The sequence below is a fragment of the Eleutherodactylus coqui genome, chromosome 1 (assembly GCF_035609145.1).
Source record: "Eleutherodactylus coqui strain aEleCoq1 chromosome 1, aEleCoq1.hap1, whole genome shotgun sequence".
NCBI classification, from domain to species: Eukaryota; Metazoa; Chordata; class Amphibia; order Anura; family Eleutherodactylidae; genus Eleutherodactylus; species Eleutherodactylus coqui.
The window spans coordinates 152,196,708-152,340,886 of NC_089837.1; the positions used below are offsets into that span (position 1 = coordinate 152,196,708).

At 44.7% G+C, this 144,179-nt stretch overlaps 1 protein-coding gene across 1 annotated transcript; it reads left to right on the forward strand.

Annotated features, from left to right (window-relative positions):
• The first annotated feature begins 41,968 nt into the window (after positions 1-41,968).
• On the forward strand, positions 41,969-116,309 carry LOC136626942 (probable cation-transporting ATPase 13A4). Its single transcript, XM_066601903.1, has 31 exons — positions 41,969-42,099; positions 47,134-47,290; positions 52,404-52,577; positions 52,696-52,842; positions 58,106-58,176; positions 59,716-59,796; positions 61,761-61,830; positions 63,058-63,192; positions 64,995-65,067; positions 68,760-68,891; positions 71,170-71,340; positions 73,482-73,639; positions 77,423-77,611; positions 81,289-81,350; positions 81,772-81,922; positions 82,008-82,094; positions 82,246-82,402; positions 83,126-83,243; positions 93,745-93,869; positions 97,829-97,989; positions 98,425-98,544; positions 99,566-99,645; positions 101,069-101,111; positions 103,398-103,507; positions 107,111-107,207; positions 108,875-108,947; positions 109,050-109,224; positions 110,123-110,310; positions 111,300-111,388; positions 111,481-111,561; positions 114,906-116,309. The coding sequence occupies exons 2-31, from the start codon at positions 47,228-47,230 to the stop codon at positions 115,155-115,157; spliced, it is 3,633 nt and encodes a 1,210-aa protein (XP_066458000.1). The 5' UTR covers positions 41,969-42,099; positions 47,134-47,227; the 3' UTR covers positions 115,158-116,309.
• Positions 116,310-144,179: the final 27,870 nt, after the last annotated feature.

Below are 144,179 nucleotides of genomic sequence, written 5' to 3' on the forward strand. Positions count from 1 at the left end.
ATACTAGTATTTGTCCATGTTATTTCAAGGTGAAAAATTGACACAAATTCTTGCAGAGGCATGTTGGTTTTTAGCCAGAAGAGATGTTACCCTTGGTAACATGCTTTTGCCTACTATGTTTATGGAACAAAGTGGGGTTTGAGCTTCCCCTTGGTTCAGTGGATAGGGGACCTACCTTTTGTGCTTCTGGTGTCAGCTGCTAGGTACCCCAATCCTGGGTGGATAGCCTTGAGCAAACTCTGACGAGGAGGCAGACCGGAGCCCGGACACTTCTGAGTTTTCTAGCAGTCGCTCACTGGAGTGTTAGATGCTGTCTGTCTGTAAGCCGCTCACTGGAGGTCGTGGACCGTTCCTCAGTACTTCTTAAACCAGGGCATTAATCCATGTGTGTAGATACGCAAGAGAAATATATCGCAACATGCTCTATTTCTGTGCGTACTACGCACTGTGAGCCCTATACATTTGTATAGACTGTGTATGATACGCTGTCCATACACAATACATTGCATATGGGCAGCATTTTCATAAGCATCTCCGTTCTGAAACGGGGAATTAAAAAACAGTCACACTGTGCATCTCCGTGTGTGTGTGTGTGTTACGCAGGCATGTGCAGAGCTATATGCAGCCGTACGCGGTCTCTGCCAGCAGAGTGCAGGGTTACAAAATGGTAGACCTGCAGTGTTTTATGCATGAATCCTTACTAGGGATGAGCGAGTATACTCACTAAGGCACTACTTGCTCGAGTAATGTGCCTTAGACGAGTATCTCCCTGCTCGTCCCTAAAGATTCGGGAGCCGCCGCAGCTGACAGGTGAGTTGCGGCGGGGAGCAGGGGAGAGAGGCGGGAGAGAGGGAGAGAGAGATCTCCCCTACGTTCCTCCCTGCTCTCCCCCGCAGCTCCCCGCCCCGCGCTGGCCCCCGAATCTTTCGGGACGAGCGGGGAGATACTCGGCTAAAGCACATTACTCGAGCGAGTAGTGCCTTAGCGAGTATACTCGCTCATCCCTAATCCTTACCTAAATGAATTTGTAACAGCAGAACTATTACACTCTTTGGCCACAAGGTGGGGGTCAAATCCCATGAAACAAGGAACTGCATGAACTATTATAAAACAGTATAAGGGCTCATTCACGTGAGCATAAAATTCACGCCGAAGTTAGACGCGCATAAAAAATGGTGGCTAACTGTGTGAAAAATTGCGCGAATGCACAATTTCCCATTATTAAGCCACAAGCTTAATTGGTGGTGAAATTGCCCATTCACACTATTGGCAGCTGCGTGGTGCTTTAAAAAAGCTCTGCTGCTTAGGGAGGAGAGAGATAGGTAAAGGAAAGCCCCAGGGGAATCTCCTCTGCAGGGCTTCCCTTTATTTCAGTGGGGCTGAAGGGATGTTCCCAGCAGCTGCAAGCCCGGGGTTCACCCACAGGGGAGAATAAAGGGTACCCTGGCTGCTGGGAATTCCTTATTCTCCCCTGCAGGTGAACACCTGTCTCACCTCTACAGTGGATATCCTTCCAGCCCTCTGAAATGAAGGGCAACCCAGCTGAGAAGGAGGTTCCCCCAGGGCTTTTCTTCATCTCTCTTTCTCCCCCCCCCCCCCCCCGTGGTGTGATTCCCCTGTAGGGGGGATAAAGAGGGGGAGTGGCTATAGGGCTTACTCGAGGGTGGGGAAAGAGAGGGCGGTGCTAGAGGGAACCGCCCTCTGGCCACACCCTCTCTATCTTTGCTATGGGAGAATCCCTGGGGGAGCCCCTCTAGCCCTGCCCTCTCTTTGTAGCCATGCTCCTCTCTCTCTGCTACAAGGCAATTCCTCTGTAGTGGGGAGAAGGAGAGGGCAGGACTACAAAGAGAGGGCAGGGCTAGAGGGGCTCTCCCTAGGGATTCCTCCATAGCAGAGAGAGAGGGCGGGGCGAGAGGGCAATTCTCATCCAGTTATTCAGTTTAAGCATGCTTTTGCATGGGACAATTATCGTTCAAAACCCAACAGGAGCGTGGGGTTTTAAGCGATCAGAACGATAATCGTCTCATATAAATGGACCTTTACTCTGCATACAACACTGGGAGATGAAGACAGCTGGCCATAATTAGGCATTTATTTACCATTCTACTCCAAGGGAAGGATGTAACACATGAGCGTGTGAACTGGCATTTTGATCGCCAACAAAACGATCGATCAGATAGCATGACAGATCAGCTTGCTTCTTGCCATCTCCTCACTTCATTCATGTGAAAATACGCTCCATATCGGATAACATATTTACGCATATGTTTGTATGAATAAAGCCTCAGGCCGGGCTCATGTGCGGAATTTCATTGTGTACTACGCACACAATGTATGCCGTGAATGTAGTCAATAAAAGTGCATTGATTTTCATTGATCCATTCACACTTGTGTATATTTATAGCATATCATACACGCATAAAAAAGAATGCAGCATATTTTATTGCGGATTACACATTATAGACGCCTATTGTTCTCTATGGGTGCGTTTGAAAACGTGGTACATGCAGAATTACATTGTGTATGTGTGACATTTTATAAGTAGGTTGCTAGGAAAAAATACAAGCAAAGTAAAAAAAAAAAAAAAAAGAAACAAGAAAGCCAGCGCAGAACAGCGTGCACAAGATATGCTATAATGCGCAAGGATACGTGATCGCAATCGCGATGATACACAGTTCCGCATGCTGGTAAAACGCTGCATTTCATAAGTAGTGTTTTACTACACGCTCATGTGAGCCCAGGCTAAGAGGGGATTCAGAAGAGTGTGGCCCTATACAGCCGCTATAATCACAGCTGTATGATGGGACAAAACGAAACCGCTTATCTTTATGGGATTCTAGTAATTTTGGTTTCACCACTAGAGATGAGCGAACGTACTCGTCCGAGCTTGATACTCGTTCGAGTATTAGCGTGTTCGAGATGCTTGTTACTAGAGGCGAGTACCACGCGATATTCGAGTTACTTTCACTTTCATCTCTGAGACGTTAGCGCGCTTTTCTGGCCAATAGAAAGACAGGGAAGGCATTACAACTTCCCCCTGCGACATTCAAGCCCTATACCACCCCCCTGCAGTGAGTGGCTGGCGAGATCAGGTGTCACCCGAGTATATAAATCGGCCCCTCCCGCGGCTCGCCACAGATGCATTCTGACAGAGATCAGGGAAAGTGCTGCTGATGCCGGAGCTGCTATAGGGAGAGCGTTAGTACTGTTGAGGCTGCTTTTAGCAGTGCTGCACATTTTTAATTTTTTTTTGCATATCGGCCGTGCAGAGCATTGCGTCCTCAGTCTGCAGTCATTGTACAGAGTATAGGGCCAGTACTGGTGAGGCAGGGAAAGAGATATTCAGGCTATATAGGCAGTGGGCTTTTTCCACAAAATTGGGGAAAAATATCATATTTGGGCTGCCTGTGACCGTCTTCAGTTTACTGCATGTCTGCTGGCTGTAGTCCTAATTAATACGCAGCTAAGCATTACAGCAGGCTTGCGCAAAATTGCGCAAAATTGTTTCCTGGATCTGCTGTCTCTGTTACATCAGTGCCATCATCCCGCCAGAGGGAAACAGTATACATAATATTATACGCTGCCTACAGTATCTATCTGCTGGGGGTAGTAGTCCTAATTAATACGCAGCTAAGCGTTACAGCAGGCTTGCGCAAAATTGTTTCCTGGATCTGCTGTCTCTGTTACATCAGCGCCGTCATCCCGCCAGAAATAAACAGTATACATAATATTAAACGCTGCCTACAGTATCTATCTGCTGGGGGTAGTAGTCCTAATTAATACGCAGCTAAGCGTTACAGCAGGCTGGCGCAAAATTGTTTCCTGGATCTGCTGTCTCTGTTACATCAGCGCCATCATCCCGCCAGAGGGAAACAGTATACATAATATTATACGCTGCCTACAGTATCTATCTGCTGGGGGTAGTTGTCCTAATTAATACGCAGCTAAGCGTTACAGCAGGCTTGCGCAAAATTGTTTCCTGGATCTGCTGTCTCTGTTACATCAGCGCCATCATCCTGCCAGAGGGAAACAGTATACATAATATTATACGCTGCCTACAGTATCTATCTGCTGGGGGGTAGTAGTCCTAATTAATACGCAGCTAAGCGTTACAGCAGGCTGGCGCAAAATTGTTTCCTGGATCTGCTGTCTCTGTTACATCAGCGCCGTCATCCCGCCAGAGGGAAACAGTATACATAATATTATGCGCTGCCTACAGTATCTATCTGCTGGGGGTAGTAGTCCTAATTAATACGCAGCTAAGCATTACAGCAGGCTGGCGCAAAATTGTTTCCTGGATCTGCTGTCTCTGTTACATCAGCGCCGTCATCCCGCCAGAGGGAAACAGTATACATAATATTATACGCTGCCTACAGTATCTATCTGCTGGGGGTAGTAGTCCTAATTAATACGCAGATAAGCGTTACAGCAGGCTGGCGCAAAATTGTTTCCCGGATCTGCTGTGCGTTCCGTAAGGGAAGTCAGTCTCCAACCACAGGCCAATAAGCGGCACATTTAATTACAGCGTTCTGTTTCTGCACTACTGGTAATACAGCATGCTGAGGGGTAGGGGTAGGCCTAGAGGACGTGGACGCGGGCGAGGACGCGGAGGCCCAAGTCAGGGTGTGGGCACAGGCCGAGCTCCTGAACCTGGTGTATCGCAGCCGACTGCTGCGGGATTAGGAGAGAGACACGTTTCTGGCGTCCCCACATTCATCTCACAATTAATGGGTCCACGTGGTAGACCTTTATTAGAAAATGAGAAGTGTGAGCAGGTCCTGTCGTTGGGGTGGCAGAAAGTGCATCCAGCAATCTATCGACCACCCAGAATTCTGCGCCGTCCACTGCTGCAACTCTGAATCCTCTGGCTGCTGCTCCTCCTTCCTCCCAGCCTCCTCACTCCATTACAATGACACATTCTGAGGAGCAGGCAGACTCCCAGGAACTGTTCCCGGGCCCCTGCCCAAAATGGGCAGCAATGGTTCCGAAACCCCTCCCACTGGAGGAGTTTGTCGTGACCGATGCCCAACCTTTGGAAAGTTCCCGGGGTCCGGGGGATGAGGCTGGGGACTTCCGGCAACTGTCTCAAGAGCTTTCAGTGGGTGAGGAGGACGATGACGATGAGACACAGTTGTCTATCACTCAGTTAGTAGTAATTGGAGTAAGTCCGAGGGAGGAGCGCACAGAGGATTCGGAGAAAGAGCAGCAGGACGATGAGGTGACTGACCCCACCTGGTTTGCTACGCCTACTGAGGACAGGTCTTCAGAGGGGGAGGCAAGTGCAGCAGCAGGGCAGGTTGGAAGAGGCAGTGCGGTGGCCAGGGGTAGAGGCAGGGCCAGACCGAATAATCCACCAACTGTTTCCCAAAGCGCCCCCTCACGCCATGCCACCCTGCAGAGGCCAAGGTGCTCAAAGGTTTGGCAGTTTTTCACTGAGAGTGCAGATGACCGACGAACAGTGGTGTGCAACCTTTGTCACGCCAAGATCAGCCGGGGAGCCACCACCACCAGCATGCGCAGACATATGATGGCCAAACACCCCACAAGGTGGGACGAAGGCCGTTCACCGCCTTCCGGTTTGCACCGCTGCCTCTCCCCCTGTGCCCCAACCTGCCACTGAGATCCAACCCCCCTCTCAGGACACAGGCACTACCGTCTCCTGGCCTGCACCCACACCCTCACCTCCGCTGTGCACGACCCCATCCACTAATGTCTCTCAGCGCACCGTCCAGCCGTCGCTAGCGCAAGTGTTGGAGCGCAAGCGCAAGTATGCCGCCACGCACCCGCACGCTCAAGCGTTAAACGTGCACATAGCCAAATTTATCAGCCTGGAGATGCTGCCGTATAGGGTTGTGGAAACGGAGGCTTTCAAAAGTATGATGGCGGCGGCGGCCCCGCGCTACTCAGTTCCCAGTCGCCACTACTTTTCCCGATGTGCCGTCCCAGCCCTGCATGACCACGTCTCCCGCAACATTGTACGCGCCCTCACCAACGCGGTTACTGCCAAGGTCCACTTAACAACGGACACGTGGACAAGCACAGGCGGGCAGGGCCACTTTATCTCCCTGACGGCACATTGGGTGAGTTTAGTGGAGGCTGGGACCGAGTCAGAGCCTGGGACCACTCACGTCCTACCCACCCCCAGAATTGCGGGCCCCAGCTCGGTGGTGGTATCTGCGGCGGTGTATGCTTCCTCCACTACACCACCCTCCTCCTCCTCCTCCTCCTCCTCCTCCTACGCAACCTCTGTCTCGCAATCAAGATGTGTCAGCAGCAGCACGTCGCCAGCAGTCGGTGTCGCGCGTCGTGGCAGCACAGCGGTGGGCAAGCGTCAGCAGGCCGTGCTGAAACTACTCAGCTTAGGAGAGAAGAGGCACACGGCCCACGAACTGCTGCAGGGTCTGACAGAGCAGACCGACCGCTGGCTTGCGCCGCTGAGCCTTCAACCGGGCATGGTCGTGTGTGACAACGGCCATAACCTGGTGGCGGCTCTGCAGCTCGGCAGCCTCACGCACGTGCCATGCCTGGCCCACGTCTTTAATTTGGTGGTTCAGCGCTTTCTGAAAAGCTACCTACGCTTGTCAAACCTGCTCGGAAAGGTGCGCTGGCTCTGCGCACATTTCCGCAAGTCCCACACGGACACTGCCACCCTGCGCACCCTGCAACATCGGTTTAATCTGCCAGTGCACCGACTGCTGTGCGACGTGCCCACACGGTGGAACTCTACGCTCCACATGTTGGCCAGGCTCTATGAGCAGCGTAGAGCTATAGTGGAATACCAACTCTAACATGGGCGGCGTAGTGGGAGTCAGCCTCCTCAATTCTTTACAGAAGAGTGGGCCTGGTTGGCAGACATCTGCCAGGTCCTTGGAAACTTTGAGGAGTCTACCCAGATGGTGAGCGGCGAGGCTGCAATCATTAGCGTCACCATTCCTCTGCTATGCCTCTTGAGAAGTTCCCTGCAAAGCATAAAGGCAGACGCTTTGCGCTCGGAAACAGAGGCGGGGGAAGACAGTATGTTGCTGGACAGTCAGAGCACCCTCCTGTCTATATCTCAGCGTGTTGAGGAGGAGGAGGAGGAGCATGAGGAGGATGAGGAGGAGGGGGAAGAGACAGCTTGGCCCACTGCTGACGGTACCCATGCTGCTTGCCTGTCATGCTTTCAGAGTGTATGGCCTGAGGAGGAGGATCCTGAAAGTGATCTTCCTAGTGAGGACAGCCATGTGTTGCGTACAGGTACCCTGGCACACATGGCTGACTTCATGTTAGGATGCCTTTCTTGTGAACCTCGCGTTACACGCATTCTGGCCACTACGGATTACTGGGTGTACACACTGCTCGACCCACGGTATAAGGAGAACCTTTCCACTCTCATACCCGAAGAGGAAAGGGGTTCGAGAGTGATGCTATACCACAGGACCCTGGCGGACAAACTGATGGTAAAATTCCCATCCGACAGCGCTAGTGGCCGAAGGCGCAGTTCCGAGGGCCAGGTAGCAGGGGAGGCGCAGAGATCAGGCAGCATGTACAGCACAGGCAGGGGAACTTTCTCTAAGGCCTTTGACAGCTTTCTGGCTCCCCAGCAAGACTGTGTCACCACTCCCCAGTCAAGGCTGAGTCGACGGGAGCACTGTAAAAGGATGGTGAGGGAGTACGTAGCCGATCGCACGACCATCCTCCGTGACGCCTCTGCCTCCTACAACTACTGGGTGTCGAAGCTGGACACGTGGCCTGAACCCGCGCTGTATGCCCTGGAGGTGCTTGCTAGTCCTGCGGCTAGCGTCTTCTCAGAGAGGGTGTTTAGTGCGGCTGGGGGAATCATCACAGATAAGCGTACCCGCCTGTCAACCGACAGTTCCGACAGGCTTACACTCATCAAGATGAACAAAGCCTGGATTTCCCCAGACTTCTCTTCTCCACCAGCGGACAGCAGCGATACCTAAACAATACGTAGGCTGCACCCGCGGATGGAAGCATTGTTCTCTATCACCATCAAAAACGTGGACCTTTTAGCTTCATCAATCTGTGTATAATATTCATCCTCCTCCTCCTGCTCCTCCTCCTGAAACCTCACATAATCACGCCGAACGGGCAATTTTTCTTAGGCCCACAAGGCTCAGTCATATAATTTTTGTAAACAATTTTTATATGTTTCAATGCTCATTAAAGTGTTGAAACTTGCACCTGAACCAATTTTTATTTTAACTGGGCTGCCTCCAGGCCTAGTTACAAATTAAGCCACATTAACCAAAGCGATTAATGGGTTTCACCTGCCCTCTTGGTTGGGCATGGGCAATTTTTCTGACGTACATTAGTACTGTTGGTACACCAATTTTTTGGGGCCCTCGCCTACAGTGTAATCCAATTAATTTTTTGCCCACCTGCATTAAAGCTGACGTTACATCAGTTGTGATGGGCACTGCAATGGGATACATTTATGTACAACCGGTGGGTTCCAGGGAGCCACCCATGCTGTGGGTCCACAGGGAGTTGTAACTGCATGTGTCCACTTCTAAAGAACCCCAGTCTGACTGGGGCATGCAGTGTGGGCCGAAGCCCACCTGCATTTAATCGGACGTTACCTCAGCTGTGATGGGCACTGCAATGGGATACATTTATGTACAGCCGGTGGGTTCCAGGGAGCCACCCATGCTGTGGGTGAACACGGAATTCCCATTGCGGAGTTGTACCTGCCTGTGACTATTTATAAAAAACCGCGGTCTGACTGGGGCATGCAGACACCTTGACAGAATGAATAGTGTGTGGCACATAGGTTCCCCATTGCTATGCCCACGTGTGCAGCTCCTGATGGCGGTGGCACAGGATTCTATTTCTCATTGCTTCTGTACAGCATTGTGGGCTACCGCCCCGCCCCTTTTAAAGAGGGTCGCTGCCTAGCCGTGCCAACCCTCTGCAGTGTGTGCCTGCGGTTCCTCCTCATGGCAGACGCACTTATAAATAGACATGAGGGTGGTGTGGCATGAGGGCAGCTGAAGGCTGCGCAGGGACAATTTGGTGTGCGCTGTGGACACTGGGTCGTGCAGGGGGGGGGGGGGGGGTTGGGCAGCATGTAACCCAGGAGAAGTGGCAGCGGAGTGTCATGCAGGCAGTTATTGTGCTTTGTTGGAGGTAGTGTGGTGCTTAGCTAAGGTATGCATTGCTAATGAGGGCTTTTCAGAAGTAAAAGTTGTTGGGAGGGGGGGGGGCCCACTCTTGCCGCTATTGTGGCTTAATAGTGGGACCTGGGAACTTGATATGCAGCCCAACATGTAGCCCCTCGCCTGCCCTATCCGTTGCTGTGTCGTTCCCATCACTTTCTTGTATTGCCCAGATTTTCACAAATGGAAACCTTAGCGAGCATCGGCGATATACAAAAATGCTCGGGTCGCCCATTGACTTCAATGGGGTTCGTTACTCGAAACGAACCCTTGAGCATCGCGAAAATTTCGTCCCGAGTAACGAGCACCCGAGCATTTTGGTGCTCGCTCATCTCTAGCCCTAACTCTTAAAATCAATGTTTTTTATTCAGCACGTCATACATGGTGTATTTGCACCTGTGTGAATGAGCCCAAAGTGTCATTTTTGTAAAGCAAGCCTTGTATACAATTTTGTGACTTTTTTAAAGCCAGAAACTGACGTAAAATATTTTATAAATGCTCCCTAAAGTGTCCAGGCAGCTAAACATGGGATAAATCTTAGGCCTCTTTCACACGGGTGATGTGATTTTCGGCCACCGACATAGCGGACAAAAATCACATGAACATGAGAAATCTGCAACCAAGTCATGGCTAAATCTCGCATTTTCTCGCTCATTCACACAGCTGGGTGTGGCGTATATACCCCACAGCCTAAAGTCTGTCGGCCTGGGGGAGAGAGTTTAGTGATGCTAAACTCTCTCCCCCTCAATCCCCCTCCGTTTGCCAGCTGTTCAGTGAGTGGAACAGGTTACCATGGGAGGCGGTGAGTTCTCCTTCAATGGAAGTTTCCAAACAAAGGCTGGACAAATATCTGTCTGGGATGATTTAGTGAATCCTGCACTGAGCAGATGACGGTGGGGGTCCCTTTCAACTCTACCATTCTATGATTCTATGATTGCGTCAGTAGAAGCTCCCATAGAAGCCTATGGGAGCTGCTGGCAAAGAGAGGGGGAGGGAGGTGGAAGGAAGTTTAGCAACGCGAGCTGTTGCTAAAGTTCCTCGCTCTCCCCTTGCCTGTAGCTCCCATAGGCTTCCATGGGATCCGCCGGCTGATTGCGACCAAAAGATAGGCAAGACCTACACACAACACACCTTTTTTTTTTTTTTACTAGAGCAGCTTAAAGAATAATAATTGGTTGCTATGTTCAACAAACACAGTTTTTTTTTTTTTTACAGAGTTTCTATAAATGTGGCCTACTATAATCTATGGTAAAATAAGATGCTTTGTGATTCAGTGTGGTAAGTAATTTAGACGTGCGGTTGATCCAGAATGCTTTAAAAAAAATAGAAACCCATCGGACAAGTCCAGCTGAAAGCAAAGAAAGTAAAATTACTGCAAGTGAGAGAAGTGAAGAATGTGATCAATAACATAATGAGTGGAAAAAAGCCAAGATATCAAGGCATGGAGAGACCTTGGAATGTTGTCAGTGCTATATCCTTCCAGTGCTCTACAGTGGCAATCATGTATTGATGACCTATCCTGAAGAAAAATAGAAAAAACTCCCAAAGTCCTGGACAATCCCTTTCAACATTGAATGACTATAACATTCATCCCTCTTCCTTTTATGCAGGTATATAATAAATTCAGTTACTGCTTTATTAATTCCAAAATACAGAACAGAACATTATCTTCATTTGGTTAGTAAATAGTATTTGCCCCGGTTTCATTTAAAGTTTCTCAGGTGATCAGGCTGACCGCAAGTCAAATGGCTTAAATAACAACAACTAAGGAGCAAAGACAGCTCCTTAAAAACACTTCTTTTATTCCAAAAACTTACAAATGGTAGGTACCATGTAACACCATGTCTACGCTCAGACACCTTTTGAAGGACACTTCTTTCTTGATCACAGCTAAGATCAAGAAAGAAGTGTCTTTCGAAAGGCGTCTGAGCGTAGACATGGTGTTACACGGTACCTAACATTTGTAGTTTTGTGGGTTTTTTGGATTAAAAGAAGAATCAAAAAAGTATTTTTAAGGAGCTGCCTTATCTCTGTGCTGAGCCTCCATTTTAATTGATACAAGTTAAACTTGTTGTACATAATACCGTATTCTTAAGATCTGAGGTTATGTCTATAACCTTTGTTTACCTCTCTGATCCTCATTAGATTTGATAATGCAGGTATTATGTCTAGCTGATTATTTACTTAAGTACTGTAGCTAAAATAGCCCTATATCTAAGCATTATACTTTGCTAAGAAATTGCCTAAGGGGGAGGTATAAGTGCTAGGGCGGCAGGACGTCAACTCTGTCCTAAGTGTCATTTTTGCCATTTTTCTGGCAGTAAGACATTGCAGCTAGACAAGGCAGGTGACGGCTATGCTGCATGAATTATTCAAACACAACTTAATTACTCTTCAAAATTGACTCACCAGGTTTATGTCCTCTGCCTTCAGTTTAACTACATTTTCAAACTAAATAACTAATTTATGCCTATGGTGCATTCTGTCCACGTCAGTCACTCTCTTCCTCCGTCAGCCATGTACTGTACAGCTCACATACACTGTTTGCTTTTTTTCAATCATACTAAACTATCTGATTCCACTGTGTAACACAAAAAATGCTCTGATGAATCACTGAACCATCTGCTGAACCTCTCTATGTTCCTGCAAGGAACTCTAAGGCCTCAAGCACTCATGTTTCGTGCGGACGATCCGCAATGCATCTGCGTACATCCTTGCGGGGAAAAAAATAAAATAAAATCACATTCCGCGATCGCCGGCAAGAATTTAAAAATCATTTTCACACTGACTCGATGGTCTCCCACTACAGAAATCCACGTGCGGAATCCGCGCATGCCGTGGACATGAGGCCTAAGTGTGCTGAAGCTCTGTGGAGAAAATCACATGTCAGCAGATTTTATCCATTAAGTATAGTGACAAGCAAACTTTTCAAGAGTTTGGTTCTGCTGCTTTGACGAATTTGGGCAAAAAGTTTGGTTTGGTCCAAAATAAGTTTGAACTGAACCTGAACCTCACCAATACCCCTAAACCTGGGAGAAGATGAGGAGGAAGAGGGAGAAGAAGAAATGCCCTTTTTTGTGGGTTCGGACGAGAAACAGCTCTGAGCTTCGGGTTTGTGCTGAGCCAAAATTTTAGTAAAGTTCAACTCAAAACTCTGCGCATCACCATGCCAAACAAGCATATACACTATACACTATGCCACACTAAATATGCCCATTCTGCTGCTTCAACAGTAAAAAATATACCCGCTATGCGGACCCCACAATTGTAACTATGCCCCCTGTGCTGCCCCCACAATGAAAAAAATTCTCCCCCCTCTTGCTCCCATGCTATACTTCACCCCCCGCCTTGCCCTCTTCTGGCCAAGATCTGCAGAAAAATCATGTTCAATTGCAGATACAATTCAGGACAGCGAAGGAGAACTGGATCACCATCCCGACTCTTCTTGGTTCTGTAAACTGGTTAGAATTTTAACAACCAGCTGCTTTGGGTGAAGTGGCTGAATCTCACCACTGCAAACACCATCCTCATCTCCTCACTATCCAACTCTTTGATCCTTGTTAGTTCCTCCTTAGCACTACACTGCAGGTGTCTGACAGATCCTACCACTTACTTCAAAGATAAAATTGCCAACATCCAGCAGGAAGTAATCTCCCACTCCTCAGGTAGCATTGCTTCTCCACCACCACCGCTGCACTTCATCTTGTTCAGTATCATCATTTGACCCAGTGACAGAAGAAGATTCCAGTAATTGATAGGACGTGATACATGGTTCAGAAATGGTTCCCTTTTACTTATTCATTTCTGAACCATGTATCATGTCCTATCAATTACTGTTTATGTCATCTTCTATTCTAATTTGGCTCTATACCATGTATGCGTGTTTTGTATAGTGGGACCCTAGCCAGTGCTGGGATAGGGGTTCCCATATCTCAAAACGTGTATAGAAGCTGGTTTTAATAAAAAGCTGAGATCTTTTAGTCAAAATACATAATCTCAAGAATTTATACCGCATCTGAAGGTAGCGCCACATTCACCCTTCCATAAGACACTTTTTCTTTTTCGTCATTCATTAGATTTGATGATCCATGCAGGTCAGAACATTTGCTCGTTTACTGCTGCTTGTTATTTTCACCCCATGTCTTATGTCTAGCTAATTAATTACTTAAGTACTGTAGCTAAATTAGCCCTATATCTAAGCATTATGCTTCCCTAAAAATTGCCTAAGGGGGAGGTATGAGTGCTAGGATGGCAGGACTTCAGACGTCAGCTCTCTCCTAAGTGTGATTTCTGTCATTTTTCTGGCAGCAAGACATTGCAGTTAGACAGGGCAGGTGACAGCTATGCATCATTCCCACACAACTTAATTACTCTTCAAAATTGACTCACCAGGTTTATGACCTGTTTTCAAAGAACAGTAGCTTTTTAAAGGGTTGAGCTTAAATAACCTTCTGCACTGTGCTATCACCGTCAAGGTAAAATTCAAGGTAAAATTTGTCCTATCAGTACACACACACACACACACACACACATATATATATATATATATATTAGTCAGAAGCTCACAATACAGTATAAGGGCACTTTTGCAAAAGCTCTACTGATTGACGATTATTATTATTTTTAGCATTGCTCTCTCTTTATCTAACACTGAGTATTTCAAAAACGTTGTTCTTTGTGTTTCTGCCATCTACTATTTAAACCCAATAGTTCCATTACAGTGTGTGCTATCCCCATAACTCCTAGGTAGTACATCCGCCGACTTGGGAATATATCTGACTCTAATCTTTACTTCACTCACTATACTCAATCAGTTGCACAGTTATGGATCCATTTATACGCGTAAGTGATGCCCGACACTCGTTCCTGTATGTCCGTGCTCCCATGCTGTCACACAGTAGCTAGTAGTGCTGACGCCCCAGGGGGCGGGCCAGTGCAGGAGATTTCTCTTCTCGCGCTCCCCCGCCCATCTCCATTCACATAACACAGCGGTCATTCAGTATTGAACTGCCGCTATTTACACTAAACGATTAGCGATGAGCTGATCATCCATCGTTTATGCAGCATAAGTAAGTCTGCATGGTGCACTACATATACCCATGTGACTGGTACTCCATAGAAGCTTTATCTATGTGCAAATATAATACTAAGCAGCCACAAAGCTCTACTGATTGCTGATTATTATTTAATTTTTAGTAATGCTCTCTCCCTCTATCTACGGAATATTTCAAAAACTTTGTTCTTTGTGTTTCTGCCATCTACTAATCTACCTAAACTTGAATGGTTGTGATTGGTTCATCGAGCGCTGCAGTGATTGGCTGAGCCACGACCCTTCAGAACCAATCTGAACCAGCGCTGAGCAGGAGGTGGTGGCTGAAGACTACAAACAAGTGCCACTGAACTGCCGAAGGAGAAGGCACTGACAGTCCACCATCAGGGTTGTTGGCTATTTATTATTTTTGTCATTTGATTTATCTTTTGATTGTTTTCACATTATCTGACATTTTATCTTTTAACAACCTTGTGAGCAACTATTTTGCTGATGCCAGGATACCAAGTTTATTTTCGATAAAATTGCACTAAAAGCTCCTGAAAAAGAGTATGGGCTTTGTTCAGATGGTAAGTAGTCCACCTACTATTTAAGTGGTGGTTTCTAAGTGTTACCATCTTTCCTGATCGTGGGGTATGATACCCATATAAATCTAGGACATACCATGATAGGGTTATTACTCTAACCCTGTATGAGGGTATTTAGGTCCCTGAAGATTATACCTTTATTGAAACACATTGGACCGTTCGTGTTAATAGCCAAGTTGGGACCTCAGCCCAAAATATAGCGGGCATGAATAGTGAACCTAATTTGTGCAAAGATTGCAGGAAACACTAGTGCCTGGATTTTCTGGTCCAATACATTGTTGGCTGGAACCGCAGACCCCACCAGCACACTAAAGTTTGTTTTGATTATTTAACTGAAAGAGAATCTATCCATTTCCTCTCTTCTCTTAGGCATATTGGCTCTATTGCTGAATTATGCATAAGGACCATTGTTATTAATAATAATAATCTTTATTTGTATAGCAATGCAAACAATACAACAATTACAATGTGAGATACAATCAGTTTAAAGCAAATGGGGTGGGGGTAGTACAGGAGGTACAAGAGGGGGGGAGCGAGGCATGGGGAACACAGGCAGTAGGGGATTTCATGTAGAAATCAGTTATTAAAAAAAAAAAAACGGGGTGGGGCGGTAAGAAGGTGCAGGGGAAGAGGTCATATGTTATAGGCAGGGTGGAAGGTGTGGGGAGCCATAGGGAGGGTTGGAGGACTAGGTCAGGGGATTTGGTATGCCTACCTGAAGAGGTGCATTTTTAAGGCGCGTCTAAAATTTCGTACATCGGAAATTGTCCAGATGCCTTGGGGTAGAGCATTCTAGAGGATGGGTGCTGCTCGGGTTAAGTCCTGGAGGCGAGCATGTGAAGTTCGTATTAGAGGGGTGTTTAGTCTGAGTGTGTTAGCGGATCAGAGTGTGCGGGCTGGGTGGTGTACGGGTAGGAGGGAAGCAATGTATGGTGGCACAGCACCATGCAGAGCTTTGTGGGTGAGGTTGAGGAGTCTAAATTTAGTTCTGCAGTGGATGGGCAGCCAATGCAGCGACTGGCATAATGCAGAGGCATCTGAATAACGGCTGGATAGAAAAATGAGAAGAGGTGTATAGTTGGGTGTCGTCAGCATAGAGATGGTATTGGAGGCCGAATTTCTGGATGGTTTGTTCAATTGGGGCTGTATAGATAGAGAAGAGAAGGGGACCAAGGACCGAACCCTAGGGTACCCCAACAGTGAGAGGGAGTGGAGAGGAGATAGAGCTAGCAAAGGAGACACTGAAAGAGCGATCAGAGAGGTAGGAGGAGAACTAAAAGAGAGCAGTGTCCTTTAGACCAATAGAGTGGAGCATAGTGAGAAGGTCATGGTCGATAGTGTCAAATGCAGCAGACGGGTCAAGGAGGATTAATAGGGAGTAGTCACCTCTTGACTTTGGTCATTTGATACTTTTGTGAGGGCAGTTTCAGTCGAGTGTAGAGAGCGGAAACCAGACTGGGGGAGGGGGGGTCGGGGAGTGAGTTGTCGAAGAAAGAAAGTGTGTGAGGTGGGAGTAGACCAGGCATTGTAGTAATTTGGAGATGAAGGGAAGGTTTGAGATGGGTGGGTAGTTGGCGGCATCGCTCGGGTCAAGGGTTGTTTTTTTTTAAGCAGAGGGGATATGATTCGGTGTTTAAATGAGGAGAGGAAAGTGCCAGAGGTTAGGGAGAGGTTGCAGATTGTGGAGAGGTGAGTAATGAGAGCTTGGGAAAGGGACCGGAGGAGGTGAGACGGAAGAGGGTTGCTAGCGCAGGTGGTGGGGCGGGCAGCAGAAAGCAGCCAGGAGACTTCCTCCTCTGTCGCTGGGATCGGGGCTAGCTGTGCAGTTTTTGGAGATTTCTTTTTGGATGTTGTCAATTTTTTCTTTGAAATAGACAGCTTCATAACATTGGTCTTTTTTCTGGTTGCTTTATATGTTTGTTGGATGGGTGATTCTTCAACTATCCCCATTTTTTTAGCTAGTATCTAATAAAATTCATTTTTTTAGGCGTCCAGTCATTTAAAAAGTCGGAGGAGAAGTGCAGCTGAGCATACAGCGCCTGTTAGGTAATGTATTGTTTGGGATTTTTTAAAATGTATCTAGGGCTTATTTTGGGGGTAGGGATTATATTTCAAGCCCCCCCCCCAAAAAAAAATCTTGGCTAAAGAGTGCTACAAAGTTATGCGACTTTGTAGTGCCACTAAACCACGATATTGTCGCAAGAAAACGCAGCAATATCACACAGAACACAGCTGCAATATTGCTGTGATTTTCTTGTGTCCCTGTCGCCTGTGTGAAAGACGCCTAAGTCTGCATGGTACACTAAATATACACTTGATACCTGGTGCCCTGTAGAAGCTTTATCTATGTGCAAATATAATACTAGGCAGCCGTATGCCCAATCTATAGTAAATGCCTGAGTTGGCTGTTCATCAGTATTTTATATCTCTGCAACTTCAATCATATAGCATTTTACCTTGTCTGTATGCTGCAGGGAATTAGTGTTTGTATCTGCCCTTGGACCCTTTTATAAGTAGATATGGCTTTTTCTGTGATTTTAGTCAAGACATTAATATATACAGAGTGAAAAGCAGAATCATTGCATGCAGCTTTTATGCATGCAAGTGCTCTTAGTCACAGCATCAATTACTAATTTTATCATACTGATTGAATTTCATTCCAAACCCTGTTTCTTAGTTTGCATTGCTTTTAAATATTTACGTAAGTAATAGGTTTAAATTCTGTCCCACGCCTTTGTATTTTAATCCTTTTATGAAGGCCTCTTTCACACGGCCTACAAAATTGTGGGATTTTAGTGATGCGACATCGCTACAAAATGCATACAGTATGTGTGAAGCCCATGGTTTTCCAATGGGTTCTTTCAGGCTACAAAACATCTCATGTTAAAGAACTCATAGGAAACCGTGGGCTTCACATACATGCGTTTTGTAGTGATGTTGCATCGCTACAAAATTTTGCGATTTTGTAGCCCGTGTGAAAGAGGCCTAAAGCATATTCATGTGAGATAGTATAAAGTCAGAGGTTTAAATAGGTTTTTCCCACTGCACAAAATTGCTTCCCAACTACTCTATGTTCTGGTTGCTGCTGACCGGAAAGGGGACTGCTTCAGCCAATCACTGACCACGGCAGTGATTGGCTCCAGCAGTCACATGTCCCAATCAGCAACAATCAGGAAGAACAAAGTGACTGTGAAGCAGTTTTAGAGCTCTTTCACATGAGCTTAGGCAATTTTCGTTTGGCTCTGTCATGGCCACAGTGCGACCCAAAATCGTGTGAACGGCACAAGCATAAACGCCAAGCCTGGATTGCCATCGGGCAGGGGAAAGACAGTTTAACTCTACTAAACTGCCTCCCCATTTCCGCCCCCTCGCCGGCTCTCAGCAAGTGAAGGGGGTGGGATGGGGCTGGAGCTAGTGTGCTAAGCTCCCATCCCCTCCCCACCCCTTGTCAGCTGCCAGCAGTGGGAGGGAGCTAGAGCTTAGCAACTAACTCTGGCCCTATCCAGTCCCATCCCATTGCAAACAGCCGGTAAGGGGCAGAGAGAAGGAGGAAAGGGGGTGGGTGTTTTTCTGTCAGCTCCCATTTTCTCCAATCTACACTTCGATACAGTACAGTGTGTGTGATCTGCCCTAACTGCAGACTTGGATGCTCTGCCCCACTCTCCACACTGTGCCGTGTTCAATCTCCGCGCTCTATTCTGCTTCTGTTGAGAGCTGGAAGAGAGAGCCAACACAACCATGAGAAGTAAAAAATGTTGGTACAAAGATGTCCATATCCTTTATGGGCTCTTACAAATGGCAGAGATGTCTGAACAGTAGGGCAGAAGACTGAGCAGTTTCTTTAGATGGGTCATGCCATTTTTTTTTTTTGCTTCAAGTTGGTGCACTCCTATATTTTTGAGAATAAAAGCATTTGATGTGCTTTACGTTTAAAGTGTGGTTGTTCTCAGTGAGAGAAACTACGTAATCATGTAGATATGATACCTTTCAATGGCTAAGAAAAATACAAGATGTTACAGCAAGCTTTTGGATCCTCTATTGATCCTTCCTCAGGCTAAAATGGAACTGGTTTGGATGGGGCACATATATAATACACAAATGCAGAGAGGACACCCCTCTTGATTGAAATACAAATGTTCACACCCAGAAATTTGAGACTGTTTTGCACTCAAAACTTAAAACAACAGACAAACTGAACTGAAACACTAATTGATCAGTCCATTGAGCTCAGGAATGTGACAGTTTTATGATGTGTCTTATCTCTCCTTCAACCTGCACATGGAAGGAGATGCAGCACCACCTATTACATGGCAACATTATTACAAGTCAAGTTCTTAATTTATATGAAGTTTAAAAGTTTTTATGTTTAAAGGCATGTATTTCTCCAGTTCTCCTCTGTTTATTATCATTGTGGCTCTTCCATTCTTTTAGGTTAGTGGGCATATCAGAAGGACAGAATTTGGGTGTAGTTTATAACCTTAAAGGACCTTTTACAAGGGACGGAATTAGGATGTGCAGACATTTCTGTCTCACATCCTATGTTATCTCACAAGTTATCCCTATGTGGCTTGAAATCCACAGCTGTTAAAATCTGTGCATCTTTACTTTAAAACTGCAAGATTAAAATCTGCAGTTGAAAAGCTTTCTGCTGTGGAATTAGAGAAGTCTTGCAGAATTGCTGTTGCAGATTTCTAACATAAAGGTGATGTAATTCCACAATTAAAGTCTGCTTAAAAAATGCAATAAATTTTGCCAGATGGTCCACAGAAAGCATTCTGCAGTTACAAATACAACAACATCCACACTAATTGACATTTTCATCCTATGTGCAAGGTCACTAGATCATGACCCCTCTCAAGGATGGCCTCAGCAAGGAGTCAGACACAAGCTTGTACAACTGAAGTCATTTCACTCCCTATAGTGAAAAGTCACTCTTCATGGCATTTACAGTAATACACGAACCAGTTCTAGAGGGTACGCAACACAGTTATAAAACAACTGAATGTTCATGGTGTGGCACTTGCCACTAACAACAGAATCCCAGAACAAGCTCTATAAAGCGCATAGTGGGCAGCAGTAATCTCAGCTGGGCACACAGTATGGCAGTTACAGTGTCTGATGGGCCCACTCAGTTTAGGAGTTACAGTCTCTGATGCACTCAGTTTAGTGGTTACAGACTCACTTAAACCCAGAGGGCAACTCACAGCACACATTCAGGGCCTAGCAGGCTGGCGGGGTCACTTAGTATGATTAGTCCAGATAGTACTCTGGGAGTGGCCTGCGACCACTTGATGAATCAGGGCCAAATTCTCTTCTCAGAGATCTTGCTCCAACAGCCCCAAACAGCAACAGCAGTTCAAATCAAGTCCAGAGAGGGGCAGGGTATATCGGTCGGACATGAAAACCTGACCGATACCCGTCTGAATAAGCCCTCACTCTGTCAGTAGCCCTTGATATTCTTCATAGTTTGGTATATATTGTTAGCACACTGATGTTATATTTCATTAGCTGTATGGTTTCACATTCTTATGTATATATTTTTGTCCTTTTATTTTGGTTTTATATCAAGGCAGAAAACAAGAGACAACAACTTATTATGGTCTGTATTCTCTTGTATCTATTATGTACTGTTGTATCTAAATCCTTTTATCTATATTGTTGTCTGTGTCCTTGTTACTAAAAATATATATTATTGATATTTCATATTTGAGTGCATAAAGTCTTTCATATACCTATTTATCTGCATAAATATACAGTATCATACACTAATGTACAATTAAAACTTTCTTCAAGATTTAGCAGATGACAGAAAAAGATATGGAGCCTTTGCAGGATCAATATAAAACTCCACGCAGCTGATTTGCTGCAGGGTCCCCAAGCCGTTAGTTGTCCAGATAGTCCCGGTAGTGAGGCTTCTGACACTGCACAGAACTGAGGTGCAGTACCTGATGGTATAAACTGTAACATAGTGGTCAAACAGGTGATTGTCAGAGCTGGCAGCACAGACGAACTTCAGGTAGAAGGTTGTGGCCGGCAGCGAGCAATTGCTTACTCCAATAAGAGCTGAGGTCAGGTAGCACAGGTAGCACAGAGGTCAGAGTAGTCAAAAATCATGTAGGAGTCAAAAAACAGAAGCAACCTAGGGCTTTGTCACAAAAAGACTACGTTGACACAGGGCGGATTTACTGTGGATGTTCCTTAAGGACCCTTTATATATGCAAATCGTTAAAGTTGTGCTGTGATTAGATGAAGGGTCTTGTCACCTGAGGCCCTAAAAGTGGTTCCACCCTTGGCCTATAAAAATGCTCTCAGAGGCTACTTGTGTGTAGTGTCCTCTTTTTCTGTTTATGTAGAGCTTGTTGACCACTAGATGCCTCTACGATGCAGTTTACAGAGTTTGAGAGGATGCACATTATTGAAATGTGAGAAGTTGTATGGTCATATCGTCAAATTGCCCGCCACCTGAGCCATTCTGACCAGATTGTTAGGAGATGTTAAGACCAATGGATGCGTGAGGGCATGCACTAAAGACGACTGGCCTCAGGATGCCCTTGATAGACTATCTGTAGAGAGGATTTTCTGATCATCCGGCAAGCACAAGCAGCTACAACTGTTTCATTGTCCACCATCCAGAGACAGGCTGCATCATCGTTACAGGCCCATGTCTGTCAGAATCATTTCTGGGTGCTTGGCTGAAGGACATTTTGTCCTCATGACGCTCTTAACATTTACAGCCTTTAACACCCACCCACCATGTGTTCTGTTTGCAGTGGTGTTGTAAACAATGAAACTGGACTGCTATGGAGTGAAACTAGGTAGTTTTCAGTGATGAATCCAGGTTTAGTTTGGGCACTTGGGGTGTGTGCCTTAATCTTGCCTTTGCTTAATCCCACTGCTGGTGTGATGTCTGGGGGCCATTGCATACAACAGTTGTGGTAGAGTGACAATAACAGCTCAGCGATATGTTCAGGACATCCTGCAGCCACATGTGTCCCTCTCATGGCGGCTTCCAAGAGACATTTATATGTACATAATGGTTTACATGTAAGTAATAAGCAATAGGTATAGAGGCTTGTTCATGCGTGTTTTGAAACATGCATGGACATGTGGTATTGCACGTCCGTATGTACTTGCAAATCCACGCTAGTGTGAATGAGGTTAGAGGCCGCATTCCCACAAGTGCAAAAAAATCACAGTTAGTGCTGCAAAAAATTGTCTGCACAGATGATTTACTGCAGTACTAGTTGTGCGGGTCAGGGCCGTTCACATGGTTGGGACTGACTGAAATGATGTATTGCTGGAGAGAAAGAGAGAGATGGAGGGAGTCCCCCGGGGAACCCCTTTCATCTCTTTATTTTCAGTAAAGGGAAGCTCAGCTGTGGTGATGAAGGGGGTTCTCCCAGGGCTTCCCTTCATTGCTGGAGACTCCCTTCATCTCAGCGTGGTGCTGGGGATCCCCTGCAGAAGAGAATAAGGAAATCCCCAGCAGCAGGGGAATTCCTTATTCTTCCCTGCAGGGGAACACTGGCGTCATGCTGCTAGTCATTTCCTTATTCTTCCCTGCAGGAGAACCCGGCATCGCACTGTTGAGGAATTATTCTCCCTTTGCCCACTGCCTCACATAGTCCCCCATAGGAGTCTATGGAGGCATCTGTGCCACCAAAGATAGGTCAGGTCCTATCTTTTTACAAAGCAGGGAATTCCAGTTGCTGAATTTCAGTCATGCATGTCCTATCTTTTTAGGTGCAATTTTCTTTGAACAGCTAAAATTCTTTCGTCTGAATATTTCCATAGTAAACTATTGGTTCTAATAGTGGCGTTTTTTTACACATGTAAGTTAGCTGCGTGAATTCCCCGGTGTGAATGAGACCTAGAAGAAATCCTTAGCAACCAAAGTGTAGCTTCTTCAGTAGCAGAATATTAATTGAAAGCTGCTCTTTGATTGGTTGTTATGGGTAACAATGACAGTTTCCTGAAGTTGTAGACAGTTTCACAAATCTAACCCATGTCTTTTGGATGAATGGCTAATATCAGCAGCACACAGGATAGTTCTGGGAGCTGTGAGGAGAAGCAAGGTGCTTATGGAATATGTAGCATCTAATAAGAAAATAGCAGTCACATGGGCAGAAGAGACACACACAGGAACCAGGAGGCCCAGGAACCAGAAGGAGTACCTGCAAAGCAGCTTGGGAGTGTCTGAAGGCATGGTAGGGTTACTTTATATAGGTTTGGGGGACACTGCGTTTTTGGAAACAATATTAGATTCTGCGATAACCCCTTTAATGTACTTAAAGCCCTCAGTTTTAATTTGTACAGTGTCCTGGAATTAACAGCATTGTAAAATAAATATTAGAAGTAATAATAATGTTCATGAAATGGGTTAGGCTGGGTTCACACAGGGCGGATTTGCTATGGAAATTCCACGCGGAATTTCGCCGCCGCGAATCCGCCTGCGGCCGCTAATCTCGGGGTAAGCCAGCCATGTGGACGAGGTTTCAGAAGATGCAGCATGTCTATTTATCTTTTCTTTCCACCGCGGCCGCGCTCTCCTCTATGGGTTTTTCCGCGGCGGTTCTCCCGGCGGAAATCTCGCGGTTTTTGCTGCAGCCAAACCGCGGGATTTCCGGCGGGAATACGCCCAGTGTGAACCCAGCCATAACGTTTAAAATAACTATATTTGAAAATAATATTTACTGGATCCAGTAATGAAAAGTCTCTTAGAATGCAGCAATTTACTTAATTTCATACTTAGGAGGACAAAGTGCAATAAGACGATAGCTGTTTCACATCTATTGATGCTTTCTCAAGCCTTATTACTGGTTTAACCCTTTCCAATCCAGTGTCTGACCTGTGAAGACATTATGATTTAAGGCTGTACAGCTCTGATGTTGGTAGACATCTGTCAGGGTTCTCTTACTGTATATTGCCAGCCTCTCTGCTGTCAGAGCCTATTCAACATGTCACCTCATGCAGTACTGGCTTTAGCCAGCATATAGCGCCGTTGTATAACGTCAGAAAAAGAGTAAGCCCCCTAGGAAAAGCAGAATACAAATTGGATTGGAATGGGTTAATATTCGTATTGCTTTGTGTAATTATTGTGTGTTAAATAGAAAATCTATACTGTCAACACATTAATGATTTCTTTATTATGCTTATACGTATTAGTATTCATACCCAACTTTATGGTTACATTTTTGCATGTGTATTTATTTTTACTGGAAATGCTTCAAAGCATTTGGAAAACGGAAACCAGTGGGCTTGACAAGGATTCAGATATTGAGCAGTCTGTAGATAAGTCAAGTTCTTGAGGTCAGGGTAAATTGATACCCGGTAAACAGCTCCTTCAAACAGATGCCTCCACTCCTCACGTGCCAACTTGATCAACAGTAGTTCTCTGTCCCTGATGGAGAAGCTGTTCTCTGTGAGAAAAAAAACTCCGGGAAAGAAATTACATATCACGTTCTTACCCCTGGAGTCCATTCTGATAAAGAACTACTCAGTCAATGAGAGAAGCATGACATTTAGATGAAAATGTGAAAGTATTAAATTATATTTTATGCACTAGTGTTGTGTGCATAACATTTGCGCCGTGTGCATAGCAAGAAGTACATGTACAAGAGATATGTATTGTAGTTTTACTAACATGGTTTCAGATACTGAGTATGCAGCTTTGTTATAATCAACCTTTGTAATCACACATGCTGTAGAATTTGAATTCTTCAACCTTATGTGTGGCGGGGTGAGGAGGGGAAGGTTGTCACACTATGCAAGCTCTTGCATTTACACGATTAAGCAGAAGAATGAATAGAAACACAGCACTATGTTGACTTCTCTGGTGTACCGCCCATAATTTGGATTCACTGACTGATGAGGCTTTCATACTCCTTGAGTATCACCTAAAACCAGCTGAAAACTCAAATAAAACCATTTTGTGACACGTGGCCAATGGAAAAGAGCCTTCCTTGCTGCTTTCTAGGGGACGATGTTTGGCTATTCTCCAAGAACATCTAACTGAAGATGCCTTTATTCATATTTTCCCACTTTCTGGACAAATTATTAATTCATTCCATGTGTTTTTCTTGAAACCATTAATTCTATATCTTTTCTCCAGGTCCCCTCCTTTGGTTCCTACAGCTGCTGCTCTAGAAGAGGATTTTGAGGTTAAGGGAATCCTGGATGTCAAGAAAGACTACTTCTGGGGCAACAGCTTGGGGGCTCTTGCAGCAAAGATTAGATCCTGATTAGTGGGGTTAAAGATATTATATCATCAAAATGTTTTGTTTATTAATTAAAACCAGATAGTGAAACATTTTTCATTTTTCTAATCTGTTTTAATTTTATGATTATATAATTTTTTATTCTGTTGTCTATACATGACTATGGGGGCAGCCATCTTGCCTGTGCTTCATTTAGCAGCATTTAGAACATTTAGAGGATATGTTTTATAGTGCCACCATATATCATCTCAGAGTGGACGGAAGGGGACACATTGACTTGTGTGGGTGGTTGTTCCAGGCATATTCTGTAACCTGTGCATAGGTCATTTTGCAGGAGGGGGGAGGGGGGAGGAGAAAGTCACAGTCTATCACCTATTGTGAATGATAGATCCTGAGTTATCTATGTATAGGTGTTACCTTTCAGTCTAAACCTGTCTGTGATGTTAGGGTGCTATAAGACAAAACAATTTATTGCTCACACAAGCAAACAATGTCAGAGCTCGCTCATGCAGTCTGTTTATACAGGCAAATAATTTGTTCGCTCGCTAAATTCATGTATTGTGAATGAGAATAAGCGAACATTCAGTATTTAAACTGAATGCTTCGGAATCGAGCCAACGATGATTTTCATGCTTGCATGAATCGAATCATGGATGATCAGCAAACAAAGTATTGTTAATCGTTCACTCATTTGCTGTGTTTACACAGAATGATTATTGTTCAAATTAGAAAGATCCAGTGATTTTTTTATAACGATCCAGTGATTTTCTTTTAACGATATGTGGTTGTTCTCAGTAAGAGAAACCACGTAATCTTGTAGATATGATACTTTTAATGGCTAACAAAAATACATGATGTTATAGCAAGCTTTCGGACCTTTCAGGGTCCTTCCTCAGGTCGTTTCTGAGGAAGGCCCCTGTGAGGTCTGAAAGTTTGCTATAACATAATGTATTTTTGTTAGACATTAAAAGGTATCATAACTACAAGATTACTTAATTTCTCTTACTGAGAACAATCACATTTTGCTCTATTGGCTAACACGGTACCAAATCCTTTTTTTTGTTTTAACGATAGGCACACCTTTAAGTTTTATTCACATGACAGTACTTGTCATTGTATTTTGTGTGCCAAAACCAGAAGTGGAGAGAAAGTTTAATGGAAAGATTCACATTTGTTGCATATTTTGAAACCGCTTCTGGTTTTGGCTTACAAACTGTAATTTATATAATAGATCTTCTGATGACATATTCTCTTTCAACACTTTCCAATCCACTGTCTGACCTCTGAAGACATTATGATTTAGGGCTGTACAGCTCCGTTGTTGGAAGATGTCCGTCGGGGTTCTCTTACTGTATATTGCCAGCCTCTCTGCTGTTAGAGCCTATCCAACGTGTCACCTAATGCAGTACTGGCTTTATCCAGCAGATAGCGCCATTGTATAACGGCAGAAAAAGAGTAAGCCCCCTAGGAAAACCAGGATGCAAATTGGATTATAAAGGGTTAAAGGGTGAATATCAGGAGACCCCCAGGTACTGCCCTCAGAAGTAGTATAAAGTCAAATTGGTTTGTAGCACAGTGGGTCTACACCAAACTATCAGAAAAAAACTAGTATGGCCAACATAAGACAAACTGTTGATTTTTCTTCCATTTATATATTTTAGGGCAATCCATCGATAGAGATATTAGCAAAAAATTCTGCATGAATAGGGGATCAGCCGTTATGGGTTATAGGCCAGAGTATGTAACTTGAAGCCCCACTCGAGGATGGCACAAAGAGTGACATAACAGTGTTACCTAGAAAAGGGTCTGTACTTAGTATCAGGCAACGGACAAAGTGGTTACATTCTCTCAATGAAGGCAACAGACTTAGTGGTTACTCGGATTTACAGATGCAATAACCGGTGGTTTTAAGGCATTAAACTATTGATAACCTATTGTCAAAATAGGTCATGAATAGTTGATCAGTGGGGGTCTGCCGCTCAAGTTCTCGCATATCAGCAGATTGAAGCGATAGTGGTGTTTGGATGAGCGTCGCGGCCACTTCAGTCCATACTTGCTGCAGCACCGTACATTGTACCCAATGACAGTCATGTCACATGCCAGAGAAGAGGCTGCAGCACTTACCTAAGTGCTGTGGCCTATTCAATCAGCTGATTGGCAAGGAACCCTAGTAGCGGACCACTACCAATATGATATTGATGAACTATCCTGAGGATAGGTCACCAATGGTTTAGCCTTGGGAAACCTCTTTAACACTTTAACTGGTGATCACTGATAGCAACAGCAACAAGTCTCCACTATACAGTCCCTTGCTTACATTCCAGTACGGTTGTGCGTCAATGAACAGTGTCTGTCACAGGCATATCAAGCAGTTCTCCACTTAGTAGGATTTGCCTCCAGATCTGCAGTGCAGCTCATCGCATACCAGCACACTTCAGTGCACAACTCTCAAAACATCTCTTATTCTGTGCGGTGCAGCCATAGAGGTATTTACAGGGTAGCAAACTGTCCGTGGCATCACACTTACAGGGTATGCTTTGTATACCATCTAAATATTCTGTCGGCAGTAGTCTATAATCACTTGCAGTTTTCCTTCCACGCATAGTTCGCTACCACTATTTCTTTCCAAAGACCTGGCCTCTCACCTATTTCAATTTTAGGGCTGCTCCTCAGATAATACAGCATGCCAAATTTCCTCCAGTCTGAGAAACTTCCCTGGGGTTGGGTGACTTAATAGCAAGTGCTATTCTCCACCTTTCACTCTAACTACTGCCATGTGTTGTAAGAAACCTCCTTACATAACATGAAAATGGCCACTTGGCCGTGTGGCCAAAATACTCACCCAACATCCACATCAGTTGCCAACTGTCTTATATACAGCTAGGTAAGTATTTATAGAACAGTTGGCACACAATACCTGTCACCCAATACCAAGTCGGTGCCAGCAGCAACAGGAAGCAATCTACACCATTATGTAAATCTGACGTTAAGAATAATCACGTGTTAGAGATGTTATTATTGTTCTGTTAATAAGGTGTTATCTGGATAGGCGATGCCTCCACCCAATATAATTTACCATGTGTTATAAAGAGCTTTACCATTTAATTACAGGGATCTGATCTAGATATATGAGAGTCAACATAATTAACTATATTTCCAAGAAATTCTATATTTTGCAAACTAAATATATTACAAGGGTGCGTACACATTGCAGAGCTGGGTATACAGAGCCAGTACTATGTTAATTGGAGTCACTGCTACTTCCTACAATGGAGGAAGTCATCTCTACAAATAGTGCTTCTAGGGTAGAATTCTTCCCTAATATAGCATTTGATGGAACATAACAGTTTTCTGCAGAATGCAAGGGTTGTAGGTAGAGATGAGCGAACGTACTCGTATGAGCTTGATACTCGTTCGAGTATTAGCGTGTTCGAGATGCTCGTTACTAGAGCCGAGTACCACGCGATGTTCAAGTTACTTTCACTTTCATCTCTGAGACGTTAGCGCGCTTTTCTGGCCAATAGAAAGACAGGGAAGTCATTACAACTTCCCCCTGCGACATTCAAGCCCTATACCACCCACCTGCAGTGAGTGGCTGGCGAGATCAGGTGTCACCCGAGTATATAAATCGGCCCCTCCCGCGGCTCGCCACAGATGCATTCTGACAGAGATCAGGGAAAGTGCTGCTGGTGCCGGAGCTGCTATAGGGAGAGCGTTAGGAGTTATTTTAGGCTTCAAGAACCCCAACGGTCCTTCTTAGGGCCACATCTGACCGTGTGCAGTACTGTTGAGGCTGCTTTTAGTAGTGTTGCACATTTTTTTTTCATGTATATCGGGCGTGCAGAGCATTGCGTCCTCAGTCTGCAGTCATTGTACAGAGTATAGGGCCAGTACTGGTGAGGCAGGGAAAGAAATATTCAGGCTATATAGGCAGTGGGCTTTTTCCCAAAAATTGGGGAAAAATACTATATTTGGGCTGCCTGTGACTGTCTTCAGTTTACTGCGTGTCTGCTGGGGGTACTAGTCCTAATTAATACGCAGCTAAACGCTACGGCAGGCTTGCGCAAAATTGTTTCCTGGATCTGCTGTCTCTGTTACATGAGCGCTGTCATCCCGCCAGTGGGGAAAGAGTATACATAATATTATAAGCTGCCTACAGTATCTACCTGCTGGGGGTAGTAGTCCTAATTAATACACAGCTAAGCGCTACAGCAGGCTGGCGCAAAATTGTTTCCTGGATCTGCTGTCTCTGTTACATCAGCGCCGTCATCCCGCCAGAGGGAAAGAGTATACATAATATTATACGCTGCCTACAGTATCTATCTGCTGGGGGTAGTAGTCCTAATTAATACGCAGCTAAGCGTTACAGCAGGCTTGCCAAAATTGTTTCCTGGATCTGCTGTCTCTGTTACATCAGCGCCGTCATCCCGCCAGAGGGAAAGAGTATACATAATATTATACGCTGCCTACAGTATCTATCTGCTGGGGGTAGTAGTCTTAATTAATACGCAGGTAAGCGTTACAGCAGGCTTGCGCAAAATTGTTTCCTGGATCTGCTGTCTCTGTTACATCAGCGCTGTCATCCCGCCAGAGGGAAAGAGTATACATAATATTATACGCTGCCTACAGTATCTATCTGCTGGTGGTAGTAGTCCTGATTAATACGCAGCTAAGCATTAAAGCAGGCTTGCGCAAAATTGTTTCCTGGATATGCTGTCTCTGTTACATGATCGCCGTCATCCCGCCAGAGGGAAACAGTATGCATAATGTTATACGCTGCCTACAGTATCTATCTGCTAGGGGTAGTAGTCCTAATTAATACGCAGCTAAGCGTTACAGCAGGCTTGCACAAAATTGTTTCCTGGATCTGCTGTCTCTGTTACATCAGCGCTGTCATCCCGCCAGAGGGAAAAAGTATACATAATATTATACGCTGCCTACAGTATCTGTCTGCTGTATCAGCTCAGCATTTAAAAAAAATAGAAGCAAAATACTTAAGGCCTACTACTGGCCTTTGGCCACTTGACTGCTTCTGCGCTGTGAATTCCACTAGCTCAGTCATACGCACCTACGTCTCACTACAGGCGTGCGCAAAATTGTTTCCGGGCTCTGCTGTGCGTTCCGTAAGGGAAGTCAGCCTCCAACCACAGGCCAATAAGCGGCACATTTAATTACAGCGTTCTGTTTCTGCACTACTGGTAATACAGCATGCTGAGGGGTAGGGGTAGGCCTAGAGGACATGGACGCGGGCGAGGACGCGGAGGCCCAAGTCAGGGTGTGGATACAGGCTGAGCTCCTGATCCAGGTGTATCGCAGCCGACTGCTGCGGGATTAGGAGAGAGGCACGTTTCTGGTGTCCCCACATTCATCTCACTATTAATGGGTCCACGCGGTAGACCTTTATTAGAAAATGAGCAGTGTGAGCTGGTCCTGTCGTGGATGGCAGAAAGTGCATCCAGCAATCTATCGACCACCCAGAATTCTGCGCCGTCCACTGCTGCAACTCTGAATCCTCTGGCTGCTGCTCCTCCTTCCTCCCAGCCTCCTCACTCCATTACAATGACACATTCTGAGGAGCAGGCAGACTCCCAGGAACTGTTCTCAAGCCCCTGCCCAGAATGGGCAGCAATGGTTCCAAATCCTCTCCCACTGGAGGAGTTTGTCGTTACCGATGCCCAACCTTTGGAAAGTTCCCGCGGTCCAGGGGATGAGGCTGGGGACTTCCGGCAACTGTCTCAAGAGCTTTCAGTGGGTGAGGAGGACGATGACGATGAGACACAGTTGTCTATCACTCAGGTAGTAGTAATTGGAGTAAGTACGAGGGAGGAGCGCACAGAGGATTACGGAGGAAGAGCAGCAGGACGATGAGGTGACTGACCCCACCTGGTTTGCTACGCCTACTGAGGACAGGTCTTCAGAGGGGGAGGCAAGTGCAGCAGCAGGGAAGGTTGGAAGAGGCAGTGCGGTGGCCAGGGGTAGAGGCAGGGCCAGACCGAATAATCCACTTTCAAAAGTATGATGGCGGCGGCGGCCCCGCGCTACTCAGTTCCCAGTCGCCACTACTTTTCCCGATGTGCCGTCCCAGCCCTGCACGACCATGTCTCCCACAACATTGCACGCGCTCCCTCACCAACGCGGTTACTCCCAAGGTCCACTTAACAACAGACACGTGGACAAGCACAGGCGGGCAGGGTCACTATATCTCCCTGACGGCACATTGGGTGAATTTAGTGGAGGCTGGGACAGAGTCAGAGCCTGGGACCGCTCATGTCCTACCCACCCCCAGAATTGCGGGCCCCAGCTCAGTGGTGGTATCTGCGGCGGTGTATGCTTCCTCCACTAAACCACCCTCCTCCTCCTACGCAACCTCTGTCTCGCAATCAAGATGTGCCAGCAGCAGCACGTCGCCAGCAGTCGGTGTCGCGCGGCGTGGCAGCACAGCGGTGGGCAAGCGTCAGCAGGCCGTGCTGAAACTACTCAGCTTAGGAGAGAAGAGGCACACGGCCCACGAACTGCTGCTGGGTCTGACAGAGCAGACCGACCGCTGGCTTGCGCCGCTGAGCCTCCAACTGGGCATGGTCGTGTGTGACAACGGCCGTAACCTGGTGGCGGCTCTGCAGCTCGGCATCCTCACGCACGTGCCATGCCTGGCCCACGTCTTTAATTTGGTGGTTCAGCGCTTTCTGAAAAGCTACTCACGCTTGTCAGACCTGCTCGGAAAGGTGCGCCGGCTCTGCGCACATTTCCGCAAGTCCCACACGGACGCTGCCACCCTGCGCACCCTGCAACATCGGTTTCATCTGCCAGTGCACCGACTGCTGTGCGACGTACCCACACGGTGGAACTCTACGCTCCACATGTTGGCCAGGCTCTATGAGCAGCGTAGAGCTATAGTGGAATACCAACTCCAACATGGGCGGCGCAGTGGGAGTCAGCCTCCTCAATTCTTTACAGAAGAGTGGGCCTGGTTGGCAGACATCTGCCAGGTCCTTGGAAACTTTGAGGAGTCTACCCAGATGGTGAGCGGCGATGCTGCAATCATTAGCGTCACCATTCCTCTGCTATGCCTCTTGAGAAGTTCCCTGCAAAGCATAAAGGCAGACGCTTTGCGCTCGGAAACAGAGTCGGGGGAAGACAGTATGTTGCTGGATAGTCAGAGCACCCTCCTGTCTATATCTCAGCGCGTTGAGAAGGAGGAGGAGGAGCATGAGGAGGATGACGAGAAGGGGGAAGAGACAGCTTGGCCCAATGCTGAGGGTACCCATGCTGCTTGCCTGTCATCCTTTCAGCGTGTATGGCCTGAGGAGGAGGATCCTGAAAGTGATCTTCCTAGTGAGGACAGCCATGTGTTGCGTACAGGTACCCTGGCACACATGGCTGACTTCACGTTAGGATGCCTTTCTCGTGACCCTCGCGTTACACGCATTCTGGCCATTACGGATTACTGGGTGTACACACTGCTCGACCCACGGTATAAGGAGAATCTTTCCACTCTCATACCCGAAGAGGAAAGGGGTTCGAGAGTGATGCTATACCACAGGACCCTGGCGGACAAACTGATGGTAAAATTCCCATCCGACAGCGCTAGCGGCCGAAGGCGCAGTTCCGAGGGCCAGGTAGCAGGGGAGGCGCAGAGATCAGGCAGCATGTACAGCACAGACAGGGGAACACTCTCTAAGGCCTTTGACAGCTTTTTGGCTCCCCAGCAAGACTGTGTCACCGCTCCCCAGTCAAGGCTGAGTCGGCGGGAGCACTGTAAAAGGATGGTGAGGGAGTACGTAGCCGATCGCACGACTGTCCTCCGTGACGCCTCTGCCCCCTACAACTACTGGGTGTCGAAGCTGGACACGTGGCCTGAACTCGCGCTGTATGCCCTGGAGGTGCTTGCTTGTCCTGCGGCTAGCGTCTTGTCAGAGAGGGTGTTTAGTGCGGCTGGGGGAATCATCACAGATAAGCGTACCCGCCTGTCAACCGACAGTGCCGACAGGCTTACACTCATCAAGATGAATAAAGCCTGGATTTCCCCAGACTTCTCTTCTCCACCAGCGGACAGCAGCGATACCTAAACAATACGTAGGCTGCACCCGCGGATGGAAGCATTGTTCTCTATCACCATCAAAAACGTGGACCTTTTAGCTTCATCAATCTGTGTATAATATTCATCCTCCTCCGCCTGCTCCTCCTCCTGAAACCTGACGTAATCACGCCGAACGGGCAGTGTTTCTTAGGCCCACAAGGCTCAGTCATATAATTTTTGTAAACAATTATTATACGTTTCAATGCTCATTAAAGCGTTGAAACTTTTACCTGAACCAATTTTTATTTTAACTGGGCTGCCTCCTGGCCTAGTTACAAATTAAGCCACATTAACCAAAGCGATTAATGGGTTTCACCTGCCCTCTTGGTTGGGCATGGGCAATTTTTCTGACGTACATTAGTACTGTTGGTACTGTTGGCCGAAGCCCACCTGCATTTAATCGGACGTTACCTCAGCTGTGATGGGCACTGCAATGGGATATATTTATGTACCGCCGGTGGCTTCCTGGCACCCACCCATGCTGTCGGTCCACACGGAGTTGTAACTGCATCTGTCCACTTCTAAAGAACCCCAGTCTGACTGGGGCATGCAGTGTGGGCCGAAGCCCACCTGCATTTAATCGGATGTTACCTCAGCTGTGATGGGCACTGCAATGGGATACATTAATGTACAGCCGGTGGGTTCCTGGGAGCCACCCATGCTGTGGGTGCACACGGAATTCCCATTGCGGAGTTGTACCTGCCTGTGACTATTTATAAAAAACCGCGGTCTGACTGGGGAATGCAGACACCTTGACAGAATGAATAGTGTGTGGCACATAGGTTCCCCATTGCTATGCCCATGTGTGCAGCTCCTGATGGCGGTGGCACAGCATTATATTTCTCATTGCTTCTGTACAGCATTGTGGGCTATCGCCCCGCCCATTTTAAAGAAGGTCGCTGCCTAGCCGTGCCAACCCTCTGCAGTGTGTGCCTGCGGTTTCTCCTCATGGCAGACGCACTTATAAATAGACATGAGGGTGGTGTGGCATGAGTGCAGCTGAAGGCTGCGCAGGGACACTTTGGTGTGCGCTGTGGACACTGGGTCGTGCGGGGGGGGGGGGGGGGAGGTTGGCAGCATGTAACCCAGGAGAAGTGGCAGCGGAGTGTCATGCAGGCAGTGATTGTGCTTTGTTGGAGGTAGTGTGGTGCTTAGCTAAGTTATGCATTGCTAATGAAGGCTTTTCAGAAGTAAAAGTTGTCGGGAGGGGGGGGGGGGCCTCTCTTGCCGCTATTGTGGCTTAATAGTGGGACCTGGGAACTTGAGATGCAGCCCAACATGTAGCCCCTCGCCTGCCCTATCCGTTGCTGTGTCGTTCCCATCACTTTTTTGAATTGCCCAGATTTTCACAAATGGAAACCTTAGCGAGCATCGGCGATATACAAAAATGCTCGAGTCGCCCATTGACTTCAATGGGGTTCGTTACTCGAAACGAACCCTCGAGCATCGCGATTATTTCGTCCCGAGTAATGAGCACCCGAGCATTTTGGTGCTCGCTCATCTCTAGTCGTAGGTAACTGGATCTGCAAGACTGACGGTTTCACTTATAAAGATAGGTATGTCTCGGAGCTCCACCTTACTAAGTATTAAAAATTTGGTCCCTGCAGTCAGATTTTACAGATAATAGTAAGTATTAAAATTTATCTTTTATGCATGCCTCCTAGGCGTGATTGGTTGCTGAGCTCTGTTACTGGCTACAGCCCATTTGATGTTCTGTAAACTGGGTGGGACTACAGCTCTAAACATAGATCAGAGAGGGGGACCAAGCACCAAGCACTTCCATAGCTCTGTACTCTTGTGACTTGTGACACTGACAGTGGGCGCCCGATTAACTGGTTGGCAGGAGTCCAGAGTGGTGGACCCCTGTTGATCAAGTATTGATGACCTATCCTGAGGATAGGTCAGCAATAGTTTTTTGCTCGAAAAAACCCTTTAAGGAGGAGCTGGCAGTCATATTGGGGGTAGGACATTATATAGGCTGAACTAGCACCATTTTAGAGAGACTGCAGCAGAACATGTAAAGCAGTGGAGGCTATCATCACTGTAGAGCGCAGCCTAAGCCACAGGCCTGCTGCATGGCAGGCTTAGCACCCAGGCTGGAGAGCAGCCATCACAAAGGGAAAATCGGTTGTCACACAGACACATACCTACACCAGACCAGTGGTCTGGTCGATAAGCGAACTTCAGAGGCATGTAGAACTAATGTCCAAACCTTGCGTTGACCAGCAATACAGCAGTGACTTAGGTCTGGCTGAGAATAATCCCTTGATGCCAAAGTGCGGCTACAACATCTACAGAACAGCGAGTTAACTACAGAAAAGGTGGTAATGTAAGGGCATTTTTTAGGGTTAAATTGCTATGGAGACAAACTGAGAAAACTGAACCCAAATTGAGCGTGTGCCAAGATTTGATGCCACAGAACTGAGCATGTTCACTTGGCATCTGGCTGCACAGTGACCAAGGGAAGGCTGGAGGGGATGACCTGAGCTACTGGTACTAGTGGAGAGCAATCTGGGGAATGTTTGGATACCAGCAGGGAACTGGAAGTGCCACTGGCTAGGTTGCCTAAAGAAAGAGAGGATCGAGGCAATGTATGAGATCACTGGGGTCAGTAGAAACTGCTCCCCCTGCACAACAAACTGTAAGTGAGATCAGCCTCAAAAGGACACTGGGTGTGCACATCAGCAAAGAATTACAAATAATCAGCAGTCCTGCTGCTGGGAGAGACAGAAACCACATGGGGAAATCAGACTGACGCTAAAGTTCCTGGGCTTGAACCCCTGAGATATTTGTTTACGAGGTGGAAAGTAAGATGGCAGCTGGGGTAACTGATGAGGCTTGAGCAAAGAGACATAACATTTGTATTCTGAAACCAACATTTATAATAGGTTGTGTTGATAGTAGTGGAGTGTTAACTCCTAAAGAGGAAATTGCTAGATATTCTGTGATCTGTGTTTATGTGAAATGACATAGATGGTAACCGAGTGTTATTAATCTTGTTTAAAAGGGATTAGTTATACAGATTGCTCACAATGTATTGCTACCTTTACATTTCAGTTAGTAATAGATAGTACTTAGATACTTAAAGGTAAAAGTTTAATTGCCTAATCACTATTATTACTATTGCTCATTTCTATTTTTTGTGTTTTAAATACATTTTTGGTTACTCCATCTGCTGCACGGTATCCTGAATTCTGAGTCGCTATTCCTCCGCCCACAACAGCAAGTGCAGTGCTCTATACAGCCATAGGGAATGCAAAGTAATGACAGGACTAAGACTCTCCTTAGTCCAAGAGCCACTATTAGAAAGGTGTGCTGCCATTTATTAGTGACCTGAGCATTATATGAATGCTACGTTTTGTATTGAGGACGGGAAAGTAAGTGGTGAGGTGAAAATCAAAGTTGGAGAGCTTGTTCAGAACACTTTAAGGGACAGTGCATCGATGCAGTGTATCTTGGCCACAACAATCGATTCCACCCAGGGGTGAACAGAATGTGGTTGTTCATGGTCACTATAAGGGATCGCAAGAGTTAGTTTATAGGCATTTAGAATTGCTACTTGCAGAAATATCGCAATATACTGTATATATAGTATACTCGCTTCTATTTTGTGGAACCTGGGTATGTGATTCGGATTTGTGAGCTGAGACGCTGAGGATAGATTCGCCGCCTCGTGGACAGGGGGCTGCACTTTCCATAGCAACACTATGGAAAGCGTGCACTGCGTAACTCGCGCCTGGAATATCGCAGCGAGTATTTCAATGCAATATCATCCACGGACAGGAGCCCTTAGTGGGTTTCAGTCTATTTTTGGATAGTTCATGCGGCTGGCGGGTTTCCCTGCCTTTGACATCCTTGGCTTAAAATATGACAGTTGTGCAAGTGATGAATGTGTATCTCAAATGTGTTCTTTATTTTAGTATTAAAGTATTTAAGTTATTTGGTTGAGCAAATATGGTATTAGTATACGTAAAGGTCCTGCAAGCTGCAGGAATGTGTGAGTGCCTGAAGCAGCGTTCTGTATACCTGAGGCGACCTGCCTATGGATGATACCCGGCGCTCGTCCTTACGGGATCTGCGGTGCATTTTCAAGTGCCCCGGACATTGGGTTTCTTGTGTGCACCACTGGGATCCCTGCTGTGCTCCTGGACTCAGCGGCCGCTGCCACTGACTGTCTCATTAAAAAATGACATCGGCTACCGTGGGGGAGTGAATGGGTCGGCGCTTCAGGACCAGGGCCACTGTGTGCTCCAGGAGTCTGCGTGCAGCGGCTGTCAGCATGTCTCTCGGCGGTCATATGCCCTCCCTGCAGCGGCGCCGATTTCAAAGGTGCAAGGGTAGAGTGGTGGTTGTTTATCGACTGGGCCCTGTGTGTCTTCTTCCAGTGTTCCGCCGCCGGCTCCCACTGTGTCTGCCGGTGGGCCTCTGGCCTCCCTGAATGTCACTGAAAGTGACATCGTTTGGGAGAGGGGGGCTCTTGTGGGGCAGCAGCGGTGGCCCAGGATCACTCACTTAATAGTCAGGGGGGTTGCAACTTCAGGGTCCCTACGCAGGAAGCCCATTGCACCTACTCCAAAGGGGCCTGCTCTATGCGCTTTTGTAAAACTTTTTATGGCCTTCCAGGACCTACTGCCCAGCCTGTTCTCCATCCAATCATGTACAGGGGGGCGTCACTCCCCTGTCAATATTCTCTCCACCAGGACTTCCTGGTGGCGTCAAGATATACTAATACCAGCAAACACTATCCCTGCCTCTGTCTGTCAGCTACTGCGTCATTCCATTCCATCCACTTGCTTAACAAAGACCAAGCAGCAACTGGGAAACCAGCTGCTATGTTTCTTGAACCTTATTTAAACTTACATTTTGACACATGCTAGCTTCTATACATGTACCGTAGCAGTCAAAAGTTTGGACATGCCTTTTCATTCTATGGTTTTTCTTATTTTTTATTTTCTACATTATAGATTCATATTGAAGACATGAAAACTTTGAAGGAACAGATATGGAATTAAGTGATAAATAAAAAGTGTTAAACCAGAATGTTTTATATTTTAGATTCTTCAAAGTAGCCCCTTTTATCATTGATGACTGCTTTGCACACTCTTGGCATTCTCTCAATCAGCTTCAAGAATTCCACCTCAAATGGTTTTCAGCTCATAGGTATGCCTTGTCAAGAGTTAATTTGTCTAATTGCTTGCCTCTTTAATGTGTTTGAGACCATCAGTTGTGTTGTGCAGAGATTGGATTGGTATACAGTTCCATACTATATTTAGCACTATTCAACTACTGTTCCAATCTATATTATGGCAAGAACCACTGAATTAAAGGGGTTGTCCCGCGGCGAAATGCAATTTTTTTTCCAGCCTACCCCCGCATTCTGCCCCGTTAAAATTAATACCGTTTGTAATTTAAAAAAATAAATAAATCGCTTACCTCCTTCCCAGTTCGCGCAGCATCTTCTTTTCTTCTTTTAAAGATGGCCACCGATCCTTTCCCAATGATGCACCGCGGTTTTCTCCCATGGTGCACCGCGGGTCTTCTCCCATGGTGCACCATGGGCTCTGTGCGGTCCATTGCCGATTCCAGCCTCCTGATTGGCTGGAATCGGCACACGTGATGGGGCGGAGCTACGCGATGAAGTGTAGAAGGGGGCGGAGCCAGAACGCCGCTCGTGCCAGACCGAAGAGAAGCCAGAAGACCCCTCTGTGCAAGAGCGTCTAAAAACGCCAGAAGACATCAGAATTAGACGGATCCACGGAGACGGGAACGCCAGCAACGGAGCAGGTAAGTGAATAACTTCTGTATGGCTCATATTTAATACACGATGTATATTACAAAGTGCATTAATATGGCCATACAGAAGTGTATAACCTCACTTGCTTTCGCGGGACAACCCCTTTAACTAAAGAGAAAGAATTATCCATCATTAATTTAAGACATGGTCCTAAATTAGGTCAGTCAATCTGAAAAAGTTCAAGAACGTTGAAGGCATAGCAAGTGCAGTCATGAAAACCATCAAACGCCATGATGAAATTGGCTCTCATGAGAACGGCCCCAGGAATGGAAGACCAAGAGTTACTTCTGCTGCAAAAGATACATTCATTAGAGTTATCAGTGCCAGAAACCGTAAATTAACAGTAACTCAGATTAAATCCAAATAGAAGAAAGATCTCTGCAGCACACCAGAAAACCACAATTGTGGGGGAGGAGGAAGCTGTATTGCAGTGATGCAAGCCCACCAACAGATCCGGACTCCAAAGATTCAAATAGCAAACATCCAAAAGACAGGAATGAGCAGCACCTCTTAGGAATCTTCAAGAAGTTGTAGCATGAGTTAATCCAAAACTTCAACTTTATTGGTTAAAACTCTATCAGCGTAAATACTTGCGATGTTTCGTAACTCAGATTAGAGACCACACACATCTCAACATTACCTGTTGACGGGGGGCAGTGAGAATTAGATCTTTATGGTGGTATGCTGCAAAGATGCCACTAATGAGGAACATCAACAAGAAGAAAAGAAATGTTTGATTTCAACTGCCATGTGAGATGCAGAAAAGCTGAGTGGATGGCTCCTGCCTGTGTGGGTCTCACCATGAAGCATGTAGGAGGTGGTATGTTGCTCTGGGGATGATTCACTAGTGACAATGTTGGTGATTTATTCAAAATTCAAAGCACACATAAGTAGCATAGCTACCAGAAGTATTCTGCAGCGACATGACATCCAATCTGGTTTGCACATAGTGGGGCCATGATTTTTTGAACAGAGCAATGACCCCAAACAGACTTCTAGGCTATGTAGGGCTATTTGTCCAAAAAAGGGAGTGATTGAGTGCTGCATCAGATGACATGGCCTCCACAACCATATGACCTAAATCCAAATAATATTATTTGGGGTGAGTTGGACCACAGAGTGAAAGAAAAGCAGCCAAAAAGCACTCAACACCTCTGGGAACTCCTTTGGGATTGTTGGAAAACCATTCCAGGTGACTGCCTCATGAAGCTGATTGAGAGAATGCCAATAGTGTGCAAAGCTGTCATCAAGGCAAAAGTGGGCTACATTGTAGAATTCAATTTTTTGTTTACTATTTAATTATATATGTATTCCTTTATTGTTTTCATGCCTTCAGTATGCTTTCAATGCAGAAGATAAAAAACAAACCAGAAAACCATGGAATGAAAAGGTGTATCTAAGGGCTTATTCACACGTTCGTATATCGGCCGGGTTTTCATGCCTGGCCGATATACGGTGTCCCTTTCTGCAGAAGGAGGAGGTGGGCCGGGCCAGGAGCAGTGCACAGAGCTCCGGCCCCCTCTCCCCCCTCACCACTGTTTGCAATGGGAGGGAGGGACAGGGGCAGAGCTACATTCCGCCCCTCCCATTGCAAATAGTGGCGAGGGGCGATGAGGGGGGCGAGAGCTCAGTGCACTGCTCCCGGCCTGGCCCGCCTCCTCCCCCTGCAGAAAGGGACACCGTATATCGGCCGGGCGTGAAAAGCAAGCCAATATGCGGACGTATGAATAAGCCCTAAACTTTTGACTACTTTTGACTAGTACTGAATATGACTTTTTCCTTTTTTTATAAAGGAAAATCATTTTTCTTTAGTATGAGCCATTTTCACTATTTTTGCTCCTGTATAATATGGAACATCTGGTAAAATGAAGTAGGAAAGTAATTTGTTAATCCAAGCTGCTTATTTTATGTCGATATTGCAGGGAGTAGGAATAATGGGCAATCTACAAGCTGCACTGAAACTGCCCAGTTCCTGCACTCTCTGCACCAAACAGTCTAAAATAGCAAATATGCTCCGGAGTTTTTATCCTATAGTCACACCTTCACCACTTGAATAAAATGATGACATGCAGCGGTAGGTATTAACAATGATCTGTAATAAGCCACTTCTGACCACAGAGTTCTTCCTGTCTTCCTCAAGCAGTATGCTTTCCAATCAAAATCCTTCCTTCATTAAGACGCTATTAGACGCAGGTGAACGTTTATCTGAGGTCCTCTGCAGTGTTTTCCATGGTGATGGGGATATGCTTATATAACTGCAATATTCTCCTAAATGCACTTATTAATACTGTCTTCTTTCTGGAGGAGTTAAGGCTTTATTTATTGCGTGCAGTCCACTTTTGGAATATATATTCCTGATGGCCGAGCTGGTGGGAATCGGTGTTGGGGGCCTCTTTTAGCCTGCCAGAGATTTTTTTCCAGTGCGACAATAAAGATGCTAGCTGTGTATTCAGGGAATTGGCAAATATGAAACAGTTGTGATGTACATCACTAAATAAAATAATGAACATAGTCCATACTCAGTGTAACAATGATTGTATAAGCCAGCCACATAATCCTCTGTGGTACAATAGGGTTCTGGTTTCATTTGCACAGGTGAAGAGTCCTTATGCAGCAGAAATTTGGCTGAGAATAAAAGATGCTAGGCAACGAGGTTGAATACAGTTAAGGTAGGAAGGTAAAGTAAAGCTCTTTGTGCATGGTGCATACAATAGCACACAGTCCAGCTGCGGAAGGCAGAGTGGATTCAGCAATAATTCAGGTATGGTGTACAACAAATTCACTCTGGCAGAAAAAGTCTCGTCTGACTTGAAACACTATCTATGAGCTATGGTAGGATGAGTAAATATACAGGATCTTTGGTGACATTTGCAAATTGTGCATACCACAAACAGGGACAAGTGCCAGAATTGCACTGTGGATCATTATCGAATTTCAGTAAGGCGTGTCACAGATTTCTAGATCATTTCTTTGTCATCATGGGTCTTCTATGAAATATCGGCATGCTCCTGCGGCTACTGGGCATGCTGGTTACCAAATAATAGTGATATGGTTCTCTAAAGTCACATAAAACTCACTAGAAAGTCCTTGACTGACCAGGAATGGGCTCAGCCCCCAGTGTGTGGTTAGCTGGGAAACCATTAGCTGGATATATAACATCTGAGTGTAGGAACTGAGAATCACAATGCCAAGAGACTACTCATTGCAACACCTCAGGTGAGTTAATAACAGTGGAACTTTACTTATTGTCTGTGTATTACTGTATGGTTGACAATGCTTCTTCTCTGATTGCTATTAAATATGCACTAGCTGTCTGTGTGCTATTGTATATGTACCAAGAGCTTTACCATGCAGGTCCAACCTTAACGCTATGTAATCTGATTGCCTCACGCGTCACTTATTCTCAGTGTAGTTACTGCAGCACATACTGTTCATCTACAGCAGTGTTCCCCAACTCCAGTCCTCAAGGCACCCCAACAGGTCATGTTTTCAGGATTTCCTCAGTATTGCACAGGTGATGTAATTATTGTCGGTGCCTCAGACATTGCCACAGGTGTTCTTACTATAGGATATCCTGAAAACATGACCTGTTGGGGGTCCCTGAGGACTGGAGTTGGGAAACACTGACCTACACATATGTTACTGAAACTCTTTATGTACAGCAGAGGATTAAGTGGCTGGCTTATACAATCATTGTTACAGTTACAGTAAAGACTTCATATCTGCCAGTTCCCTGAATACTCAGTTAGCACCTGTTATAGCACCATATTTGCCACTTATGTTAAATCTCCATAGCTTACAATGGTATGTATTACATGCCAAAATAGGGCATACTGCGTTTTTTTCACACATGTAAAAAGAACGCAGGTGTAAGTGGCCCAATAGAAATCAATGGACTTTTACCACCGTGTATTACGTGTTTAAAAAAACATGTACCCGTGTGCGTGAGCACTTGCTGTGTATTAGCAGATGCTTGATTGCATGTTTATATGTAATTTCACCTTGAGAAATTGCTTAAACTTGAAAACTTGTTGCTACCTTGTAAAATGATACTAATGGCTTGCCAGTGTCTTGTTTGTAGAGTGCATCAAGATATGTGTATTGGATGTCTGCAGGCATGAAAGAGTTTATGTCTGGGTCATGTCTGGAAAATGTAGCATTATTTGTGTATCGTTTGTGGTTGCGTGATAGTGTTATATATATATATATATATATATATATATATATATATATATATAAATTTGCAAGAATGCAAAAGGGGAGTTGAATGGAGAAGTCTGGCAGATAGTGATTGAGCCACACGGACACCAGACAGATCGGTCCGTGTGGAGCATGGAGGAGGTCAAGTGACTTCCTTGTGCTCATCCTGGGCCCCTTCAACCCAGGAGTCCTCAGAACGTCTGCTGAGTGCTGAGAGAGAGAGGTCACTTCATAGCGAAACAAAGAGAAAATGTGAGTGGTTGCTGGTGGAGAGAGAGAGAAATTGAGTACCGGGAGTAATGGAACTTACAGATAACTTGGACTGTGGATTGTACAATTGCCACATGAGCTCCACCAACTCTTCTGCCATTGTTAGTGACTTTATGCAAACGTCTAAGTAAATGGACAAGATTGATCATTCCTGGTTTTGTTCCAAAATATACTTTTCTGGTGTTGGATTACTTTATTTATTTGCAAGATCTAGCACTAGAGAATGGTGGCATTACGATCATTCAAGCCATTTACAAATGCAATGAATGATTATTACCAAACCAGATGACCAAGACATTACAAATAAAGTGGGCCCAAAGACCAACCTGATCAATGCCAGAACAAGATGGGTCACCAAACATCACAATCTCCTCCCACCAACCTAAGAGCAAGTTGGCTTATAATTGGAAACAAGGGATCCGCATTACATTTATGTGTGCTGGTTAGGGATGAGCGAGTATACTCGCTAAAGCACTACTCGCTCGAGTAATGTGCTTTAGACGAGTATCTCCCTGCTCGTCCCTGAAGATTCGGGAGCCGTCGCAGCTGACAGGTGAGTTGCGGCGGGGAGCAGGGGAGAGCAGGCGGGAGAGAGGGAGAGAGAGATCTCCCCTCCGTTCCTCCCCGCTCTCCCCTGCAGCTCCCAGCTCCGCTGCGGCTCCCGAATCTTCAGGGACCAGCAGGGAGATACTCGTCTAAAGCACATTACTCGAACGAGTAGTGCTTTAGCGAGTATACTCGCTCATACTTAGTGCTGGTGAAAAAATTTCCCATTAAAAAGCAAAGCATTTATCGTCCTAACCCATCTCTATTTCTTTCAAAACATCTCATGCCTCCTGTCAATGTTATCTAAACGCATCATTTCGTCATGATTAAAGTTTTATATGATAATCCTGACTGATGCTGCATCTTCTTACTTTACTGTTAAATACATAAATCGTGGACATTATTTGGGCGTATTTGCTTTGCGGAATCCAGAGCGGGCGTCCGTCTCCGGGTTCCTCGGTAAATACCTTCCATATCATGCTATGGAAAAGCACTTTTTCTTGCACATGAGCAGAAATCAATTGTATTTTTCCACTCACAGAGAAAAATTGCAGTATGCTCAATTTTAGTGCAGTGTCTGCAAGGACGGCTTCTAGAGATGCTTGATGCTCACTCAAGCATTAGCATACTCGAAGTAGTCGTTACTCGAGCCGAGCACCACGCGGTACTCGGGTGCTCGAGAAAATGTTGTCCCTCTTCTCCCCACCTGTTTCCAATGGAGCCGCGGCTGCTGGCAGCTCCATTGAAAACAATGGTCTGCCGGCACCCCTGAATTGTTTTTCATGGAAGGGCTGCAGGGATGAAGAACACGCATGCGGCAGATGTTTCCTTCATTCCCGCGAGGAAAAATAATTCCTTGCTGCTGCACCTGCCACATCTGTAACAGATGCAGCAAAGGAATTCTTCATCCTTGCGGGGAATGAAGAAAAACTTACCCTCCGCCACTGCCGTGTCCCCCGCGGGGATGAAGAACACATCTTCCGCATTTGGCAGATGTTTCCTTCATCCCCGCTAGTAAAAAGAATTCCCTGCTGCTACATCTGTCACATCTGTGACAGATGCAGCAGAGGAATTCTTCAATTCCCTACCGCAGCTGTCACACATGACAGCTGTGGTAGAGGATCCTGCTGCCGGCACCCAGTCATTGATTTTCAGGGAAGGGCTGTAAACATAAGCCCTTCCCTGAAAAACCAGTAAAAGTACAGTAAAAAAAAAACAAACATACTCACTGCCGTTCAGCTGCCGTGGCTCAGCAGCATCTTCTCTGCTCTGTCCCCGGCTCTGCAGTCTTGATCTATCAGCTGGCGGGGATTTAAAATCCCTGCCTTCTGAAAGAGCTGATTGTGATTGGCTGAGCGCCTCAGCCAATCACAATCAGCTCTTTCAGCAGTGCAGAGCTGGGGACAGCGCGAGAAACAATTCAGGGGTGCCAGCAGACCATTGTTTTCAATGGAGCCGCCAGCAGCAGCCGCGGCTCCATTGAAAACAGGTGGGGAGGAGAGGGACAAAATTTTCTCGAGCACCTGAGTACTGCATGGTGCTCGGCTCGAGTAACGAGTACTTCGAGTATGCTTATGCTCAAACGAGCATCAAGCTCGGATGAGCATGCTTGCTTATCTCTAGAAGCCGTCCATGCAGACACTGCACTAAAATTGAGCAGGCTGCAATTTTTCTCCGTGAGCAGAAAAACGCACTTGATTTCTCCTCATATGCAGGAAAAAGTGCTTTTTCATAGTATGCTATGAAAGGTATTTGCTGAGGAACCCGGTGGCGGACACCTGCTCTGGATTTCGCAATGCAAATATGCCCAAATAATGCCTGTTCTTCATCCCCGCGGGGGACACGGTAGTAGAGGAGGGTACGTTTTTTTTTTACACTAAAATTATTGTTTTTCATGGAAGGGCTAATATGTAAAGCCCTTCCATGAAAAACAATTCAGGGGTGCTGTCAGACCATTGTTTTCAATGGATCCGCCGCGGCTCCATTGAAAACAATTCAAGCAGCTACCGAGCATGGGTGAGCATGAAAAATGCTCGGGTCTCCCATTGACTTCAATGGGGTTCGCTAGTCGAAACGAGCTCTCGAGCATTACAAAAAGCTTGGCTCAAGTAACGAGCACCCGAGCATTTTGATGCTCGCTCATCTCTAATGGCTTCCATTGAAGTAAATGAAAGCCTTCTGACAATTAACATTGCGGACAGATCACAGATTGAAGTCAGTAAAAGCCGGCCAACAATTAACTTTGCGGACAGATCACGGATTCCGTGTCATCGCCTAGCAACAGCAAAGGTAAACATGTACTGCGTATGTCTAATAGCGAGCTGCCTGGATCACATGCATCACAGATAATGAGGAACGACTGACAGGTATGTGGGGTCACCGGCCAGGCACCGGTTCCACTGCAGGATGCCAAATCCTGAAAAACTACCTAGTCATGGGTACCCGGCCTAAGGGAAATAAAGACCAGGGTATTTCCCCCCCCCCCCCTTTTCTTTTTCCTTCTGCTTTTCTCTTTCTCTTATTTTTTTGCTTCCTCACTTAATGTAATACATTTTTGGTAGGCTTTGGAATGATTTAGTATATGAAAGGGGATAGGGTTGGGCCTCACCGCTCTGTGGCTGTGGGGGGGGGGGGGGGGTCGCTGGGTGTGCGGGTGCTCATTGGGCACAGGATAGGAAACTGGCAAAACGTTTATTGTTTATTTTTATGTATACATATACAGCAAAGTGAAACATTTTCCACGGAGGAAGAAGACAACAAATCCAGTTCTTCTGTTGATGCACACTGTTTAATTTAATTCAATATCATGTACTTCAATTCAGACTGTAATTTCTCTATCAAACTAAATAAAATCCCTTTGAACATAAGGAAAAGAAAGATAACTAAATAGCAAATTCATCTTATAAAAAAAGCTTTAGTGGCGGCGCTTGGGGTAACATTTCACTTGTTCCTGGAGATTCTTTATACTTGCAAATTAGTTTCAGATCATTTCAGCTTTTAAACTTGAATATATGGATACTTATTTCTTAATCTTGAATATATAATTATTTGGCACCTATTCAGACTCTCTGATGTCAGATTAAAGAATATGGGCGTGGTTTACCTTACAGAACCCAGAGAGCGGCTAATTGGTGTACAATGCATTGCAGTATAAAACAATACATGCTGATTCCTTAAATAGGAAGTTACAGAGGTGTGTGTGTTATTAACTGGTAGTACAATTTGGTTTCTCAGATTCTGTGCTGCCTGGTGATGACAAAGTGCTCTGATCTCTTCTTCCCACATTCTGTGAAAGGCAACTACTGGCTGAGTTGTCAAAACGTGAAACATGAAATCAAAAGAACAGGAAAACCACCGCGCCATAATTAACGAAGGGCAAGAAAATGAGATGGTAAGTATTTCCTACAGCACTGATAGTCTAACTGAAAATTGTTGCCTGACTATTAACTTTGTAATCACAAAAATGACACATAGATTTTAAAATACAAGTACATCAAGCAGAATATTCAGTCTTGGGCACTGTACATTCGGTAATGGTTCAGGATGTAGGATTTGTGCATAAGATGTTTATTTCAATTAGAAAACACTGGTGTTTAAAATAACATGGCTTCCCACCGTTGAGTGATATGAATTGTACCATCTCCTGTGTTAGGTTACAAAAAAAAAGACTTAAAGGGGTATTCCGGGCATTTATCCCCTAACAGTATCTATCCCCGGTGATCAGCTGATCTCAGCCTCTGCACTCGCTGCAGCAGGCCAGATGGTGACAGCTCCATCTGCATGGAGGTTAAAGCTGGAATAGGAAGTATAACTCATATACCCTTCTAACTCCTCAGGAACACAGCCTGTTTTTTTATTTTATTTGCTTTGTTTTGTTTTCAAGGACCATAATTTTTTTTTCCAATTTTTTACCTTGACATGGTGCATGAGGAATTGTTTTTTTCGTGGAATGAGCTGTACTTTTCAATGTACTATATAGTACATTGAAAAACCTGTAAAAAAATATTTGTGAGGTGGAATGGAAAAAACATAATTTTGCCATTATTTTATGGGGTTCATGTTTACGATTAGAGATGAGCGAGCATACTCGCTAAGGGCAATTGCTTGATCGAGCATTGCCCTTAGCGAGTACCTGCCCGCTCGGGAGCAAAGATTCGGCTGCCGGCGGCGGGCGGGGAGCGGCGGGGGAGAACAGGGAGGAACGGAGGGGAGATCGCTCTCTCCCCCCGCCCTCCCCTGCTCACTGCTGCAACTCACCACTTCTCCGCGCCGGCACCCGAACCTTTTTTCCCGAGCGGGGAGATACTCGCTAAGGACAATGCTCAATCGAGTAATTGTCCTTAGCGAGTATGCTCGCTTATCTCTATTTACACTGTTTACTATATGCCAAAAAATACATGTTGGCCTGAGCTCACACAACCGTAAGCATAAAACACTGCGTGCATCCCTTTTAGCGGTTTACCACTGTGTAGCAGGTGGTGAGGCGAACCTATCGCTGTGCATGTCAGAGTATCTCACACAGGGTTTCATATGCAGTCTTCCGTTTTTTTTTCTTAATTTCCTATTTTGTCGCTTCACAACAGGGCATATAAATGCCGCTCAAATGCAATGTAATTGGATATATTGCTGCGCTGATTAAGCGCTTATAGTTAGATATGAGAGAGCATACTCAGTAAGGCCATTTACTCGAGAGAGCATCACCTTTTTCGAGTAATTGCTGGCTCGTCTCTGAAGATTCGGGGAGGCCGCGAGAGGCGGCACGAGGGAGCAGGGGGAAGAGTGAGAGAGATCTCTCTCTCCCTCCCGATCCCCTACACATTTTTATTGTGGGGTGGGGTGTAGTTTTGGCTGGTACTAGTTTTGGATACATATTTTTTCATTTATATATATATTCATACATAACACAGCGGCAAAACCGTTTGCAGTGCAATGCAGTACAAATGTGTTTGGGCAAAAAGCTGTTCTTACAGGACGTTTTTTTTCTGCTCCATATTCCGCAATGCAAATCCAGCCGTGTGCAGCCGGCCTTAGGCTAATTTCACACGAGTGAGTCTGATATTGGGCCGTGAAACTCAGCCCCCTATCACACTCGCCAACTTATGCCGTCCCCGCGGATGTGAGCGGTTGTTGTGTTAAATCCAGCTCGCATCACATCATCATATTCTCGTGCGATGCAGAGAAAGACAAAAAAAAGCATCGCTCCTGTGTATGATTGTATTCAAAAGAATGGGGTTCATATTCATGTGCGATTTGTGCGTCTTGCAACGCACAAATCTCACGCAATTTGTGCGGCCGTGTGAAAGCGGCCTAAGACATTACCAACAGGTTTTTACGTAGTCAAGGAAAGGAGTCCTGATGAGAAGGCTTACACCAAGGGGCTAGATCATGTTTGTAAATTAGCACGGTTTAGGTATAGGTACGGGTACAGATGGAGAGGGGGCCCAGCTGAACTTTTGCACCCGGGCCCCTTAGGCTTTAGGTACGCCCCTGACTGTCACTGTGACAAATCTGTGAAGAGGGTAATATTCTTAAATCTGTCTGGTAAAGCAGGATTGTTTCTCGCCACCGACAGGAATGTGGCAGAATGTTGGTGGCAAGCAAGTAGATCTCTGGGAATATCTGCTCCTAAAATTCTCGGCTTAGGAAGGCATGGCGGAGCGGGGGGTAGCAGCGGGGAACAGGGGGGAGCCCTCTCTCTCTCCCTCCCCCCCCACTCCCCGCTGCAACCCCCCACTCACCCACGGCGCCCCCCGAATCTTTTCACCCGAGTACGGAAGTACTCGAAAATCGCGGCGCTCGGGCGAAAAAGGCGCGTGGCCGAGTAGGTTCGCTCATCTCTAGACAGTATACAACTTTGGTACTATTTATGTCTGATCTTTAAAAGTTCTAAAGTTATTTTTTATACTGCAGCTGTTATAATAGCTGGAAAAAATAAGATGTTTCCTAGTACTACATTTTCTTTTTTCAAGTCATTATTTAAGTGGGCGATATAATTAACTTTCTGTTTATTTGTAGGAGAAGAGAAGGTTCTAGCCATAAAAATATGTGATGATCAGTTGTCACGCCAGGCTCTCATGAACATGTGTGTTGGCATGCCGCGTGCAATGACATGCATACTTGCTGTGTGCCCCTAATCCCCATACACTATCTTGGCATGCATGCACATGTAATATGCGCTAAGATGATGCATTCCACTATTTTTTTCACACCAGTGATACGCATGCAAAAAAAGAAAATTACAGGTGTGAGTGGCCCAATACAAATCAATGAGATATTGGCATCACATGTTGCGTGCTGCCAATGATAATATGCTCATGTGACACTGGCCTTTAGGGAATAGATTTTAATTAATTAATACTCCAATTAATTAAATTTGAATTGTGACACAATGTGTTATCTAAGTACATCACATACAGACAAGTACTTTTAGCAGTGCAATCCTCAGGATAAGGATAAGGTAACTATGTAACAATTCTTATTGACAAATAAAGAAAATGAGCCACTATTATAAGTACAGTACAAGATTTTGGTGGAAGGTGGGAGTTTAAGGAAGGTAAAGTGGTAGCATCAAAGGCCATCTTGATAGCACTTGAATTGATATAGTATTGACTCATATATGCTTCTAAGGCTTTATTCACCCGAGTGTTTTATCAACAAAACGCTGGCCAAAAGTCGCGACAATGCGCATTCCGGCTGGCTGCTTTTACGCTGATCGGAAAAGATAGGTCTGGACCTATCTTTTGCTGGAATACGTCGGCCGATCTCATAGACTCCTATGGGAGCCTATGTGAGCTGCCAGAAAGGGGGGTGAGTGGAAGATAAGCAGCAGCTCTGCTAAACTACCTCCCCCTTCCCCTCTCCTTTCCGCCTCTTGCCACCCCCTCCCCTTGTTAGCTGCCGGCAAGGGGCAGGAGCCAGCATGGTAAACTCCTGCCCAATTCTGCCCCCTCCCTTTGCCAGCAGCCAGCAAGGGGTGGAAAGGGGGAGGGATTTTAGCAGAGCTAAACTCTGTCCCCCGCCCGATGGTATTCCGGGCTGCGATGTTTATGCGCCACAGCCCTGGCCTCTGTACGGGCAACAAAACGAGAGATGCAGACTTAGTCGCGGCTGCATGTGCAGCGGAAAATCAGGTTTCCCCTATTGCCCAATTTTTTTTGGTGCACATATAAAAACTACGTGTGACAAAGATAGGGCAATGCCTATCTTTTCTCACGCATAGTAATATTGCACGAAAATCCCGCTAGTCAAGACGAAAGCATTGAAATCATGTTCGTCTATTTAAGCTCTTACTTATATAGCTAGTTCAGTGGGAAGATAGATGAAGGCTGAAAGGTTCTATTATAAACAGGTTTGTGTGATGCAAGGCCTTGTTACTGCTATTTGAAGAAACTAGAACTCCCAAAGGGCTTGCCAGCATTAGCCCTGTATGTACATTAGCAAGGTTGGGTCCTCAGTAAGTGTCCTCATAAGGCAATGATTCTTCAAAAAGATGAACTCCATCTCTGAGAAACACAGAGGCACTCAGGCTCAGCCTGTATAATGCATTTGGATGCCAAGAATTTTTTTTGCAGTTTTTAAAGCCAAAGCCAGAAGAGGATTCAAGAAGGAGAAGTGGTGCATACTTTCTTACCCTTTATAATCCACACCTGGTTTAGGCTTCAAAATCTTCATTAAAAACCTGATGAAAACTGGCACGTGCAGATGCACCCGAAAGGCTTCTTCACATGGGCCCTTTTTCCATCTGTGTACTGCCCATGTGTTTCATGGGCAGTTCCCGGATCTTTAATAGTCAATAGGTCCATTTGCATATGCATTTTTTCACATGCACTGATGATCCTTGTAAGAAAATCAAAGTATACTATTGTCTATTTACACAGACTAGTATAGCACATGCACTATTGGACACCCGTGAACATCAGATAGAACACAGACGATGTCCTTGTGCTCTCTGATGTTTCTTGCACCCAATTTTTAAGGCGGCGCTTCAGACCCGACTGTGTGAATAAGTCCTGTAGCTTTAATTTTTATAGTATTTCTTAGTATATTAATACTGAGTTCTTATTCAAGATTAATCCTTATATACAAAGAGAGAACAAGCCCTAAATCTATATAATCCCTTATTATGTAACACTTTGATATTGTAATGATACAATTTCCTCAAGGCCTAAAACTTACTAATTGAAAAGGCCAACAATCAATGCATCTTACATACATATATACTGTATATTGTAACTGTGTATCTGAACTGGATTACTTTAACAGTTTAATGTCAAGCCTATTTTATTTTGTTGTTTATCTCAGAGAGAATCCTCCATATGGAATTTAAAGCATAAAGTTGTACAGCACGGTCCAAAAAACTTTTATGGGTGCCGTATTACTGCTGTGTAGAACTACAGACTTGTACAGATCTATAGTATATTACTGCTCTGTGCACCTAGCCTTACAGTAATGACTATTGGCAATATTGCAATGTTTGCTTACAGTTCTAATTATTTTGTTTTTAGGAAATTTTTGGTTACAGGATAAGTGCTCTATGGATTATCTTGTGTGTGATTGGCTACTGCATATCAGGTGGGATTCTTCTGCTCCTCTTTTTTTGGAAGCCTGAATGGAGTGTCTGGGCAAACTGTGTCCCTTCCTCTTTGGAGAAAGCCAATGTGATTTTACTAAGGTCAACTGTAAGTTATCTTGTTATCATCTTATCATTTCCAACAAATACAATTATTTACAACATACTGTCTACGTTTTAGAGTGTATTATTGTGTATTTTTAGTAATTTTATACTATTGTATATAGGATGAAAGAAAAAAATACACCAGGAAGAAAGTGCGATGGTTAACCCTCGATGCATTTGCACATTCATTTAAGAGTGGATCAGATTGTTCTGTCGTCGGCGACCAAAATTTCATCTTGAATAGAGCTATAAGAAGACCTGATCTCAAAGTAAGTTTGGAATTTTCGTTCTGCATGTGCAGAGATTATTTTTATCTTATTTTGTTTGCAAAGTATGTAAAGATTTTCAAAAGAAAAAGACAGATATTCATGAAGAAGCTCCTTTTCAAATCCTTATTGGTGCATGTGGATGTTATATACACAGGTCACTCATTTAGGAACATCCTCTTTGAACCATAGAATTAAATTGCTGTTATCTCAGACTTGATCAATCATTTAAATATCTGGCATATAATACTGATCGCTAAAGGTTAAAAGAGGCAGACCCACAGTGATCTGCTGGTCACTGAGTTAATCTTTCAACCAATATTTTTATTGCTTTAATGCATTTAATGTAGCAAATAAACTTGATTAAAGATATTACTGAATATTGTGCAGCGTCCGAGGAGCGGGCCCAAAGCCGAGGAGATGGAGGGGTAAATAAGGATTTCTGTCACGGTGGCGCTATCATCTCCTCCCATGGGGGTATCTCGGAACCCATCCAAGTTACTGCTGGGGAAGGTCACAGGGAAAATGTAACCGGAGGTTATCTGCAATCTTCTTGTCACTTGTGACACCACTGTTTCATCCTCTGCGGTGAATCTCAGTGAAGTAAGTAACTTGGCCCACACACAGGGATACTTTCTGAACAAACCGGAAGCGGTCGGTAATATCTGTTTACTGTAAATTCAGCGTATAACAGTAGTTAGGCACCAATTATACTTCTAGAAGGTGTTGTGACAGGGACTTCTCGGGGTAATCCAGACAATCCACAGTCCCGGTTATCTGTGTCATCCCACACCCGGCAACTCTTTATCCCTCCAACACACCGGTCAACACTCACGCTTCTGGTGCCTTCCTCTCTTTCAAGCAGCAGTCCTTCTTTCTCTCTCTTTCTCAGTGCTTAGTGGTAGCACCAGCACATCCTAGGTAGAGTAGGCCCAGGCCAAGCAGAAGGGTATCATTCAACTTCTTTCATTCTCCACACACAGACCAATCAATGTCTGTGGGGTTCACTCACTTGCAGACTTGATAACTGACTCCCACTCTTTGCAAGCACTCCTTCCTACTTTTGAAAGAAGACCCATTCTCTGCACTTTGCAGACACATTTATAAAGCAAAGTCACATGACACACAACAAGATACATTTTCCAGACATTAACCCATTCAGTGTTGCAGAGATGCAATACCAAATGCACACCACAATTAAGACACTGACAGGTCAATGTCATGAGACAAACATAACATTATGGTGGGGCTCCACTAGTTCTGGGCAGCTACAATTGTCTTTACATCTAAAAAATGGTTGCAAAACTTGACCCAGGTATAACGGAGTCACTCCAACTGCAGGCAATGCCACCTTATAGACTCCCCCCCCCCCTGTCTTCCTTTTAATGCATTAACAACATATTTGGATAATTTAGCCACAGCAGCCCTTTTATAACAAATTTAAAATTACATAAATTACCATTTCTTTTTTAACCCCATTTTCTAACCCTATCTGAATGAGGGGAGGTGCTGGAGCCCCACAGTCTGTCACCTCACCATTTTAGGGAAAAACAACCGTAATGCCTCACGCCAAAACAGACTGACTCGGGAGAGCCAAATTTTCCGATTGCCTCCTGACGCAAGTAAACAGCAACATGCAGGTGTGGAATAGTGAGAGAATGGCAGACAGACATTGAGTTCAAATTTCAGCAATAAAATACCCAGTATCATACACAGTCTCCAAAGCATGTTTTTTTTTATTCATAGCATATATGGTGTTCACAATCTTAGTGGTTGCAGTCTCTCAATATGAAGGCACTTACACTTGATGGTTTTCCAAGAATATAGCAGTCAGACTTTTTAATACTTCAATAGTCTCTAGTGGGACAAGCCTGCTACAGGGGCGATATCCTTTCATTTGGCTACCTCTCTGATTTTCTTTCACTGGATCCTCACTATATCCTCAGCAGTTCTATGTTTTATAGAGCATCCTATCTGACTATCGAATGCCCTCTCGTACTTCAAAGTCCTCTCCTCATACCTACAGAGAGGTACCAGGTTTATCACAAGCATGCTTGAATTAATTTATTGTTTTTCCACCCGCATCTACAGGAAGTTTTTTCCAAGCATCTACGGTACTACTTTTTCAGTAAATATTTTCAGACATTCCTTCTGATCTTCTCCCCCAACTAATCTCAAATTGTGTCCCCTTGTTCTAGTTTTTAAATTCCTAAAAAGAACACTTTCCTGATCCTCATGTATACCTTTTAACATATGTAAAGGTTTCAGTCATCCCTTCTCTCCTCCAGGCTATACAAATTAAAGGAGATGTCCCGCGCCGAAACGGGTTTTTTTTTTTTTTTAAACCCCCCCCCCCCCGTTCGGCGCGAGACAACCCCGATGCAGGGGTTAAAAAAACCACCCGCACAGCGCTTACCTGAATCCCGGCGGTCCGGCGTCTTCATACTCACCTGCTGAAGATGGCCGCCGGGATCCTCTGTCTTCATGGACCGCAGGGCTTCTGTGCGGTCCATTGCCGATTCCAGCCTCCTGATTGGCTGGAATCGGCACGTGACGGGGCGGAGCTACACGGAGCCCCATAGAGAAGAGGAGAAGACCCGGACTGCGCAAGCGCGGCTAATTTGGCCATCGGAGGGCGAAAATTAGTCGGCACCATGGAGACGAGGACGCCAGCAACGGAGCAGGTAAGTATAAAACTTTTTATAACTTCTGTATGGCTCATAATTAATGCACAATGTACATTACAAAGTGCATTATTATGGCCATGCAGAAGTGTATAGACCCACTTGCTGCCTCGGGACAACCCCTTTAAGTTTTTCAAGTCTTTCCTGATAAGATTGCTCCAGCATTTTTGTAGCCAGTCTTTGGACTTGCACTATTTTATCAATGTCTTTTTGAAGATGAGGTTTCCAGAACTGAGCACAATATTCCAGATGAGGTCTGGGCAGTGCTGTAATCAGTAGGATCACAATCTCCCTCTTTCTACTGGTTATACTGCAGCATCCGAGGAGTGGGCCCCAGCCTAGGAGACAGCGAGGAAGAGTTTGGGCCTTGTCACGGGGCTCTACCGTCTCCCACCCAGAGGGTAACCAGGGAAACGTCCAAGAGGCCGAGGGCAGGCTATTACATTGGGAAACCCAACAGTGGTTTACCTGTAGTCCTTTTGTCATGTGTGACACCACCGCTCTGTCCTCCACGGTGAATTCTAGATGATGTAATAAAGAGTCCACTAGAGATGAGCGAACACGTTCGGCTCCGCCCCTTTTTCGCCCGAACACCGAACTTTGCGAACACTTCAGTGTTCGGGCGAAAAAGTTCGGGGGCCGCTGTGGCAGCGCGGGGGGGTGCGGCGGGGAGTGGGGGGGAGAGGGAGAGAGAGAGGGCTCCCCCCTGTTCCCCGCTACTGCCGCCCGCGCCGCCGCGCATCTCCCCGCCCCCCGGCGGCACCCGGACACTTACGCGCGAACACTGCAGTGTTCGGCAAAGCCGGTGTCCGGGTGCGGATGTGTCCGTAACGGACACGTTCGCTCATCCCTAGAGTCCACACATGCAGAGTTGACTTTTTAAAGGCAGAACTGGGAATGGTTGGTAAAGCTAATTACTTGTAGCATAACTTAAAGAAATTGAATACAGTCTAAAACAGTTTTACATCTACTGGCAAAAGACATTGGTGCAGGAGAACACGTGGAGTGACAAGGAGGAAACACGGGAGGACAGAGGGACTTTTACAGGTCAAGTTATCTGTGGTTTCTGTTCCCAGACACACTCCTACTTCCACTCGCCAACTCTCTACCGGTACACACTCATGGTTCAGGAATTGCACTCGGCACTACCTGGTGGACTCACACAGTCTTGCGGTTTCTCTTGTTTTTCAGCATAGGGGCCTATAGGGACCTTGGACACACTCTGCTTCTTCCATCTTCTGGGCCCACAGACTGAAGGTGTCTCTGTGCCAACAGGCTCCCAGAAAGAACAAGGAAGAAGAAGATGGCTGGAAAGACTAAAAGACCTCACTCATGCTCCTTGCAACCACATATATATGACAAGGTCACATGACATACAAAAGATACATTTCCAGACATAGCCCAGACAGTAACCCATTCAGTGCTGCAGCTATGCAATACACATAATATTCTCTCACATGAAAGACACTAACAACACATAAGCACAAGACATACATGGACCGTTCAGACATGTCTAGAAAGTTTGTGTACATTGACTTCTGTACACTACAATACCTTTAATTATGCAACTGAGCATCTGATTGCTTATCCTACAGCCTGACTCCACTGTTGCTTCATTTTGAAGCTGTCAGAAATCTTAAATCCTTCTCTTCTGAAGTCCTGGATAATACAGAACAGCCAGTATGATACTCAGTTCAAGGATTCCTTCTCCCCAAGTGCATTATTTAACACATTTGAAAACATTGAGTTGCAGTTTCCATTGTTTTTCCCATTTATGCAATAAGGCTAAATCTTTCTTAATGCTCAAGACTCCAGCAGGAGTATCAATCCTATCACACACATTTGTATCATGAATAGCCAATGATTAAGTCCAATTTTCAATAATTTATCTATAAACTCTTTATGTGGAACTGTATCAAAGGCTTTACTGAAATTTAGATAGGTGATATCGATGGCACCAGCTTCATCTACCTATTTTGTGACATAGTAAAAGAAATCCATGAGATTAGTTTGACATGATTTTCCCTTGGTAAAGCCAAGCTGTTTTGAGCCCAACAGGTTGCTAGTTTTGAAGTGGTCAAATATCATCTTTTTCAGAAGAGTTGCCATTAATTTAACTACTACAGATGTTAAACTAACTGGCCTGTAGTTCCCGGCTTCTTCTCTATCACCCTTCTTATGGATGGGTGCAACATTGACCATTCTCCAGTCATCAGGAGCACTTCCCACTGGTGGCTGCACCCATCACTCTATTGTATGCATTCTGTATGTGCCTACACTATCTCTCAAGATGGTGCTGTCTGATGTTGTTGACGGGGCCCCTCCTGCTCCTCCAGGGGCAGGTGATATACTAGTAATGCCTCCACTTGCAGCAAATAGGGACTGGCACTATGTGCTAACCTCCTAGAGAAATGAAGCAGTGCCATCCAGCAGACCGTCCACACCGCCACTCTAGTATATCACCACACTACTGACTAGATGGAGAAAAAGGTCCTTTCCTCCCCTTACAAAAAGATGCCTAGTAAAAGAAAGTCATGTTCAAATAATCAAATTACTGCATGATATCCTATTTATTTTTATAGGTTAAATTCATTAGAGTGCAGAAAATTCGATATGTGTGGGATTACAGTCTAAAGAAGTTCCAAAACATTGGGTGAGTGCCACAGTTTTGCATTAAGTGTGAAGATACAGTCATGATAGCAATTCAAAAAAAATTTTTTTATCATCCAATAAAATATATGCATATACAATTCTTTAAATGTGAGCTAATGAGTAATAGATGGCATCCATCAGCGGGATCTGTCAAGCCATCTAGTAGAAAAACATATGTTAACCATATATCCTTTTTTTTAACATGAGAGTCTACTATATGAGTGATGGATAGTTGATGAATGGCATCCACGAGACACCTCTTGGATATATATTTTTGCTTTTTTTGTTGTCTGTTTAACATTTTGCACAATACATATTGGGAAAATGTTTGTGTCAAATGTTGGTCTAAAATCAATTAGAGAAATATGAGACATACTACAAACAAGGCATTTTGTGGCATTTTTCTTCTCTTTTTGTGCATTCTTTTGCCTGCTTTTTCTTTAAATGCAGGCTACTCTAGGTATGATGTTTTTTTCATGTGTTTGCTAATTAATTTTTTTCAATAGGAAAATATGGCAAAAAAAGTATGTAAAAATTGTTTGTATTGTGAAAAAAAAGAGGCCAAAAATGTTTGTAAATAAACGCGTGAAATCCATGCTGCTTTTGGCCGCCTGCAGACGGGCGAGTCGGATCCGGCGGCGAGGATGCTCGCCGCGGGACCCGACCCCAGCGCCTGCAGGGAGAAGCGCGTACTCACCCGCGCCCGGCGACCCCGGCTCTTTCATGTGACGGCTGCCGGGCAGCCGGCGGCCGGGTGAGTGACGTTTCTGTGCGAGGCTCTGCGAGCCCCGCACGGAAATAGGACATGCCGGGGTTTGTTTTCCGCGCGACATTTCGCGCGGCCAAACCGCGGCCATCTGCATAGGAGTGCGTATTGTAATGTACTCCTATGCAGGCTTTCAGTGGCGGAAATCCCGCCGCAGGATTTCCGCCCGTGTTCAGGCGGCCTTTTGCAAGTCACAAAAAAGTATGGATTTGAGATGCTAACACCAAAGGTCCTTTTACACAGAACGATTATTGTTCAAAAAAATCGTTCAAACATATAAAAAATAATCATTCTGTGTAAACGCAGCCAACAACTGAATGCTGATCGATAAATCCTTTGTTTTTCATTCATCGATCATTTTATGGAGGCATAAAAATCTTCATTGTCTCGTTCACTAATCGTTCGGTTTAAATACTGATCGTTCAGCTGTTCTCACTTATACAGTGAATGTCAACGACTGAACGGTTTCTCGCTTGAACAAGTCAACGATGTATCTGCTGTATAAACAGGCTGCCTTAGCGAAATCTGACATCGTTCACTCGTTCAAACGAGAAATCGGCGGGTCTAAACGGACCATAATGAAAGCCATGAAAAACATTCTATACTGAATCCATTAAAATCTTTCGCTTTACCTGTTCAAGTCAAAATCTGACCGAAAAAATGCAAAAATACAGGATAGTACATTTTTTAAATTTTGAACTCAGAACTTCTAGTTATACCATTACTTACCTGGATAGCTATAGCAATAGTTTAATCTTGCTTCTCTTATTCCAGCACTTTGGAGGATGAGCATTCTTGCTATAGCATACATTCTAATTATGCTTCTGGCTTAATAGAAGAGGAACAAGTTATAAGGTAATCTTGTAATAAGTCGTCATAAATTCCTGCATTGTATCTAGAGTTTTGACTGACTTGTGTATAAATTGAAAGAAACTCGTAATTAGGGAAATAACTTGAATTCAGCTATAAATCCCACATACAGTAAGTACACTGCTAAATAGAACAAAACTGATGATACGAGAAGGAAAGCAACATCTAACATACAAACTTAGATACAAAACATCCCACAAGGGTTGGGGGCATACTGTATCTATAAGAGATGCAGGAGTGCAACTAAAAAAGTCTGGGTCTAATGCACACTTTTGAATGAGGGTCCCCCTCGAACATGAATATTTGCCAGCCCCATGTAGAATTTATGTCAAAGTTCAGCTAAGGATACAACTTCCTGCTCATTCATGCTTTAAAAAAAATACAAATAGGTCGTTAAGTGTCCTCACTAGAGATGAGCAAGTATACACGCTAAAGGCAATAGCTCGAGCGAGCATTGCCTTTAGCCAGTACCTGCCCGCTCGAGACTGCAGGTTCGGTTGCCGGCGCGGGGGAGCGGTGAGTAGCGGCAGTCAGCAGGAGGGAGTGGGGGGGAGAGAGGGAGAGAGAGATTTCCCCTCCGTTCCGCCCCGCTCTCCACCACAGCTCCCTGCCCGCCGCCAGCACCCGAACCTTTCATCTCTAGCGGGCAGGTACTCGCTAAAGGCAATGCTCGCTCGAGCTATTGCCTTTAGCGAGTATACTCGCTCATCTCTAGTCCTCACCCTTAGAGGCTTGAGAATACTGTTACAAACAGCTAAGCGCTGTTCTGTTTCCCCAGACCAGATCTGTCAATCAGGCAATATTGCATACTGTATTTACTAGGTGAAAATATTATCACCATTCATATTACCTCCATACTGTTACTGAACAAGCCCACTATACAAAAACCAATATTACCAAAAATAACACTATAAGGGCCAAATAATACTGCCACGCCATAATCACATTTTACCACCATATTGTGACTGAATAATACCACCATATTGATACTGAAGAAAACACTATACAAAGACCAATATTACCATCATACAGTTACCATGCAGTGGTATGATTGTCTCTAGCTCTACACAGGTGTGTATAAGCTATTACAGTAGCATTGTATCCAGTGAGCTCATGTGACTTCCCCTCTGACTGGAGACATTCACTTTTCCTTTGCTTCTCTATGTGGCTCAGACCATCATGATATCTTCTTTCAGCCTTAACTTGTCTCTGCACAATTTCACATACAAATGTCTTATGTTTGTATCAAACATAGATCTATCATATCTATGTTTTCCACACCTCTACACAATCTCTCCATCCATAATGCCTTAGATAGTAATTAGGGTCCACACAGTGAGTATCACATTTTACCTCTTTTATACCCCAATCAATTTTGCTTAGCTTTATGTCCTCATTAATAATAATGCCCAGTTATGCTGTAACAGTTGTAAGAGTTGTATGCTGTATGCTATATAGTTATCTCTTTCACCCCTGCCTCCTTTTCATCTCTGTGAACAATCACTGGCTTCAAACACTGATGCCTAGGACTTTTGCAGCAGTCACGTGCTCTCTAGTACATAATACCACTACCAAGAAGGAAGGACCAGAATGGCATATTGGAGGGATCAAAAAAGGTGGATATTTTATTGAATTACACTTTCCCATTTGCTATCTGCATTGTAAGGCGGTCCCAAAACCCAGATCCCCTGGAAAGCAGGCCCATTAGTAGCTGCTGTTGCTACTCCAAAAATAGTTGTACCCTTGTGCATAGGAAAAAGTCAAACCTAGGCTCTGGAGCTTGAGAGGACCGAAGTCGCCTATGGCACATGGGGTGGAAGGCCCTTTCATGGATTTTGCATTCAAGCCTAATACAGTTTCAATATACAAACCTTATAAAGATTATTATAGTTGTACCAATGATCCTCATTTTTTATAACAAGACTGTTATTTTCCCCATACCATTTTAGGAGGTTAGTTTGCGGACATAACATCATTGAAGTTGAAGTTGCACCACTTTGGAGACTTTTCATTTTTAAGGTACCTTTTATTGTGTTCTTCTTACCTAACTATAATTTAACATACTCACTCACGGTTGACCAACAACGTTGAGTAACTTTCTAAAACATTTCAGCAATCCGGACCTGCAGCTTTTATTATAATCCTGAGCTGCATTCAGAGCTGAACATCCCATCCTGGTTCAATGTGTGAATAGGAATTATTTGGGTGATTTGAATTCTGGAATGTTTAGTCAATGTTGAGTAACTTAATGGAAAACAAAATGTCTCACTGCATTATAAAAGCTAATGAGATGTGTTTACTGATCAGCTTCTTGACAGTTTCTAGAATTGTGAAAGTACTGTGAATCTGGAGTATAAAGAAGGCTGTATAGCTATATACTAGTATAACTCAGGATCAGTAGAATTTTGAGGTCCTTTTGTACCTTGTGAGCCTCGTTTAACTTTGAGTGAAGGTCAATAGCCACACTGAACTCAAAAATGAAGGAGAGACATATTTAATAAGAAGAAATAAGAGACAAATTTGCAGATATTTGTGGATAAATAATTGGGTGTAAATTTGACACTAGTAATATACCATTCATATTGGCACTGTTCAGTGGTCAGGAAATGACTAATAATGTCAGTTGAGCATAAATATGGCCATAAATCAGAAATCCTATGGCAGGCCACACAGTGAGAGGCAGCGAGGCCCTTGCTCCTGCGCCACTGGTTGGAGATTGCTGAGATAAGCCAAGCAATACTTTGTCAAAGTTACTTTTTTGGTACAGTATATTTATATTACATTGTATATTAGCATACAATTGTCTCACAAAGATCAGCCCTGTAAGTATGCCATGTTAGGGCATATGGATGTCATATAGGGGGTCCCCAGCTTAAGATAACCCTCTATAAGCCCAAACAGAGAACCGCTAACAAACAGTGCTTACTATGGCAGACCCAAGCTGCCCATCTATATATTACATGGTCGGCCATTTATTTGAATGGCTGGTACATATTGTAAAAAATATATTTTTTCTGCAATTTTACTGCACGGGATTTGTCTAGCCAACAGTTATTCATCTTAGAAAATTAGTTATTTGCTAGAGGAGTGAAAAACATTGACCCAAAGTGATCAGCTGATTACTGGGGTATCTTCATGAGACAATTCTTTAAAGTCAGTAAATCTATATGTGTGCGCACTAGTCAAAGATACAAGATGATTGCTCACCTTTATTCCCAGTAATTCAAATGTTCTTTCTGTACACAGGTGTTAAATTATATATACATCTACCAGTTTGCTGCTATCACCCTTATGTTCGTTGAATTATATTTGGGTTATGGAATTGCCATTCTTGTATTGTGTACGGTTAGCATAATATTATCAATGGTTGAACTTCGAAAGGTAATATAACCAATTAAAAGTGTTTTTATCTATCCAATTTAAAGATCATGGCCATCTTTTGTTTCTCTGCAATGATTTTGTTTCACTTTTCATTTGCTTCCTAATGCAAAATTAAAGGGGTCAAATTATCTCTTCTCCACATTATATCCTGGCCCCAGGTGTAGCTATGGGGGGCAGGCAGTGCACAGTGTCTGCATAGAGGTAGATGCTGAAAAACAGCTGTTGATTTTTAAGCTTTCTGACGCCCTCTAGCCTGTCTTAATGAAATGATGGGTGCTGTGCCGCCCGCCTCCTACACTCATAAATAGCTTATTGCGGTGGGCCACGACTCAGCCTCAGCGCTCCTAACGAGACTGCAGCCGGCAGCTTCGTAGACAGGATTGCTTAGTGTGCTATTATATGACATCATCCCATCCCTGCAGGTAGAGTATCGCTGAGTGCGGTCAGCTCATGGACTTGTCATAGTGAACTGACAATTCGAGGTGCCAGCCGCAACCAGCGTAGCTCCATGTGCATTTCTCAAGGGAAAATCGATCATGTAACGGCACCCTAAAAGTAGGGATACTGTTGATAACTGTTTAAATTGTTGCTAGCTAAGTGTAATATCAGTGTTAGGATATGTCCAGATGGCAGAATTGTGCGGGAATGTTCCATGGCAAATTCCGCTTTAAAAAATGGTGTCAAAATCTGCGTCTTTTTGCCAAAAGGCAAAATCCACATGCAGAATTTCAATATGGAAATGCTCAATTCTGTATTAGGGCTTAGTCACATGGGCTCATCGGTGCCCTTGTGTGACTGAGCCCTTACTGCAGGAAGAAGACGGCCATACTTCAGGACAGACGACTTCCCGCAGCGCAGAAGAAAGAACACATGACCAGCAATGAAGCCGGTCACATGTTCTTTCTTCTGGCGCTGCAGAGAGACGTCCGTCCTGAAGTGTGGCCATCACCTTCCTGCAGTAACACGGGCGCCGATGCACCCGTGTGACTAAGCCCTTAGAATTTTGCATGTGGATTTTGCCATTGAGAAGAGAAAATCTGTGCGTGGATTCATGCAAAAAGCCACGGATTTGATGCTTTTTTGAGACTGAATTCACTGTGGGAAATTTTGACACAATTCTGCCTCCTGAGCATACCCTTATTGAATATTCAAGGGCTACTTCGCTAAAAATATATTTTTCCATCTCTACCCTCCTCATCTGATTGCCTGTCACACTCTGCAGGTATCCTACGTATATTGGAGTCAGTTCTGTGCATTGCAACCTCCTGTCCTGCTTATCAGGCCCTAATTCCATAATGAATCAGCAGAGCATCACGTGATCAGCTAGAGTCTGTACCATCACTGCAACACTGCCATTACCATTTGTATTCTATGTTCACCTTAATAAGAGCATAAGTATCCAGGCAGGAGGATGAGCTGTGTTCTTCTGTATTATAACTGTATGACAGGAGCCTCCAATCAGTAACTGTGATAGTAGGGTCTGTGTCCCCTTCTAAGCAGTTTCTGTAATAATGTCCATGTAACAGCATCACACTGACTGAGCAAATGACTAGTTTGAGAATACATAATCCCAAGTAGATCTGAATTGGTTAAAATTGAGATCACATGACCATCTGAGGAGAAGGAGGCCAGGAGTTTCAGATAGAGAGAAATAACTAACCAAGGTAACACTAGGGCACTTACATATTTTGAGGGGCTAGCTATGTAATGAATGAAAAAAAATGTAATATTATCTTTCTACTTATTTGTACTTACTACATACTGTACTTTAGGTATCATATTACATTTGCCCATTTTTATAGCAATCTTCAAGGCTTCACAAGTTGGTCAAAGCACATAATAACATGAAAGTGACTGTGCATAACAGAAATGGTGGTATGTATATTCATTTTTGCTTAATAAGATATGTTCGTTAAGGTGCCACCTGTTTATTATTAGCATATTACAAATGAATGCAGAGTTTTGTTGTGTTCTAGAAGATCAAAGGCTTGAAATTCAAGGGCTCAGGTCATGAAATTAAAAGGGGATTATGTAGTTGGCAGAATTATAGCACACACCCCTTGAAACATGAGAAGCATTTATCTCTCCTTTTTTGGCAGTTAATATGCTGTATGCATTTGCTGCATATCCTTTTTAGATTAAGCATGGCAGATAATGTTTTGATTGACTTTTGATTAAAAGTTAATTCAAAAACACACTTAAAACACTTACAATCCGCCATACATTTCAAGTATTTGTTTTTTTTTTTGCTTTTTTTAAATTTTGTGACATTTTGTACATTCATTTTCTTCCAGCATTTAAATCCTATAGAGAAAATTATGGAAAGTGCACTATACTGTTTCTACAGCATGCTGCATTTTGTAGATTTTTCCAAACTCTGCTATTGACTTTAAATTAACATCTGGCCATAGTACCGTATTTTGAATTGAAATAATACTGTGAAAACACTGTTGTTTATTTTTACTTACATAACTAAGATATACAGGGTATTAAAATTATGGTATGTTGTATATTTGTGTCAGCTACGGTGGCCTATGAGGTCTATAAGGCTCAGCTATACTGAAGTATTGCAGTGTATTATAGTAATGCTAAAAGACTGTGATGTTCAAGTCCTTTAGAGCTCTCACACACTTGCGTTTTTTTAACGCTGCGTTCTTTGTTAACTCGATTGTCAATGGGACTTTCTAATGTTGAAAACGTAACGCAACATTAGAAAGTCCCATTGACAATCACGCTAATAAAAAACGCAGCGTTAAAAAAACGCAAGTGTGTGGGAGCCCTTTAGTGGGACAAAAATAAAAATTTGAAAGAGTGTAAAAAAAAAATAGTAAAAATATTAAAACAAAAACATCAAAACCCTACATGTACAGTTAAATAGACAACTGGGTTGTACCATTCCTATGAAAAAATAATAAAAAAGGCCCCTACTATCAGAGCTGAGACTCCCAGACTATAGTTTAAAAAAAAAATCCTATGGACACTAAGGATGGTAATGCCCAGCTGTCAATGCAAGCATTTCCAGGTGGAGTAACAGAGGTTCACAACAAAGAATTCTTAGAAAATGTAATTGTATGTTATTTTATATGGAATACAACTGACATGTCAGGAGAGCTTCTACATCCTCTTTAACCACTTCCCGCCCCACGGGTTCCTGCAAATGGGCTACACGTATGTCCTATGGTTGGTGCAGGTAACTGACAGCTAAACCTCTGCAGTAACAGCAGGAATTGGAGAGAACACCGATCCCTGCTGTTAATACCTTACATGCTGCAATCAATACTGTGACATCATCAACCTTCCACCTTGCAATTGCGGAGGGGCAATGGGTTGCCATGACAACCAGACGCCAGTGAATGGCGTCCAGGTCTGCTATAGGCTTCATTTACATGAGCGTATATTGGCCCTGTTTTCACGGCTGGCCTATATGCGCTACCCATCTGAGGAATTAGTTTCCAATGCATCAGTTCAGATGGGCATTTTTCCACTGCGTAAAAACACCGCATACGGTGTGCATTCCAGTTGGTAGTTTTTACCCCGGCCGGGAAAGATAGTTCCACAACTATCTTTCAGCCAGAATATGGCAGCGGGTCTCATAGGCTCCTATTGGAGCCTATGTAAGCTGCCAGAGAAGGGAGGTGGAAGGGAGTTTAGTAGCGTGTCTGCTAAACTCCCGCCCTATTTCCTCCTCCTCTCCGCCCCTTGCCGGCTGTCTACAATGGGAGGGGATGAATGGGGGCAGGATCTAGTGTGCTAAGCTCCCGCCCTGTCCCGCCCCCTCCCATTACTGGCACCCGACAAGAGGCAGAGAGGGGGCGGGAGTTTAGCAAGTACTGCAATGTATTATCAGAGTGATCATAGCATTGCAGGTTCAAGTTCCCTCCAGTAACATAAAAAATGCTAAATGATAGAAATAGCATTAAAAAAAACTAAGAAATGTAAACCTTTTTTATGCATTTTTCCCTCTTTTGTTTAAATTGAAGATACAAAAAAAAGGGGTGTTTGGTATTGTCACATGCATAACAACCCATACAACAAATTAAACACTCTTTTTATCCTGCATGGCAAATGCAGTAAAAAACAAAAAAGAAATGCCAGAATTCTTTATTTTCAATTTTTGTTCCATTTTATCTCCCCCCCCCAAAAATGCAATAAAAGTGATCAAAATGGTACCAATAAAGACTACAGCTGGTCACACAAAAACAAGCCCTCACAAAAGTTATGGGACTTTGAATGCAGCAATGCAAAAAAAAAAAAAGTTATTTTCCTAAAGGGGTTTTATTGTCCATAAGTGGAAAAACCTAAAAAAAACATATAATTTTGCTATTGTCATAACCATTCCAATACACATAAACAATTATATCATGTAATTTATTCTGTAGGATTAACTCTTTAACAAAAAAAACCCTCCAACAACAATGGCAGCAAAAATGTATGTTCTTTTTTTTAAGTGTCAGCGCTTAAACAGATGGGAGTGATTTTGTCGCGTTATGCAGCTAACGGGACAAAACAAAATCATTGATTTCAATGCTTTCATTTCTTCTATCGGGATTCTCGGGCGTTAATACTATGCATGAGAAAGATATGACAAGTCTACAGATGAGCGAACGTACTCGTTTAGGGCTATTTCGCAATCGAGCATCGCTTTTTTCGAGTAACTGTCTACTTGGGTGAAAAGATTTGTGGGCGCCGGGGGTGAGTGGGGGGTTGCAGAGGGGAGTGGGGGGGGGGGAAGAGAGAGAGAGAGCTCCCCCCTGTTTCCCACTGCTACCCCCCGCTCCACCACGCCACCCCCCGGCGCCCCCCGAATCTTTTCACCCGAGTAGGCAGTTACTCGAAAAAAGCAATGCTCGATTGCGAAATAGCCCTAAACGAGTATGTTTGCTCATCTCTAGACAAGTCCTATCTTTTCTTACTAGGTGCGAGAATGATAGGGCAGGACCTGTCTTCCTTTTTTTTTCTTCTCAAATTCGCACGGAATAGCGCAGAGTTTGGAAGGTAAAAAAAACCATTTTTACATTTGTTCTTGTGCAACTACGCTCCATAGCGGCAAGTGTAGTTGCGCATACACCTGTGTGAACACGATAAACTTGGCACCATGTTCCCTGATATCGTCTCTATTTGGCAACTACATGGCAAATCAACTTTCCTTCATATTTACATTTGTTGAATAATCTGTGTTTCAAGTCAGAATATCGTGTAGCTTAAGAAACTAACACTTGACTATCAGATTCACTACAGTTGACCATGAAAACCATCAATAAGCTATAAACCCGTTTCTGAAGGTCTATAGTTTATCTACCGAGTGAAGACATCCAACAGTCGCAAATAGTCTGTATCCTATTGATAACCTGCATGAAGGCCTCTTGTTCTTTAGGACTGATACAAAAACCAATAAGACAAAAGCTGAGTTTAATTGTAGCATATAATATTTGTAATAACACTGATTCCTTAATAAACAATTTAGGCTATTAGGAGTTTTCTTCTGCAGACGACTTTGCTAAACTTGTTTTTCGAGTAAGGAATAAAAAGCTTATTCTTACATCTACCATGTGCACATTTTTTTGCAGATGACATCCAGGTTGAGTCTCGCTTCTTAGTTCCAGGAGACGTTATTGTTTTAACTGGCAAAGACTTTTTTATGTCTTGCGATGCCATTTTAATCAATGGGACATGTGTTGTGAATGAAGGCATGTTAACAGGTGAGACTTATCTGTGCGGGAAATCTTTGCTAGACAAACGTCACCTCAACCTCATTTATTCAGTCCATGTCCAAGTATAGAAAACCTGTGAGAAAAAGAACAAACAACATGAAATCCTATAAACCTGGAGAATCCCCTTTGTTGTATCTGATTTCAAAAATATGACTAAATTGACAGTAAGTGATCCAGCGATTAAGAGCGTATGAATCCCTAGCACAGCTGCATGGCCACCATCAGGTGACATATGTAAAATGATTCTGGGTAGATGTGAAATACCTGATGACATCCAGTAGAGCATACCACAAAAAAGCTTTGTATACCTCCATATAACATAGGAGGCTTAGATAGGAACAGTAGAGACCCTTTGTATCTATGGAAGAGCAGATGGAAGGAGATGTGACTTAAAGAGCTTATTGTGGTGCAGAAACTCTTTTCATCCATATTTTAACGTTAAAAGGTGCAGTGGTATCATATTGGATAGTATTCTGTAGAACATGTTGGAGAAGACACCAAGATGCTGGAGCAGTGTGGGAACAAAAGTGACACAAGAGCATTGCATCTCTCACGTCACTGAAGAATAGTTGATATCAAGAATCGTGTTCCTCCTCTCGGAGTTGGAACACAGCAGTTTAACATGATGAGGAAGCTTGCTAAGACAGTCTGATAAAAGTGTGGGGAAGTGGTAGTCTGTGGGCTGGGCATCAAGTACCAGTCCTGATAAAGCTACCACATGGGTGGAGCTGGGGAGTGGGTTTAGGAACCTTAGGTTGTGTAGGTCAGAGGGAGGCAGTGACAATAAGGCATCAAACAGCATTTTATCCGATTTGCCAGAGTCAGACACATGACCATGTGCAGTCATTTCCAACACTGATACTACTGCTGCCCAGTTTAGCGAAATGTTAGACTTTGCCATACCATGTGTCCAGTTACCATATCCAGTTGTACAAGTTAACAGGCCTTTGTTGTCCTTCATATGATAACAGTGTCTGGCCTGTCCAATGGCTTATATATACTCAGAGATCTTACGGATCTGTAATATGACCATGTATGTGAGCTCTTGATCTGATTACCATAATTTTGGCTTTGTTCACATGAGGGAATTTGCACAGCAAAGTTAGCCGCGCAAAAGAACACAACTATTAAAACCAATGGTTTCCTACGGAAACATTCAGGTGAAGGAATTTTACGTGCGCAAAAAAATGACACCTTAGGGTGCCTACCCACTTGCGATTTTTTTTTTTCCTGTGATGTTTTGCGTTTTTTCTCAAGAGCAATTAGTATAGAATGTGTTCTTGTCCATCTGGGGTTTTTTTTCCGTTTCGTGGGGTTTTTTCACATAAGAACTGTCAGTTGCATATGTCTCCTTATTTTTCTTTTAATGCACCCATGATTGTCAATGGAGGGCTGCAAAAAATGCCGCGGAAAACGCGCAAAAAACACGCGAAAACGCCGCGTTTTTCACGTGCGAAAATCGGCAACGCAAGTGGGTAGGCGCCCCAAAAGAATAGGACTTTAGAGACTGAAATTCAACAACTGAAATTCCCTGCTGCACGAAAATATAGGTCTTGACTTATCTTTGGTGCGCAAAGCCCATGAGTGTCCATAGACTCCTATGGGAGCAGGAAAAAAGGAGGGAGAATAGCAACATTAAACTAAACATTCCCATTGTTTAGCTTAAACTGCTAAACAATGGGAATGGGAGGGTGGAGGAAGATCAGCAGTGTTAAGCTAAACATTCCATTGAATGTATGTAGTGTAGTGAAGTGTGCTGGCCAGAGGAAATAAAATTTTTTCTCTCAGCAGCGCATTTTTCCCGCAGCACGCCACTCCTGGCTGGATGAGCAATTTTAATGCTAATGAGGCTTGGGGAAAATAATCCATTCATGTGATTTCTGGGCGAGTTTGCAGCAATTTTTTCTTTCGTTTTTGCGTACAGCTAACTTCTGAGTGATTTTGACACCCATATGAAGGAACCCTTAGAGTTAGGAAGAAAATTTTCTTCCCGTAAAATAAGGATAATTGGCAACCAAGGTATTTGGTTGAGTTTTTGAGTTTTTTTGTCTTCTAGACTAATAACGGGTCAAAAATATATTGGCTAATGAGTTGAGTAGATTGCAATTTTTAGTTCAAGTAATTAGGATACACCTTTTCCATGTGCACTGCACCCTGGAATTAATGATGCCTTAATAATACCTCCTTACTAGAGCAGAGCTGAACAGATTCTCAAATACTACTTATTAGGAATACTGATATTATATTGTTTCATTTTCTTTTTCAGGAGAATCAATCCCAGTGACAAAAACACAGCTGCCACAGTTAGATAACACAATGCCATGGAAACAGTACAGTGGAGATGATTATAAGCGCCATGTCTTATTTTGTGGTACTAAAGTGATACGGACTGAATCCACGGCACAAGGTCCAGCCAGAGCTGTAGTCTTAAGGACTGGTGAGCTTTTTATTGCTTAGACGAAAACAGACCATAAAACTTTCACATCCCTTATCAGTGGACTAAATAAGTATTTTTTCCTCTACTCATCCTGTTCTGGTATTGCAAATTAATCACACCATGTCTGTGCCTTTTCATGCCTCTTCAAATCTATTTAATTACGGGCTCTTTCACACAAACGTGTGCATGCTGGCGCTGTAAAATCATGTGAACGGCGCATATACGCTGAGCCCTAGATACCGTTGGACGGGGGACACGGTGTAGCTCTGCTAAACTACCTTCCCCCTTTCCAACGCCTCGCCGACTCTCGTCAAGGTAAGGGGTGGGACGGGGCGGGAGCTAGTGTGCTAAACTCCCACCCCTTGTCTGTAGCCAGCAATGGGAGCGAGCGGGACAGGCAAGAGCTTAGCAACTAGCTCCTGCCCCATCACGCCCCCTCCCATTGCAAACAGCTGGCAAGGAATTGGAGAGAAGGGGTAGGGAGTGTAGCAGTCACGCTGCTAAACTCCCTTTCACCTCCCTTTTCCGGCAGCTGTCATTGGCTTTCATAGGAGTCTATGCAGCGGCCGATGTATTCCGGCCAGAAAGATAGTTTCAGGACTATCTTCCCCGGCTGGCATAAAAGCGCTTTTACACAGCGGACAAATCGCCCATCTGATCTGATACAATGGAATCCAATGCATCAGATAGTAGGGTATATAGGCTGGACGTGAAAACGGTGGCTGATATACGCTTGTGTGAAAGAGCCCTAAGCCTGAAGAAGAACCCAAAGTAGGTTTGAAAGCTCGCTATAACATCATGTATTTTTGTTAGTGATTAAAAGGTATCAGATCTACAAGATTACTTGGTTTCTCTTGCTGAGAACAATCACACATGTCAAACATATGGTCCACGGGCTAAATCTGGCCTGCCACCTCATTTTATGGGGCACACTGGTCGTCCATTAAACCATAGCTAATAATATTCTTTATTTGTGTAGCGCCAACTTATTCCGCAGCGCCAAGGCTTATCCAGGCAGCGCCAGAATAGACCAGGGTCGAAGTACTGCTCCGACCCCTGTGTAGTTGCCAGTGCTTGTAATTGCAAGTGCAGTTCTCATTGCAATCAATGGGAGCTGCACTTATTATTTCAGGCTCGGGTCCCACTGATTTCAATGAGAACTGCACCTGCAATTACAAGCACAGGCTTCTTCATGGTTCAGAGCAGTGGCTTCTGCTTGCACCCTAGTGTTTACCAGTGGGCGCTACCTGGAAAATCCTTTAAAAGAATTTGACTCCCCTTGCCTGCAACTGCGGACCGGCATTGCAGTGCAGAGTTTGTGACCACTAACCTCCGCTGGAACCAGAGCTGCAGGCAGGGTGAGTGTAAAAAAAGTCTGTAGGGATGCTGTCCAGTCAGAAGCCAATAGGGGGCTACTATCGGGGCACTATTGCTACTGAGGCTAATATAGGGGATACAGTTACTACTGGGGCCACTATGGGGGTCACTGTTACTACTGGGGCCAATATAGGGGACACTGTTAGTACTGAGGCCACTATGGGGATTATTGTTACTGGGGCTTCTATGGAGGTCACTGTTACTACTGATGCCACTATTACTACTGGAGCCATAATGGGGTGTCATAATTACTACTGGGGCCACTATGGGGACACTGTTACTACTGGGGCCGCTTTGGGGACACTGTTATTAGTGGGGCCACTATGGGGGTTCTGTTACTACTGGAATCACAATGGGGGTACTGTTACTACTGCAGCCACTATAGGGGTCACTATTACTACTGGGACCATTATGCAGGCACTAATACTTGGACTCCTATGGAAGCGCTGTTACTACTGCAGCCACTATGGGGGTCACAACGTGAAAAATACGTTGCATATTTGTGCACCCAAAAATCTCTTATGCCTGCATTTTTCAGATGCTTCAGTGTGCTTTTGTGTGCACAAATACACTACATATTTGCAGGCGCAAAAAAGAACGCAGACAGGCTCATTGAAGTGGTGCGCTAATACGCAGGTTTCTTAATAACTCTGATTTTCACAATATACAATAACATTTTCAAACGTCAAGTCTCCATTTGAAATATACAAGAAAACCTTTCAGAATACATATTACTAATACGCCAGCCTCTGCTTTTATTATAGGTTTCAACACCATTAAAGGTGACATGGTGAGATCTATATTGTATCCCAAACCTTTAAACTTCAAGCTGCATAGAGATGTACAGTGGTTTTATATATTTTTGGCATTCCTCGCCGTCATTGGCCTTATCTATGCAATCACCATATATGTGCAAAGAAAGGTAATGTATTCTTTGACTTTTGGATTATTATCCACTGAAAATTGTTAATGTCCAAGTAGTAGTGTTCTTCCTCCATCCAGAAAAAGTAACTGCTTCTCATGATACTATTTCACTACATTATTGTACATGCTAGCAAAACCCTCGACAGTCTGCACATCCCAACCACCAGTTGGCACAGCAAACACATATAGCATATAGACGAATGGCACATTTCAGAATTCTAAGAAAAGGTGCTTTAGAGTTGATATAGTCAGAGGGGTAACTTGAAGCTTCTGGGCCCCAATGCAAAACCTGTAACAGGGCCCCCAACTATAATGCTTTATTCATAGTACTGGGCTCCCTATATGGAGAAGAGAGGCCTTATGGGCCACCTAAGGCTCCTGGACTCGGTGCAACCACATCCCCTGCACCCACTATAGTTCTGCCAGTGGATATAGGGAATACAGCTATTTACTAAAACAGAAATGTGAAGTGTATGGACAGGTATTCGTAAGGCCAACCATCCAGAAATTCTCGGATAGTACGTAAAAATAAGCTCTTAGCATCTGTTAAAACTATTGTGTGCATGATTTTTTTTAGGCTGGTGGCACTTCAGCAGAATATTATGACTGTAATTATCATTTTACAGCTCACAGTAAATGCTGGTCATGGGTTTGTATCAGTATCTGACCTGTAGATGTGCATTACTTATAATCTTTATCATTCATTATGATTTTCTGATGTGTCCTTAAAAAAAATGTTGGCTGCCCGTGATTTTTGGATAAGTTGTCCAGGAAAATAAAAAGATGAGGCTGGCAACCCTGGTAAGGTCTTATTCACAGAATTCAGATTTTCTCTGTATTTTGAAGCCGAAATCAGGAATGGATGCAAAGGAGAGAGAAGTCTACATTTTTTGCATTCGATTTTTTTTTTTGCCTGTTTTTAGGATCCAGTCCTCATGTTGGTTTCCAAATATCAATGTGAAATACAGAGCAAATCTGCAATGTGTGAAGGAGGCCTAAAGGGGTATTTTAATCTTAGACATTTATGATATATTTTGGAAATGACTAAGCTCGGTGTCACATTTGCACCATGTATTTGCGTAATGGTTGCCGCGTATTTGCTCGCACATGTGCACTTTTTTTCTCTCTACTTTTTGCGCACACACAAATTGTGCTTGAACACACAACCATGCTCCCATTCATTGAAATTGGGCAATTTGTATAATTAGTTCAATATGTGCTCTTTTCCTGTGCAAATGTGCAGCCAAATAGAGCATGCTGTGTATATTTTTTGCACAAAACAAAATGCACACACAAAATATGCTTATGTGAAGAAGCCCATTGAAATGAATTTGTTTTATTCCCTGGTATTGTGAGTGGATAGGTATATCTTTTTTAAAGGTAATTTTGCTATGTCAAAGAACCTATAGTTACAGTGTAAAAAATAATATATTGCAATCTATTCTTGCATTAACCCCTTAATAACCACTCATATGCCTTTTTTTACTGTAGCTGTTAAGGGACTTTATTCTGTTGAATATGTCTTTTTGTGGCGCTGCATCAGAAGCCCAGCAAGGGTATTCCGTGCCAGAGGAAGCGGGTGCTTGGCTCTCTGATTACAGTCCAGCACCTGCACTAATGACAGAGACTGGAGAAACTGCAATCTCTGCTTTTTAATATTTTACATCCTGCGGTCAATATAACCACGGCATCCAAAGTGCTAAAAAAGGGAGTCCTAATGCCTTGTCATTAGGGCTTATTTACATGAGCATTATCGGCTAGCATTTTCACGGCCGGACGATATATGCTTCCATCTGAGCAGTGTTCCCCCTTCCCTCCCCATTACTGTCTCTCTGCATCTCTCCACCCCTAGGACTCTTTGCAATGAGGGGGCGGGACGGGACGGGAGAGGAGCTAAGCTCCTGCCCCCTGCCTGCAGCCAGCAATGGGAGTGGGCGGGACAGAGCGGAGCTTGGCATCCTTCCCCCGTCACGCCCCTCCCATTGCAAGTGTCAGAGTGGAGGAGAGAGGCAGAGAGTCAGTGAAGGGGGAACTGCTCAGATGGAAGTGTATATCGGCCGGCCATGAAAACGCTGGCTGATATACGCTCATGTAAATAAGTCCTTAGGGTGTAAAATAGGCCTAAGGGGTTAACAACATAATTAAGCATAGAAAAACAGAAAAAGTCCTGTGTTGGGTTAAAAGCTTTTAGTTTTTATTAAACTATTCAGACAGGCATGAAGGAACAGAGAGCATGTGCCATCTTATATGTTTCTCTCAAGCATATTGCCCTTAGGACGCGTTCACATGGATAACAATCGCATGATTTTGCCGTGAACCAATAGCATGAGAAAATGCATGTATGTGAAGCCCATGCTTTCCAATGTGTTCCTTCATATTAGAGCTTGTTTTCTCTGGTGCTATCTTGCAAGGAAAAACAAAGCGCAGCATGCTCTATATTGTCACGATTTGCTGTTTTTTTTGTTTTGCTTTTGTAGCCCATGTTTCCCTATAGAGGCTTTGTTTTTGTTGCAAGTTAACACACAAAATCAAATTTTTTGTGCGATGCGACTTCAACATTAGAAAATGAGCCCTACCCCTGAAACTAAGCTTTAGCTGCACTCCAAAAAAAAATAAGGCTTGGTCTGTGTCCTCCCGCTGTTCTCCGGAGTCCCACCGGGCGTCCTGCAGCTCTTTGTTTGCTCACTGAAGATCACCTCCTGGTTATGCGATTCATAAATTCCGCCTCCAGGAAGCGATGGCTCTGATTGATTCATCCAGCACTGCTCAGCTAATCAATACAGCACCGAATATGAACCAATGCAATAGTTGTGATTGGTTTATCCAGTGCTGTATTGATTGGCTGAGCAATCAATATCCAGCGCATTGTGCAGGCGGGATTTATGAATTGGCCAATCAATGCCACAGCTCAGCCAATCCATAGATCCCACCTCCACAAAGCGCTGGCTGTTGATTGGTTCTTTAGCCACTGCTCAGACAGTTATTGCAGCGCTGGATGAGAAACAATTTTGTTTGGCACACAGCAATTCTCTCGCTGGGACACTTTTAAACACATGAAGAGGATGACCCGATGAAGCATATGACATAGTGTTACCAGCATGGGGCTTGCAGTAAGTGGAAGTTTCGACCAAAGACCGCTTGGCATTGCCTGACAGTTTCAAATCCAGAAGTGAAATGTAAATTGGATCATATGAGGATGTGAATTGAAGATTGAATGAATTATTGTTAAGATAAGTAACCAAGGTTGGTATGGCCTCCATACCGCCCAACCAGACACGAGGGGAAAGATGCCACTTGTCAAACTAGGCGAACATAGAACATCAAAAGACATTATGAGCAACAGAACAATTTGGGGAACAAATTAAGTACTAAATCAGTGACGGGACAATAAATGAAGCAGGCAGTATGAATGGGGTATAAGTGTACAGTATCATATCAGAACCTCAACCAGAAATTAAGATTACTGCACAGATGCAAACAGATGCTTAACTACATAGCAGCTGTAAAGCTATAAGCAACTGTAGGTGATTTCATCATGTCGCTTGGGTTACTATAATCGTGGAAGTGGGACCACCATAGGAATGTGGTCTGATGGGTGACACTGAATTATACAGATGTGCAAGAGAACTTATTAGACTTAACCGATAATGGACCATGAACTTGTATACCCAATATACAAAATGTAAATAATCTGGTACTACTGGCATGCAATGACTTGCACATGGTAACACTCCAGTGTTTATTAACATTGTTTCCATTTTCAATGTCTTTATATTGATAGGTTCCTGCTGGAAGAATTATTGTTGAGTGCTGTGTGCTGGTAGTCTGTGCGGTCTCCCCAGTAATACCTGCTGCCCTCATGGTTGGGATCCTATATGCAAAACGAAGATTGGGAAAGAAATGTATAACCTGTATCAGTCCAGACAGAATCAACATGTGCGGTCAGCTTAACCTGTTCTGCTTTGATAAGGTAAATATATTTTATTTCCATTGTATACTTCATATGATATAATCTAAAGAAGGCCATAGACATGAGACAATTCTGGTAGGATCTGCCAACAATCTAATGTCTATGGACTATCAAAGCTGACTTTATCTCTATGTGGCTAGTTTAAAGGTCCTTTTAGAGACAACGAGAATCGCTCAAAAATCGCTTAATGCTGTCTTTTGAGCGAATCTCGTTCTGTCTGAATGCAGAGACATTGTGCGTTGCTTATCACTGAATTCTAGCTTGCTAGAATTGAGTAATCAGCTGTTATCAGTGAAGCAGGCTGTTATCAGCTGGCTGTGCTGCTAAGATTCTCTGTGCCTGTGTCCTGCTGTGAATTCACAGCGGGGACTCTGGCAGTCAGAGTAGGGAACACTACTGCTGTTTGCTCATGCAAATCAGCTGAACTGTTCTATTAGCAGCCAGTGGCTGTGTCCCGCTCTGCTTGCATATTCTATAGTAGCTAATTAGCTAGTATAAAGTATTCAAAGATGAGCTCTCAAAACTGTCACTCAAACTATCGTTTGAGCAACTTTTGAGCGATCATCTATCAGTGTAAATGGGGCTTAACACTTAATACCTCTGGGATTAACACAGGACAGCTTTTGGGGCATTGTTATCCCTTAGGTTGTCCCTCAAAACAATTAGCCCCCAGAACAATATCACTGGGGCTGACGATCATGTGGCAAAGGGAGCTTTAAAAGTTTCACTTAGGAGCCTTAATGAACAGTGACCTTTCTACATAATACAAAGAACACAGTTATAGGGTTTATCTCTTACACAATCAGTTCATAGATGGTGTGAGATTGGAGGTTCAGTTATGGAAATTTTTCATTTAGCCTAGGTAGTTGTGTGCTTTGCTGGATTAACTCCCTCCAGAATTTGGCATAGTTTTGCACAGGAAAATTCCACTTTAGATACACATAAATCCAAAAAGCCGCTCGAAAAGTTTGTTGTAAATCTTTTACAAACTAAAATGTACTCCTTTTACATGCTACTCTTGGACAAGACCTCAATAAACTGGTCCTCTGGCCTCTTATAGCACCACTGCATACAGAACACAGGCACTTGCTCATCATACAAATTGCTGTAGCCTCTTCTGATCTCTGAAATCATGTCTGTGCATAGCTACTGCCAGCTCCAAGAAATGTAAGTAGTATTCTGCAAATCATATCAAAAATTGATTTTAAGATACCAAAAGGAAGAAAGATGAGCTAGCCGAGTAGTACAAGATGTATGTTGTGTTGGTGGATTACACCAGGTAATTAGAAGGATATTTACATAGCCCCTAACAGGAATATACACTGATCAGACGTAACATTTAAATGGCCTGATTAATATTCTGTATGCCCTCATCATACAGCCAAAACCTTTCTGTCCCATTGAGGCATTACCTCTACAAGGCCTCAGGTGCTGTCTGAGACCAAGACATTAGCAGCAGGTCCTTTAAGTTAAGTAGGTGTTGAGGTGGGACCATAATAGATTAAACTTGTTTTTCTAGCACAAGTGCTTGATTAAATTGGGATCTAGGAAAACACTTTGTCATATTTCTCAAACCATTTCTGAACACTTGTAGCAGTGTGGCAGGGCACATTTTCCTACTGAAAGAGACCACTGCCTTTAGACTGGGTCCATACAGGGGCTGATTTGCAGTGGACTGTCCGCAGCAGGCTTTCCGCTGCCTCCAAACCTGTAGCATTTGGTGTGGATTTTGAAGCGGTTTGAATTGCGTATTCATGTGAGGAATTCACCTGCTCATTGAGAAGAGATGAATTCCACAGCAGAAAAGGCGATTGAATTGAATTCCGCACCGAGTGCCAATCTCCGCACTGGTTTTCTGTAGATTATTTCTGCAGCTTTTTAAAATCTCAACCACTTTGCTGCTACTGTAAATGCTGCAGAATTTCTGTATGGGGGGTTTGCATGTAAATTCTGCAGCAAATCCACCCAATCTGGATCCCCCTTAGGGAATACTGTTGTCATGAAGGGGTTTACAACAATGTTTAAGTAGGTGGTACGCTGAACACTGTGTAACAAGTTTGGAATATGACACCATTTATGGAAAGACTATTCATAGGTTTAGGACAACCTTTTACTGAAAACTGGATAATGGAGTAATAAGTTGTACACTCAAAGCTACAAACAATGTGAACAGTTTTTTTAAAGCTGAAATCATTGTGTGTATACATAGATATGACGGATAGTCCCTTTAAAAATAGGTACCTGCATTGAGGGTGCGCTTCCTCAAGTGATAACGGTTAATATAACATCACCCAAGGCTTTCCCTCTTGGGTACTCACAAAGTCTAGCAACAGGTCAGCTCTGCTTCAGCTTTCAATGACTGAGTCTCTCTCTTTCCAGCACTTCTAAATACTGTTGAATGAAACAAAAAATACAAACTTGTTTTGAAATGAACTTTGCTAAAAGTTTTGTGTGAGCACGAACCTCGGGCCATTTGTCTAAGCTGAACCCAGTAAAATTTCTCCTTCTGAAGAAGGAGGTGGAGAAAGAAGAAACACAGAGGCTCAGTTATTGGCACTATCGTCTTGTATTGCTGGAAGTTCTAGGTTCAACTCTGACCAAGGATAACATCTGCATGAACATTGTATGTTCTTCCTCTGTTTGCATTTCCTCCCTTACTCCTCTGCTGCTGGAGGAAGAAGGTAGAAGAAGCATGGTGGCTCAGTGGTTATCCAAGGCTCAAAGTAGATATTCTTGGTCAGATTTGAACTTAGAACCTCAGCACTGCAAGGCAACAGTTCTAACCACTGACCCACATTTAAAGGGGTTGTCTCACGAAAGCAAGTGGGTCTATGCACTTCTGTATGGCCATATTAATGCACTTTGTAATGTACATCGTGCATTAAATATGAGCCATACAGAAGTTATTCACTTACCTGCTCCGTTGCTAGCGTCCCCGTTGCCATGGTTCCGTCTAACTTCGGTGTCTTCTTGCTTTTTTAGACGCGCTTGCGCAGATGGATCTTCTCCCTTCGGCTGGTCTTGGAAGCATCGGCGTTTTGGCTCCGCCCCCTTGTACGCGTCATCGCGTAGCTCCGCCCCATGACGGGTGCCGGTTCCAGCCTCCTGATTGGCTGGAATCGGCACGTGACGGGGGCGGAGCTACGCGATGACGCGTACAAGGGGGCGGAGCCAAAACGCCGATGCTTCCAAGACCAGCCGAAGGGAGAAGATCCATCTGCGCAAGCGCATCTAAAAAAGCAAGAAGACACCGAAGTTAGACGGAACCATGGCAACGGGGACGCTAGCAACGGAGCAGGTAAGTGAATAACTTCTGTATGGCTCATATTTAATGCACGATGTATATTACAAAGTGCATTAATATGGCCATACAGAAGTGCATAGACCCACTTGCTTTCGTGAGACAACCCCTTTAACTTCTTGATAACATGGCCATTTTTTAAAATTTTTGTTTGTTCCTCCCCATTTTCAAAAAAATATCTTGTTTTTTGCTTGACAAGTTTAACTAAAAGGTGGAGAAAAATGTAAAAATAAAAAAAAACAATTCTGCCATCTTTGGGTGGTCTTGATTTTATGGCCTACATATTGCAGCAAAAAACGTTTAGCTTAATTTTATTCCGCTTCAGTGTTGCATATTGTTAACTAATATTAAACATTTGACACATAATGTATTGCAGACTGGAACATTAACAGAAGATGGCCTTGATTTAATGGGTGTGATACCATCAGGAGGTTCAAGGTATAGCCTACATGTATATCCTATTCCTGTTCGGTTATTTTTTATTATATTTTGTTGTCCGATAGCTAAAAATTTAACACAGAACTATTCTAAACGGTATGGGTAATGATCTGGGTAAATCTGTGTATGTTTATCTGAATGCTTAAATACCAGGCAGCTGCCTGAAAGGCAAAGAAAATCATAGGGTACGTTAAAAGTCAAAAAGATGCATATGATGAGAACATAGTTTCACCTTGGCATATGAATAGTCAGGTCATACATGGAATACTGCATACAATTTTAGGCTCCTTCCTATAGAAGAGATAGAGTTGGCGTAGAATGGGTGATTAAGTGAAATACAATAACCAGAAAAATTAGCAAGATTGGTAGTCTATTTACATTATTTCCATATATATATATTGCTTGTTTTTTACATTATTAGTTTTCAGACAATGATTTCTCAGGAACACATTGACGAGCTACCATGGGGACCCCTACTTGCTGCAATGACATGCTGTCATTCTCTTATCATTCTTGATGGGAAATTACAAGGTGATCCTTTGGATTTGAAAATGTTTGAAGCCACAGGATGGGTGAGGTTCATCAGTATTACATGTTTACTGGATATATAAGTACATAGTATCAGCTACTATATGATAGAATCTTTAATGTTTCCAGGTAATAGATGAAAGCTGCTCAGATATTAATGATGGACAATCCTCCCAAAGTACTAATATCAAACCTGGGCCCAACTCAAAAATGAAGGTATAATAATGTTAAAGCAATAAATCACTATTAATGTTGTATTACCTTGTTTATACAATTATGAAGAAAAATTGTGCTACTAATATTCCTATATTATTTCATTCATTGAGTAAGAAAATCGCAGACCGTGACCGCATTACTGTTTTAACAGGGTGAAGTGGCGGGAATTAAAGTTCTACTCCAATATCCCTTTTCTTCTGTCATGCAACGTATGTCTGTTATCACTGAGGTTATTGGAGGGGAAGAGCTGATGGTGTACATGAAGGGATCTCCTGAAATGGTGGCCAGTTTTTGCAAAGCAGAATCAGGTATTATATTCATACAAATGAATATCTAAATACAATTTTCCTTTTTATGGGCATCAGATAACAGTATATTTCCAGAGACTTTAATACCTCATTAGGATATGTCTTCAATGACATAAAATTGAGTTTTTTTTTGTTCAGTGAAAGTTACAAACAAATATTTAGAAAAAAAATGTGCAACGTAAATTTACTTTTTTGCTAAATCACAAGTAATGTCATATTTAGTCCATTGGATGAATTAATGGAAGGTGGTGATCAGGCATTTAGACATGTTGGGGGACTTTTATCAGGTAATCTATGCCAGAATTCTGGTGTAGAAAAGTTGTAGAGTTTTGCATGAGACCTCCTTGTGCAAAAACTTTGTGACTTTTCTTCTTGGTGTGACGGCCCTGCCACTTTTTGTAAAAGTGGGCGGACCTTGTTGAGAGGGGGTGTGGCTGACCCGGACCAACAGATTTATGTGTAATTTACACCAGAAACTGGATATGCTGGGTTTGGTAATTTTTCCCTATTATTTCTTTAAAGATTTAATAAAATATAACAATTCAGATCTTTCTTATAAATCTGTTATCTGGACATAAAGATTGTACTAAATATCAAGTTAAAGTTTACTAAATCTGTACTATAATACCAAGAAAAAAATGATCTCTGAATTATATAACAATATATAAAAGTAATCAATTGACATACATTGATGTACAGCATATTTATTATGTCCTGTTAAAGTTCCCAGTGGATTTTTGAAAGAACTGGAGAACTACACATTTCAAGGATTACGAGTCATTGGAGTGGCCTCTAAATGTCTGAAGAATGCCAACTGTGAAGACTTAGAAAGTATGGAAAGGTATGTATGCACAGAACTGTTGGTGCTATGTGAAGAACAGAAATACAAAAATGAATACGTGGAACAAACTTCACATGTAATGAGACTTGTTGGGGACATCAGGATTCAGTACCTTACAAATTGCCTACCGAGTGTCCCCGAAAATAAGACCTACCCTGATAATAAACCCTATCCTGATTTTATGGGGGTGGGGAGGCCTGAAATATAAGCCTTCCCTCCAAAATAAGCCCCAGCTACACTACATGAAAAAAAACAAGAAACAAAACTTCCCTAGCAGGCAATGTTTGGGTCCCTCACGCTGTGTTGCGGCGCTCCGGCAGTCTTCTGTGTAGTCCTCAGTGCTGAGAGAGCATTCTCTTCCTGGTAACAGGGCTTGATTTCCCCCACCTGCAGCAAAAGATTGCTGGAATTGGTTCACGAGTGCCATGGCTCAGTCAATCAAAGCCGGCGCTTGATGAACCAATCGCAGCCATGCAATGATGTCATTCACTGCTGCTGAAAATCACATGAACAAAGAAAAGCTGTGACCAAGTCACAGCTGTTATTTGCCATTCTTTTGTCCATTCACATACCTGGCTGTGGCATATTGCAGGAAAAATATACCGAAATCCCTTTCGTCGGCAGAACTACTAGTAATGACTTTTAAGTGCCTCACTAGAGGCACCTGTCAGTGTTTAGCAGCACTAGCTGCTTCTAAACTCCCTCCCCCTCCTTCCTCTGACGGCTGCCCTAGACTCCTATAGTAGTCTATGGAGCCACCAGCATTTTCTGGTTAAAAGTTAGGGGAAGGCCTATATTTTTCACACCAGTAAATTTCAGTCGCTGATTTTAAGCTCGTATATGCTATTTTTTTTGGTTTGTCATTTTTGTGCGCCAAAAAATCATTTGTCTGAATGAATACAATGGGAACCAATGCTTCAGATGGTCGTTTTTTTGCCCAGCTAAAATCGCTTGTGTGAATAAGATCATAAATGACATTATGTATTTTTTCTGAGGGTTGGCACAATTTTTCCTTAGGTTTTTCCACTTTTGCACAGTAACACCCTTTTTTTTTATTTTTTTTTGCATCGCTACATTCCAAGTCTAATAATTTTCCATTGACTGAGCTCCGCGAGGGCTTGTTTTTTGCGAATTGTACTTTTTATTAGTACGATATTTGAGTTCGTCTAGCTTTTTATGATCATTTTTATTATGTTTTTGCCATGCATGATAAATAGTGTTCAATTTATTGTACAGTTCATTACAGATACAATGATATAAAATATGTTTTTTTTTTGTTTTAATTGTTAATTTTTTTTATACAAAGAGAGTAAAGTGTGCAAAAAAGGTTTTGTTTCTGTTACAATTTTTGGTGTGTTTTAAAATTATTTTTCTTTTTCTTTCACATTTTTTATGTAGGGGAAATGAACCAGAAAAGATATGAACGGTATGATAATGTATTTCAGTACATCTATACTGCAATGCATTATTGCTTAGAAAAGAGATTATAGGCCATGGCAGGCCAGGACGCTGTTGTCTCGAGTATGCTTGCCATGGCAACTAGAGATGAGCGAGCACGCTCGTTTAAGGCAGATACTGGAGCGAGCATCGCTCTTCTCGAGTAACTGCTTACTTGTCTGAGCAAATGAGGGGTAGGGGGTGGCGATCTCTCTCACTACCCCCCCCCCCCCCACACACACACACTCTCGCCCGCCACCCCCCGCATTTGCTTGGACGAGTAAGCAGTTACTCGAGGAGAGCGATGCTCGCTTGAGTATCTGCCATAAATGAGCGTGCTCGCTCATCTCTAATGGCAACCCATTAGCCCTCTGCGATTACATAGCAGAGAGCCGATGACATCATACAAGGCGCTGGATCCCTTTGTAAAACTTTTACATGTCCTCTCACATTCCACAAACATCCTTATTATGTAATTGGCTTACATGAAATTGACCCATATGTGTTGATTTAAATGAAAGTGTTTTCATATTTAGTTAGAGTTAGGGCTCATGCCCATGGTCGTATGCATAAAATACTGCGAGTCCCTCATAGCATTTTACACATTCAGCAGCCATACACTCTGCGGGCAGAGACCATGTATAGCTGCCCATGGCACTGCGCATGTGTGCAAATCACACACTCACGTCATGCGCAGTGTGTTTTTTTTTTTTAAATCCCCGCTCTGTCCAGAGGCTGGATGCGTATGTAAACGCCGCCAGTATGCAATGTATTGCGTGTGGGCAGCATATCACATGCTGCCCATCCAAATTTATATGGCTCCTGCTGTGTATGAACTCAGAGAAATAGAGCTTGCTGCAATTTTATTTCTCTTGTGTATTGATACGCAGTGTCCACACACCGGTGTGCATGGATCAATGAAAGTCCATTGACTTTCATTGACCCCATTCACTGTGTATGACACATCCGTGCAATGCGCGCATTATACGTGGTGAAAACACTGTCGTGAGCATGAGGGGCTCAGTTACACAGGCGCATCCAGGCGCCGATGCGCTCGTCTTCCTGCAGGATAAGACGGCCGCACTGCAGGTACGGACGATTCTTCCCACCACCGGCGGAAAGAACACATGACCAGCTCCATTGCCTGTCATGTGTTCTTTCTTCCGGTGCTGCGGAGAGTCGTCTGCGCTGCAGGTGCGCCCATCTTCCTCGTGCAGGAAGACGGGCGCATCTGCGCCCGGATGCGCCTGTGTGACTGAGCCCTTAAGAAGTTGTCCAAGACTTGGAAGAGATTTGCCTTTTTCCAGTAACAGCACCACATCTCTATTGGTATTGCAGCTCTTCTCCATTTAGGTGAATATACCAGACGCAGCCCATGGATAGGCATGTAGTCATTTCTAAACGTGGGCAACTCCCTTTATTTCAACCACAGGCTTTATTGCGAATAAAAGCTATTTTTACTCAGGTTCCATTTTCATAATCTTTATATATAGGGATGAGCAAGTATACTCGCTAAGGCACTACTAATGTGCCTTAGCTGAGTATCTCCCCGCTCGTCCCGAAAGATTCGGGTGCCGCCGCGGGGGAGAGCAGGGAGGAATGGAGGGGTGATCTCTCTCTCCCTCTCACCCGCCCGCTCTCCCCCGCTCCCCGCCGCAACTCACCTGTCAGCTGCGGCAGCTCCCGAATCTTTCAGGACGAGCAGGGAGATACTTGGCTAAGGCACATTACTCGAGCGAGTAGTGCCTTAATGAGTATACTCGCTCATCCCTATTTATATACCATAAATAGAGATGAGCGAACGTGTTCTTCCGAGCTTGATATTCGTGCGAATATTAGGGTGTTCGGGATGTTCGTTATTCGTAACGAACACCATGCGGTGTTCTGGTTATTTTCACTTCCTTCCCTGAGACGTTAGCGCGCTTTTCTGGCCAATTGAAAGACAGGGAAGGCATTACAACTTCCCCCTGTGACCTTCAAGCCCTATACCACCCCCCTGCTGTGAGTGGCTGGGAAGATCAGGTGTCACCCGAACATAAAAGTCGGCCCCTCCCGCGGCTCGCCTCAGATGCCATGTGAGTTAGATGAGGGACAGTGCTGTTTATACCAGAGCTGCTGTAGGGAAAGAATTGGTAGTTTAGTGTAGGCTTCAAGACCCCCCAAAGGTCCTTATTAGGGCCACTGATAGCTGTGTGTTGGCTGCTGTTAGCAGTGGCAATTTTTTTTTTCTCAAAATCGCCTCTGCAGACCGTTGCACCTGGCATTAGGGACAGAAGTGCTGCATAGGCAGGGAGAGTGTTAGGAGTGAGTGTAGCCTTCAAGAACCTCAACGGTCCTTTCTAGGGCCATATTTATCCGTGTGCAGTACTGTCCAGGCTGCTGTTAGCTGTGCTGCATTTTTTTTTGCTTCTCAAAATCGCTTCTGCAGAGCATTGCACCCTCCATTGATACTGCAGGGAAAGAATTGTATAGGCAGGGCCACAACACAGTTATTATTCATTGAATATACGCAGTGCTGCCTTTTGCTTGTAAAACAAGTAAAAATAATTCTATTTGTCCGGCCTCTGTCCGTCCTAAGGGCGGTGGACACGTGTCGGCTGCGTGTGACACCTTTAAAAATCATACGCACCCAGCTACGTTTTACTCCAGGCTTCGCCATTTGCTTTCCTTAATTGGGAAAAAAAATACCTGCTCTGCCACAGTTAATAACTCTGCTACCCTCACGTTCTGTGACACATTAGCAGGGACACAGCACAGTTATTAAACTTCTCATGTTCATAGAATATACGCAGTGCTGCCTTTTGGTGCCAAAAAACGGAAAATAATTCTATTTGTCCGGCCTCTGTCCGTCCTAAGGGCGGTGGACACGTGTCGGCTGCGTGTGACACCTTTAAAAATCATACGCACCCAGCTACGTTTTACTCCTGGCTTCGCCATTTGCTTTCCTTAATTGGGAAAAAAAATACCTGCTCTGCCACAGTTAATAACTCTGCTACCCTCACGTTCTGTGACACATTAGCAGGAAAACAGCACAGTTATTAAACTTAGATTATTCATTCACTAGAGGCAGTGGGGCCTTTCGTTTTCAAAAAAGGGAAAAAATTATATTTGGCCTGCAGTCTTGCGCCAATTTATTTCCTGCCTGTGAAATCAAATCACTGGTAATACAGCATGCTGAGGGGTAGGGGTAGGCCTAGAGGACGTGGACGCGGCCGAGGACGCGGAGGGCCAAGTCAGGGTGTGGGCACAGGCCAAGCTCCTGATCCAGGTGTGTCGCAGCCGACTGCTGCGCGATTAGGAGAGAGGCACGTTTCTGGCGTCCCCACATTCATCGCCCAATTAATGGGTCCACGCGGGAGACGGTTATTAGAAAATGAGCAGTGTGAGCAGGTCCTGTCCTGGATGGCAGAAAGTGCTTCGAGCAACCTATCGTCTACCCGCAGTTCTGCGCCGTCCACTGCTGCCAATCCGAATCCTCTGTCTGCTGCTCCTCCTTCCTCCCAGCCTCCTCACTCCACTACAATAACACCTGCTCAGGAGCGGGAGCACTCCCAGGAACTGTTCTTGGGCCCCTGCTTAGATTGGGCAGCAGTGGTTCCTCTCCCACAAGAGGAGTTTATCGTCACTGATGCCCAACCATTCGAAAGTTCCCGGGGTCCGGGGGAAGAGGCTGGGGACTTCCGCCAACTGTCTCAACAACTTTCTGTGGGTGAGGAGGACGATGACGATCAGACACAGTTGTCTTGCAGTGAGGTAGTAGTAAGGGCAGTAAGTCCGAGGGAGCAGCGCACAGAGGATTCGGAGGAAGAGCAGCAGGACGATGAGGTGACTGACCCCACCTGGTGTGCAACGCTTACTCAGGAGGACAGGTCTTCAGAGGGGGAGTCAAGGGCATCAGCAGGGCAGGTTGCAAGAGGCAGTGCGGTGACCAGGGGTAGAGGCAGGGCCAGACCGAATAATCCACCAAGTGTTTCCCAAAGCGCCCCCTCGCGCCATGCCACCCTGCAGAGGCCGAGGTGCTCTAAGGTCTGGCAGTTTTTCACAGAGACGCCTGACGACCGACGAACAGTGGTGTGCAACCTTTGTCGCGCAAAGCTCAGCCGGGGAGCCAACACCAACAGCCTCACCACCACCACCATGCGCAGACATATGACGGCCAAGCACCCCGCAAGGTGGGACGAAGGCCGTTCAGCGCCTCCGGTTTGCACCCCTGCCTCTCCCCCTGTGCCCCAACCTGCCACTGAGATGCAACCCCCCTCTCAGGACACAGTCACTACCGTCTCCTGGCCTGCACCCACACCCTCACCTCCGCTGTCCTCGGCCCCATCCAGCAGTGTAGTTCAGCGCACCGTCCAGCCGTCGCTTGCGCAACTGTTGGAGCGCAAGCGCAAGTACGCCGCCACGCACCCGCACGCTCAAACGTTAACCGTCCGCATAGCAAAATTCATCAGCCTTGAGATGCTGCCGTATAGGGTTGTGGAAACGGAGTCCTTCAAAAGTATCATGGAGGCGGCGGCCCCGCGCTACTCAGTTCCCAGTCGCCACTACTTTTCCCGATGTGCCGTCCCCGCCCTGCACGACCACGTCTCCCGCAACATTGTACGCGCCCTCACCAACGCGGTTACTGCCACGGTCCACTTAACTACGGACACGTGGACAAGCACAGGCGGGCAGGGCCACTACATCTCCCTGACGGCACATTGGGTGAATTTAGTGGAGGCTGGGACAGAGTCAGAGCCTGGGACCGCTCACGTCCTACCCACCCCCAGAATTGCGGGCCCCAGCTCGGTGGTGGTATCTGCGGAGGTGTATGCTTCCTCCACTAAAGCACCCTCCTCCTCCTCCTCCTCCTCCTCTGTCTCGCAATCAAGATGTGTTAGCAGCAGCATGTCGCCAGCAGTCGGTGTCGCGCGGCGTGGCAGCACAGCGGTGGGCAAGCGTCAGCAGGCCGTGCTGAAACTACTCAGCTTAGGCGATAAGAGGCACACGGCCCACGAACTGCTGCAGGGTCTGACACAGCAGACCGACCGCTGGCTTGCGCCGCTGAGCCTCCAACCAGGCATGGTCGTGTGTGACAACGGCCGTAACCTGGTGGCGGCTCTGCAGCTCGGCAGCCTCACGCACGTGCCATGCCTGGCCCACGTCTTTAATTTGGTGGTTCAGCGGTTTCTGAAAAGCTACCCACGCTTGTCAGACCTGCTCGTAAAGGCGCGCCGGCTCTGTGCACATTTTCGCAAGTCCCACACGGACGCTGCCACCCTGCGCACCCAGCAACATCACTTTAAGCTGCCAGTGCACCGTCTGCTGTGCGACGTGCCCACACGGTGGAACTCTACGCTCCACATGTTGGCCAGGCTCTATGAACAACGTAGAGCTATAGTCGAATACCAACTCCAACATGGGCGGCGCAGTGGGAGTCAGCCTCCTCAATTCCTTTCAGAAGAGTGGGCCTGGTTGGCAGACATCTGCCATGTCCTTGGTAATTTTGAGGAGTCTACCCAGGTGGTGAGCGGCGATGCTACAGTCATTAGCGTCACCATTCCTCTGCTATGCATCTTGAGAAATTCCCTGCAAACCATAAAGGCAGCTGCTTTGCGCTCGGAAACGGGGGCGGGGGAAGACAGTATGCCGCTGGATAGTCAGGGCACCCTCCTGTCTATTTCTCAGCGCGTACAGGAGGAGGAGGAGCATGAGGAGGATGAGGAGGAGGGGGAAGAGACAGCTTGGGCCGCTGCTGACGGTACACCGGCTGATTGCCTGTCATCCTTTCAGCGTGTATGGCCTGAGGAGGAGGAGGAGGAGGAGGAGGAGGAGGATCCTGAAAGTGATCTTCCTAGTGACGACAGCCATGTGTTGCGTACAGGTACCCTGGCACACATGGCTGACTTCATGTTAGGATGCCTTTCTCGTGACCCTCGCGTTGCACGCATTCTGGCCACGACGGATTACTGGGTGTACACACTGCTCGATCCACGGTATAAGGAGAACCTGCCCACTCTGATTCCCGAAGAGGAAAGGGGTTCGAGAGTGTTGCTATACCACAGGACCCTTGCGGACAAGCTGATGGTAAAATTCCCAGCCGACAGCGCTAGTGGCAGAAGGCGCAGTACCGAGGGCAAGGTAGCAGGGGATGTGCGTAGATCGAGCAGCATGTACATCCCAGGCAGTGCAACAGTCTTTAAGGGCCTGGCCAGCTTTATGGCTCCCCACCAAGACTGTGTCACCGCTCTCCAGTCACGGCTGAGTCGGCGGGAGCACTGTAAAAGGATGGTGAGGGAGTACGTAGCGGATCGCACGACCATCCTTAGTGACGCCTCTGCCCCCTACAACTACTGGGTGTCGAAGCTGGACACGTGGCCTGAACTAGCGCTGTATGCCCTGGAGGTGCTTGCTTGTCCTGCGGCTAGCGTCTTGTCGGAGAGGGTGTTTAGTGCGGCTGGGGGAATCATCACAGATAAGCGTAGCCGCTTGTCAACCGACAGTGCCGACAGGCTAACACTCATCAAGATGAACAAAGGCTGGATTTCGCCAGACTTCTGTTCTCCACCAGCGGACAGCAGCGATACATAAGCAATACGTAGGCTGCACCCGCGGATGGAAGCTACGTTCTCTCTCACCATCCAAAACGGGGACATTTCTGCTTCATCAATCTGTGTCTAATATTCCTCCTCCTCCTCCTGCTCCTCCTCCTGAAACCTCACGTAATCACGCTGAACGGGCAATTTTTCTTAGGGCCACAAGGCTCACTCAAATTATTTTTCTGAACAATTTTTATAAGTTTCAATGCGCTTAAAAGCGTTGGAACTTTAACTTGAACCAATTATTCGTTACACTGGGCTGCCTCCAGGCCTAGTTACCACTTAAGCCACATTAACCAAAGCGGTTAATGGGTTTCACCTGCCCTCTTGGCTGGCCATGGCCAATTTTTGGGATGTACATTAGTACTGTTGAATTGATACAGCAATTTTTGTGGGCCCTCGTCTACAGTGTAATCAAATTAATTTTTAGCCCACCTGCATTACAGCTGACGTTACCTCAGCTGTGTTGGGCAATGCAATGGGATATTTTTATGTACCGCCGGTGGGTTCCAGGGAGCCACCCATGCTGTAGGTGCACACGGAGTTTTTAATACATGTGTCCACTTCTAAAGAACCCCAGTCTGACTGGGGCATGCAGTGTGGGCCGAAGCCCACCTGTATTACGCACGACATTACTACCTCAGCTGTGTTGGGCAATGCAATGGGATATTTCTATGTACCGCCGGTGGCTTCCTGGCACCCACCCATGCTGTGGGTCCACAGGGAATTATAAATGCATCTGTTTCCACTTATAAAGAAACCCAGTCTGACTGGGGCATGCAGTGTGGGCCGAAACCCACCTGCATTAACCCTTTCCAGTCCACTGTGTGACCTGTGAAGACATTAGGGTTTAAGGCTGTACAGCTCCGTTGTTGGTAGACGTCCGTCGGGGTTCTCTTACTGTATATTGCCAGCCTCTCTGCTGTCGGAGCCTATCCTACGTGTCAGCTCATGCAGTACTGGCTTTAGCCAGCATATAGCGCCGTTGTATAACGGCAGAAAAAGAGTAAGCCCCCTAGGAAAACCATATACAAATTGGATTGGAAAGGGTTAAGCACAACATTACTACCTCAGCTGTGTTGGGCAATGCAATGGGATATTTCTATGTACCGCCGGTGGCTTCCTGGCACCCACCCATGCTGTAGGTGCACACGGAGTTTTTACTACATCTGTACACTTATAAAGAACCCCAGTCAGACTGGGGCATGCAGTGTGGGCCGAAGCCCACCTGCATTAAGCACGACATTACTACCTCAGCTGTGTTGGGCAATGCAATGGGATATTTCTGTGTACCGCCGGTGGGTTCCAGGGAGCCACCCATGCTGTGGGTCGACAGGGACTTCACAATAGGGAGTTGTACCTGCCTGTGTCTATGAATTAAAAAGCCCGGTCTGACTGGGGCATGCAGACACCTTGACAGAATGAATAGTGTGTGGCACATAGGTTCCCCATTGCTATGCCCACGTGTGCAGCTCCTGATGGTGGTGGCACAGGATTCTATTTCTCATTGCTTCTGTACAGCATTGTGGGCTATCGCTCCGCCACTTTTAAAGAGGGTCGCTGCCTAGCCGTGCCAACCTCTGCAGTGTGTGCCTGCGGTCCCTCGTCATGGCAGACGCAATTCTAAATAGACATGAGCGTGGTGTGGCATGAGGGCAGCTGAAGGCTGCCCAGGGACACTTTGGTGTGCGCTGTGGGGGGGGAGGGGGGGCGGTTGGGCAGCATGTAACCCAGGAGAAGTGTCAGTGGAGTGTCATGCAGGCAGTGATTGTGCTTTGTTGGAGGTAGTGTGGTGCTTAGCAAAGGTATGCCATGCTAATGAGGGCTTTTCAGAAGTAAAAGTTGTTGGGAGGGGGGGGGCCACTCTTGGCGGTATTGTGGCTTAATAGTGGGACCTGTGAACTTGAGATGCAGCCCAACATGTAGCCCCTCGCCTGCCCTATCCGTTGCTGTGTCGTTCCCATCACTTTCTTGAATTGCCCAGATTTTCACACATGAAAACCTTAGCGAGCATCGGCGAAATACAAAAATGCTCTGGTCGCCCATTGACTTCAATGGGGTTCGTTGTTCGAAACGAACCCTCGAGCATCGCGGGAAGTTCGTTCCGAATAACGAACACCCGAACATTTTGGTGTTCGCTCATCTCTAACCATAAACTATTATATAGTAATATTGCACATCTACATAGGGAAAATAATTTTCAAAGCACTACAAGACTATGTCCAGTGTAGATTTGGAGGATAATCCATGGCAGTTTTCTGCATCTGAAGCTTGGATTCCTGGCACAGATTGGCATGCCGATCAGCACAAAGATTTGCTACATTTAGACTGAGTGGAGTTAATTAAAGGCTATCCAGCATGGAATCCGCTCTAGTAATGAACATGCCGTGGATTATAAAATTTCAAATCTATGACTAAATCCAGGCGGAATTTAAATTGTGTCAACAAGGTTTAATTGAGTAATATGTTTGATTGTTTCCTTGAAGGGAAGAATTTGAAAGGGACATGGAGTTCCTTGGTTTGCTGATATTAGAAAATCGTCTTAAACCAGAAACGCCAGCGGCAATTGAAGAACTGCATGCAGCAAACATCAGAACTGTTATGATTACAGGCATGTATATAGAAGATAACACTGAAACAGTAATGCTATATTATTTATTTGGCACCAATATATTTATAGTGTTTACAACTATGGCTCATACAGTTCTAGCAACTCCATAGTTCTGATACAGCGCTCCAGATTTCTTGATTTCCTTACACAGCAAGAAAAGTTTGTCTGCCTGCAGGAACCAACAGAGGAATGTCAGAGGCTTAACCCTTTCCAATCCACTGTCTTACATCTTCCTACATTCTGATTGAAGCTTGTACAGCTCCAATGTTAAAAAAAAAGACATCCGACAGGGTATTCTTACAGCCACTCCGCTGCTGGAGCCTCTCTGGCTCACACACACTGGCTTTAGCCAGCAGATGACATCATTTTATAATGGCAAAAAGAGAAAGCCTTTTAGGAAACCCTGAATTCAAAATTGGATTGAAAAGGGTTAATGATCCAGTCCAAGTATTCCTCGAAATGCTTCTTTACCCGATAATAAGGCTATGATCAAAAATCAGCCAACAAATGAGCAAACTCTTGTTCGTCAACTGATCTATCAGCATAAAAATGTTCATTGTTCGGCGGTATATCTTCCCAACAACGTGATGTACAGCCGGCCTTTGGGGATTAAATATCATAGTAGTGATCATTCATCCCCATAAACAGATTCTCAACCTGTGTAAAAGAAAATGAAATGAGTGCCTATTAGAGATGAGCGAGTATACTCGCTAAAGGCAATTGCTCGAGCGAGCATTGCTTTTAGCGAGTACCTGCCCGCTCGAGACTGAAGGTTCGGGTGCCGGCAGCAGGCAGGGAGCTGCGGGGGAGAGCGGGGCGGAACGGAGGGGAGATCTCTCTCTCCCTCTCTCCCCCCCACTCCCCCCTGCTGACAGCCGCTACTCACCGCTCCCCCGCGCCGGCACCAGAACCTTCAGTCTCGAGCGGGGAGATACTCGCTAAAGGCAATGTTCGCTCAAGCAATTGCCTTTAGCGAGTATACTCGCTCATCTATAGTGCCTATCATGTGTGTCAATCAGGGACAATTACTGAAAGCATATTTATGATTAAGTACAGTGAGAATTGTAAAATCCTGTATTCAGCAAACTTCAGCTAGATGGAGCTATAGGCCAGGAGAACTGCATAACTGTCAGCATGTTAACGCCTTAACGACCAGGCCCTTTTTTTCCCCCATTTTCGTTCTTTCCCCCCCCCCTTTTAAAAAACTCCTTTATTTATCCATCGACGTCGCTGTATGAGGGCTTGTTTTTTGCGGAACGAGTTGTTTTTTTCAATTGTACTATTTAATGTACCATATAATGTACTGAAACACTTTAAAAACATTCTAAGTGGAGTAAAATGAAAAATAACACAAAATTTCACCATCTTTCAGTGCGTCTTGTTTCTATGGTGCACAAACTGCAATAAAAATGACAATACCTTTATTCTATGGGTCAGTACGATTACTACGATACCAAACATATATAGTGTTTTTCTGCTGTACTACTTGTATCTTTTTTCAAAGATATTTAATTTTTTAAAATTATTTTCTGCCGCCATAGCTTTTTTATTTTTCCGTCGACATAGTTGTGTGAGGGCTTATTTTTTGTGCGACGTCCTGTAGTTTGAATTCATACCATTTTGGATACAAGGTACCATTTTTGAATACCTACAACTTTTTGATCGCTTTTATTGCATTTTTTTCTTAGAGACTGGGTGATCATTTCTGGCGTTCTTTATTTTTTTTCTGACGATGTTCATCATCCGAGTGTGCTCGGGGGGGGGGGGGGGGGTGAGGGTGAGCGGCGGGGGGTGGGGGGGTGGAAAGAGAGATATCTCTCTCACTCTCCCCCCCATCCTCACCGCCGCCCCCCCGAGCATGCTCGGACCAGTGACCGTGCTCGCTTATCTCTAGTCTCAATGATCAAACTCGCCCACTGATCAAAGTGCATAAAGGATATTGCCCTGTAACGACATTTATCTGCGATCTACTGGATAAGGGATGAATGTTAGATCGCTGGGGATTTGACTAATACCCAATAATAATTCCCAATACTTGTGAGCCACGAATCCTCCATGACAATGGAGTGGTGGCACGCTTGCATGGCCACTGTTCCATTCAATTCTATGGTACAGAAGTAGATTGATGTGCTCAAAAATATTCCTCTGTTCCGTAGTAGTGAATGGAATAGTGGTCACGCATGTGCATCACTGATCAATTTTCATAGAGGATTCGGGGCGTATAGATCTCAGGACCACAGGGGATCCCAGGGATTGGATTCTCAGTAATCTGACATTTAGCTCTTATCCAGTGGATAGGGGATAAATGTAAGACTATGATACGCTGATTAGATTAATATCCAAGCTAAAGTATGGAAGTTTAAGTAGATATGCACTATATTAGCATGCCCTTTGCCATGAGCCCTACTGACAGTTTGTGCACCCTTCATGGGCCACTAGTATTTGTAGCTTTTATGATGCAGTCGTTGTCGGGAAAAAAATCAAGCACCTAGAAGAGTTATCGGAATCAAATGAAACGTTATATGTGTGATTGTAAAGTTTATATAAGTGATTACAATATCATAGCAAAAGGATAATTTATTGTGGAAAACTGAACACTTGAAGGGAGGCTCCTGTATCCTGTTGCATGCAAGATATGATACGGGTGGGCTTGGAGGCTTTAGTACCCTATTGGGCTGTCTCTATCATGACTGTAAGATGTGATACGGGTGGGCATGGAGACATACAGGTTCTGTATGGTATCCTGCAGAATATCAGTCCACATATGCTGTAGTTGAGCCTCTAAATCTTGGAAGTTTGTAGGCTGTTGAAGGTGGCATCCCATATGGTCCCATACTGTATATGTGCTATTCTTAATAAATCTGGTTACTGGGCAGACCATGGAAGTGTGGCAATATTGTGGAGGCATTCCTGTAACACCCTTGCTCATTGTCTTTCATACCTCTACTTGGGGTGAATGACTGTCATATCTGATGCCCCCCCAGACCACACAAACAGTGGGGGCAATGTGCATAGTAAAGGCAGGATTGAACAGCTTAACTCTAGGTCTCCAGACACGAACACAACTGTCGTCAGTGTTCAAACTTAATCAGGATTTATCGTTGAAGACAACCTGGTTCCACTCAGTAGCAGTCTAGTGTCAACATTCATGACACCTCTGCAAATGGAAGCAATCATGGGTGAGTCTCAAAGGCAATACATGTAATGGGTTCAGTGAGACCACATGTCCTTCAGCCAAGTGCCTGGAAGTGGTTCCGACAGAGATAGGAGCCTGTAGTGATGGTGCCTCCTGTCTCTGAAGGGTGGACAACGGAAATGTTGGAGCTGCTCGTGCTTGGCAAACAATCAGATGATCCTCTGTACTGATTGTTTGTCAAGGGCGTACTCTACCTAGTCGCCTTGCATGCAAGCCCTCATGCATTCACTGGTCCCAACACCTCCTAACAGTTTGGTCAGAATGGCCCAGATGGCGGGCAATTGGTCGATACGATTATCCAGCTTCTCGCATTTTAATAATGTGCCTCCTTTCAAATTCTGTTAACTGGGCGAAATCTCTTTGATTGCGTCGTAGAGGCATGTCCAGTGGCCAACAAGCTCTACACAAGCAGAAAAAAAAAATGTCACTACACACAAGTAGCCTCCGAAAGCCTTTTCATAGGCCAAGGGTGGGACCACTTTTAAGGCCTCAGGTGACAATCACATCACAACTCTAATCATTTGCATATCTGTCTGAGATGGAACTGCACTTCGAGTTTTGCAGCAAAATGACAACTCCTTCTAGCGGCTGGATTTTTCTTTTTTTTTCACAAAGAGTGTACAATATAATATAAAACAACATATATGTATTTCTACTGTATATGATCTATAGTAACTGTCTTGAGACATTATAATTTAAATCATATATAAAATTCCTGATGAGCACCAAAATCCACAATATTACTGTATTTATCGTGTTTTAGGAGACAACATACAGACAGCGACTACTGTTGCAAAGAACTGTGGAATAATTCCGGCGGAAACGAGAATTATTCTTGTTGAAGCACATGAACCTGGATGTTCTTCTCCAGCCTTTATCACCTGGAAGACTCTTGAGTATCCAGAAGATGGAAAACAAGTTAAAGTAGATATATTTTTAAGTTCTTCTTCTTTTAATAAATCTATCCATTTCACAAAGCCAAGCACAAAAATGTATATGATTAAGGTTAAGATTTTCATTATGGTGTTTGCCTCCACAACATACCATGTGACGTAAGAGTATCTAAGAGTTGGGTTCTTGGCCCTAGAAAGTTCACATCATATTGGCTTCCCGACAATGTAAGGATAGCATGGGAAATGTCTGACCTTTGGCTTTATTTTCTCATTCATGTGCTCTCATTGACTAAACTGAATGCCAATCACAATCTGCACATTCAATTTCACCATAACCTGATGATTGCATTATAATGAGTGGCTAGAATGAATACTGATTATGCCGAAGATGTTTCTGTGTATCTATGGAATATGTACAGTACAAATTGTATATTTATACTAATCTTTGTTTCTTGATCATTAACAGGATCTCAGTATCGGTATTGAAGACATATCGATCAATAACATTCAGAACGGTTATAATTTTTCAATGAGTGGAAAGACATATGAAAACCTAGAAAAATATTTCTCTGATTTATCACCCAAAGTGAGTGAAAATACAAATATGCTAAATATGATAAAAATGACACTCTAAGCTGGAATTTTCTTTGAATTTATTGTGCTTTTTTTTCTCTTTTGGAGGCACTCTTACAAAAATACATTTAAAACTGCATGTGCAAAACAGTATGAGGGCTCAGTCACACGGGCGCATCGGCGCCCGTGTTACTGCAGCCAGCAGGCGGACAAACCTGAAGACGGACGTCTCTCTGCAGCGCCGGGAGGAAGAACATGTGACCGGCTCCATTGCCGGTCATGTGTTCTATGATCAGCGCTGGAGAGAGACGGCCGTCTTCAGGTATGGCCATGTTCTGTCAGTCACACGGGCGTATCGGCGCCGGTGTACGGGTGCCGATGCGCCCGTGACTGAGCCCTGAGAGTTATAATCTTCAACACGTGCCGACCTCCATGTAGTGGCTGGTGTTTGTAACTGCAGGCACAGTTTGCGTTGATTTCACTGGGAAGTGGACTTCCGCTCCGCTGACCTCTGTGTATTTGCGGCACTGACAGCATGCACCCACTCAGCTGATCGGTCAGGGTCCCGAGTGGCGGACACCAGCTGATCAACTATTGATGACCTATCCAGAGGATAGGTCATCAATAATATTTTCCGTGGAAAACCCCTTTAATGTGGTAGCTACACCAGCTGCCGGCTCTGCTCTGCGCATGCGCCGGCTGCCTAGCAGCCGGGACATGAAAGAGCCGGGGCCGCAGGAGAGGTGAGTGACCGTGCTGCTCTCTGCAGATGTTCGGGTCTGGTCCCGCTGCGAGAATTCTCGCAGCCGGATCCAACCCGGCCGTCTGCAGGTGGCCAAAGTCTTCCTGCTCCATACTGTTAAATTAGACCTCTCTACCGAGCCCCCGAGATCTAATCGCTAAACTCTGTTGTAAATATCCATGGACGATACTAGCCTCTAGTTGCAATTCTTGTACAAGACTGTCGCAAGATTTGTGCTTACCGTGTATAAATACGTTTGCAGCATATTTAATGTCTTTGCATTGCTATGCAGATACTAATGAATGGCACAGTTTTTGCACGAATGTCACCAGCACAGAAATCAACAATCATTGATGAATTTCGAAAGCTTGAGTAAGTATTCTTATTAACAGCATTCGGAAATAAGTTGTGCTTAGCAAAAAAACGAGGGGCATAAGATGTCAGGACGACGGACTCTGCAGTCACCATGATAAGCTGTCATGGTGCTTTGGACCACACGTAGAAGAAAAGGAAAGAGAACGTCTACAATCAAAGATGTCACTGAATGTAATATGTACACTGCCTGTGACTGTGTCAGATCATAACTGTATTCTCTTTTATAGTCTGCACAGTGATGAGAGTCTACAGATCGCCTGTGTAGAGCTGGTATCTGATCACTCTATGGTCACTAAATGGCAGTATTATTGGTTATACTGGTCTTTGTATAGTGGTAGCGTATATGACCTCAGTATAACAGAGTGGTTCCCAGCTGTAGCCTTAAACCTTTTACTTCCACCAATCCCCCCTCAAATGTGAAAAAAAATGACATACACCACTTAATTTTTGGATAATTTGGCCACAGCAGCCATTTATTATAAATATAGCAACATAAAAATTAACATATCGTTAACCCCAATCTAACCATAAAAAAGAGGGGAGGTCCTTGGAGCCCCACCATGTGTCGTATCACCATTTAGCGAAATATTCATACTGCCTTCCACCACGCACCAAGTGACTCGGGAGAACTAGTTTCCCAATTGCCTCCCACCACAAGCCAACCGACTCGGGAGAGCCAATATCGCCAATTGCCTGCAGCCGCCCACCTCCCAGCTCAGAGACCCGCTAGCCATGACTTGTCCATGACTTAATGTAGATGTATGCCTGTGGTTAATTTTAAGTAGAAAAAACAGAACTCCAGAAGAAAATGTGAACTCACAGAATTTATTCCTTTGAGTTCACAAGATAACATTTCAACTCCTCCAAGAAGCCATTTTCGAGCTCCTCCATGGACATAAAACATTGCCTTGTAAAGATGGACTAGGGAAATTCTATGGCCTTGCCTTTATCTTCTAGAGGGCTCCTTCTTCTGATCAGCTGAACATCAGGCCTTCTGTCTGTGATGGAGCAGATAGCCCTGTCAACAGTGCAACAGCCAGGTTTGGTACTACAGGCACAGCTCCCATTGAATTCAATGGGAGCGGCGCCTGAAGTACCAAACTGGGACACTGAAATATGGACAGTGCTAACAGGCCCAGCAATCACCTTATCCCAAGTGGCAGATCCCGCTTTATATGCTTGGAATGTTCGCATTATCAGTGATCATCAGCAAACACCAGAAAGTACATGCAATGAAAATTGCCACTTCCAAGGCAATTTATACTTGTTGGAGTGTGTCCAGACTTAGACTGAGAAGGATTCCAATTTTTCATGTTCTTATGAGGACAAGATTACTGTAAAACATAACTACAACAGCTAACATGTATATCATTTCCATGTATGCTTCCATATAAGTGCTGTATCCATTTCTGTGTTCCAGTTATTATGTGGGGATGTGTGGAGATGGAGCCAATGACTGTGCAGTAAGTCAGCATTTTCAATCATTTTTTCTGACTTAGCAGTTAATAGAGTTAAGGAATTATACATAATTAGGACTGGGTCAGACAAGTGTGTTTTCCGCGAATGAATAGCCACGCAAAAAAAATCGCATCTATTAGAATCAAAGGTTTCCATGTTCGTTTTTTAGATTCGCAAAATACTCGCACTTGAAAAAGATAGGACATGTGAGTGCAAATGCAACCGATCATGTGATTTTCCTACGCACATGTGCGGTTTTTTTTTGCGTGGCTATTCATGCGCGGAAAACACGCTCGTCTGACCGCGGCCTTAATTGTAAGTTTATACAATTAAGGAAAAGGCAATAAGAGGATAGCTTGATACAAAGCTCGCTTCATATTTAACAATAGCAGATGGCTCAGATTTAAGATTCTGTCCTGGAACACGAGGGGACCCTACCCGCAATTGTTGTTCTCTGCCGCCCCTTCAGTCTGCTGGTTATGGGTCCACAGTTTAGAGGAGGCTCAGTGAGCTGTGACATAGTATCCCAGAAGGGGGAGAATGCAAATAAGGAAGTTGGAACAATACCTCTGCAGCGCCACCTATTGGATGGCAGGATTCCTGCAAATCAATGTCCGACCCTTTATACATGTCTTTGCAACACTGATTGGGAATTGAAAACCAAAAGCTAGAATCCGTACACAGACAGCTGTTTTTTTCGGGGTTTTGCCTGTTATCAGTGTGCAGTAGGTTTTTGGCTTGGCTGGTGAGAGGTATGTGATGTGGGTCGGGAGGGGTATCATCACTCCTTAAGGAGGGCACCTAAAAGGTGAGTGAGGAGACTTTTAGGGCCATGCATGCTCCTCTGGGTAATATGCAAATAAGGAAGATGAAACAATACATTGATTTGCAGGAATGCTGCCATCCAATAGGTGTAGCGCCACCTATTGGATGGCAGCATTCCTGCAAATCAATGCCTGACACTTTATACAGGTCTTTATAACAATTGGGATTTGAAAATCAAGCCAGAAATCCATACACAGACAGTTGTTTCGGGGCCCCTCGTGAGTGTGCATCAGGATTCTGGCTTGGCTGGTAAGAGGCCTGTGACGTGGGTCAGGAAGGGTATCTTCGCTCCTTAAGGAGAGCACCTAGAAGGTGAGTGAGGAGACTTATAAGTCCATTCATGCAGAAAGGAGTGAGAAATACTCCTCTCACATCACTGAGTCTGGGGACAACATGCTGAACAAAATTGGTAGCTACAGGACTTCTTACTGGGCATAAATTAGATAAAAAGCTCACAAACACTCTGTTGCCAAACTACAAGTATATTATAGGGGTTGCCTCTAGAGATGAGCGAGCATACTCGCTAAGGGCAATTACTCGATCGAGCATTGCCCTTAGTGAGTACCTGCCCGCTCGGGAGCAAAGATTCGGCGGCAGGCGGGGAGCGAGGGGGAAGAGCGGGAGGGGGGGGGGGGGGGACGGAGGGGAGAGCTAGCTCACCCCTGCTTATGGCCGCAACTCACCTGTCACCCGCGCCGGCAGCCGAACCTTTTCTTCCGAGCGGGGAGATACTTGCTAAGGACAATGCTCGATCGAGTAATTGTCCTTAGCGAGTATGCCCGCTCATCTCTAGTTGCCTCATTTCTAGCTGTTCTGTTGCAGGAAGCAGACAGCTCCGTACATTGTGTGGTGGCCCAGGCTGAGTCCCATTCACTTCTGCAGGAGTCTACATTACTATCTAGGGCCACTGCTCAGTCTACAGAGCTGTCTGCTTCCCACAGCAAAACAGCTAGAAGTGGACCAACCTCTTTCAGTGCTTTACTTGTAACACATACATCCAGTAGTGAGTAGTTTCTTTTGGCTAGAATATCCCTTTAATGAACAACCTTTGAAAATTGTGTTTGCCATTGAGATTTGCAGGAGTGATTTGTGCTTTGGAAAATCAAACGCAACAAATCAATTTCATCATATCTGCTGAACGATTTAAAGTCAGAGACATGACCTTATAGGTGTATTCCGGCTCCAACAAGTTGTCCTCTACCCGCGGGATAGGGGATAACTAGCTGATTGGTGGGGGTCTGACCACTGGGACCCACTGATTGCAAGAATAGGGACCTGGTTGGTTCCCCAATTAAGGAAGCACAGTTTGGACATGCGTAATGAGCTCCTTTCATTTCAATGAATCATTTCATAGTTTTTGGTATAATAAAATGACAGAAATTAAGTGAAATTATAAAAAAATTCTAAAAAAGTGTGGACATAATTCATGGGTAAAACACATCATTTACGTACACATTTTTTCCCAGGCTTTAAAAATGGCAAATGCTGGGATTTCTTTATCTGAAGAAGAAGCTTCTGTAGCTGCAACATTTAACTCACAGGCCACAAACATTTCCTGTGTTCCAGAGTTACTGAAGTAAGTGATGTATCTAGTAATTTCGTGGCTCTTTTACATAATATTGGAAAACGTAGAAGTAAAAAAAATAATTTGATTTTCATTATCTGATGGAATAAAGCATACAAAAAGTGTACCTAAGTTTAAAAAAAAAGTCAAATGTAGCCCAAGGCCTCATTGGTCATTGTTATACTGTTATTTGCACCCAGTTTAAACTCTATCAATTCCGTTTTCCTCGTAACGTTTCCTATTTTTATTATGCACTGTTGTTTAAAATCCACTTATAGGTGGGGGTGTCCTAAACAGCCATTCTGCCAGCACTGTACTGTCCAGGACTTCCCATGCTGCCTTGCATAGACCTGCTCCAATAAGCTGCAACACAGCATCTAAATGCCGGACCTTCTCTTGCATATAATACCTAGTAGTGTCCCCATGTCCCTGTTACTAGGGAAGCCAAAATCCTAACAGGTAGTGGATTGCAAACATGCCGGCACTTCATAATTAATTTACAGTGTTAAAACACAAAAAATGACGCAAGTATATCAATAGATTGATACATACACAGCCTGTTAAATGAGCAGAAGTTGTGTGAGTCCTTTTCAATAATATTTCCCCCTGGCAGTCATTTGCCATTTCATAAATTTTTAGACTAAAAACTCATCTGGGCTGGGGCTGGCATGTTGAATGTACCAATATAGTCTCAATTCATTGTTTCACTTTAGCCTTATTAGGTATTTTTGTTACATATCTTGTTTGACTTAAATAATAAAACTCACTAAGGCTCCCTGTCCACGGCAGGGATTTCGCTGGCGGTAAACCGCCGGAGAATCACGCTGTCTGAAGCTTTCTATAGCATTGCTATGGAAAGCGCCGGCTCCCTGTCCACGAGCAGAGAATCATTGTGATTCTCCGCTCACAGCCGTCAATTCGCAGCATGCTGTGAATTGCCCCGATTCTCCATGGTCAGCCTATCTATCAGATTAGGCTTACCAACGGAGATTCGTCTGCGGCTCCTGCTCCCGGGCGGCAGCGGAGCTCTGCCGCGGGATACAGCAATGCCCGTGGGCAGGGGGCCTAAACCAACATTGCCTGTTAGAACATTTATCTACCGTAATTCCATTATAAAGAGATTCTCCCTCTGCTGCAGTGTTAATTTTGTTTAATATCAAGAATGTATTTAAATTCTCATACCTTTATAATTTTTAAAATACATTTTATACAATCAAGTGTCAAGACCAGGCATGGGTCAGGAATGATATCATTTCTCCTTAGGAAGAGCACTTAGAAGTTGTGAGAAGACTTATAAGGCCATCCATGCTCCTCTGCGGGCTTGCTTAAAGGTCTGACATTGACCTGCAGGAATGCAGCCTTCCAATAGGTGGTGCTGTAGAGGCATTGTTTCATCTTACCATTTGCATAAGACCAGTTATAACATTGATATCTGCCTTAAAGGGGCTGTCCCACTTCTAGCTGTTTTGCTGCAGCAAGCAGACAGCTCAGTACATAGCACAAAAGCCTGGGCTGGTACTGCAGGTTCAGCCCCATTCACTTCAATAGGGCTCAGCCTGCAGTACCAACCCAAGCCACTCTGCAGTGTACAGAGCGGTCTGCTTTCTGAAGCAAAATAGCTAAAAATGAGACAACCCCTTTAAACTAGTTGTAAATTGCTGTCACTATATTTTTTTACAACCTTTTTTTTAAGATACAATACAAGGTGGTCCAAAGGTATGGAGACACCTGAATAAATGGAGAATGGTGGTTGGAAACACCATCCTGTGTGTGGCATGTTGCTTAGAGGAAGGAGCAAATCTTAGAGGGGTGATGTCCAACATGGTGGCCATTTGGAAAGCCGCCATCTGGAAACAAATTGATATTTTCAAATGGGAAGAGGTGCAGGTTATCTATGTATCTAATAGAGAATTTGGTAAGGAGTCCAAATCTGTGCTTTAATGTCATGTACCTTTATTTCTGCCAAACGTATTAACAATTTATCTGTGCATGGAACACAACGACAATCCACTACAGGATGTGCTCCCTGTTGTTTTGAACCATCAAGGCTAGCCTCTTGTCCTTTTCCTGATGCTCTGAGAGCAACACCTTAGCAGAAATACTCCGCTGTTGCATGTGTGCCATACTCTAAATTTTCCCTATGAAAACCCTGGAATGATATCATCCCACAGGTAGAACTGCAAGGGGATGAGATCCGTTAAACGTGGGCCACCACAATGGGCCATGATGCCCAATTAATTACCCTGGAAACTGCTGATCCAAAAACCTGCGAACATTATATCCATAATGTGGGGGGCACCATCCTGCTGGAAGAATACTGGGAATGTGGCAAATTTATTGCACAGTGACAGGAACATCTTGTCACGTAACAATTGCAGATACTTGGTAGCAGTAAGGTTAGCATTGATGAATGTGCCACTATCTTCGCACCACACTGTAACTTTCTGTGTGCAATCATCTGGAAGTGATCTGTCCACTGCGGGTTTGTTTCAGACCAGTAGTGAAGATTTTGTTTGTTCACCTCTCCATTCACAAAAAGATTTGCTTCATCACTGAACAGAACCATCTCTGTGAAATGTGGCTCCCATTGTAATTACTGTGACACCCATTCCCCAAATTCAACGTGGTGATCTGGGCCATTCTCACTGAGATGATCCAGCAACTGGATCTTGGATGGGTGCCATTTGTGTGTAGCCAGTAACTGCCTGATGGTGGTAGAACTCAACCCCCCAAACCTGTGACATATGCCGTGTGCTACAATATGGGCTCTTGTAGAAGCACGCCAGGATGGCCGTTGTTAATGCTTCATCTGTGGCAGTTTTATTGTGTCCACTTTTTGGCAGATGCAATATAGCACCTTTTTGACAACATTTGGCAAGCAACTTGCCAACTATGCCATAGTGGATGGATGGTATGTTAGGAAGCCAATCATTGAAATCCACTGCAATGACTTAGGTACTGCACTCACCGGAGATCAGCTTAATTTCTGTCCTCTTCTCATGTGTTAATCTTGCAGCCATATCAAATTGATAATAACTTTGGCAGGAATAAAGGTACTTCACATTTAAAGATTTGGATTCCTTATCAAATTCTTTATCAGATTCATGTCACATGCACTCCTTCCCATTTGAAAATATTGACTTTGTTCCAAGATGGTGGTTTTGAGAATTGCTGCCGTGCTGGACACTGCCTCTCGGGTTTGTCCCCTTCCCCTTAACAACATGCCACACACAGAATGGCATGCCCAACTAATGTTTTCCACCAGAGGCGTAACTTGAAGCTTCTGGGCCTCAGTGCAAAATCTGTAACAGGGCCCCCAACTATAATGCTTTATTTATAATACTTGGCTCCCTATATGGAGAAGAGAGGCCTTATGGGCCCCCTAAGGGTCCTGGGCCCGGGTGCAACCGCATCCCCTGCATCCTCTTTAGTTACGCCCCTGTTTTCCACTTAATAAACTATCTCCATACCTTTTAGAGCACCCTGTAGTTCAACAATTATATTCCTCAGTAACTATTTTAAAATCACATCTCGCCCTTCCCACTACCAAACCCCCTTTGTACTAAAGGTGGTCACGCCTGTAAATCTTTTAATATAATCTTGTATCCCAAACAGGGAAGGACGAGCAGCCATTGTCACAACATTCAGCATGTTTAAATACATGGCTATGTTTGGACTAACTGAATACATTAACACACTGCTGTTATATTGGGTAAGATGTAACACACTTGGTAGTCTTTCTATTTCAGTTTCATGTTCATAGTTTGATAGATGGGAATATTCGTTTCCATTACCAGTGTATGTGGAGCAAAAGTGAAATATATAATTTGGATATATCGGTAAGCTTATGCATCCTAAATTGCCCCATACTATGCCTATGCCCCATTTTGAAAATTGCTTATATAGCACCAGTATTTCCATCTGTGTTGTGCAGTGCTGGGAATCTCTTAATTGGTCCCTGTCCTCAGTGGCTAATTAAATTTTCTTACATCACGCTAATAGACTTTGGAGAAAGCCAAATAACCTATTAAAATGTTTTTGGAGTATTGAGAGAAACCAGTGTACCCACAGGAAACCCCTGTGCAAGCAGGAAGAACATACAAACTCCATCCATATGTTGCCCTTCTTCTTCATCTAACCTAGACCCCAGATACAAATGAGCACATCAATGCCCACTCTGCAATGCCCCCATTGTAATTACTCTGAGCTGGTTCAATGCATGCATAGAGGTACCGAAATCATCCCTAATGATTACCATTACCAAAGGAAATGCAGCACTGCACTCCTTCTAATGAAAACGTGGCTTTATTGACACTTTTTAAGCAACTAGTACTCTTAATCATTGCTAAAAACAGTAGTGTGACATATATTTTAATACATGTAGAAGACAAGAAACTAAACCTACAGCAATGAACTTATCCTGCTTGGAGAGGTCAAGAGTGAAAACCGGGGTTCTCCAAGTACCCTCTCCTCAGTTAGCCCAAAGTCAAAACTGTGTTTGGCAAAGCCGATCCACATCCGTCTGCATGATAATGCATAGCCATCTCTCTAATTATTTGGGGACTTTCAGGAAACCTGTTCTCGAGGTCGGTGGGGTTCCCATTGGTCAAAACCATAACAATCAGCTAGTTATCTCCTATCCTTTTAATAGATATGACATCTTTTGTTGGGATAACCCCTTTTCATGGGAGAGAAGGGGTCACATGTCAGTTCATAATCTCTCCTTAACTAGTACCAGCCTCTTCTTTCTTCTTTAAGGCCCTGGATATACTTTTACTATAAATTTCTGCTTGAATTGTGTGTATTTGCATATTAGTATGCAGATTCTTTTTCTATGTTTTTTATTGGTTGTTTCAATAACATAACATACAAGTATATTTGTAGTTGCGGACATTAGTATTAATTATGAAGGATAGACTGTACATCCTAGACATCAAATAGTCCGTATATACAGATTTGTTGCATAAATTTATCTGTAACCTGTAATGATCGGAATTATTTTCATTAGTAACAGTGTTAGCATTTGAAACAAAATAGCACTTCACCAGTGTGCACCATATTGATCATTATTGAACCTTGGGGCTTTGATGGATGGGGCTAAGGGGAAAAGTTACGTATTTAAATTAGGGGAGGATAATTGGTAAAACCAAACATTCCATTTGTCGCTGAAGGCATCCAGTTTTCTACCTTGAATTGCTATCATTTTTTCGTATAGACAGTTGTTTGAAACCAATTAGTATGATATCTTCTATGGAAGGTATTCCAATATGCACACTCTACGGTATTTATTTTTCCAACTACAGACTTTGACATATTCTTGGGTTCTTAGTTTTCAACATGTTGCTGTTTGCATATTAAAATTTCTACTTTATATTTCAGCAACGAAACATTTTTGGAAATAATCAGTGGCTTATACATGACTTTGCAATTGTCTTTATCATTTTTTTTACAAGTAAGTACGTTTTTTTAAAGTAATGATTTCTCTAATTCACTACTTGTGTATTTTTAAAATTGTGTAATGTTAACATGGTGATGTATTTTGTGTCTTTATCAGTGAGTTCAACCCCTGCCTATCCAAAGCTGGCAAAATACAGACCACCAGGACAGATGCTTTCTCCCCCTATCTTATTTTCAGTGATCTTCAATGTTCTGTTTACAATTGGCTTGCACACGTATGCGTTTCTTATGGTCCAGAAGCAGCCATGGTACAATAAAGATGACATTTACAGGTATATATGGGATCTCACATGGTATTCACTATTAAATGTTATATTTATAATATTAATATACACATTTTTTGTAATATTGCAGTGTTTTATTTATATATTTTAGCCTGTGTTTAAAAGGATTTTTTAGGGAAATACTATTCATGACCTATCCCCAGGATAGCTCATCAATAGTTGATGACCAGGCGCAACCTGTAAGTGCCACAATATCACAGAGGTCAGAGCAAAAGCCTCCGTGCTGACCTCCGTGTAGTGGCTGGCGCTTGTAACTGCATGTATGTTCTCATTGAAATCAATGGGAGCCGTGCATGCAGCTACAAGTGCTGGCCACTATATGGGAGGCCAGCATGGAGACTTCCGCTCCAAGTACACAGAGGTTGACGTGGAAGCCTCTGTGCCGACCTCCTTATAGTGGCTGGCGCTTGTAACTGCAGGCACAGCTCCCATTGATTTCAATGAGAACGCTCTGCGCAGAAACTTCCACTCCGATTTCCGTGTTAGGGCAGGGCTGACTGCTTGCACCCTTTCAGCTGATTGGTCAGGGTCCCAAGCGTCAGACCCTGGCTGATCAACTATTGATGATCTATCCTGATGATAAGTCATCAGTAGTATTTCAAATACACATCAGGGGAAAAGATCAGCATCTCCTACACCAATCTGAGGTGCACAAGAGAAAATTTGCTACATTTATTAATGGGCACATGTGTAAATTGGTCCTTTATTTTTTGGCTTAAATACCGCCAAAAAGTGTTTTCCTTGAGGAAAAGGGTCAATGAGTTCGGGCAGGACTTTTTCTTTCACAAACATTCATTGCCTTTTTTTTCTGTTGTTGTATTTGGCCAAAAGAATTACACATCTGTATCAATGTTTAACTAAACTGGTGAAATTCTGTTTCTCCAAGTGCCTGTCATCCAGGAAATGAAAGCTTAAACCAGAATCTTACCCATACGTTAATTTATGAAAGGACTAAAGTAAACTATGAAAGTTTTGAAGCGACGACATTATGGCTGATAACCTCTGTGCACCTGGTCATCTTTGCTTTCGTCTTCTCCAAAGGAAAACCTTTCCGAAAACCACTGTATACCAATTGTGAGTTCATTCCGTATGTGTACCAGCACATTGCATCCTGTTTCTGAGAATACTTGCATATTGTTTTGTTAGTAGACTGAATTTTTAATTGAATGAATTTCGGCTAAAAATAGTTGTACTGTGTTAAGGCCCATTTAGACACAACGATTCACTCAAAATTCGCTCAAAGGCAATCTTTTGAGCTATAATCGTTGTGTGCATTTATACGCTCCCAGAACTGCTGTGTTCTCTGAGTGCTCAGCTGGCCTCCCATTGAATGCTCCGAGCAGGGTAAACAGAAGACAGCTTGAGCGCTGTATTCTGCATACTCCTGCTGTGTTCACGGAGCGCTCAGCTGGTATACAGTTGAGCGCTCCGAACGGGATATACAGAAGACAGCTGGAGCTCTGTCTTCTGCATACTCCTGCTGTGTTCTCCGAGCGGGATACCAGCTGAAATATCAGTGGTACCCCGCTGAGACCTCAGCACGCGGCACTGATAAGGCTCATTGTTAACTTTCAGCCAGCTGAAAGTTAGCAATGAGCGAATAGTGCACGCGCGTTTAGACACAACGATTATCACTCAAAAGATGACTTTTGAGCAATAATCGTTGTGTCTAAATGGGGTATCAGTCAACGAAATCTGTATGGTGTCAGATGCTTTTTCGTAAAGGATAAAAGTATTAGTGCCCATTCAGATAGCACACAGTTCCATAATAGCCTATGAAGCTATTCACACAAACATTCTTTTACATGGACCAATGGCTAACTACCTGCACGTCACTGCCCTCTGTCACCACTGAGGTGGTTGGCTGAAGCGGTCATATCCAGGCAGTTGGCACACCATCACTTCACTCTAACAAGACTGGTAGGACCATGAAGTGACAGCACTAGAGTGGGAAGTATACCATAATGTTTCTTTTGTTGTTTTATCACAGCCCTTAACCAATTTTTGGGGGTGTCAGGAAATCCCTTTAAAACAGTCCTATAAAGATGTACTTTTTGTTGCAGATTTGTTTGTGGTTATATTGATATTAGAAACTGCTTTCAACATCTTCTTCATATTTGCTGACTTTGAACGCATCTATCTTGATTTGGAAGTAAGTTAATTCCATTATTAGATGGATTGTTCTGACAACCTTCATGCTTACAGACTCACATAGATATTAATGTGTCTCTTCTTTATTTCTAGCTGGTCTGCACTCCCACCAGCTGGAGAATACACATGATCGTTTTACTCATTATATGTCTAGTGGTGTCGTTCTTAGTGGAGGTCAGTAGTGGTTGTTCTACAAGCAACCAGCTTGCGTGTTCTTACTTTTATGTATACATCATCATGCTCAGTATCATACTACATGCTGTACATATGTGATATTCTATTTTATACTGTTTTAGTATTGACTGATTTGTTGTCCTCCTATCCATGGTTCAGACAGCACACTGCCCCACTCCTAATGAACTATTTTAGGGGTTATATTTATGAGTGACATTTTCTGAAACCTTAATGTTAAAGGGGATGTTCAAGTTATTTCATTTTTAATTAAACAGGCTGCTCATTTGTAAAAATTAATAAACTTTCTACTCGCCCCTCCTGGCTCCCTGCTGTGTCCAGTGCCGCCGCTCTAGGTCTGCCCTGTTGTATTCCGTTTACAGGCTGCAACAGTCTCTGTATGGGATGTCACAGGCTGCCGCAGCCAATCACAGAGTTCAGGGATCGAGCGATGAAACCTTCACAGATTACACTTTTATTACCTATACTGTGGGTTCGATTCTTAAATGGGCCCTTTAACTCAGGTTTCTTCACCCCTTATTATTATAGTATTCTTGGTAGCCGTTTAGTCGTTCACGACCCTAAAGGCTCCCTCCCTCCATGTTTTTCGGTTTTGCACTGCTCCTTTCAGTTGTGTGATATCCATGACAGTATCAACTCTGACAGTATCAGCCATCATGTCCTTTGGCATCTGGGTCTTCTGTTGCCACTGATCTGTCCAAGCATTATAGATTTTTCTAGCGACTCTGCTCACATTACATGGCCAAAATACGTGAGTCTGAGTCTAATCATCTTCCCCTCCAGTGATATATCTTCACCACTACTCACTACTAGAGATGAGCGAGCGTACTCGGATAAGCGGTACTCGCTCGAGTAATTGGCTTTATCCGAGTACCGCTGTGCTCGGGGCTAAAGATTCGGGTGCCGCTGCGGCTGACAGGTGAGTCGCAGCGGGGAGCAGGGGAGAGCGGGCGGGAGAGAAGGAGAGAAAGATCTTACCTCCGTTCCTCCCCGCTCTCCCCTGCAGCTCCCCGCTCCGTGCCGGCACCCGAATCTTTAGCCCCGAGCACAGCGGTACTCGGATAAAGCCAATTACTCGAGCGAGTACCGCTTATCCGAGTACGCTCGCTCATCTCTACTCACTACCAATTCAGTTAACATATTTTTTTTTACACTGTGGAGTCTGCATCTGGACATCTGATGGTAAAGCCTCCTTGAAGGCACAGTTTGCAAATGGATGCTTATTGGCCATACTGTTTTGCAAGTAAAAAGAGTTTTGTTACCTGCAAAATTGTCCAGTCACTTACCAATCAATTTATAACCACATTGAACCATATCTTGGCTGTACCGTGATGTGTGTAGCTCTATCCTAGGCATATGGGCTCTGGTCCAAAAGTTCAACTTGGGGCCCTCTGTTCTATTTTTCACAGCTCCTGGCCATAGCCCATCTGTGACCTTCTGCTGCATCACTGAGTTTTTTTTTAACCTCATTGATGCAACACTAGCAGATAGGGACATTGCTAGGGTCTTAGATATTTTGGGGCTTGTATTCTTGACCTTTTGTTTTGTCCCTCTATTGATAAAAGATATAGGATCTATTGGAAACCACATATTTATAAGACAACCAGTATAACATGGCAGGCTTAGACACAGTGGCTCATCTCTAGTATACCTCTAAATAATGCAGTCGCCATATACTAGTCAGATATCTACAAAGTGAGGATTACAATGCAGTGACCACAGGTGATATCTTCTCTGATTGGTGCTGCCCATTTTCGTTTTTCCTTTCTAGGCCTAGACTACCATGAAAATTTATTCCAGCCCTGAGTCATCTCTGCGCCCTCTCCCCATACTTCTGCTTCCTCCAGTGAAACCGCATTTTTAAAAAATGCTTATGGTTTATCTTGCTCAATGTCACACACCATGAAAAAGCAAAACTTATAATGCTCAGGATAAAAGAACATCCAATTTTTTTGTAGAAAAAAAAACACTGAATATCCAGAAAAATAACAGCACCTACACATTTCAAGGGTGCAGTCATGCAATGATATAGGTTGCGTAAATGTTTAAAACTTGTAGGTGCTGCTATTTCTCTGGATGGTCAGTGGTTTTTAATTTTTCTACTAATATCTATCCAATAGTCTTTTATCCTAAACTCTGGATCAAGCTTTGCTTTTCATGCTGCCCATCTCAGTGTTTCCTACGTATTATTGCCCTCATTTATGCCACCAAACAATACTAATGCCTCATTTTTGGCCTCACACAGTAATAGTGCCCTCCTATGTGCCCCCATACAGTGATAAATCTATTTTACCTGCTCATGACAACTTTCCATATCCTGTACTGAAGGAAGAATTCTAGACAACAGCCCTGACCGCACAGCCTAGTGCGTGACTCCTCCCACACATGTGACTAACATCATTATCACAGGTCCTTCACTATTCCAAAATTGCAGTCCTGAGCCTGACTCCTCCTCTACATGTGACTGGTCATATGTTCATGCAGTCATGAAATGCCTTTCCCACAAAGACCATCTAGGTCTTCTGTCTATCAAAGCAACCAAGCAGCCAGCAGTCACAGGAGGCAATCACTTGCTTGCTTTGGCAGTTGCCAAACACACAGGGTACCTCTGTCAGCAGCATACTATTCTATGTAACTAATAGAAGCGCCCTGAGTGTTGGGCAGCTGCTGATGCAAACAGCTGATTGCTTGCTAGGACTGGTAGCTGGTTGGCGCTTCCCCCTCCCATCTTCCATCTTGATTGATCCTGCGGTTGCACCTTATAGACGGCATTACTTTTATAGACTGCATTACATTTTTCAGTAATTTATGTTATAGTAGCTCTTCTGCAGGGTCAGATTGGAGTGGCTAGCCTTCACTGCACATCAATGAGCCTTAAGCACCAAGCACCCTGATCCTGACGCAGGTTCATTGGCTGACCCTCCTTAGATCACTTTTGTTAGGTACAGTACTAACCACTTCATACCAGGAACACACCCACACCAACCATTACAATTTGCCCCTTGTTAAAAGTCGCTCATACAGTATCTATATGCTTACCCATTTTCCCTGCCTAGAAAGCTTCAAGAACTGATTTCTCATTTGCCGTACCCCCTCCCTAGGCAGGAGGCACTGCCACAAGATAACGTTTGTTACTTCACCTGTCAGCGGTTGTAATATTATAGCTGATTGGTGTATTTATCTATTTGCTCTTATAAAAGTATATTTTCTATTTAGTTCAGTGTAAAAATCTAATTCTATGGGCTGCTGTATAATTTTTCAACATATACAACACCTGGTAAAACCTCATTTTCATATCTCTACTAATTATTATTATTGCTTTTCAGGAGTTCATTCTGGATAACAGAGCTCTCTGGTTGGCTTTGAGAAGATGGCTAAAGATGAAACCAAGTAGTAAATATAAAAAGCTTCGTATAATTTTGGAAGAGGACATGGCTTGGCCACCTATTGGAACTACAATTCAAAGCAACTGTAAGATGACTAACAGCAAAGATGCAGAAGTCTACATAAACCAAGGTTATGAGCATGACGGTTCTGTGAATGATGGACAATGTTATGCCAACACAAAGCAAATGTGAGAAAATCAAACCAAAGACTTTATTTTAAGAGCACTAGGATTTAATATGTAGTAAAAATATTTGCCCATAAAGTTTTGAAAACATTGGAGGAGATTTACCGATCTAAATGCGCCAGAATTCGGTCTCAATTTTGTGCCAAAAAACTGACTTGAGGTTCGTTCACATCAGTGTCGGAGTTTCTGTTTGGAATCTCTGTCTCTGGTTTTCACTAGAAAATAAGACGAAATAGCACAGAAAGCTGCACTATTTTGTCCTGTAGACTCTGGCAAAGTGTCAGACTCTTGTCTGGAAATCAAATGGATCCTCATTATGGTCAATAGGAGGTTGTTCAGCACCATTGTGTTCCATCATGGGATGAAACCAATCAGTTTGGGGGGTGCCCTTTTTCTTCTCCCCAAACAGAGAAGGTAGACTGAATCCCCTAACACTGATATGAATGAGCCCATGCCTTGCACCACATTTATTATGTGTTTTAGACACTTTCTGTGCCTACTTGACAAGGGGATGGGGTGTGGATTATTGAAAAAGTTTTGTCTCATGAAAAAGAGCATGGTTTAAATATACTTTAAACACTAAAATGTTGTTGGCATGAACTAAACCAACCAATAGGTGGTGTCAACTTAGACTAGATAGTCTAAAGATTCACCAAATTTATCATCCAGAATGATCCATAATTCCCCAAAATAGAACCTATTGATTTCGAATCCCAAATTGGCCAATTTCACACGCATATTAAGGCTAGATTTATGTTCGACCAAGTTCTCAGATAAACTGAATTTAGTGCTTCTAGAGGTCTTTTGAGCTGCGCCAGATTTGTTGCAGAAGTTTTTGTGACCGTCCTATTCATTTGAATAGAGCTTGCAGAAATCTTTATGCTGGCTGCAGAAACAAACCCTTTCTAATGATTGGAACTAATTTTTATCTGCAGAAAATCCTGCAACAAATCTGCCGCATGTGAATCTAGAACTAGCTCTATGAAATGAACTAAGTGGTCCTGTACAATGTGGGTCAGATTCTGTGCACAGTATTACAGGCCAAAATCCACTCACTTGTGTTCATAGGGCCTTATGATGTACACCAAGCACTATAGCTTTGGGCTGGATTTGACTGCTTATGTGCCAGTTACCAAACTAATATGCCAAGAATGTTGGTAAGGATTAGAGATGAGCGAACACCAAAATGTTCGGGTGTTGGTTATTCGGAACGAACTTCCCGCGATGTTCGAGGGTTCGTTTCGAACAACGAACCCCATTGAAGTCAATGGGCGACCAGAGCATTTTTGTATTTCGCCGATGCTCGCTAAGGTTTTCATGTGTGAAAATCTGGGCAATTCAAGAAAGTGATGGGAATGACACAGAAACGGATAGGGCAGGCGAGGGGCTACATGTTGGGCTACATCTCAAGTTCACAGGTCCCACTATTAAGCCACAATACCGGCAAGAGTGGGCCCCCCCCCCCCTCCCAACAACTTTTACTTCTGAAAAGCCCTCATTAGCATGGCATACCTTTGCTAAGCACCACACTAGCTACAACAAAGCACAATCACTGCCTGGATGACACTCCGCTGCCACTTCTCCTGGGTTACATGCTGACCAACCGCCCCCCCTCCCCCCCACAGCGCACACCAAAGTGTCCCTGCGCAGCCTTCAGCTGCCCTCATGCCACGCCACACTCATGTCTATTTAGAAGTGCGTCTGCCATGAGGAGGAACCGCAGGCACACACTACAGAGGGTTGGCATGGCTAGGCAGCGGCCCTCTTTAAAAGGGGCGGGGCGATAGCCCACAATGCTGTACAGAAGCAATGAGAAATAGAATCCTGTGCCACCGCCATCAGGAGCTGCACACGTAGGCATAGCAATGGGGAACCTATGTGCCACACACTATTCATTCTGTCAAGGTGTCTGCATGCCCCAGTTAGACCGGGCTTTTTAATTCATAGACACAGGCAGGTACAACTCCCTATTGTGAAGTCCCTGTAGACCCACAGCATGGGTGGGTGCCAGGAAGCCACCGGCGGTACATAGAAATATCCCATTGCATTGCCCAACACAGCTGAGGTAGTAATGTCGTGCGTAATACAGGTGGGCTTCGGCCCACACTGCATGCCCCAGTCTGACCGGGGTTCTTTACAAGTGGACACATGTAGGTTACACTCCGTGTGCACCTACAGCATGGGTGGCTCCCTGGAACCCACCGGCGGTACATAAAAATATCCCATTGCATTGCCCAACACAGCTGAGGTAGTAATGTCGTGCTTAATGCAGGTGGGCTTCGGCCCACACTGCATGCCCCAGTCAGACTGGGGTTCTTTAGAAGTGGACACATGTAGGTTAAACTCCCTGTGGACCCACTGCCTGGGTGGGTGCCAGGAAGCCACCGGCGGTACATAGAAATATCCCATTGCATTGCCCAACACAGCTGAGGTAGTAATGTCGTGCGTAATACAGGTGGGCTTCGGCCCACACTGCATGCCCCAGTCAGACTGGGGTTCTTTAGAAGTGTACAGATGTATTAAAAACTCCGTGTGCACCTACAGCATGGGTGGCTCCCTGGAACCCACCGGCGGTACATAAAAATATCCCATTGCAGTGCCCAACACAGCTGAGGTAGTAATGTCGTGCTTAATGCAGGTGGGCTTCGGCCCACACTGCATGCCCCAGTCAGACTGGGGTTCTTTAGAAGTGGACACATGTAGGTTAAACTCCCTGTGGACCCACTGCCTGGGTGGGTGCCAGGAAGCCACCGGCGGTACATAGAAATATCCCATTGCATTGCCCAACACAGCTGAGGTAGTAATGTCGTGCGTAATACAGGTGGGCTTCGGCCCACACTGCATGCCCCAGTCAGACTGGGGTTCTTTAGAAGTGTACAGATGTATTAAAAACTCCGTGTGCACCTACAGCATGGGTGGTTCCCTGGAACCCACCGGCGGTACATAAAAATATCCCATTGCATTGCCCAACACAGCTGAGGTAGTAATGTCGTGCTTAATGCAGGTGGGCTTCGGCCCACACTGCATGCCCCAGTCAGACTGGGGTTCTTTAGAAGTGGACACATGTAGGTTAAACTCCCTGTGGACCCACTGCCTGGGTGGGTGCCAGGAAGCCACCGGCGGTACATAGAAATATCCCATTGCATTGCCCAACACAGCTGAGGTAGTAATGTCGTGCGTAATACAGGTGGGCTTCGGCCCACACTGCATGCCCCAGTCAGACTGTGGTTCTTTAGAAGTGTACAGATGTATTAAAAACTCCGTGTGCACCTACAGCATGGGTGGCTCCCTGGAACCCACCGGCGGTACATAAAAATATCCCATTGCATTGCCCAACACAGCTGAGGTAACGTCAGCTGTAATGCAGGTGGGCTAAAAATTAATTTGATTACACTGTAGGCGAGGGCCCACAAAAATTGCTGTATCAACAGTACTAATGTACATCCCAAAAATTGGCCATGGCCAGCCAAGAGGGCAGGTGAAACACATTAATCGCTTTGGTTAATGTGGCTTAAGTGGTAACTAGGCCTGGAGGCAGCCCAGTGTAACGAAAAATTGGTTCAAGTTAAAGTTCCAACGCTTTTAAGCGCATTGAAACTTATAAAAATTGTTCAGAAAAATTATTTGAGTGAGCCTTGTGGCCCTAAGAAAAATTGCCCGTTCAGCGTGATTACGTGAGGTTTCAGGAGGAGGAGCAGGAGGAGGAGGAGGAATATTAGACACAGATTGATGAAGCAGAAATGTCCCCGTTTTGGATGGTGAGAGAGAACGTAGCTTCCATCCGCGGGTGCAGCCTACGTATTGCTTACGTATCGCTGCTGTCCGCTGGTGGAGAACAGAAGTCTGGGGAAATCCAGCCTTTGTTCATCTTGATGAGTGTTAGCCTGTCGGCACTGTCGGTTGACAAGCGGCTACACTTATCTGTGATGATTCCCCCAGCCGCACTAAACACCCTCTCCGACAAGACGCTAGCCGCAGGACAAGCAAGCACCTCCAGGGCATACAGCGCTAGTTCAGGCCACGTGTCCAGCTTCGACACCCAGTAGTTGTAGGGGGCAGAGGCGTCACCAAGGACGGTGGTGCGATCGGCTACGTACTCCCTCACCATCCTTTTACAGTGCTCCCGCCGACTCAGCCGTGACTGGGGAGCGGTGACACAGTCTTGGTGGGGAGCCATAAAGCTGGCCAGGCCCTTAAAGACTGTTGCACTGCCTGGGATGTACATGCTGCTCGATCTACGCACATCCCCTGCTACCTTGCCCTCGGTACTGCGCCTTCTGCCACTAGCGCTGTCGGCTGGGAATTTTACCATCAGCTTGTCCGCAAGGGTCCTGTGGTATAGCAACACTCTCGTACCCCTTTCCTCTTCGGGAATCAGAGTGGGCAGGTTCTCCTTATACCGTGGATCGAGCAGTGTGTACACCCAGTAATCCGTCGTGGCCAGAATGCGTGCAACGCGAGGGTCACGAGAAAGGCATCCTAACATGAAGTCAGCCATGTGTGCCAGGGTACCTGTACGCAACACATGGCTGTCTTCACTAGGAAGATCACTTTCAGGATCCTCCTCCTCCTCCTCCTCAGGCCATACACGCTGAAAGGATGACAGGCAATCAGCCGGTGTACCGTCAGCAGCGGCCCAAGCTGTCTCTTCCCCCTCCTCCTCATCCTCCTCATGCTCCTCCTCCTCCTCCTGTACGCGCTGAGAAATAGACAGGAGGGTGCCCTGACTATCCAGCGGCATACTGTCTTCCCCCACCCCCGTTTCCGAGCGCAAAGCAGCTGCCTTTATGGTTTGCAGGGAATTTCTCAAGATGCATAGCAGAGGAATGGTGACGCTAATGATTGTAGCATCGCCGCTCACCACCTGGGTAGACTCCTCAAAATTACCAAGGACATGGCAGATGTCTGCCAACCAGGCCCACTCTTCTGAAAGGAATTGAGGAGGCTGACTCCCACTGCGCCGCCCATGTTGGAGTTGGTATTCGACTATAGCTCTACGTTGTTCATAGAGCCTGGCCAACATGTGGAGCGTAGAGTTCCACCGTGTGGGCACGTCGCACAGCAGTCGGTGCACTGGCAGCTTAAAGTGATGTTGCAGGGTGCGCAGGGTGGCAGCGTCCGTGTGGGACTTGCGAAAATGTGCGCAGAGCCGGCGCGCCTTTACGAGCAGGTCTGACAAGCGTGGGTAGCTTTTCAGAAAGCGCTGAACCACCAAATTAAAGACGTGGGCCAGGCATGGCACGTGCGTGAGGCTGCCGAACTGCAGAGCCGCCACCAGGTTGATTGCGAGACAGAGGAGGAGGAGGAGGGTGCTTTAGTGGAGGAAGCATACACCTCCGCAGATACCACCACCGAGCTGGGGCCCGCAATTCTGGGGGTGGGTAGGACATGAGCGGTCCCAGGCTCTCACTCTGTCCCAGCCTCCACTAAATTCACCCAATGTGCCGTCAGGGAGATGTAGTGGCCCTGCCCGCCTGTGTTTGTCCACGTGTCCGTAGTTAAGTGGACCTTGCCACTAACCGCATTGGTGAGGGAGCGTACAATGTTGCGGGAGACGTGGTCGTGCAGGGCTGGGACGGCACATCGGGAAAAGTAGTGGCGACTGGGAACTGAGTAGCGCGGGGCCGCCGCCTCCATGATACTTTTGAAGGACTCCGTTTCCACAACCCTATACGGCAGCATCTCAAGGCTGATGAATTTTGCTATGCGGACGGTTAACGTTTGAGCGTGCGGGTGCGTGGCGGCGTACTTGCGCTTGCGCTCCAACAGTTGCGCAAGCGACGGCTGGACGGTGCGCTGAACTACACTGCTGGATGGGGCCGAGGACAGCGGAGGTGAGGGTGTGGGTGCAGGCCAGGAGACGGTAGTGCCTGTGTCCTGAGAGGGGGGTTGCGTCTCAGTGGCAGGTTGGGGCACAGGGGGAGAGGCAGGGGTGCAAACCGGAGGCGCTGAACGGCCTTCGTCCCACCTTGCGGGGTGCTTGGCCATCATATGTCTGCGCATGGTGGTGGTGGTGGTGAGGCTGTTGGTGTTGGCTCCCCGGCTGAGCTTTGCGCGACAAAGGTTGCACAGCACTGTTCGTCGGTCGTCAGGCGTCTCTGTGAAAAACTGCCAGACCTTAGAGCACCTCGGCCTCTGCAGGGTGGCATGGCGCGAGGGGGCGCTTTGGGAAACACTTGGTGGATTATTCGGTCTGGCCCTGCCTCTACCCCTGGCCACCGCACTGCCTCTTGCAACCTGCCCTGCTGATGCCCTTGACTCCCCCTCTGAAGACCTGTCCTCCTGAGTAAGCGTTGCACACCAGGTGGGGTCAGTCACCTCATCGTCCTGCTGCTCTTCCTCCGAATCCTCTGTGCGCTGCTCCCTCGGACTTACTGCCCTTACTACTACCTCACTGCAAGACAACTGTGTCTGATCGTCATCATCCTCCTTACCCACAGAAAGTTGTTGAGACAGTTGGCGGAAGTCCCCAGCCTCTTCCCCCGGACCCCGGGAACTTTCGAATGGTTGGGCATCAGTGACGATAAACTCCTCTGGTGGGAGAGGAACCGCTGCTGCCCAATCTAAGCAGGGGCCCGAGAACAGTTCCTGGGAGTGTTCCCGCTCCTGAGCAGGTGTCATTGTAGTGGAGTGAGGAGGCTGGGAGGAAGGAGGAGCAGCAGACAGAGGATTCGGATTTGCAGCAGTGGACGGCGCAGAACTGCGGGTAGACGATAGGTTGCTCGAAGCACTTTCTGCCATCCAGGACAGGACCTGCTCACACTGCTCATTTTCTAATAACCGTCTCCCGCGTGGACCCATTAATTGGGCGATGAATGTGGGGACACCAGAAACGTGCCTCTCTCCTAATCGCGCAGCAGTCGGCTGCGACACACCTGGATCAGGAGCTCGGCCTGTGCCCACACCCTGACTTGGCCCTCCGCGTCCTCGGCAGCGTCCACGTCCTCTAGGCCTACCCCTACCCCTCAGCATGCTGTATTACCAGTGATTTGATTTCACAGGCAGCTAATAAATTGGCGCAAGACTGCAGGCCAAATATAATTTTTTCCCTTTTTTGAAAACGAAAGGCCCCACTGCCTCTAGTGAATGTATAATCTAAGTTTAATAACTGTGCTGTTTTCCTGCTAATGTGTCACAGAACGTGAGGGTAGCAGAGTTATTAACTGTGGCAGAGCAGGTATTTTTTTTCCCAATTAAGGAAAGCAAATGGCGAAGCCAGGAGTAAAACGTAGCTGGGTGCGTCTGATTTTTACAGGTTGCACACGCAGCCGACACGTGTCCACCGCCCTTAGGACGGACAGAGGCAGGACAAATAGAATTATTTTCACTTGTTTTACAAGCAAAAGGCAGCACTGCGTATATTCAATGAATAATAACTGTGTTGTGGCCCTGCCTATACAATTCTTTCCCTGCAGTATCAATGGAGGGTGCAATGCTCTGCAGAGGCGATTTTGAGAAGCAAAAAAAAAATGCAGCACAGCTAACAGCAGCCTGGACTGTACTGCACACGGTTAAATATGGCCCTAGAAAGGACCGTTGAGGTTCTTGAAGGCTACACTCACTCCTAACACTCTCCCTGCCTATGCAGCACTTCTGTCCCTAATGCCAGGTGCAACGCTCTGCAGAGCCGATTTTGAGAAAGAAAAAAATTGCCACTGCTAACAGCAGCCAACACACAGCTATCAGTGGCCCTAATAAGGACCTTTGGGGGGTCTTGAAGCCTACACTAACTAACAATTCTTTCCCTACAGCAGCTCCGGTACAAACAGCACTGTCCCTCATCTAACTCACAGGGCATCTGAGGCGAGCCGCGGGAGGGGCCGACTTTTATGTTCGGGTGACACCTGATCTTCCCAGCCACTCACAGCAGGGGGGTGGTATAGGGCTTGAATGTCACAGGGGGAAGTTGTAATGCCTTCCCTGTCTTTCAATTGGCCAGAAAAGCATGCTAACGTCTCAGGGAAGGAAGTGAAAGTAACCAGAACACCGCATGGTGTTCGTTACGAATAACGAACATCCCGAACACCCTAATATTCGCACGAATATCAAGCTCGGAAGAACACGTTCGCTCATCTCTAGTAAGGATCTATTCACACTGCGCTTGAGCCCACTGTTAGAGGTATACATTAGGAAGATCCCCTAAACATATGCCTTTGACAGAGGGCTGTCACATACTGTATGCTACTGTGTAGGCATAGCCCCCCCCATCCTTACCTCCCCATTGAAAAAAATGTACTTTACTGTATTGTATATGTTTTTTACTGTATCCCTCTGCTTAGAATAGTGAAGTCAATTAGTCTATTCTATACATTAAAAACAGATATGTTGATGCATAGGCAGGGTGTATGCCAGAAGAATTCCCTTTTTACGTGCACCAGATAAATAGAGCCTTATAGATCCATCCAGCATACGTGGGGCATATGGTAAATGTGGTTTACTAAGACAATGTTAACAAAGCCTAATTTGAATCATGTTTGTGGACAATAAGCATACGTGATAAAATGCAGAAATGTGAATTAGCTTTTTAGATATCATTGGCCTGACTGAGGGTCATTTTAAAGTGAATGATTATCATTTGGAATCTCGCTGGATCACGGAAAGCTGAATGATAATCGTTTGTCGTTCAGATTGTGCAGGCATTTACACTGAATGATAATTTGATCGTTGTTTGGATTGTGCAGGCATAAAATTCAAATGACGATCGTCCTTTTTACTGTGAATGGAGGTGGGCGGCTGGAGCTATCCCCGCGCCGCTCCGCCTCCATTCACTGAGCGATCCGAGCATCTTTATGAAGGAACAGGAGTGATTCTCACTGGGACGGCTGTGGGGCGCTTCTGCTCCAAACAGTTGTGCGGTCTAAAAGGGCCTTTACTCTTGTATAACGCATGTATGTACACTGACACTGTATTTTACTTGCAACATATTTTTACCTTGATGTACAGAACATTGAAAAGGACTTATAATGTAATATATATATCCATATTTATATGAATAAAAACCTTCATGTGCTCAAGCACTCTTCATTTTAAATAAAAGAACACAAATCGGTTCCTCTTGTGGTGCTTTATTGTGATGGATTCCTTATTAAAGGGGTTCTGCCAGTGAAAAAAAAATCTATACTTACCTATTCCTCCCCAGGCAGTCTCTTTACCAGATCTTCACCTCACCGATCTTCTCCTGGCTCCTCCAGTCTCCCGGCTGACATCACCTCCATCCGACTGGATCCTCTTCTTCCTTTGATGAAGCATACATTGTTGGCATTCTCCTTCTTGAAGGGCAATGTACGCTACGTCACCAGTGATGTAGCGTTCACTGCCTAGCAGGGAATGCCGAATCCTATGCTGGGCTATTGCCGAGACTGCGCATGCACCGCAAGTGTTCATATACTATTGTCGCAAGACAGCGTGCACACGCAATCTCAGCAATAGCCCGGCACAGGATTCGGCATTCTTTGCTAGGTAGTGAATGTTACATCACTAGTGACGTAACATACAATGACCTGCAGGAAGCAGAATGCCTGTGAATGGACGCTACATAACAGGAAGCAGAGGATCCGGCTGGCTGGAGGTGAGGTGACCCAAAGGACTGGAGGAACTTGGAGAAGATGCAGTAAGAAGACTGCCTGGGGAGGAATAGGTAAGAACTCCTTTAATGAACCTTGGAAATTGAACTAAAAAACAGCACATTAAATGTTTTGGTTCTAATTATTAGTTACAACTTTTGGCCTTCAAATACATGGTTTGTGCCCTTGTTCAAAGCATATTGCCCCAAACCTCGCCAATATCAATATAAGCAAAAAAACTATTGTATTTAACTCTCTCTCAGTACTGTCACTTCCTAATGAAGTATTACATCTAGCCGTGTGCATAGTGCTATAGTCTGACTTGACTAACTCAATTTACCTCCTTTGTCTTCCATTCATTAGTTTACAATTGTTTGTGGGGTTACTCTCACAGTAACATAGTATGTATAGCCAAAAAAGACATATGTCCATCCAGTTCAACCTTTCCCCCACCCATCCCTCTCACTCTCACCACTGCTTGGATCTGTGCTGCAGTCACTATCTATCATCAATTGCCATCCTCACAATTTGGCGGTCTTCACGTGGCATTGTTCTTCTCCATGGACCGGTGCCAGGTCTGCGAGTACTGGAGCCTTCCAATGTCTACTGCCTAACTACTCTCTGTATTGACATTCCACTAGGGCCAGTCCTTTGGGAAATTTTACAATATAATGTCCATATTTTGAACTTGACAATTATCTGACCTATCTGAAAGGTAGTTATTTGGGTTTACAGAGTTCAGACTTAAAGTTACCTGGTCACCTGTGGACAAAAAAAGGACCTTCTTACATTATACACTTTATGATTTATAAACTAAAACAATGTAGCATTTTGCATATCAAAAGGCCCCGTAATTTGCATATTAATACACCTACTTCATCCTATTTTTAACTATTTAATACCCTTCACACGGAGAGACTTTGATCCAAGTTTCACAATTTTTTTGCAACTCTGGTTGTAACACTTTCAATTACCACCAATTTTCTAAAAATATTTTGTCATTAATTTATAGAAAGCCTCCATCTGTTAATCCCATCTTGCATGCATTGTCTAATAATCCCCCACAAAGTATCAAAGCTTTTCCTGTAGGGGAATGCATTAGAACCAAATATGTAAGTCATAAGGATCATATCAATCTCAGAGGGACTTACTATAAAACTTGACTTTTATTGATAATATCAAATATTTCCATAAGCTATGCTAAAATTGATTAGATAAGTATATAAAATGTCATGTGTTTCAATAACTACATGATATACACATAGTAGCAGGAAATCAAGTCCAGGATGTTTGAATCAAACTCGCCGTACTTTGACCCTAAAGTGCAATCCCTGCTATCCAGAACTAGAGAAACTGCCCTGAAAAGGATGATTCCACAACAGGAACCTCATATTATTGTCCTATTTCACCCTAATACTGCAATGTGCCAAAATAGAAGAACATTTCTTATATATCATTTATCTAAAATATCAACACAACATACAGAAAATAGGAACTTTTCAAATAGATGCAAATCATATCACACAGCATTGTAGTGGCCTTTAGTGTAATTCTCTGGCCCCTCCATAACTGTTCATATATGTGTCCCTAAATGTCATGTCTTTAGTGTGGATGGACTGTGTAATTGTCTTGTCAGTGAGTATTGCGCACCTGCAGTGACAAGAGGTCTAGGTATGTCTGGAAAATGTAACAGTTTATGTGTAACATGTGTTGTCACGTGAGTATGAAAGATATATGTGTTTGCAAGGTGTGCAAATGAGGGAGTTGGGAATAGTCTGTTGCTAGTCAAGTAGACAGCGGTCTAGTCAGCTCGCCAGACAGTCTCTGAATGAGTCTGCATGTCTCCCTGTGAATTACCATCCATCTGAGAGAATTGTGAAAGTAAGGAGAAAGTTCCACCTAGATGAAGGAAGCGGAGAGGTATCCCTTCTACCTGAAAATGGAGAATACCCCGTTTCATCCCCAGTTGGGCTAGAGCTTGTTGTTAGTCGTCATGGAAGGATTGAGAGTGTGCCCTAATGGAAAACTAAACTGTGAATGTTGGCCGGTAGAGAGAGGGAGAGTGAGAGAGGTCATCCGGGAGAATGATGCTGCAGATAACGAGGACTGTATGTATCAAGATACCCCGAGTTTCCTCCCTGCCTCCTCACAAGTAACAGTTATTCCAAAGCCAATCCTCCATTGTAAGAACTGTTGTGTGTTATCCATGTTGGATGTTACAGTAAAGAAAGACTTCACCGACTGTTTCTGGTTTAGTCTATTTAAAATACAGCCTTGTGCGTGTGGACTATTTATTGCACCATCATCGGAGTTCACCACAGTGCATGAAAAGGTGGGGTCACCCGTGACAAATACTGAAGTTTCCACGCAAAGATTTATTCAGGTAACAGCACAACCAGCATTGCCTGGAGAGGCCTGCCAGGGCCTTGGCTAAGGGTTGCACACGTCCCACAGGGGACGAAATGGTAGTGCCACCGTGACATCCCTTTCAGCTGCCCCACTATCTTCTCAGCTGTGGACTCTGCGCCTCGGTCACTGCAGCATCACATGAGGCAGATGTAAAGAGCATCTGAGTTATCACTACCGACTTTAGATGTAGCATACCCAAAATCACAGATCTAAAGATATACTACAGGTACCAAAAAACTATTTCCCATGTGTAAAACAATTTTACATAGTTTTGTGTCTTAAAGAATTCAGATGATGGGGGCATAAAATGTCAATCAATTTCTTGCGATAGTGGAGGGATATGCCATCCAGCCCCAGGTCTTTACCAGGTCACAACTCTTTAATTGTCATGTACAATTCCTTTTCCAAAATTGGGGCTTCAAGTAGTGAGGCATCTGAGTCTGTTAGGGACGATAAACCGGATTCGCAGATATAGGCTTTGGTGTACCTGATCAATTTCCCTGATTTCTACCAGCAAAGATCAAAGATGAGTGGGGTGCAACTCTACATTTACTCAGACCACTTAATCCATGTACAAAGCAAAAACGTAATCCAGAACTCTCTGCAATACTGACCACCAGGGAATCTGAAGCTGTATGAGGAGCACTTATTTAAAGGGGTTTTCCAGTGAAATACTATTGAGGACCTATTATCAGGATAAGTCATCAATAGGTGATCGGCTGGGGTCTGACCAATCTGCTGAGTGGGCGCATGCTGTCCGCGCCGCAATAACACAGAGGTTGGAGCGGAAGCCTCCGTGCCGACCTCCTTTAGTGGCCAGCACTTGTAACTGCAGGCACGGCTTGCACTAAAATCAATGGGAGCAGTGCCTGCAGTTACAGGCGCCGGCCACTACATGAGAGGTCGACATTGAGGTTTCTGCTCCGACCTCTGTGTTATTGCGCTGCTGACAGCATGATGCTCTATTTTCCTTTTATATGTACAGTATTTGTTACTTATGTGATGAATTATTGGAAATAAAAGTGATATATTTTTATATTCTTTTTCTTATTTTTTGCCTGGCATGCCTTCTCTTTGTTTGGTCTTGCTGTTATATTGAAAGTCTGGTATTATTTTTTTTACTTGGAAGTTTTGTAAGTTTTCTAAATGCAAATAAACTTATCATCATGGGTTGGATTTAACACTAAACAATGATTTTGCTTGGCTAACCTCTTTAAGTTGGCTATACACATGAATTCAGTCGATAGCTATTCTTCCTTACTTTACAATAAACTTGAACTAAGTATTTTGGCAGCAGCTTGTCTCCATGTATAGAAAGCTTTCCTCTGAATTGATTAACGATTGCTACTAAGAATATCCTGGCAGGAGAATTTTAAACGCAATAGTCAAGGTGCGTTTTAGATGGAACGATTATCATTCAGAAACTTGCTAGATCATTCAGATTTGATTGATCATCGCTAAACGTAGCCAGTAGAGATGAGCGAGCATACTCGTCCGAGCTTGATGCTCGTTCGAGTATTAGGGTGCTCGAGATGCTCGTTACTCAAGACGAGCACCACGCGGTGCTCGTCTGGATTAAACGAGCACTGACCATTGAATTCAATGGAGCTTGCAATACAGCTGGCTCCATTGAAAGCAATGGGCTGCCGGCTAGTGCGGGATGAATTTTCGGGAAGGGCTTAAAAATATAAGCCCTTACCTGAAAATCATCCTAAAATGTGTAAAAATTAAAAAAATATATATACTCACCTTGTCCCGGCAGAACGATGTTAGCCCATTGAATTCAATGGAGCCGGCAATACAGCCGGCTCCATTGAAAGCAATGGGCTGCCGGCGAGCGCGGGATGAATTTTCGGGAAGGGCTTAAATATATAAGCCCTTCCCTGCAATTCATCCAGAAATGTGTAAAAATAAAAAAAATATATATACTCACCTGCTCCCGGCAGACGGAGTTCAGCCGCGGCCGGCGACAGTTCTCCTGAATTGCTCTCTGTAGTATTCAGCAGCCGGGGATTTAAAATCCCCGCCTGCTGAATGAGCTGCCTCTGATTGGTCACAGCCTGACCAATCAGAGGCAGATCTCACTTACACCCATTCATGAATTCATGAATGGGTGAGTGAATGCTGCCTCTGATTGGCTCAGCGCAGCTCTCAGCTGAATGACAGCAGTTCAGCACCACAGTGCAGGGGACAGCAGGAGAAGACGCAGCTGTGCCCCGGCAGCTGAAGGGAGGTGAGTATCTATTTTTTTTTTTTTTTTTAAATCACTTTTAATTCATTTCCAGGGAATGGCTTATATGTAAAGCCCTTCCCTGAAAAAGAATTCAGGTGTGCCAGCGGACCATTGTCTTCAATGGAGTCGCCGGCAGCAGCAGCGGCTCCATTGAAGAGAAAGTCTGCATTTTTATTCTTTTTTACACTAAAATCTATCTTTTTCAGGTAAGGGCTTATATTTTTAAGCCCTTCCCGAAAATTCATCCCGCGCTCGCCGGCAGCCCATTGCTTTCAATGGAGCCGGCTGTATTGCCGGCTCCATTGAATTCAGTGGGCTAACATCGTTCTTCTCTGCAACAGCTGTTACAGCTGTGGCAGAGGAGAACGATCGTTATGCTGACAGTGGGGAGGGGGGGGGGTCTCACTCTTGCCACTATTGTGGCTTAATAGTGAGACCTCGGAGCCCGAAATGCAGCCCTGCATGTTGCTCCTCGCCTGCCCTATCCATTTCTGTGTTTTTTACATGACTTTGGTGATTTGCTAAGATTTTCACAAATGAAAACCTTAGCGGAGCACCAGTCATATACAAAAATGCTCGAGTCACCCATTGACTTCAATGGGGTTCGTTACTCGAAACGAACTCTCGAGCATCACTGAAAGTTAGACTCGAGTAACGAGCACTCGAGCATTTTGGTGCTCGCTCATCTCTAGTAGCCAGCGATCCAACGATGAACTATAATTTGTTTGTTTATCGTTCATTTTATGCAAGCATGAAAATAATTGTTGGCTCATTCACTAATCGTTTGGTTTACATACCGATCTTTCAGTCATTCTCAATCACTTATACAGTGAATGTGAACGACTGAACAATTTATCAAGCAAATGATTTATATGCCCTTATAAACAGGCTGCACTATGGAATGATAAATTGTCCTGTCTAAAAGCACCCGTATACCCTGTATGCATGACTCACTGTTAAGAATGAAATCTATGCAAAATCTCATAGTATAATTTCTATTATAGACTGATTCAATTTCCTGTGTAAAAGCCCTTTCTTGAAGTATGTTGATTTTGGCTGGAGACAACTTTTGATCAGGATTTATGCACATGCCAGTAATTTGCAAGACAATAATTTTATTGAATCTGTTGAAGTATCCTTGTTGCACAATAACTGCAAAACTAGTATTTCTCATTTTTTGCCAAAACGGCTCTGGCCCATGATGGCATGGTTTCCACAAGACCTCTGAAGAGATCCTGAGGTACCTTATACAACGACGTTAGTAGCACTGTTTCCTCTAAGCTATGTGTTCTGGAAATGATTGAGTTAAAAATATCCTACGCTGCAGCAGGAATATTTGTAACTGGGCTCATTGATTTCTGTTAGGTCTGCTACCTGTGTCTGCCGCCCTCTTGCTATTTCGGGCAGATGAGGGCATCGCTCTGTTTCTTCTGTTTAAATGTACTTTTTGTTCTATTTTCTACCAGCAATAAGAGAGTTAACCCCTCTCAGTGCTCACAGGCCAGCTGCAGCATAAATAGCAATTACTCTTCTATTTAAGTGAGCTGGGGACCCTCCCTCTTTGCCCCAGAATTGATGTGTGTTTGCTTCAGACACACAGAACATCCAGGTCGCTTGTTTCAGGACTGTTTGGTCTTTTGAGCTGGTATCTGTATCTGTTAATTGTGTATGCTCTTTGCCTTATGTTTTAGCCTGTGTGCATCTGTTCATTTCTGTCCATTCTGTGCGTTGTTCCTGTTTCTGTGGTAGTCAGTCCTGTTCTGTGCTTTGTGTACACTGTCCCTCTTTCCTGTCAGGGATAGTCAGCCCCAACAGTACAGCGTGGGACTATACATATCAGGACACCTGCCCTGCTGATAGGCAGGGGTCTTCTTATCTTTCTGCTTAGCTAAGGGCAAGTTACCCATCTGAGTTTTTCCTGCTTTGGTACCTCTGACCACTGGGGTCTGCTGGCAGCCATACCAGGTCTCGTCCAAAAGCCAGGTTTGGTTGGCTAGCACAGTGGGTCCACGCCCAGAGCCCTAACAATGGCTATGAGCACCATGAACTAAGCTATGTTACTCAAGGGCAGATTCCAAGGAGCACGGGGAGGTATTTTTAATACTTCCCCATCTCCCATTGCCTGCTCTGTTAGCCCTGAAGGTCCGTGTTAGAACCATGCACTCTGTGAGCAGAACCTGCAACAGATTCAAAGGTTCCAGGCAGTATGTACGCTCTCCCATGGATCTCTATGGGAGTGTGAGTGCAAAGCCTGCAGCTTTGAGTCCATTGCACGGTCTGCGCACGGACTTTCAGGGCTGACAGTGCAAGCAGCGAGAGGCATGGAAATATTAAAATTAGTATAAAAGTATTAAAAATACCTCCCCGGGTTGCCCTTTGAGCACCATTACTTAGATTATGTTGTTCATAGCCAGTAACAGGTTCCCTTTAAATAAAATACAAGTGCTAAATCTAATTAGTAGTTAAAACGCCATGCATAACACTACCAAAGAAATAAGTAAATATCGTGAGTTGCAAGAGTGTACAATATAATATAACGTGAGTGGGACAAGCCACAACACTCAATGCGTGTTTCGCCAAGGCTTCATCTAGGGTTGGCATTGCAGAGGAACTACTTATTGGAATTGGCACGTGCACTTTATTTAATGAGTATGGATATGAATGTAATTTATTTGGAACAGAAATATTAATGCTATTATATACACAGCCTTTAACTTTCACTATAATATCAGTGTAAGCATGCATGCCACGCGAGTGGCTGCCTAGCGAATATAAGCTGTATTAAGTATGGCTGGATGAAGTGTGATGCAGTTTGACCATGGCAGTTCAACAGGGTAGGAGACAGGTAGGTCACAAACTCTGCCTAAATACTTTACACTTCAATGCTATCGCTAATGCTGTCACCTCTATTCTCATCCTTGCTCTCAGTTTCAGAACCTCTTTCAAGTGCCCACCTCTGGAGCCCTCTATTCACATTAGCCCCTCTCTCCTGTCCTTGCCTATGCACAGGTCGCACACACTCTTTACTTTCTTAGCTGTCCTCAAACCCCCTAATACCACTAACAAACATAAGTCACCCTCATAAATCTCCTAACCATCTGCTCATCTACTAGCAGCTGGGGATGTCTCACCCAATCCTGGCCCACCCTCCACTGCCCCTTACTATAACCTAATTCACTAAGACAACCCTCAAGCCCAACTGCTAGACCATGCATAACCTCCCCTGACTCCTTTAAATGTGCCCTCTGGAACTGCCAGTCAGCATGTAATAAACTCCCCACCATCCCCCCTGTACCCTCACTCACCTTTCCATCATTTGAGGTAAATATGCTACGGCTTTTCCGCCCGCTGTCCATGTGAGTAGCAGTTATCTACTGCGCCCAGGTACTCTTCACCTGTTTCTGGACCACTTTGCTGCCTGGCTCCCCCACTTCCTATCCTGCGAAATTCCAACCCTCAACTTAGGTGATTTTAACATCTCCACTAATGACCCTATCTCCCCATCTGCCTCTCAGCTTCTTTCGCTCACCTCCTCCCTTAGTCTCTCTCAACTCACAGCCTCTCCCACTCACAGGGATGGAAACACTCTTAATCTGGTCTTCCTCCGTCTCTGCTCCGCTTCCAACTTCACAAACTCCCCTCCCCTACTCTCGGATCATAACCTCCTCTCTTTCTCTGTCACGCTCCCTAACATCTCTCCAGACCCACCTACCTACCGTACCTACAGAAACCTTAAGGCCATTCACACCCAGGACTTTGCTGAGTCCCTACAGTCCTCTCTGTCCCCTATCTCTCCTCTACTGCTCCAACCTGGCTGCCGCCCACTAGAACACCGCTCTCAAACAGGCTCTGGATGAAGCGGCGCCCCCCAATGACCCAAGCCATCCGATGTAGAACGCCTGGCTCACGCCTCAAACACACTTCATCTGGCGGTGCTCTAGAAGTGCTGAACAGATGTGGAGGAAGTCATAAACATCCGCAGACTTTCTCCACTGCAAATTCATGCACAGAACCTACAACCTGCCCTCCACCATGCCAAACAAGTCTACTTTGCCTCTCACTATCACACAACCCTAAACGGCTTTTTGATACTTTTGACTCCCTTCTCAGCCCTAAACCGCAGCCTCCTGTGATGGATCTCAGTGCTGTAGAGTTGGCTGCCTACTTCAAAAAGAAAATTGATGACATCCTTCAAGAAATAACCTCCCAATCCCAGACTAGCCCTGACCCCAGTCTCATCAGTACTGCCTCTAGCTCCTGCTCACTGTCTGTACTCAGACCAATGACAGAGGAAGAAGTCTCCAAATTGCTCTTCTCTGCGCGCCCCACCACCTGCGCTAGCGACCCTCTCCCCTCACACCTCCCCCGATCCCTCTCCTCAGTGTTCATCTCCCAACTCACCACTATATTCAACCTCTCTCTCTGGCATCTTTCCCTCTTCTTTCAAACATGTCATCATATCCCCACTACTAAAGAAGCCGACTTGACTGATACTGCCAACTACCATCTCTAACCTCCCCTTCATCTCCAAACTACTAGAACGCCTAGTTTACTCCCGCCTTGTAAGCTATCTATCAGAGAACTCTCTCCTCGACCCCTTACAGTCTGGCTTCTGACCCCAACACTCGACAGAAACTGCCCTTACAAGGGTATCCAACGACCTACTGACAGCCAAATCGAGGGGCGATTACTCCCTACTGATCCTACTCAACCTCTCCGCAGCATTTGACACTGTCGACCACAAACTCCTCCTCAGTATGCTTCACTCCATCGGCCTAAAGGACACTGCTCTCTCCTGGTTCTCCTCCTACCCATCTGACCGCGCTTTCAGCGTCTCCTTTGCTGGCTCTACCTTTCCTCCTCTTCCCCTTGCTGTTGGGGTCCCCCAGGGCTCGGTCCTCAGACCCCTCCTTTTCTCTATCTACACAGCCCGTATTGGACAAACCATTAGGAGATTTGGCCTCCAATACCACCTCTACGCTGATGAAACCCAGCTATATACCGCTTCCTGTGACATCTCTGCACCTTTCCTCCAAAACCTCACCGACTGTCTGTCCGCTGTCTCTAACACTATGCCCTCTCTCAACCTAAAATTAAACCTCTCTAAAACTGACTTATTGGTATTTCCACCCTCCACTAACCGACCTCATCCTGACATCTCCATCTCAGTGTGTGGTGCCACTGTAACTCCCAGACAGCATGCCCCTGTCTTGGGGTCATATTCAACTCTGATCTCTCATTTACCCCCTACATCCAATCTGTGGCCCGAACATGTCAGCTGCACCTCAAGAACATCGCAAGAATTCGCTCTTTTCTCAATGTAGACACACTAAAAACGCTTATTGTTGCCCTCATCCACTCACGGCTCGATTATTGCAACTCGTTGCTGATTGGCCTCCCCGCGCCAGACTCTACACTCTCCAATCCATCCTGAATGCAGCAGCCAGGCTCTTCCTATCCAGCCGCTACTCAGAGGCCTCTGCCCTGTGCCAGTCATTGCACTGGCTGCCCGTTAAATACAGAATTCAATTTAAACTCACTACCTTCATCCACAAAGCCCTCCACAGTGCAGTACCACCCTATATTGCCTCCTTCATCTCAATCCATCAGCCAGCACTGGCTCTCTGCTCTGCTAAAGAAATTGGACTGCGCACCCCTCTAATTCGAATTTCTCATTCCCGCCTCCAAGACTTCGCCAGAGCAGCAGCCGTCCTCTAAAACACCCTACCACAGGCTACACGTGCAATCCAGGACTCGAAAAACTTCAGGCATGCTCTAAAAACGCACCTCTTCAGGGAGGCATACCACATTCCCTAAACAAACTCCTCTGTACACCACCTGATAACATTGCTCCCTGACCTATTGGCATATCTGACCATTGTCTGTGTACAGCATCCCTCACTCTCCCCCTCGCCATACCGTGCACATCTCCCGCCTCTTTACCTTCTGTATCACCCCATTACTTGTAGTATGTAAGCTCGTTGGAGCAGGACCCTCACCCCTACTGTTTCCATCAACTGATTACGATTGTAACCGTGCTTCTGTCATTTCTGTACTTTTATCTTTCTGTATTCCCCCTGTCTATGTAAGCGCTGCGGAATATGTTGGCGCTATACAAAAAAAGATTATTATTATATGAAGTGCTGATATTTTTATATTAATGGAATGCTTCTCTGTGATAAAATGCGCTTATTATTGGAGTTTATCTAGGTAAAATGGATAATAAATTGTTTTTATCTTTATTTTGCTTGGAGCACTGAATTTGTACCTGTTTGACTTCCCATAAATTGGATAAGCTATTGTTTGGAAAGATTAACTATACTAAAACAACCTTGGAATGGCCAAATTAATTATAAAGGATTCTTCTTTTTCTACAAGCTATGCATCCTTTGTATTACCCAATAACTTTTGGCATTTGCATGTATGACGTGGAGATTGCGAAGAAGTATTGCACTTTTTTTTTTTAAGGAAACAAAAGTCCCTGGCAATAAAGTGGATTGTGTAAAATAATATCCGTAAAGACGTAAGATGCAAAAAAGTTTGTCCCACATTGTAATATATAGGTCAACCAGCCATTCTGTGGTGCAGTTATGCAAAACAAGTTCAAGCTAGACAATATGGCTTCTGTTCCTACACATCATGAAGGCCATAGTATATCCACATCAGCCAAACCTTAGGCAACTACAAAAGGAAAACCAGACAGACTATGTTGGGCTCTTGCCAAGCATAAGTTCAGAGCAAAGTGGTGGTTTGCATCTCAGGGTGGGTACTTTTCATAAGAGACCCAACGGGTAGTATGGAAACTTATTTTACAAGTAATGGAAAGCATAACACCAGTAGGTCATACAGTATCACACACTACAAAAGATGTGTGGCTCAGCATGAATTGAGGGATCTTTAAGCCACCCTGCACACGGACATTGCGGAATCCGGAGCAGGCATCAGCCTCCAGATTCTGCAGCAAATGCTGCCCATAGCATGCAATGAAAAAGCGTTTTTTTTTTCCCCTGCACAGGAGCGGAAATCAATTGCGATTTTCCCCTCACGGAGGAAAAATTGCAGCATGCTCTATTTCTAGGTGGATTCCGTGTGGACAGCTTCCATTATAGTTAATGGAAGCCGTGCGACTATGGGCCTTCTGCAATCATCATTGCGGAAAGGTTGCAGGATCAGTGTCATCTATACTGCGTACGTGCACCGATTCCAGACAGGTATGCAGGGTTACCAGCCGGGCACAGGGGTCGGATTCTGCTGCGGGATCCCCCATGCAGAATCTGATCTATTCATGTGCAGGTGGCCTTAAGTGAAGAAAAATTCACATTGGGGAATAGGACAGCCTGTCATAGAACACAAATAAAATAAAAACACGTATAATTAGTACCGCTGCATTTTTAACAACACAACTAAAGCATATTATTAAACTGGCATGGTGAACACTGTGAAAAAATGTGGCTAAAATTGCTAATTTTGCATATCCTGCCTCAGAAAAAATGGAATAAAAAGGATTCAAATAATTGTGACAAAAATATTACAAATGTAGGCCAAAACTTTAATTATGTTTACCTTGCCTTACAAAAAAAGCTGCTTGATAATTCTTCCCACTGTCATCTCCCTGCTCGGCTTTGAATTTCACCACCATCAGCGCTGTGTAAGTAAGCGCTGTGATTGGATCGAACGGCAGCCACTCACAGCTGGCGCTCGATAAACCCATCACAGCCATTCAGTGATGTCATCCACTGAATGGCTGTGAATGATCGAGCCCAGCTGTGATTGGCTGGCGCTCGATCCAATCACAGTGCTTACCTTCACAGCGCTGATGACGGGGAATTCAAAGCTGAGCAGGGAGATGACAGTGGGGAAAATTCTCAAGCAGCTTGCTGCACCATCGCGTCGGGGACACAGACGCCAGCTGGGAGGTGAGTATTGCGGGTTTTTTTTTTTTTTTAACCTCACTCGAGTATAAGAAAAGGGGGGCTTTTTCAGCATAAAAAAATGTGCTGAAAAACTAGGTTTATACTCGAGTATATACGGTAATTTCTATTAAGCACAAAAATTAGGTGCAATTTTTTTTCTTCATTTACAATCATATTAGAAGTTATCTTCAATTCAAATTGGATTTTCTGAACCCGATTCTAATATTTTGCATCCCAAGAAAGCATACAGTATAAACTAGTGTGGCTCTATAATTACATGGGTAGAATTATGCCAAATAGCTATTTGGTAACCGAGATGCCTATTATACGTCTAAGCCTTGAGGCTGATAAAGCTACAGGGAAATGCTTATAGATCGTAAGTGATTTACAAGCTTTGGGCACACAAAGGACATTAAACTGTGACATGCTGAAGTTATAGACGATTTCAACATGCTTGACGTTTATTGTAATTTTCCTACTGCACTTGCTAATAGGAGGAAGATTGTTTTATAGTTGACATAAAAGCCAAAAAAGCCATTTACAGAAACAGAGGGCTTTGTGTGTTATATTTATGTGCCATTTATGAATTTTTTCGGTCACAAATCTGCATCATATGGCTGATATAACAAGAACTGTTCATTATAATGAAATATATTTAGCTGTGATACAAGGGAAAACTTCTCTTAGAATTATATTCTATAGCCGCTAATGCAGAAAGTCTTGATAACATTATAGAGACATAGTTGGACACTACTAGAATTCTGACACATTTTGCTTAGTAAAAGTAAGACTATATTTAGACTGTAATTAGGGTCTACATTGAAGTTTCACAGCCCAATAACATGCTCGCTCGCGTGAAATTAGCCTTAAGAGTGTTTTTTGTCTGCTGCAACATCTCCTTCAGGGCTCACACCCACTGGCGTTTTTATTTCTTGCGCTGCAAAAGCGAGTGAAATCATTCGCCTTGCATCGCAAAAGAAACACAGCGGTATCGCCAGAAAATATGGGACAGTGCTAGCCCCATTGAAAACATGGAGTATATCGCGAACCTCTGCCACAGATGTGACAGCTGTGGCAGAAGTCCAGGATGCTATCATATTACTTTCAATGGGGTCAGCGCTGCTGTCGGCCACATGGGAAGCAGTTTTTGTGGCAACCCCCACCGCATGATTTTCAGGGAAGGGCTTGAAATATAATTATTGATGAATAGCTAAGCGCTGCCTGTATTTAGCTGAGTGCTCAGCCAATCAGCACAGCCCTTTCAGGAGGCGGGGATTTTTAAAACCCTGCCTGCTGAAAGGGCTGGACAGCAGTGCAGGGGAGCCAGCCGGAGGATGCGTCTGAGCGGCGGAGAGGTGAGTAAAGGTTCTTTTTTTAACCAGCTAGGTATGATTTTCAGTAAAGGGCTGCTATTTCAAGCCCCTACGCGAAAAACATGCTGCGGGGGTTGCCACAAAACCACTGCTTTCAATGGTGCCGGCAGCAGCGCCGACCCCATTGAAAGCAATGGGATAGCATCTTGGACTTCTGCCACAGCTGTGGCCGCGGGGATGAAGGAAACTCCTGCCACAGCAGAAGTCTGCAATATTCTCCCTATGTTTTTAATGGGGCTAGCCCCATTGAAAACACTGAGCAATATCGCATATTTCTTCTCTGCGATGCAAAGCTCTACTGAAACATCGCAAATGAGTGTGAAACCATTGAAAATCAATGGTTTCATAATCATCGCTGTCGCATCGCAGGGAAAAAAAAAATCGCAAATGGATGTCCACTAGAGATGAGCGAGCGTACTCGGCCACGCCCCTTTTTCGCCCGAATACCGCGATTTTCGAGTACTTCCGTACTCGGGCGAAAAAATTCGGGGGGCGCCGTGGGTGAGTGGGGGGTTGCAGCGGGGAGTGGGGTGGAGAGGGAGAGAGAGAGGGCTCCCCCCTGCTCCCCGCTGCTACCCCCCGCTCCGCCACGCCTCCCCCGCCCCCGGCGCCCCCGAATCTTTTCACCCGAGTACTGAAGTACTCGAAAATCGCGGTGCTCGATCAAGTAATTACTCGAAACGAGTACGTTCGCTCATCTCTAATGTCCACTCTTAGGCCTCTTTCACACAAGTATCGGTTCTTGGCAAAGTTAGCTGTGCAAAAAATTGGATGAACGAAAAATAGCCGCAACCAAGTTATGCCCTTTTATTCACGATTTTCCGGCCATTCACATGGCTGGCTGCAGGGAAAACACGCTGCAGCCCCGTAATCCCTTGGTTGGCAAAACTACTTTAATGACTTTTAAATGCCTCATGCGGGAAGCCCACAGCAGATTCCAGGTGTGAGCCCGACCAGTGATCTTGCATACCTCTCTTAACTGTACTGTAGTCCAGTTTTTTTTGTTTGTTTGTTTTTTCCCTGCCGTCGTTTAGCAATAACACGGGTAGTCGCAACCCATATGTAATGTTAATTGTGTATCGGCCTCGGGTCGGATGCCTCCATTGAGCCTGTACGTGAGGATTCCGCAGCAAAATAGAGCATGCTGCGATTTTTCTTCCGCTTGTGAAATATGCAATTTGTATCCATGAGTGTGAAGGAAAAATTGAAAATGCATGCCTTTCAATGCCCACGTTTTATTGCAGATTGTTGGAATCCACAATACAAATCCGGTCGTGTGAGCCCTGCCTAAAGTAAGTACTTTCCCACTGTTGCTTGGAGAATTTGTTCACCTGTGCACAGTATTAAACACATATTCTATGTCTCACTACGTTTGAGGTGATATAAAATATGTATCGTTTAGGTTTTATTAATTTTGCAGTATAAGAGCATTTTTATTGAGAAGAGAGTGTTTTTCACTTTATTCATTTTTTATTCATCCCAAAAGTGGCAATCTCTTAATCGCATTTACTGTATAATGCTTTGGAGTTTGGAATGCTGCATTATTGCCTGTTGACAAATGACTGACAGGCAATCTACAAGGTCATCCCTTTGATTGGGCAATACAATATTAGAGAAGAAAGGAGAATCTTCGTAAAAAAAAAAAAAAAGAAGCATCCAAGCTTTCATTCTTCTTGGTAGCAAGACGTGAATAATCTTTCCTGGCAACAATATGTCACAATGTTCCAAATGTGCCTCTGGCAGTTCTTGTGCAATGCACATTAAAAACAGTAATTCTTCCCAGTATTGAATTTATAGTTAAAGAAACTTATGTTTAGCTTCTCTTCTGTTTATACAACTATTACTGTTACAATGGCTTTAGTTTTGTCTGTATTAAAGCAAGGTCTTTTTAGGACATATGGGTTTCATATAGGGACCCCCTTTTATTAGGCAGCATGCACACAACTAGAGAATCCAGCTCTAGCAAATTTAATCTATCGATGCAGGTAAGGGGCCATTTACACGGGTCGATTGTAGTCCAGAATTGCTCAAATTAACGCACTCCCGCAGGAATTTGGAGGATAATCGTCCCGAGTAAAAACATTCAGCAGCTAGATGACTGAATAAGAATTGTCTGCTTACAGTGAACGGAGGCGGTTTAGGGGAGAACACTCCCCCGCCGCTGCACCTCCACTCCAGCAGCTCTATGAGTGATGCCAATGATACTCGCTTTTGTGTAATAGCACATGAACGAGTATCACTGGGACACGCTGCCGGGTATCGTTTGCCCGACAGTTTGCCCCATCTAAATGGGGCATTGGACTTGTTACTTCTTCTCCCTCTGCCCTGTTAGCACACTACTATACATTGCTTGAATCATACTCGTATATAGGATGTATAACTTATACCAGCTGTACATATATAATTATGTAGAAATACCCAGGGTATACTAGCATGGTCCATATCACTATATGGTACTACAGGCTGAAAGCCATCCACTTCAGTAGGATTCAGCCTGCAGTACCAATCCGGACAACTGTGCAATTTACAGAGCTGTCTACTTCCTGTAGTAAAACAGCTAGAAGTGGGAGATCCCATTAAAAGGGTTAAAAGATAGCTAAGCTTAGACTGTTCCATGATATGGCACATCTACTAAGCTCTTCATTGGTTGGAATTTTTGCATTCCCTGCTACCCTAATCCTAGGCAATAACTTGCTTTGGCAGAAGCTACTATGACAGCAATAATGTCTACAAATCAGTTTGAGAATTTAGATTTACCCCATTCCTTCTCCTTTTCTATTTACTTAGTATTATAGTTATGTGACAGACTACATATCTGACAATATCATTAATACATATAGTAATATCCAATTTGTACAACAACAACAACAACCGGCATTAACCCAAATAGGGTGAGGGAATCCCAATTCCAGTAGGTCTGCCCGCCACTCAAAATAGGTTTCGGACCAAAAACCTCACCACAACAATCCAGAAGTAAATAGACGAGTGGCAGACACACAACGTGTCCACTTCGGTCGAAACGTTGTTTCCTTGGTTTTTATGGAGGAATAAAATGTTGTGTGTTTTTGCATCCACAACTGCTGCCACTTGTCTATTTACTTCTGAATATCATTAATGCAGACAGGTTTTAGATTGTATTCTGCTGATATTCTTATGGTTATAAGCTTGTATTCCCAAAAAACTGAAACCAAGGATGAGATCTCATCACCAGACAATTAAAGACAGAATTGCCCGTGGCTTAAAATTTTTTTAGTCACGAACACAACATAGAACATATGAAAGTTACTATATTAGGCTTCTTTCTCACCAACGTATATGAGCCGCCGTTTTCACGACCCGATGACATACACTAAGTTGGGAGAGATAAAACTGGTGAATGGGCGCACAAATCAAACGTTTGTGCGCCTGTTCAGACGGCATGGGTCCCGACGCATATACGCCGAAACGACCATGACGTCGACCCTTTCCCCTCCCTCCCCATCGCAGGCTCATCTCTGCTCTCCTCCCCGCTCATTCTTTGCAATGAGAGGGGGCGGGGCGGAGCTAAGCGCTGTCCCACCTCCTCCTATTGATGGCTATGGACAAGGGGTGGGGAGAAGGTGGGAGCTTAGCTCTACCCACATCCTGCCCCTTTTCCGCAGTCAGCAATGGAAGAGGCGGGACGGGGCAGCGCTTAGCTCCGCACCCACCCTGCCCCCAACAAGCCGGGAGGAGAGCGGAGGTGAGCCTGCAGTGGGAAGGGAGGGGAAAAGGGCAACGACATGGTAGCAGAGGTGAGCCTGCATGGGGGGAGGAGAGCAGAGGTAGGTAGTTTAGCAGCCACGCTGCTAAACTCCCTCCCACCTCCGGCCGCTGCCAGGACTATCTTTTGGGCCCAACTTAAAAACGCCCGGTGCTATATTGGCCAGCCGGGCATTGTAACTTCTCAGGAAAATGGCTATGTGAACTGATGCGAGACTTCTGCTCCATATACACACAGGTCGGAGCAGAAGCCTTGGAGCCGACCTACTTACATTTGCCGGCGCTTGTGAAATGTCATCTTTTTATTATACAAAGAATAACCTTTAAAGGGGTTTTCCAGTGAAATACTATTGATGACTTATCATTAGGATAGATCAATAGTTGATCGGCTGGGGTTCGTCGCTTGATCAGCTGAGTGGTCGCATGCTGTCAGCGCTGCTCTGTGTTATTACACCATTTCTGTATTGATTCCATGTGAGATTCAGTTCAGCAGGAATCTTCATTGTTTAGCTATAAGCATTAGCACTAAAGATGAGCGAACATACTCATTTAGGGCGATTTTGCAATCGAGCATCGCTTTCTTCGAATAACTGACCACTCGGGCGAAAAGATTCGAGGGGCGCCGGGGGGGGGGGGGGGGGGTGGCGCGTGGTGCAGCGGGGGGGAGGAGTGGGGAACAGGGGGGAGCTCTCTCCCCCCCCCCCACTCCCCTCTGCAATCCCCCGCTCACCCCCGGCGCCCCCTGAATCTTTTCGCCCGAATAGTCAGTTACTCGAAAAAAACAATGCTCGATTGCGAAATCGCCCTAAATGAGTACGTTCGCTCATCTCCAATTAGCACATTAGCATTCTTTACTATCACTGTTGCTTATGTATTAAAATACTGCAGTATATAGTTGTCAGTGTGCATTATACTTTGTAACTTACTGTAACCTTGAAACGTTTGCGTGATGTTTCCATGTCTTTTTGCATTCTAAGCATAAACTTGGCTTTGACACATTTGGGTTTTTGCCTCTTTATGTTCTCAACTAATTTGTAAACAATAATGTCAATGTATATTCAACTTCCTTACCAAAACTGTTTAATTTGCCAGTTCTTTGTGAATGCTCCTTTGTGCAAGCTGATCTTCATTAGTTCTAGTTTTCATGAAGATATGAAGTGGTTCCTAATATCACTGTTTCTTTTATGGATATGTGAAACTTGATAGCTATCTTTATATTAAAACCAATTTCAGACTAAAGAATGATATCAAATAGTAGTAGCAGTATTCCGCAGTCATTTTCTTCAGTAGCTATTGAGGGATCACTATGTTACCATTAAAAGCATTGTCTGCTATGGACAATCCCTAATTTATAGACATGCCCTCTGGAAATACACAGTTCACAAAATATTCCCCTGCTGCTATCACATTAGACATCTGTATTCTATGGAGAAATTTGGCTTTAAGGCCCAATGTCCAGGGGCAGATTTTAATTATAGGGATGCATTAGCATCCACAGGGCAATTTAATGCATGCGGATGTGATTTTTTTCCCCGGCATGCGGATCGCACGGGTGAGAAGAAATTGCAGCATGCTCCATTTTTCTGCAGATCCTGCAGGGACAGCTTCCATTGAAGTCAATGGAATCCGTCATATCCGTGGCACAGCCACAGCTGTCATTGCGGCTGTGCCGCGGATTCACGGGAGAGCAGGAGATTCAGCAAAAAGAAAGTGAGCACAGCGCATGTGTCAAGCACGACGCCGGCATGCCGAGCACATCCGCCGGGCAAAAGAAAAAAGATCTGACCGCGATGGAGG

Bases quoted from the DNA above. Each gene is read 5' to 3' on its own strand.
- LOC136626942 (XM_066601903.1), top strand. From the start codon at position 47,228: ATGAAATCAAAAGAACAGGAAAACCACCGCGCCATAATTAACGAAGGG. The intron at 59,797-61,760 runs GTAATCTTGTAA...ATACCATTTTAG, and splicing joins GAAGAGGAACAAGTTATAAG to GAGGTTAGTTTGCGGACATA. The intron at 97,990-98,424 runs GTAGATATATTT...GATCATTAACAG, and splicing joins AAGATGGAAAACAAGTTAAA to GATCTCAGTATCGGTATTGA.